General features: G+C 49.5%; 9 protein-coding genes across 12 annotated transcripts; 6 read left to right on the top strand and 3 right to left on the bottom strand.

The window, feature by feature from the left end:
• Window positions 1-2,131: 2,131 nt before the first annotated feature.
• ZNF576 (zinc finger protein 576) lies at window positions 2,132-5,577 on the bottom strand. Of its 2 annotated transcripts, XM_082862257.1 has the most exons (3): window positions 5,198-5,577; window positions 4,936-5,036; window positions 2,132-3,285 (listed from the first exon to the last, which is right to left on the bottom strand). In XM_082862257.1, the coding sequence occupies exons 2-3, from the start codon at window positions 5,018-5,020 to the stop codon at window positions 2,858-2,860; spliced, it is 513 nt and encodes a 170-aa protein (XP_082718383.1). In that variant the 5' UTR covers window positions 5,021-5,036; window positions 5,198-5,577; the 3' UTR covers window positions 2,132-2,857. The 2 variants fall into 2 exon arrangements, with proteins under 2 accessions (XP_082718383.1, XP_082718382.1); XM_082862256.1 differs by lacking the exon at window positions 5,198-5,577 and having other exon boundaries at window positions 4,936-5,154.
• A 924-nt stretch (window positions 5,578-6,501) lies between these two features.
• Window positions 6,502-9,598, top strand: IRGQ (immunity related GTPase Q; the record flags this gene model as incomplete). The annotated part of the gene is made up of 2 exons (XM_082862128.1): window positions 6,502-7,031; window positions 8,278-9,598. The coding sequence occupies 2 exons, from the start codon at window positions 6,502-6,504 to the stop codon at window positions 9,596-9,598; spliced, it is 1,851 nt and encodes a 616-aa protein (XP_082718254.1).
• Window positions 9,599-16,247: 6,649 nt separating this feature from the next.
• On the bottom strand, window positions 16,248-19,804 carry PINLYP (phospholipase A2 inhibitor and LY6/PLAUR domain containing; the record flags this gene model as incomplete). Its single annotated transcript, XM_082861906.1, has 4 exons — window positions 16,248-16,393; window positions 16,482-16,727; window positions 16,964-17,116; window positions 19,735-19,804. The coding sequence occupies 4 exons, from the start codon at window positions 19,802-19,804 to the stop codon at window positions 16,248-16,250; spliced, it is 615 nt and encodes a 204-aa protein (XP_082718032.1).
• Window positions 19,805-21,021: 1,217 nt separating this feature from the next.
• XRCC1 (X-ray repair cross complementing 1) lies at window positions 21,022-44,296 on the top strand. 2 transcript variants are annotated; one of them, XM_082862704.1, is made up of 17 exons: window positions 21,022-21,134; window positions 21,943-22,035; window positions 30,868-30,978; window positions 37,361-37,519; window positions 38,434-38,508; window positions 38,605-38,710; window positions 38,872-38,981; window positions 39,061-39,166; window positions 39,678-39,936; window positions 40,233-40,349; window positions 41,233-41,326; window positions 41,485-41,617; window positions 41,946-42,000; window positions 42,095-42,231; window positions 43,466-43,556; window positions 43,958-44,033; window positions 44,137-44,296. In XM_082862704.1, exons 1-17 carry the CDS (start codon window positions 21,084-21,086, stop codon window positions 44,248-44,250), a joined length of 1,887 nt encoding a protein of 628 aa, XP_082718830.1. In that variant the 5' UTR covers window positions 21,022-21,083; the 3' UTR covers window positions 44,251-44,296. The 2 variants fall into 2 exon arrangements, with proteins under 2 accessions (XP_082718830.1, XP_082718831.1); XM_082862705.1 differs by lacking the exon at window positions 30,868-30,978.
• A 5,463-nt stretch (window positions 44,297-49,759) lies between these two features.
• On the bottom strand, window positions 49,760-51,495 carry ZNF575 (zinc finger protein 575; the record flags this gene model as incomplete). Its single annotated transcript, XM_082862706.1, has 3 exons — window positions 51,444-51,495; window positions 50,891-51,002; window positions 49,760-50,418 (listed from the first exon to the last, which is right to left on the bottom strand). The coding sequence occupies exons 2-3, from the start codon at window positions 50,970-50,972 to the stop codon at window positions 49,760-49,762; spliced, it is 741 nt and encodes a 246-aa protein (XP_082718832.1). The 5' UTR covers window positions 50,973-51,002; window positions 51,444-51,495.
• Window positions 51,496-57,059: 5,564 nt separating this feature from the next.
• ETHE1 (ETHE1 persulfide dioxygenase) lies at window positions 57,060-72,321 on the top strand. 2 transcript variants are annotated; one of them, XM_082862080.1, is made up of 7 exons: window positions 57,060-57,189; window positions 58,740-58,884; window positions 59,047-59,195; window positions 69,585-69,714; window positions 71,330-71,419; window positions 71,791-71,907; window positions 72,136-72,321. In XM_082862080.1, the coding sequence occupies exons 1-7, from the start codon at window positions 57,109-57,111 to the stop codon at window positions 72,186-72,188; spliced, it is 765 nt and encodes a 254-aa protein (XP_082718206.1). In that variant the 5' UTR covers window positions 57,060-57,108; the 3' UTR covers window positions 72,189-72,321. The 2 variants fall into 2 exon arrangements, with proteins under 2 accessions (XP_082718206.1, XP_082718207.1); XM_082862081.1 differs by lacking the exon at window positions 71,791-71,907.
• Window positions 57,666-57,833, top strand: LOC309976559 (small integral membrane protein 30-like; the record flags this gene model as incomplete). Its single annotated transcript, XM_082862212.1, has 1 exon — window positions 57,666-57,833. One exon carries the CDS (start codon window positions 57,666-57,668, stop codon window positions 57,831-57,833), a length of 168 nt encoding a protein of 55 aa, XP_082718338.1.
• A 1,163-nt stretch (window positions 72,322-73,484) lies between the features above and the next one.
• PHLDB3 (pleckstrin homology like domain family B member 3) lies at window positions 73,485-93,396 on the top strand. The gene is made up of 16 exons (XM_082862078.1): window positions 73,485-73,582; window positions 74,050-74,414; window positions 75,073-75,255; window positions 75,479-75,616; window positions 78,558-78,686; window positions 78,935-79,093; window positions 80,095-80,205; window positions 80,367-80,450; window positions 80,764-80,874; window positions 86,675-86,774; window positions 86,911-87,016; window positions 87,100-87,187; window positions 87,442-87,498; window positions 90,801-91,020; window positions 91,629-91,714; window positions 93,003-93,396. The coding sequence occupies exons 2-16, from the start codon at window positions 74,181-74,183 to the stop codon at window positions 93,135-93,137; spliced, it is 1,941 nt and encodes a 646-aa protein (XP_082718204.1). The 5' UTR covers window positions 73,485-73,582; window positions 74,050-74,180; the 3' UTR covers window positions 93,138-93,396.
• Window positions 93,397-98,476: 5,080 nt separating this feature from the next.
• On the top strand, window positions 98,477-101,982 carry LYPD3 (LY6/PLAUR domain containing 3; the record flags this gene model as incomplete). The annotated part of the gene is made up of 5 exons (XM_082862079.1): window positions 98,477-98,564; window positions 99,122-99,253; window positions 100,022-100,192; window positions 100,438-100,599; window positions 101,462-101,982. 5 exons carry the CDS (start codon window positions 98,477-98,479, stop codon window positions 101,980-101,982), a joined length of 1,074 nt encoding a protein of 357 aa, XP_082718205.1.
• Window positions 101,983-138,858: the final 36,876 nt, after the last annotated feature.

Genomic DNA, 138,858 nt, shown 5'->3' with positions numbered 1-138,858 from the left:
CCCACTGCCTGGCATCTGGGCCCCTTACACCCTGCTTGCCTCACTGATTTATGGTACCTGCTTGGCCCCAAAGAGCATTTACATTCTGATGCCTGTTACAGGACCTTGACCAAAGCATCTTTCAAAACCCATACTTTTCATCCTAGAAGCTCAGAATCTTATACTTATGCACTCTTTGAGACTTTCATAACCACTATAGCTTAGCATCATTGAATCTCAGAATCATCACAGCAGAAATCCACAGCTCCTTAAAACCACATGGATGCATCTTATTTCCTGGAGCAGCATGCCTAAGCCCTCTTCTGCCCTCAGACAGGGCTTTCTAAGCACAGAAGTAGCAGATTATCCATTCATCATCAGAAGTTCCTAAGGGTCACGAGAGACTGGGAATCAAGAGACCTGGTCTCCTGCCAGTGGGGTCATTCAGTTCTTCAGGGCCCAGGCAGGGTATGGAGACCAAGCTGGGAATTCCAGAGGATTCAGTACCGGGAATTGGTTCCCCAGGTACTAAAACACTGGGAGCACAAACATGGAAAAGTGAGGTAGCTGAGAAATGAGTGTCTGCAAGAAGCTCCCACCTCTAGGACTGGGATGCAGGAGGAGCGCAATGACCAGAGCCCAGTGGGAGCTTGGTGGGCAGGCCACGCCACGCGCATGGCTGGCGCAGGGACTGGCTGCCACACGGCTGCTGCTTAAGCCCCAAGAGGGGCACGGTGCCTTGTGCTGAGAGTGTAGAAGGGTATTGGAGCCCGAACTGCTGCTGGAGGGGTTCCAGCAGGAGCCTAAGGCAAGGTGAGTCCCTTCTCCCCTCTTCCGACCTTCCTTCTTCCCATACCTCTTGTGGGATGAACTTAAGGAAGCCAGCTTTCCAGGGAGTCTGGGAAGCATAGCTGCAGAAAGCCCAGCCTCATGGAGCAGCGTGGAAGGGTGGGCTGAGGCTGAGAAACAGGTAAACGACTGGGTGCTGTCAAGTTCTTCCTTGAGCCTCCACGGTAAGCGCTGTCCTAGGTGCTGGGGACGAAGCAATGAGGGAGACAACCCACTTGCCCTCAGAAGCTTGGCTTCTAGAGGAAGGACACAGATGACGACAGAAACACAGGTGTGATAATTCCAAGTGTTGAAGAGTGCTGGGAATAAACTAAATCAGGCTAAGGGTTGGAGGTGCTGTCCTCTGAAGTGGCAGGTATCGAGACCTGAATCATGAGGAGGAAGCCTTGCAAAGTTCTGGGTAAGAGGGAGCAGCAAGTGCAAAGGCTCTGAGGCAGATGCCAGCCTGGCAGGTGTGGCTAGAGTGTAGTGAAAAAGACAGAACCGGGAGGGAGTTGAGATTGCTTAGTGGGCTGGGACCTAGTCATTGTTGGGTTTTGTGGGCCTGGGTAAGGCCTTTGGATGTTACTTGTGGGATGCTGTTGGAGGGTTTTGAATGAGGAGTGATGTAAGCTGACTTACATATACACAGGGGGTGGTCTGTCGTAGAGAGACTGGAAGGGTGGGGGGAGCAGTCGTGCTAGCAGACCCAGCCCCCTGCTGTCTCCTTGCTCTGTCATCCTGTTGTCGCTCTCGTGGTCCAAGATGGCTGGATACCATGTCCACGTTCCAGGCGGGAAGGTCGAGGAAAGGCAGGTTCCTTTCTGAAGCTGGAGGACTCTACCCAGGAATTTAGTCAGAGCTCAGTCACATGGCCACATCTAGCTGCAAGGAAATCTGGGAAAGGCTGTCTTTGTAGCCACCGTGTGCCTAGCTAATGAGTGGGAGATAGCTCACTCTCTACCATATCCATCTCACCTGTGGGCTTTCAAAATATCCCTCAATTCAGACAGAGTCTGTGATTATTGTATGCAGGGCTGTGATTATTGTATGCAGGGCATCGACCATCGTCTCTAGGGGCAGGGCAGGTAATGCAAGGGAGTAAAACTGGTCCAGTGGAACTCAGCCCAGGGTTGGGTCTTTCAAGAGCTGAAAATAGGATCTTAATGGAATATCTCCCTGTGTTGGCCAAATACAACAGGAAACAGAAGGTATCTCTGTTTGACTCCAAACCAGTTTCCCCATAGGGCCAGGCCAGGTCTGCCCTGAGCTCCCCACTCCCCATGCCCTTATGTTCTCTGGGAATTCCTGCTCAAAAGCCAGAGTTCCTTGTTTAGACATTTTATTATGGACCTTTTGTTTTCAGATACTACTTCTGTTAGTTTATTCATGCTATCTCACCTACACATACAAAAAATATTCCGTGACCAGAATGGTACATAAAATTATTTCAATGAACAATAAATTATCTGGGGAGGAGGAAGGCAGAGCCATCCAATGCCACGGCCCCACCTTGAGTGGGAAAGGCTGGCAGGGGGTGGGAAGAGACAAGGGCCCAGATTGCAACCCTCACGTGACTCAGTGCAGCCTCCGACTTTGCTGTCCCATCCCCAAAGGCTCAAGTTGCTCCACGTGTGGGACCCATTCGGTGGCATTACAGGCAGGCAACACCTCACTTTCCCTCCCCGATTCAGGCCCAGATCCAGGCACTTGGCTCTTGCAGCCCCATTGCCTCCATCTGGGAAGAATTAATGGTGATAACACAATCTGCAGCTAGCTATGATTTCAAACTATTTCATTGGGAACGAGGAAGATACAAATAACAAATTTCCCTCTTTCTTTCTTTCTCACTATTGTTTGATTTTACTGTTTCCCTGAAGGCTTTTGTGTCCTCCAAAGACGGAAGCTCTAAATGAGCATCTTCTGGGTCCTATTGATCAGGAGTCCTTTGCCTTTCCAGGGAGGAAAGTAAATCCCTCCCATCCCATATCAGATGGGTGTCCCACCAGCCACAGAGCTTCCATTGCCCTAGGGAGGGCTGGAGCCACACTCAGAGCTCCCCCCGGGCATGCCGGATGTAGTGCTGATGCAGCCCTGCTTCCTGGGCAAAGTCCTGCCCGCACTCAGTGCAGGCGAAGGGGCCAGGACGGGGGTGGGCCTCGTGCGCCTGGCGATGCCGCCTCAGAGAAGCGGCCTGCCCAAAGGTCTTGCCACAGTCGGGACAGGGGAAGGTGGGTGGCGTGGTGGTGGGTACAGCCGGCTGGGAGGGCCTGGCCGCTGGACCGTGGCTGCGCTGGTGGGTGATCAGGGCCTTGGAGGAGGGGAAGGAGCGGGCGCACGTGAAGCAGATGAAGAGGACCCCCTGCAGCTTCTGGGCCACGAAGTCCGCTGGGTGCTCCCGCTTCATGTGACGCTCCTGGAACTTGGAGTCTGCGAAGGTGATGAGGCAGCGGGTGCACTGCAGGGCCCCCAAGTGGCCTGAGGGACATGAGGAGAGGTTGGGGGAGGCCAGCAGGAGTCTCTGAGGGCCTCTCCCAGCCTCAGAATCGCACCAACAGTGAGCATGCAGGGCTTACTATGTGCCAGGTGCTATGCCGGGCCTGGACAGCAGACTTACTGGACCTGTTTTACGGATGAGCAGACTGAGGCTCAAAAAGGTTAGGTAACTTGCCGACAGTCATGAAGCTAGGAAATGAAATGGCGGAGTCGGGACTGGAACCCGGGGAGTCCGCCCTTCCTACAGAGCCATGTGATTAGAGCACAGCCTCTGGAGCCAGACCGCCTGGAACTGACTCCCGGTTCTACCACTTCCGAGGCAAGTAGAAACGGCGTTTTCATCTGGAAAATGGGGTAACGACCATATCAGTATCTACTTTACAGGGCTGTTGTAAGGAATAAACGAATTAACGTATAAAACGTGCTTAGAACAGTGCTACACGATGGTTTGCAATAATTATTGTTGAGACAGAAAAGAAGCCCCACAGCTAGGAGCTGGCCTGGCACTCACAGCTAGGCCTTGGTGTTCCGTTCAGCATAAACAATTTCACAGAACATCGTCAGACAAGGCCATGCTGTGACTGAGACGAATCAAGACAAGACCATGCCATGGTGCCTTCTAAACACAGACAAAACGTGAACACTGTCCAAGCCACGAAAATGGCCACACACCCTCCCCCGGCCCGTCATGGCTAAGATGAGTGCCTGCTGCTGCTTTGCCAATTACACCTGGAGCCTTGCTTTGTTCCTCCCTCCTTCTAGGTATTGAGATAGCCAGCCATGTAACTGCCCCTGCTTCCTGGCACCATCCATCCACAGCAAAACCCTTTCTTGAACCCTTCCCCAAATCACCTACCACAGCCTAAATCCTGTAATAAGTCCTTTCTTATTACTGAGATGCCCCACGGTGTGTGTGCTTCCTCAGCGCAGTGAGCAGTAAGCCCAACTTGGCCAACTCCAGCTGTGTTCCTGGCGGTCTCTGGCTGGAGAGCACTGACACTGTGGCTTTCATCGTTACAAATACTTAACCTCTCTTTGCCTCGGTTCCCTCACGTGAAAGTGATAATTACCAATTTCACAGAGTCTGTTAGGAGGACGGAATGAGATAACAAACGTTAAACTCTTCGAATGCACCTAGCACATAATAAGCATTCAGTAGAAGCTGTTGCTATTATCCTAGGTCAAGTTGGCTACCTTCATTAACATTAAGCTTTCCCCTTTTCTGCCGCTAAACCCCATACCAGCCAGCCCCATGGGGTGAATAGTGGCAAGCCCTTTTGACAGATAGGGAAACGGAGGCCCAAGTCACACTGAAAGTCTGGGGCAGAGTTGGGACTGGGGCTCTCTGCCCTTTCCCAGCCACCTCTCCCACCCCAAGCCTCTCTGGATGCCACTCTGTGCCTCTGAACTGCATCCCATTCATGCTTATGTGGATAGAGCAGGATGGGTACGTCTGAGGGTAATAAGGGTAGGGGTGGGGAGTAGCAGGTCCTGGGAGAGCAGCTCAGGGACCATTAACAGCTCCTTCCCAACAGGCAAATCCCCGCAACGCCCTGGACACTGAAATGCTATAGAAATCCTTTTAGCATCACAGCTCCTGCACCCCACCCATCTCTGGTCAGCAGTACTCACAGATGTCACCTCCTGGACTTTGGGGACTTCTCTCCTTGGACGAATCCTGCTGCTCCATGGTCTCTTTGGGGTGCCGGTCCTCCATGGTGACTGAGACCCCTCTGGTCAAGAGAGGAGCACGCATGACAGAACAGTAAATCAAGTGAAGTCGCTTATCTACAGCGAGTCTTAGAGGGCCCGCCAATCCTATGACCTTTGACAGGCTTGGCTTTGCCAGCCTTTGGCCGACCCCCCACGAGATAACATCTCCTTGAATTCTAACCTGATAGAGCAGCTCGCTAGAGAAGATTCAGTCCTCCCAGAAGATTCAACTTCCCCGGTTTGTGACTCCCCTTAGAGCCTTCTCACTTGCGTGAGACCTCTGACCTATGCCTCCTACATCAAACGAACTCCCTGAACTCAGAGCGCGGGACCCTTGATCTTTGACACCAGCCTCATCCCCTTCTCTCCCACCTGTCTTGAGGCAGGTAGTGGTACCCACGCTTTAGCCTGCCTCCTTCCGGGAGACATCTTTCTCTGACATCCCGAAACTCTTATTGCACCTAGAACCCCCGCTTCCCACGCGCGCTTTCAGCCGCTGTGACCCGCTGCCCCAAACACTGCCCTCGGCTCCCTCCCGAGGCCGGTAGCCCAGGCCTCTGCTTTTCTCCAGACAGCAGAGGGCTGCCTTTCGTTGCGCCTGTCAGTTGCTCGTCACAGCGCCGTCACCCGAAGTGAAGCGGGGTAGGGCCCACCGAGTCTCAAAGTCCCGGTGGTTTCCACGGCCTTTCGCCTGATGAGCCTTTCGAAGCCCAGATCTCGGGTTGCCATCCGACTGCAGTGATTCAGTCGCGCCAACCCGGTCCTCAAAATAATGGGAGGGGTCCTTCTCTGCACTGGGGTGCGTAATGATGACGTTGCAAGCCTCCTTTGCAGTGCAGACCTAAGCTTATTGCGCAAGTGTGTTAGGCGCTCCTGACGCGCACGCGCTTTGGCTCCCTCATTGTTCAAGGTTCGGCGACCGCCGAGGAGAGTGCCCTTCGGCCGTTCTGCGCAGGCGCTGCAAAGGGCCCTGTCCCCGAGGTTAAGCTTTCGAGACACACCCCCTCCTAAAAGGAATGACGTCAGGTTAGAGCCCCCGGAAAGGGTCTGGACATCCCCAAATCCCGGCGCTTTAGCCTCATGGGCCTCCGTCCTCGGACCCCAGAGGCAGAGCTTCTCAGCGGTTGACCGACTGCTACCGACTGCGCAGTCCCGTGTGCCGGCTGTTTGCTCGGTCGGTGATTTGGAAGGGAGGAGTGAGGGGTAAAAACATCTGTGTCCCTGAGGGAGGAGGGGGCTAGAGGGCGATTTCTGAGTTTCTGAAGCGTAAAGGGAAAGGCATCGAGAAAGAGGGCGGACAGGACTCCCAGGTCCCTGGGGAATAGGGCCTGGGCGCCAGATTTCTAGGTGCCTGTCAGTGATACCCGAGAAGGAAAGAAGTGGTCAGGGTAAAAGGCTGAAGTCTGAGACCAGAGTGGGGAAGCTACGAAAGAAAAAGGTTGGGTGCTCCGTGACCCGGGTCTTCCTCTCTCCCCACTTCCAGCCATGCCTCCGCCGCGGGGTGACGTGACCGTCTTATTCCTGGGGCCTCCGGGCTCGGGAAAGTCTGCTGTGATCGCAGCGCTGTGCGACAAGGATGTGGAGACGGTAGAGATCCCCGACGGACGGCCGGATTCCGGGCTCCCCAGCCTGAGAGCTGCAGGCCCAGGCCTCTTCCTGGGCGAGCTGAGCTGCCCACCCGCAGCGCCGGGGCCCTGGGCGGCGGAAGCCAACGTGCTGGTATTGGTGCTGCCCGGCCCCGAGGGGAATGAGGAACCCTTGGCCCCAGCGCTGGGGGAGGCAGCGCGGGCCGCCCTGGCCCGAGGAACACCCCTGCTGGCTGTGCGGAACCTTCGTCCCGAGGAGTCACAGAATGTAGCCCAGGCTCGGGATCAGACCGCAGCCCGGCTGGACAGCGCCGGGTTGGGCGCCGCGACTCTCTTTGTGCTACAGACCGACTGTCGCAGCAGCGACGGCTGCGAGGAGCTGGAGCGCCTGCGGGCGGCGCTGCGGAGCCAGGCGGAGGCGCTGCAGAGGTGAGCGCGGCGTTTCAGGGTGGGTTGAAGAGGACTGGTGCTTTATTTAGTCTGTACCTCCCACCCCTAAGGTGCTCTTTGAGGTCTGCGAGACCCCGCCCTCAGCGAGTTTGGGGCCAACCTGACGGGATATCTGCTGAAAGCCCTGCTCCCTCGTCCAAATCCCGACCCTCAGCGCAGGTTTTGAGGTCCACGAGGTTCCACCTCAAACTAGCGCTCTGTGCTTGACCCTTTTCCATCATCTAGGCCAAGGGTCAGCTAGAAGTCTGGACCTGTCATTCCAGGTTCCGCCTCCTGCGAGCGCTCTGAGGTCCTGAGCCCCCGCTCCCTCGCGAGAATTCTAGGAGGGACCGGGACCTAGCGCCCAAACACTGCCCCCAGGCCAACGTGTGAACGAGGGCTCACTCTCTCCGGGCAAGCTGGTGATCCCCGCGAAGCTTTTACCCGAAGACTCCACTCTCCAGTCTGAACCCTCTTGCTCACCATCTGCTTGGTTCTCAAGCGACCCCAGTCTCCGGAGAGCCACACCCTAAGCGAGCTTTGTCGTTTCGGGGGCCCTCCCCCACTTCCTTTTTCTAGTCCCCTTTCGCTTCTGTGTCCACTTGCTGGCTACTTCGTGAATTTTCTCCCCCAACCCCAAGCGGCCTCCTTTTATAGACGTCAAAACGAGGCTCAGGGAGGGGCAGCCTCTTCCCCAGGCCCACCACTCGTCTTTCTTCCTTAGCCACACACCCTTGGTAAGAACTAGTAGATGAGGGTTCTCCCCTCACCTGTCTTTACAGCCCTCCTAACTCCTAGTCTCAGGAAAGAGCGCCCTTGGTGACTTTGCCCTAGTCGAATAGGGCTCGGTTTTCGTTTAGTCCTCAATACAGTCGCCATTCTTTCTTTGCTCTAAACTCCACTCTCTATGAGTTTTGCCCCGCCCAGCAGGGCTTTTGCTTAATCCTCGGAAAGACCCGCTCCCGCAGAGTGTAACCCCGGGGAAGGCTTAGCCGGGTCCCCATTTTCGACCGTGTTGGCAACCTGATTTCTGATTTCAATCCAGCCGTCCCACCCCTTCTTTAAGCCCCTCCCTTTTCTTCATAGCCTCAGATTCTGTTTCTGTGCCATTAGTCTGGCCCCTCCCTTTCCTGATTATTCAGAAAGCTCCGCCTTGTCACCATAGCCCAGTCCTGTCCCCGTAGCCCAGCTCGCCAGCATTTAGCCCCTCTTCTGCCCTTGACCCCATCCCTCCCTTTCCCCGCAGGCTCCTGCCACCGGCTCAGGATGGCTTCGAGGTGCTGGGCGCTGCAGAGTTGGAGGCTGTGCGCGAGGCCTTCGAGACGGGCGGCCTGGAGGCGGCGCTGTCATGGGTTCGGGCCGGCCTGGAGCGACTGGGCAGCGCGCGCCTGGACCTGGCCGTGGCCGGTAGGGCTGACGTGAGCCTTGTGCTGAACATGCTACTCGGGTTAGATCCTGACGACCCAGGTGCGGTGCCTGCTTCGGCGCCCGCGGAGCCCATGCCCTACCCGGCCCCAGAGCGCCCCAATGTGGTGCTCTGGACCGTGCCTCTGGGCTCCGCGGGCACTGCTGCCGCCCCCCACCCAACCCACTACGACGCTCTCATCCTCGTCACCCCTGGGGCCCCCACTGAGAAGGACTGGGCCCAAGTCCGGCCCTTGGTACTACCAGATACGCCGCTGGTCTGCGTGCGAACAGACGGCGAGGGCGAGGATCCGGAGTCCCTGGACGAAGAGGAAAAGAGCGGCGAGAGCTTAGAGAACGCAGGCGGAGGGAGGTTTGAGAATGCACGCAGTGAGGGGAGGGAGAAACGTGGCCCTGGATCGCAGAAAGCAGGCAGTGGGGAAGGTTCAGAGGACGCAGGCAGCGAGAGTTTGCAGCCGGTTGGCGTCGGCGTGAAGAAACCGGGCAGCGGGGACTCAGAGCGCGCGGCCGCACTGAGCCCAGAAGATGAGACGTGGGAGGTGCTGGAGGAGGCGCCGCCGCCGGTGTTCCCGCTGCGGCCGGGCGGCCTCCCGGGGCTGTGCGAGTGGCTGCGGCGTGCGCTACCCCCGGCCCAGGCCGGGGCGCTGCTTCTGGCTCTGCCACCCGCGTCTCCCCGCGCGGCCCGGACCAAGGCTGCGGCGCTGCGGGCCGGGGCGTGGCGGCCGGCCCTGTTGGCTAGCCTGGCGGCGGCGGCGGCCCCGGTACCGGGGCTGGGCTGGGCCTGTGACGTGGCGCTCCTGCGAGGTCAGCTGGCCGAGTGGCGGCGGGCGCTGGGGCTCGAACCCGCGGCGCTGGCACGACGCGAGCGCGCGCTGGGCCTGACGCCGGGGGAGCTGGCCGAGCGGACACGCTTCCCGGGTCCGGTGACGCGCGCCGAAGTGGAGGCGAGGCTGGGCTCGTGGGCGGGCGAGGGCACCGCCGGGGGCGCGGCGCTGGGCGCGCTCTCCTTCCTGTGGCCTGCGGGCGGCGCGGCGGCCACCGGGGGCCTGGGCTACCGCGCGGCGCACGGCGTCCTGCTGCAGGCGCTCGATGAGATGCGGGCCGACGCTGAAGCAGTGCTGGCACCGCAGGTGCCCGCGTAGTGAGGGGTGGGTTGAGGGCCGGGTCTTCCGGGGTGCCCCGTGTCCCGGCTGCTCGGCTTGGTCAGGGGTTGAGGACTGCAAGTTGCCGTAAGAGGGAGAGGGCGTGGTGATCCAGACTCTGGCATGCTAGTATGGGATGTCTGGGCTTGTGAGGTCACAGAGCGGGGGGCGGGGGACGGGGGGCCGCCACTCAGAATCCTGGGTGCTTGAAGGCGATGAGGGTCTGACTACAGGTTGGAATGTGTGACTTCTCGTCACCAGGATTCCTGGGTCCTGAAGGGGAATAGAGTTCGGGGGACATGACTCCTGATTTCTCTGGGGGACCAGAGGGTGTGACCCTCAGACTCCTAGACTCCTGAACTCCTGAAGGGAGTTGAGGGTTTGGGACTCCTCCAAGGGGATATATCTTGGTCTCCAAAGAGTAGAAACTGGATCTATTAGGTGTCTAGTCCTCCAGGGGGAGAGGAGGTGGAAGCCCTGATTCCTGATGAAGGGGGCCTCCATCACACCGGGGACTCTAGCATGGAGGAGGAGGAGGGGGTCTGGGTTCCCCAGGGAGCTGGAATCCTTGGGCTTCTGAGCCACAAAGGGGTATAAGGTCTGGGTTTCTGCGGGGTGGGGGGATAGGCCTGCATATAAAGGGGGCTTTGAATTTTCATTGGGGGGAGGAAGGATCTCTGGAGTCTCAGAACTCCTGTCTCCCAAGAGGGCTGTGGACCTTGGTTCCTAATTCATGGGTGGTGGAAGGTCTCCATCTAGAGGGGGGAATAGGGGGCTGTGTAAGAGAGCTGGAGACCTTTGGTTCCTCTTGGGGAATAGAGGGGTCTCTAAACGTTGCTCCACCAGGGGCCTGGTGACCCAGATTTCTTTCTCAGTTGTTGTGGGGAGAATGGTACCACAAAAATGAGAGGAAATAAGCGTTCTGGGCATGGTGGGCTCTGGGGGGTAGCCAGGGACCGGGAATGAGGCCTTCTGGGTGTGGAAGGACAGAAACGCCTCCCTCAGAGGTATCTCCCCAAAGTCCCTAATGGGTTTCGATCCTGGTAACTAGCTGCCTTTCTCTGAGTTGGACTGGAAAGGGATATGACAGCCCCCATTTTATAGGTGCTGAGCGACTATGGGGCTCTCTGGGGACTCTGTTCGTCTGTCCCTCTCTCCTTTAGGGGTTTCTATCTTTTTTTGGTCTTGGCTTTGATCTTGGTCATTAAACCTTAACCCTTTCTGACCTTGGTATTATATACACCTGCCTTTTGGGAAAAGCAACCGTACTGCTGCACTGATCCCAACGCTTCTGTGTTGGCTACCTCAGGTATCCCCGAGAGAGACACAGAGAATGCCACAGTGAGCAAGGGACCCACGGAGCAGCTGGGCAGGTGTTCCAGACCGTGGGAGTGTGCCACAGTGGGGCAAAGGCAGAAACCACAGTGCCTGGAATGTTCTAAGCTGCCAGCTACAAGTAGAGGAGAAGCCACAGGTCACAGAACTCTTCAATGCCGAAAACAGAAAGGGAGGACCTGAGAGGCCATCCGGCAGAATCTCTGTTATGTTAGATGGGGAGAGCAAAGCCCAGAGAGGGCAGGCTCTAGGCCCAACAGCACGCAGCAAGGCCCCTGCCTGTTCTTATTTCCTGCCCCCTCCCGTCCCCCCAATCAACCTGATCTTCCTTCTGATGCTTGAGTGGGCCACCTGGGATCCTGCCTCAGGACCTTTGCACTTTCTGTTATTTCTGCCTAGAATGCTCTGCTCCCAGATCTTCCCACGACTGGCTCCTTCTTGTCAGTCAAGTCTCAGCTCAAGTGTCCCCTCAGAGAAGCCTTCCCTGACCTCTGTAACTGAAGTAGCTCACACCCCCACCCCTATTATTTGTCTTGGCCGGTTATTTTTCCTTGTAGCAATTATTACTGTAGAAAATTACCTTATTTATTTATTTACCTATTTATTGGCTATTATCCCCATACCTGTCCTGTTCTCTGCTGTACCCCCAGCACGTAGAATAGTGCTTGACATACAGAAGGTGCTCAGTAAATATTTAATTCATTAATCAGTGGCAGAATTAGGGCTGGAATTTAGGTCATCAGCCTCTTGCCACAAGACAGGGAAGAGGTGTGAGATGGGGGAGAAACAAGTATCTCATGGGAGAGGGAGCTCCTGTCTGAGGTCGGGGGACCTGGGAAGCAAACACAGCTTTGCCACTGTCACTCCAGGTGACTTGGGGCAGTGCCTTTTTTTGCCTTTTCCCACCTGTGAAATGAAAGGGCTGGACAAGAACAATAAACACTTCCGAGATCCTGTTTCCTTGGACAGCTGAAGGCAAGGGTGACCAATCCGAGGGGGCGGTTCCACCATGTCTACCTTGAACTCCTACCACCGGCACCATCTGTCCCATCAAAGTTGAGATGGCCAAGATGGGGAAAAGCATTTGGCTCTATACTGAATGGCTCCAAGCATCATCCTCAAAGCTCTTCTGGCCTTAGGAGAATGTCCCTCATCCACATCTGTAATACCCAGTACAACACTGTCCCTTCCTCAAGTCCAGCGTTCAAGCATCTGCATTAAGCCTGCCTGCCGCGTGCAGAAGCAGGAGACGCGCAGAGCAGCGCTGTCCAATAGAAACAGGATGTGAGCCACACGGGTAGTTTCACATTTTCTAGTAGCCACGTTAAAAAAGGAAAAGGAAACAGGTGAAACTAATTCTAGTATGTTGTACCTCAGTATATCCAAAATATTATCATTTCAGCATGTAATCAGTACAGGAAACTACTAATGAGATAGTTCACATTCTTTTGATGCTAAGTCTTTGAAATCTGCTGTGTATTTCTCACAGCACATCTCAATTCAGATGATAGATTTTCATCAGAAATATCTGACCTCAATTTAGATTTCAGAAAAGTCATATTTGGAGAAGTCGATTCATATACCCAAGTTGTCCTAATTATATTGGATAGTTTTCCAATAACTGAGATGAGTAGCAATTTTTTAATTAATCAGAAGTAACTAAAATGTAAACTGCAGTTTCCCCGTTGCACCAGGCACACGTGGTGAGTAGCCACTGTATTAGACAGCACTGCCCTAGAACACTTCCCATTATCAAAGAGAACTCTGTGCACACTGCTCTAGGGTCAGACAGCCCTTTGACTGACCATGGGGGTGACCTCGGGCAAGTCACTCAGCAAATGGCATCTACCTCACAGGGTTATGGTGAGAATTCAGTGCACGCACGTATGTGCATGCATTCTCTCTCGTGCACAGCAACGAACTTGCAGCGCCTCCTGGAAGCCGGCACACTGGGAGCCAGAACGTTAGCCTCACCCCCATGCCTTTGCTCGGAGTGCCCTCCTCTCTTCGTGCTGCTTTGCCACCATCTCTAACTTGGTCCCATCTGACATCTCTGCTCTCTACGTGCCTCTGTTCCAAATTCCCTCTTCCCTCATGCCAATGGGAACCATGCCTGAGATCAAATCTGAGAAAACAAGACCCAGTTTTGTTTTCGCGTGTCGCTGTCCGTTGTGGAGTGTGTGCTGATTGTGTTTATGTAGTTGTATATTGGCACTCTTGGGTGTCACGACTATCTTTTAGAGTGGTTGCCTTTTAAATCATGACTTTTAAAGGGATTGAATTTTAGGCTCTGTAGAGGCAGCAAGTTGCTAGTGAGGCATCTGTCTCTGGGAGCATCCAAGCAGAAAAGACTAAGGCTCCCTTTTGGATGGATTGCTGACTGCCATCAGGGTGTGTCTACAAGGCACCTGCAGGCTGGAAGGCCCTTGAAGGCAGAAATTCAAGGAAAAGTATGGTGAATCTTGGCGTTGCCATCGCCAGAAGCAGAAGAGGCACAAAAGCCTCATTACCTTAGCTGAGTTTCACACTTGTCTGCATAATGATGGAGAGACGTGTATCCACTGAGGTAGGAAACCATGAAGGCGGGTGAATCAAGGGTGGGTTGGCCTGTGGTGCTTTTTGGAGGAGTGAATAAAAAAGTAGAAATTCCATTGTGTGTCTGTTCTTTCGGGGTTTAAAGGGAAAAAAAGATGCTTGGGATTTTGAGTGGAGCTGGAAGCCTAGACCCCTGGGTCCCCGGCGAGGAGGGACAGTGGGAGTCTGTGCAGCGTAGAATCCATTGGGCTGGAATTGAGAGACTTTGAGTTTTGCCACCCTGGAGGGGCTGGAGCGGACTATTAATTGTTTACACCTTGGGGGCTGTGATGGTAAACGTCTTAGCTCCGGAACCAGCTTGGCCCATGAATGCCCCCAGTCTGTTCAGCTTCTCTGCAGCCCTGCCCTTGGTTTGTCCCTTCTCATCCTGACTCTAGACCTGGTCATGGGATCTGCTCGGCTACTGAGACAACAGCAAAGATGATGGGCAGAGGCTTGAAAAGTGCTCATGCATTGGGACTTCCTCTCTTGCTACCCGGGGGACCCCTGCCACTGCCACCACATCAAGAAGTCCAGGCTAGGGAATTCCCTGGTTGTGCAGTGGTCAGGACTCGGCGCTTTCATTTCCGGGGCACGGGTCCCATTCCCGGCTGGGGAACTAAGATCACGCAAACCCCACAGTGTGGCCAAAAAAAAAAAAAAAAAAAAAAGAAGTCCAGGCTAACCTGCTGGTGATAAGAGACATGTGGCCCAGTCAGCCCTGACACCCCAATCAGTGTCAACCCTCTGGAAGAGAGCTGCCTAGCTGACCAGCAGCTGAACCCAGCAGACACCAGAAGAACCATCACCCAGCTGACCCCAGACCACATTGCCAACCAATTATTCTAAGCATCTGAGCTTTGGAGGGGCTTGTTACGTAGCAAAGGATAACTGATACAGGCTTGTCCGCTCTCTCTGTGATGTGGTCTCTTTCTCCCCTCAATGTGACCCAATGACTAAAATCTTAAGCTCTGCCACTTTTTAGCTGCTACGACCACCAATGTGACATTCCTTCTCTGAGCCTCAGATTCTTCTGAAAACAGGGATGAGAATACTAGCGCCTATCACGTGGAGTAGTTGTGAAGACAAAATGAGAACCTGCCCCAAAGGTCATGGTGGCCGTTCGTGCTGGTTATGAAATGTGTCTGGCCAGGCGGGGGCTCAGGTGGGGCATTTGGGGCCCGGACTGTGCTTCCTCCTCCTCTCCCGGTGGGGTTTGGTAGGGTCCTGTGACCAGCTCCACCCAGTGAATTGTGTCAGGTCACTTCTGGGTGGGCAGCATTTAATCATCCACGTGCAACCTTCCTGGGCTCTCTCCTGTGCACAGAAATCGGCATTAAGTTGGTGACTACTCCACGATTATGAGGAGCAGAACGCCCTGTGGACGGTGCTAGACACGGAAGGTCAAGGATAAATCAACCTTTTTTTTTTTTTAAAGATTTTTGGGATGTGGACCATTTTTAAGGTCTTCATTGAATTTGTTACAATATTGCTTCTGTTTTATGTTTTGGTTTTTCGGCTGCGAGGCGTGTGGGATCTTAGTTCCCCGACCAGGGATCGAACCTGCACCCCCTGCACTGGAAGGCAAAGTCTTAACCACTGGACCACCAGGGAAGTCCCTTAAATCAACCTTTTGTGAATGGGTACCTCTTCAGCAAATACCACTCCTCTCCCTCCCACTGGAGAGGGAGTATACGTCCCTGCTCCACTGCTGTGGGCTTTGACCATATGATTTACTTTACTCCATGGAACGTTAGCACCCCCGACCTCAGCCGAGGACCCCGTGATCTGCCATGAGAAAGACATCAGCCAGGGAGCCGCTGATCCCAGAAGACTGTGAAGCGTCATGGAGGAGAACTTGAATCCCCTCCCAAACGGGACCCAAACCCCTCAAAGCACAGCCAGAAGGAGAACTGCTCCAGCCACCTACAAACCCTTAGAAGGATGATAGTTGTTACAATCTCGGCTTGGGGACGGTTTGTTACACAAGCATTACTACAGCATGAATCGACTGATATAACTTTGTTGCTTTAAACCACGGAGATTAGGGACTTGTTTGTTACTGTAGCATAATCGATTCTGTCCTGACAGATGCCAGGGTCCAGCACCTGCCAACGAATGGCCACTCAGTAAGTGGCAGCTATTAGGATGATAACTATTTGGCCAGACACATTGTCTCCAGAACCAACGTTGTCTTAAAGGTGCTGGGCACTGCACTAAGTGCTTTTTCAGTTTTCTTTCATTTGACTCTTAAGACAGCCCTTTGAGGTTATGGCTATTAATAGCCACAGTTTATAAACGTGAAAACTGAGGCAAAAGAGGGAGAGGTTAACCAGGAGAGGTGATCACAGACTCTGGAGTCTGATCTCCCCTAGCTGTTTGACCCAAGCCAAGTGACACCGCAACCTGTGCCTCAGTTTGTTCCTCTGTAAAATGGGGACAATACTTTCAACTTCACAGAGTTGTTGTGACTATGCACTGAGGTACCGCAGGAAAACACTTAGCATGGGGACCCAGCAGGGAGTAATCCCTTAACAAAAGGTAGGGTCTTCCCTCTCTTCCTTCCAAAGAGGGGGTTCCCAAAGGTTGAGACCCCTGCTTTTTGCATCCCACCTCCCTGAAATGCATCACGTCACAAGGACTCAGGCCTGTTCTGTTAAGTTGTTTAATAATGTATTGGCACATGGGAAGCTGTAGCTGGGAACAAGTCAAGACCAAACGTGGCATACGCCTCGGTTCTTCACTTAGCCTTGCCAGAAGGCTGGGGGCCTGGAAGACAGTTGGCCTGGGTGATGGTGTATATACGAGAGGCCGCGGGCACCAGGGTCCCAGGCTTGGTGTGGCAGGCATTCTCCGTAGCGCAGCCCCGAGTAGCAAATATGACACCTGTTGGGGGAGGGATTTCAGCCTGGAGTCAGGACTTCCAACCCCTCCCTCCTCATGACCCGGGGTCATGCCCCTGCCACCTCCTCACCCGGTTCTCTGGACCCACTCTCTCCCCTAGAATCTGGAAGTATGAGCCTCCAGTTCTGGGAGCCTCCCTGTCCCCTCCCCCAGAAATCTAGGTGCCCCTCACCAGTCTGCACTTTGCCAGCGCAGGTGATACAGTGGCTTTCCTGGCCAACACAGAGTACTTTCTTAGTTGAAGAGCATGTTTCCTTGAAGTGGGTGATGCAGGTAGGGCACTGGAGGCCATTCTCCGTACGATTGTTCTCAGGAGCTGGGGAGGAGGGTGGAGTGTAAGGTGTAAGGGACGTTAAACCCTTTCCCAACCTCACAGCAACCCTGGGGACGCCGGTTGCTAATGGACACTGCATTTTACAGGCGAGGACCTGAGGCTCAGAGCAAGGAGGATGCTTGCCAAAGGTTACAGCACGGGTCAGTGGCGGGTGCTCACAGCGGGCTCTCAGGCGGGGCAGGAAGGGACTCCAGTTGTGGGGCTGAGCTGGTCCTTACCGGGCAGGGGATCGTGGTTGCAGACGTCGCTCTGGCAGCAGCGTGTGTTGGACACCATGTAGTTCTCAGGGTCCATGGTGATGGAGACGAATCCTGAGCTGCAGGCGCTGGATTTCATGCACCCCTTATAGGTGTTCAGCGACTGGTGGCCCTCTGCAGGATGGCGAGGGAGGGGAGGGCTCAGGGGCCCTGGCCTGGACCCTGGCTTCCAGGTCTCTCCCAACCTTACAGGTGCCCCAGCCCGCTGCTGTCTAGGGAGTTCTCTTCCAGCCCCCCAGAGTCATACCCCCTTATCTGCCTGGGGCATGGTCTGGACTGTTTATTAGGTCCGCTCCACCCCACCCCCTCCAGGCTTTGGTGGTCTCTTGCAGTTCCCATCGGCAAGCCCTGCTGCCTGCCTGAGTGGTCCCTTCCGCCCCACGCCACCCCACTGCCATCCTCTAAGGGTCACACCTGTAGTGGTCTTTTTCAGGCCGCCTATGGCTATCTCCATGGCGGTGTGAAATGGTCTCTTCCAGCCTTTCGCCCTCCCCTGACCCTTGGAATCCCTTCCACCAAATACTGGAATGCCACCCTCGCCCCCCCCCCCCGCCCCGCACCCTGTAACACCCATATCCTTCTCTGTCTAACGTGGTCTCTTCCAGATTTCCCCAGGGTCACTCCCCAGAAGTCCCACCGATGGTCTCTTGCTGCCCTCCTTGGGTACTCTCAGGTCTTGCCTGAAGTGGTCTCGTCCAGCCTCCACAGCCTTCCCCCTCCCCCTCCCCACAGTACGGTGGTCTCTTCCAACCCTAGGGTTTCCCCTCTTTACCCCGCAGAAAGGTGGTTTTTTTCCCCAACTTCCTCCTGCGGTCCCAGGGTCCCATCTCCCTCCCATATACTCCTGGGTGGCCTCTGCAAGACTTTCAGGTCCTTCCCCCACCTGCCCACTCTTGCTAGGTGAGTAGGGCAGCGTGCAATCTTCTATCCCACTTACCTTACACACCCCCTCCGGTCGGAATGGTTCCTTCCTACACTCAACGTTGGCCTTACCTCCCATCACATCCTTCCTTCTCCAGTCTCACGCCGTGCCCCTCCATGTTCCTTTAACTAAGGGTTTCTGGGTCTCTTTCAGCTTTGAATGAACACCCCACCCCCCGTGGTTTCTTCCTTTGCTCCCCTTCTCCCCCATCCTCCCTCAGGCCTGGGAGAGTCCCTTCCATTTAAGTCTTGCCTCTCCTCTCCCATTTTACTCATATGTCTCCCCATTGCCGCAGCTCCACTTCTTTGTGATAATTTGCTCCATGCTTCAGGAATATCTTCCCTCTCCTGTCTGTTCTTTTATATCTCTCCCTCTACCCCAATATCATCTCTCCTCTTCTTGTCAGGAATGGTCTCTTCCAACCCGCATCCCTAGGGGATCCCTCCCACCCCAAATGGTCAACCTGGTCACATTCCTTCCAACCCACCCCAGCCCCTTCCTTCTCCTCTACACGCCCCCCTCCACCTCTTGCGTATTAGATTTTCCCCCTCTCCCGATTTCTCTCTTCCCCCTTGTCCTTTCCTTCCCTAATCCCCTCCTGCCTAAGAAAGTCTCTATATCTGCCCCCCCCCACCCCATCAACTCTTTGGAGTCTAATTTTCAGAAATCCCTGACAACAGTGGTTTCTGTCGTTCCATCGGATTCTCTTCCCTCCATCCACCTCGAGATTGCCTTTCCCTCTTCCTGCCTGCTCACCACTGGAAGGTTCCTCCCCGCGCGTGCTGGTATCCGCTACCCCGAAAGCACAGCCCCCTCCCCAGGATCTGACGCCACGCCCTGAGCTCTTACTCCTGTTGGTGTGAGCCACGATGACCACGCAGGAGTCCTGGTCGGGGTCACAAGTTTGCACATTTCCACTGCACGTGGGTCCAAATTACAAGGCTGGGGACTTTGGATGCTAGGGTCCTCTGAGAAAGTCTGGGGACAGGGAGGGGTCCTGGTGAAGGTTTCCATGGACTTTTGTGGAGCTTCAGGTCGAGCTGGTTCTCGGAAGTGAGATCCTCTTCCTTGTAGGTACCACGCGTAGGTCTTGTAGACAGTAGGAGCCCAGGCAGGGGTACCTGAGGCTGGGATCTGCATCCCAGGTCAAGAAGGGAGAGCACGGACCAGGGGGGCAAGCGCATGGACCCCTTGGTACTGAGAGAGGAGGCAACTGGGGGCCCAGACACTGGGCAACTGCATCCTGGGGAAGGTGGGGCTTGCCTGAATTTCTGCATCTAGGGGAGGACACCAGGGGTCTGAACTCCCTAGAGTTCTGGGAGAAAGAAAATCTCTCCCCCACCCCATCATTTTTTTTAAAAACATTTCCCTTTCTAATCATACTCTGATTTTCTAGAATTCAGACGTCTTTTTTTTTTTTTTTTTTTTTGGCCGAGCTGCATGGCATGCGGAATCTTAGTTCCCCAACCAGGAGTCGAACCCCCGCCCCCTGCAGTGGAAGCGCAGAGTATTCACAACTGGACCGCCAGGGAAGTCCCCAGATGGCTTATTTTGAGACCTTGCCTGGGGGACAGGGGATTCAAAGCCCATCAAATCCCCTTCTTTCTCAGGGATTCACACACACAAGTTTCTGAGCTATTCTTCCCTTGGGGCCCCAGTCTTTCTGTCCTTTACCCTCTGCCTTTGCCATGAATCTGAATTCCCAGGACACCTCCTCTTTCCCCCTCCCCGCTGAAGGACCTTGCTGAATGCCCCTCTCATACAGTCCTCTTTCCGAAGGTCCCAGGATTCCAGGCCCCTAGTCACTTACCCAGACCCAGGAGGGTGCAGAGGAGCACGGAAGCCAGCAGGAAGGTCTGGGGTTTCGTGGAAAGCCTCATGATGGATGAGTGAGTGAACCTGCAGTCCCAGGTCCCCAGCTCTTCTTATAGGAAGCTGAGGAGGGGTGGGTCTGGACCCACCCTACCCCTAGGGTGAGAAAGAAGTGACGTAAGATCTGGGGGCAGGTCTCTGTAGCTCTGGGGTGGGGAGGCAGAACCAGAATCCGAATGCGACATGGGCATCTTGTGCCCAGCCCCCTCCTCCACGGGGGCCCCAGGAGTCTGGACTTCCAGCCTTCTCTTCCGTCAGGACCCAGAAGATCACTTCCCTATTTTCTCACATTCCCAACACCCCCCGACCCCCCCGCTTTTCTTTTTTTTCTGACCTGAGGCCCAAGATCAGAATCTCAGAATCGGGTCATTTGATTCCCTGCAGGGTAGGGCGGCTGCTAGGACTGAGATACCCTTCTTTCTCTTCCCAAGGAGGTGCCCAGCGTGGGTGGGGCCCTACCTGGGAGTGTCCAGCATGTTCTGTAGGGGCACGCTTGGTTCATACTCACTTTTCCGTGTTTGGGTTGTCTCTAGCTCCGACCCCACCCCAAGATGCCCTTCTGGGTCTCTCGGGGACGGAACAGGGTGCTTGTCACCGGGCAGGGGTGGGCGTGGTACGAGACAGATGCCCATAGGTCACATTGGAAAACTGAGGCATGGTTGGAAGCACTCAAGGCTGGATGTGTGTTTGGGCACATGCATTGTGTTTTATTTAGGTTCTTTACCCACTCTCTCTGCCGCAGGCATAAGCTTGAGAGATCAGAGATTGTGTGTGCGTGTGTGTGTGTGTGTGTGTGTGTGTGTGTGTGTGTGTGTTGGTGGCGGGCATGGGGAGGGTAGCCAGCAACCGCTGGAGGAGATCCTGTTGCGGTAGGCTCCAGGCTCTCTGCAAAAATCCACTCAGATTTGCTGGCCTCTTGCTTTCCAACTGAAGTTGGGGTGGTGAGGATGGCGAATTTCTTCTGGGGACCAGTCCTGGAGGCCACGCTGGTTGCTAGGCGCCCGGAAGACCTAGTGTGAAAGTCACCGGAAGGGGGAGCTAGAGAGCGGTTTGGCCAGAGGGAGGCGGGAGAAGCTCGTTACTAGGCAACTCAGCCCCTCTCGCCTCTCTCGGGAGAGACGCACTGGGCTTGCGCAGTGTTGACGCGACCTCCGGCGCGCCGCTGTTTGAAAGGCCCGAGCCTCGTGCGCTTGCGCAGTTAAGCCCGCGCAGGGCGCCCCAGCTGTCTGCACCCAAAACTCAGACCCTCCAGCATCTTCTTGGTCAGGCGAAGCCCACGACGTTGACATGCCGGAGATCCGCCTCCGCCATGTGGTATCCTGCAGTAGCCAGGACTCGGTGAGGGACTGGCGTGGAGGAGGTTGGAAGAAGTAAAGGAATTCTTGAGGGGGCTCTAGGAGAACTTTTGGAGCCCAAAAGGGGTTGAACAATAATCAGTTTCCGGGCTGCGAAGAAAAAAGAACTTTATTTGGGGTTTTAGGAACTGATATTAGAGAGACACAGATTTCCGTAAAACCGAAAGTGTGTTGGGAGAGAGAGTCAGGGGCTTATGAGGACAAAGGTCACCAGGTGGTTAAAGTTGTCTAGAGAGAATTGTAATTGCCTCTGATACAAGAAATATTTGGCTTTAAAGAATAGGGTGTCATGGGTTACTTTACGGTAAGTGTCCGATAAGTATCGAGTTTCTGGTAGATGCCTTGGATGCCTGTGTTGAATGCAATAAGTGGTCAGAAGGTCACATTCCATCCAGGCTGAGACCTGCGTGGTCCCAATTCCTCGGTGGCCACCAGCTCCATTTTAGAGAGCCCTTTTAGCAGTACCGACTTCATTTTGATTTTCCTTTCACAAAAGGGACTTTGTGGAATTCTAAGGAGGGCCCTGGGAGAATTTCTCAGAGGCCATAAGGGAATTCTAGAGAGATGTGGACTAGAGGAACTTTCAGAGAGAAAAGGAGGGATAGGGGAGCTTCCTTGGAAGGCCCAGGGGTGAATTTCCAGGGGAAAATGCTGTAGGGGACTCAAGGCAGAGTGTGTGGGGATTAATAGGGAAACTTAAATCTGGGGGATCTCGATGGAATAATCTGAGAGCTGGGGACCTAGCTGTCATCTCTGTACCCTAACTTGCCCTTTCCCACTCTTCTCTCCAGACCTACTGTGCAGAAAACCTTCTCAAGGCAGACACGTACCGAAAGTGGCGCGCGGCCAAGGCGGGCGAGAAGACCATCTCTGTGGTGCTCCAGGTGATTCTGCCCTCCCCCCATCTCCTTAATAGGAGTCTGGAGTTAACTGGCAGTGAGTTGAGGCACTTTCCCTATGGGCCTCAGCTTCCTCACCTGGAAAATGAGCAGTGTGATCTCTGTGCCCCCTAGCAGGGGAGAAAGGTGATCCAGGCACTATGCCAGGGGTGAATCAGTGTGTGGCCCAGTTAGGTTGCTGCTACTGTCGGGGCCTCAGTTTTCTCAGCTGGAACAGAGTGAATCATTGCCATGTATCCTGCCTTCTAAAGTCTCTGGGCTCAGGGCTGGAAGTTGTCTCATATCATCTAAGCCAATCAACCTCATTTTATTTTTTTTATTTTAAAAAATATTTATGTATTTGGCTGCGCTGGTCTTAGCTGTGGCATGCGGGATCTAGTTCCCTGACCGGGGATCCAACCCGGGCTCTCTGCGTTGGGAGTGTGGAGTCTTAACCGCTGGACCACCAGGGAAGTCCACAGTCAACCTCATCTTAAAGATGAGGAAACTGGGGCATAGGGCAGGGCGAAGTGAAGTGGCCAGTCTAAGCTACCATGTCTGGAATGCTGAGCGCATTGGTACATTCTCTGTGAAGTTGGAGGGAGGCAAAGACGAAAGGGTAGTTTGACCCAAGGTGGTTACAGAATTCCAAACAGGCTGTTCCTCTCCGGCATAAGAAGCTGGCGGGAGAAGCGAGCTAGGTGTGTTGCCAAGCATCTGCTCTTTGCCTGGTGCCGCCGGCCTGGGTGTTTTGCCTGTGTGACCCGACTCTTCATGGAGTTGGATAATGTAGGGGCTGTTATCACCACTAATAAATGGCGGTGCTAAGACCTGAGCCTCCTGTGGGTGTTCTTAGCCACTTTGTCCTGCTGCTCTGTATTCATACCTTGGCTTTCTTGATTTTGGCCACATTCCTCCCTTCTGAATGTAGGGGGTGTTTGGGGAGGGATGTTGGGGGCAAGGCTTATACCTGATTGTGTTAAAACGTATTCTTGTCTCTGTCTTGCCCAGTGGTTCTGAAAAAGTTTTGGTTCACAGAACCTTTTGAGAATTAGGGAGAATCTGAGAATTCTCTTCCCAGGAAAAATACACAGACCCACGAGATTTTCTGAATGATTTTAGGAATTTAAATATCTCCTAGGTCCCTAACATAGTAAGAAGAATGAGAGCTAGCATTTATTCAACATTATAGCTGCCTGGGAATTCCCTGGTGGTCCAGTGGTTAGGACTCCATGCTCCGAGGGCCCGGGTTCCATCCCTGGTCAGGGAACTAAAAGGAAAAAAAATTACAACTTCTGGTCACCATTCTAAACACCTCACATGGGTTAATTCATTGACTCCTCATAAAAACCCCATGACCTCGAGTCCTTTATTATCCCCTTTTACAAGGAAGAAACTAGGCCCAGAGAGGTTATACAACTTGCCTAGAGCCAATGTTTTTTTTAGTTAGTCTTGGGACATGGATTTAAGACCCCACATGTCCCTCTTACTCACCCTGTGACCTCAGGCAAATGGTTTCTTTTCTCTGAACCTGTTTTCTCATCTGCCCATTGGGAATAATGTGATCTGAGCCCAGGGTTGCTGTGAAAATCCGGTGATGTAATGTTTGCAAAAGTGCCCTGTCAGCAGGCAGGTGTTTGTGTAAAGGGAGGGATTCATGTGTTAATTACTGGGCGCTGAGTCTGCTGGGCTCTCTGGTCAGGAGGTGATCAGGACCATCCCATTTGGGTCTGCACCCCGGTTGCACTGGGAACAAGAAGAGACTGGTTATGGGGAGCGAGGGAGCCAGACAAGCCACAGGATTCTCCGCCCTGGGAGACCAAAGGGGATATTGCACCTGTCACCAAAGTGGGAAACCTCGACAAGGGGCAGCTTGAGAAGGTGACACATTGGTTGGGATGTCCGGGTTTGCTACGACTTTGGGACATCCAGGGGACAGCTAGCGATTGGACATGGAGCTGGAGATAGGGCTGTAGGAGTTGTCAGCACAGGGACAGGCCCTGGAGACTTGGGAGTGGATGCATTCATTTGTTCATTCATTCATAGAAGTGCCTTGTGTAGGCCCAGCACTGTTGTAGGTACTGGGGCGTAGTGCAGTGGACAGCACAAGACAAACGTACGTCAGTCCTGTGGAGATTTTACGTTGGCAAGGAAGGACTGACCGATTAATAAGTAAAACGTACGTATGTCAGGTGATGAGTGCTAGGGAGGAAAGTACATGGTTAAGAGAAGTGAGGAGGGACTTCCCTGGTGGCACAGTGGTTAAGGCTCTGCGCTCCCAATGCAGGGGGCTGGGGTTCGATCCCTGGTCAGGGAACTAGATCTCACATGCGTGCCGTGACTAAGAGTTCGCATGCCACAGCTAAGGAGCCCACGGGCCACAACTAAGGAGCTGGCGAGCCGCAAGTAAGGAGCCCGCCTACCGCAACTAAGACCGAGTGCAACCAAATAAATAAATAAATGTTAAAAAAAGAAAAAAAGAGGAATGAGAAATGCCTCCAGTGGAAGATGAGGCAGTGGCAAGAGGTTTTTTTCTAAATAGGGGGTTAGGGAAGGCCTTCCTGAGTTATGCAGGTACCTGGGAAAGAAACAGAGTCCAAGGCAGGCTGGCGTCTGGTAGGCCGGTGCCTGGTAGGCCGGTGCCTGGCTGGTGTCTGGCGGGCTGGAGGGACAGCAGCAAGCCCTGTGTGTGGGTGGAGCAGAGTTGACAGGGGAGAGGGGTAGGTGCTGATAGGGTGGGGGTAGAGGACCCCTAACCTACGTAAGGCCTAAAAGCCATTGTAAGGATTTAAGCATTTACTCTGCATGAGATGGGAGCCGTGGAAGGCCTCTGAGCAGAGGAGGAGCAGAATGTGACTTAGGTTCTCACAGAATCTTTGATTGATTGATTGATTGGCTGTGTTGGGTCTTCGTTGCTGCGTGCGGGCTTTCTCTAGTTGCGGGGAGCGGGGGCTACTCTTCGTTGCAGCGCGAGGGCTTCTTATTGCGGTGGCTTCTCTTGTTGCAGAGCACGGGCTCTAGGCGCACGGGCTTCAGTAGTCGTGGCTTGCGGGCTCAGTAGTTGTGGCTCGCGGGCTTAGTTGCTCCGCGGCATGTGGGATCTTCCCGGCCCAGGGCTCGAACCCGTGTCCCCTGCATTGGCAGGTGGATTCTTAACCACTGAGCCACCAGGGAAGCCCCCTTTCCCAGAATCTTCTGTGAGGTTTCCAGGTTGAGAATAAACTGCAGGGGAAAAGTGCTGGAGCAGGCAGCACTGTCACAGCGGTTGTCGATTTATTTCGCGTTGGAGACCCTTCGGAAAATCTGATGGCGTTTGCCAGTTGCCAGCGTGCAGGGTGACTCCAGGCTCACCGAGTGCTAATTTCGGTTCTTTTCAAGCAAGTGATGAGAGGAAACTTCAGGACACCCAGACACGTAGATTGATCTGTGGATTTTCCTACTACTGTGTATTTTTTTCCCCTCAAATAGCACCTCACAATATCTCTGTATTACCATCTGGGGTTCAGCCCTCTGCTTGTGGTGACAGCCCCACACGCCTTTTTCGTTTGCGGTGGCCGAAAGAGGCTCTATCGCCAACCCATCACCTGCTCCCAGGAGGGCAGTTCCAGCCTCTTTGCTAACCACTCCTGGGCCGGTGGGAGTGGCTGAGACGCAGCCCAGGTGTAACTCCTCCCGTTCCCCCCGGATGCTGATGTGTGTTCTTTAGAAAAAATGTTCAGTAGCAAGGTGGACACGTTCTGTTTCTGTTTTTCAGTGGTTTTCTCATCACCCAGTTTGCCATTGTGATGTTTTAAAAGTTTTTACCTTCTTTTGACATGACACGTGCGTACAGCAAAGCATACAGTCCAGTGAATCATCACCAACTGCAGCCCGTGTACTGCCAACCAGATCAAGGAACAGAACACACCCCCTCCCACGCCCCCTTGTGCTCCTTCCTGTCACTGCTCCCCCGCAAGGGTAACCATGGCGTAGATTTTTAACAGCATTGATTAGCTTTGGCTGGCTTTGAATTGTTCATAAATGGAATCACAGGGTATATAGTACTTACACCTCTGGCTGCTCTTTTCTTTCCCAGCATTGTCTGTTAGTTTCATTTTGTTAGTTTCATCCTCCTTGCTGGGTGCGGCGGCTGCGTAGTATACCATTGTTGGAGATAACCACTGAGATTTTATTAACTTTACTTATCAAATGGGTGTTATATGCGTATGGTGGTTAACTCAAAAGGCACAAAAGGGAGGGTATACAGTGAAAAGGAAAACTCCTCCCCACCACCTGCTTCCATTCCCTACCCCCACCCTCCTGATTTCTGCTGCCCAGGTCTTCCCTCCTGTGGCAGCCAGTGAGCCGTTTCTCATGTTACCCCCTGGTCACTCTGTCCATGTACAAGCGTATATATCCACCCCTCCCAGCCTTTTAAAAAGTACACTGTATGTAAACAGTCCTCTCCCTTGTTTTCTTCCAAGAAACTGTATCTTGGAGATCCATTGTCATGGCATCAAGTCCTACCTTATTCTCTTTAATGGTGCATCAAGTTCTATCTTATTCTTGTTAATGGTGCATCAAGTTCTACCTTATTCTTTCATGGATGTGGAACAGTTTTTTTGTTGTTGTTATATTGGAGTAGAGTTTATTAACAATGTTGTGTTCGTTTCAAGTGTACAGCAAAGTGATTCAGTTATACAAATACATGTATCTATTGTGTTTTTTTTGTTTTTTTGGTTTTATTTTTGTATCTATTGTTTTTCAAATTCTTTTCCCGTTCAGGTTATTACAGAATATTGAGCAGCGTTTCCTGTGCTGTACAGTAGGTCCTTGTTGGTTATCTATTTTATATATAGTAGCGTGTACATGTCAATCCCAAACTCCCAGTCTGTGCCTCCTCCCAACCCTTCCCCCTGGTAACCATAAGTTCGTTCTCTAAGTCTGTGAGTCTCTTTCTGTTTTGTAGGTAAGTTCGTGTGTATCTTTTTTTTTCTTTTTTTCTTTTTTTTATAGACTCGGCATATAAGCAATAAAATATGATGTTTGTCTTGGAACAGTTTTTTTCATAAGATGTCTCTGGGACTTTGCAAACCTTCCATGTCTCATTTCTCCCACTGTCGTGAATTCTGTCTTCCTGGGAAAGGCGCACACAAACCCGGGCCACAGATGACTCATCCTGTGCTTAAGCCTTTCTCCTCACAGCTGATACTTACTGAACACTCACGTCTTTTTTCTTGAGGTAAAATTCACGTAATGTAAAGGTCTTAACCATTTAAAGTGTACAATTCAGGGTTTTTTGGAATATTGACAATGTTCCGCATTCATTACTGCTGTCTAATCCAGAACATTTTCATCACCTCAAAAAGAAACCGAAAACCATTAAGCGATCACTCCCTATTCCCCTTTCCCCAGGTTGCTGCTGGCAACCACCGATGTACTTTTGTTAAAATAGGGAATTCAGTTGTTTATTTTATTTTATTTTTTTTCACTCAAGTGAATTTACTGAATTAATCTGCATTTAACACTGCTGGTGTACATTTAAATCAACACTTGATATTAACCTTCTTTTTAATTTTTAAATCTTCAAGAAAAAATATATTACTATTTTAGTTTAAACTTAAAAAAAAATTCATTTATTTATTTTTATTTGGTTGTGGCAGGCGGGCTCCTCAGTTGCAGCTCGCCGGCTCCCCATTTGCAGCACGTGGACTCCTTAGTTGAGGCCAGTGAGCTCCTTAGTTGTGGCTCGAGGGCTCCTTAGTTGCGGAGGCGGGCTCCTTAGTTGTGGCATGTGAACTCTTAGTTGTGGCATGCACACGTGATCTAGTTCCCTGACCAGGGATCAAACCCGGGCCCCCCCGCATTGGGATCATGGAGTATGAACCCCTGCGCCACCAGGAAAGTCCCTCCAATTTTTTTAAATTGAAGTAGAGTTGATTTATAATGTTGTGTTAGTTTTAGATTTTTTTTCAGATTCTCTTCCATTATAGGTTATTACAAAATATGAAGTATAGTTCCCTGTGCAATACAGTAGGTCCTTGTTGGTTCCGTACTTTATATATACTAGTGTGTACCTGTATCGCTGATATGCCTTTTGTCTCTATGGATTTGTCTGTACTGGACATTCATATAAATAAGACCATCCAACATGTGGCCTTTTGTCTGGCTCCTTTCACTTAGCATTAGGTTTTCGGGGTTCCTACATGTTGTAGCTTAGATCAGTGCTTCACTCCTTTTTACAGCTGAATACTGTTCCATTGTAGGGAATGTCATACAGTGTGTATCCATTCATAAACTGATGGGCATTTAGGTTGTTTCCATGTTTTTATAAGAGATTTTTTATTTATCAAAAGAAAGACAGGGGAGTATATGTGTGTGTTTAAAGTAGAAGTAGTTGTATATGAAATAAGAACCATTCATTAAAGAAATATATATATACATCCTACTAGATGGAGGGCCCCATACTTTAAATGTGGGAGAGGCAGAGTTTTTTTTTTTTTTTTTTTTTTCAGCCACGCCCCACGGCATGCAGGATCTTAGTTCCCCGACCAGGGATCGAACCTTTGCTCGCTGCAGTGGAAGCTCAGAGTCTGAACCACTGGGCCACCAGGGAATTCCCAAGCTGTTGAGTTTTTATGTCAAGGATTGAAACTGGGGAATTGGGAAGCAGTGTTGGCTTGTCGTCAGGCAGTTGGGTCTGAATTTCTCTTCCAGTCACTAGCTATGTGTGACATGTGAGCCATTTATTTACCTGTCTGAGCCTCAGTTTCCCCATCTGTGAAGCTGGGAGAGTTACAGACCCTTCCTTCCAAAGGTGGTTGTGAGGATTCAGTGATGCCTGGCCCAGGAAGAGCTTAGCTAAGTGTGGTAGACAGAATAATGCCCCCAGTAGATATCCACATCCTAATCCCAGAACCTGTGAATATGTCCTTTACGTGGCAAAAGGGACTTTGTGGATGTGATGAACTGAGTATCTTGAGATGGTGAGATTGGCCTGGATGATTGGGGTGGGGGTGTGTGTGTGCAGCGTAATCACAAGGGTCCTTATAAGGGAAGGAGGGAGGCAGGAGAACCAGAGTCAGAGGAGATGTGAAGACGGAAGCAGAGGTTGGAGCAATGCCATTGATGGCTCCAAAGATGGAGGAAGGGGCCACAGCCGAGGAGTGCAGGGGCCTCTGGAAGCTGGAAACAAGACAAGGAAACGGGCTTCCCTGGTGGCGCAGTGGTTAAGAATCCCCCTGCCAATGCAGGGGACACGCGTTCAAGCCCTGGTCCTGGAAGATCCCACATGCCACGGAGCAACTAAGCCTGTGTGCCACAACTACTGAGTCCGCGAGCTTAGAGCCCGTGCTCCGCAGCAAGAGAAGCCACCGCAGTGAGAAGCCCGCGCACCACAATGAAGACCCAGCGCAGCCAAAAATAAATAAAATAAAATAATTTTTTAAAAAAGCTTTAATAATAATAAAAAAAAAAGACAAGGAAACGATTCTCCCCCAGAACTTCTAGAAGGAATGCAGCCCTGCTGACACCTTTATTTTAGCCCAGCCAGGCTGCCTGGGCGCCAGCTGTGTGACCTCAGGGAAGTGACACAACCGCTTCCTGCCTCCATTTGCTTACGTGTGAAATAGAGATAATGACATCTCCTGTCTCTCGAAGAGCTGTGGGGCGGAGAGAAGATACAGCTATTATGGGTCTGCCACGTCTGAGCACTTAGATGTCCGCTGCAGTGGCTGTGGGTTGCAGTGGTTAGTATGTGTCATCTAGACTCCCCTCGGAAGGAGGACTGTTATGATGACCCTCCCCTTTCACTTGTGAGGAAACTGCAGCTCAGAGAGGTTATACGCCCCCCAGGGCTGCACCGCTTGGCAGTGGCAGGGCTGGATTTGAAGTCAGGCTGACCTCCCCACAAGCCCAGGCTCCTTCCTTCCCCGGAGGGATGTTCCTTCCTGCCGCAGGGTGCAGGCAGTGTCCGGGCCACCTCCCGACAGGGAGGTGGCAGGGCAGATCGGACCGTCGGATGATCCTGGTGTAGGGTGGCAGACTAGGTACCTTTGGGGGTCGTAGTAACGTGTCATTCTAGGAGCCAAATAAAAGATCCCCAGAGTGGAAAGCAGGAGACTTGCTTCAGCCATTCTTAACTGCCTTCCACCCCCACGTGGCCTTTACTGTCAGACAGGAATGGCAGAAACTTTGGGGGCAAAAGCCATCCTACAGTCAGCTCTTTCCTTCTTTTGACAAACGGTTATCAAGCAGTGACTAATACTGCCTCCTGACTGGCAGTGGCAGGTTGCCTGCTACATGCCAGGCCCTGAGGCCGTAGTATTTACGTGCTTAATCCTAGATAGGGTGACCATCCCCACTTTACAGATGAGGAAACTGAGGCTCCAAGAGGTGAGCTGACAAGGCCACATAGCTAGCGTGTGGCAGAGCCGGGACTCAGACCCAGGAATCAGTGGTGAGCCAAACCAGACTAGGCCCCTCCCCTCAGGGAGCTTCCCCGGAGCCCTGTGTGATTGGGGTCGGGGGTGACAGGTGTGCCGTTTGTCTGCATAGCGCCACCAAGGAGAGCTCCGTGGTGGCGGGTTAGCGGCCCGTCCGGCAGAGTGGCAGAGTCAGGGAAGTGGGTGTGGGAGCTTATGCAGTCGGTCAGTGAATATTTTCAAGCTCTGACTCTACACCCTGTGCTGCGTGCAGGGGACGCAGTGGCCCCACTCAGCCCTGTCTTCACTGTCACCGAGTTGACTTTGCAAGGAGACGAGGGGGCCCGGATGGGGGTCATCCCTCTTCCGAGGTCCCACAGAGAGCTGGGGGAGGGGGGCAGAGCGGCACTGACAGTGCGCTTTCCCTCCCCTGCAGTTAGAGAAGGAAGAGCAGATACACAGCGTGGACATCGGGAACGACGGCTCGGCCTTCGTGGAGGTGCTGGTGGGCAGCTCAGCCGGAGGGGCCGGAGAGCAGGACTACGAGGTAAGCCCCCTGCTGATCTCTGCCCCAGGTGCCCCCATTGAGGCCTCAGGCCTCCCAGGTGCCAGGCCAGGGTGGAGGCGAGTCACACTGACGGTGGCCCTCCAGAGGAGCCCAGGGTTCCCGGAGACAAAGAGCAGACCCAGGTGATAAGCTGTGTGCAGCAGGGATTTGGCTGAAATTACAACATGGTTGCAGGAACAACCAGAGGCACCTGTCTGTTCTACGATTCAGTCGCTGCTTGAGAGCAAAACTCCTTTGCTTCCGGTCCCAGAACTTCTCAGAGATGTCGCAGCCAGTTGAGATTCCGAATTGCTTGGGGTGCCTCTCTTAGTTACTTTATTTGTGACAAATGTTTACAAGCCTTTTGCTCTATTACAAATACAGTAAGTCCCTTACATATGAATGAGTTCCGTTCCGAGAGCCTGTTCGTAAGTCCAGTTTGTTCATAAGTCCAACAAAGTTAGCCTAGGTACCCAACTAACGCAGTAGTATAGTACTGTACTGTAATAGGTTTGTAATACTTTTCACACAAATAATACATAAAAAACAAACAGAAAATAAAGAAAACATTTTTAATCTTCCAGTAGAGTACCTTGAAAAGTACAGTAGTACAGTACAACAGCTGGCATACAGGGGCACATTCGCATCTTTGAACGTTCGCAACTTGAAAGTTTGTATGTAGGGGACTTATTGAATTTTAAAAATTGGCCCAATCCTTTTTTTAACCAGTTGAATGAATTCAAGCCAGAGTGGTGAGATCATAACGAGCCAGCTGGTCAATCAGCAAAATGATTTGGGGTAAAAATAAACCTACTGTGAAAAAGAGAGGTTACAATTTTAAGTGAACAAATCAGTTTTCTACAAATCAGTTTTCTTGCAGTGAAAAATTTTTTTCAGTTGAGGTATATTTCGCATATAGTAAAATGCACAGGTCAACGTTTCGACAGATGTACACACCTGCGTAACTGTCCCCCAAATCAAGACGTAGAGCATCGCTGGCCTTCCTGAAAGTTCCCTCGTGTCCCTTTGCAGTCACTCCTCCCACCCTCATCTCAGGCCACCACTGATCTCTTTTCTTGCCTGTCCTAGAATTTCACATAAGTGGAATTTTATAGCCTGTGTTCTTTTTTTGTGGCTGGCTTTACTCAACGTACTGGTTTTTTTGGTGTTCTAACGTATCATATATACGTCAGCGGTCTGTTCCACCTTATTGTTGAGCCGAATCACTGTAAGCGCAGATCCCAATTTGTTCATCCATTCTCTTGTTGACGGGCATCTGGGCTGTTGCCACTTTTTTTTTTGGCCATGCTGTGCAGCCTACAGGATCTTAGTTCCCCAACCAGGGATTGAACCCAGGCCCCAGCAGTGAAAGTGCTGAGTCCTAACCACTGGACCGCCAGGGAACTCCCCACCACTTTTTTTTTTTTTAAATAAATTTATGTATTTTATTTATTTATTTTTGGCTGCATTGGGTCTTTGTTGCTGTGCGCGGGCTTTCTCTAGTTGCAGCGAGTGGGGCTACTCTTCGTTGCGGTGTGTGGGCTTCTCACTGCGGTGGCTTCTCTTGTTGCGGATCACGGGCTCTAGGCGCGTGGGCTTTAGTAGTTGTGGCACGTGGGCTCCGTAGTTGTGGCTCGTGGGCTCTAGAGCGCAGGCTCAGTAGTTGTGGCGCACGGGCTTAGTTGCTCCACGGCATGTGGGATCTTCCCAGACCAGGGCTCGAACTCGTGTCCCCTGCATTGGCAGGCGGATTCTTAACCACTGCACCACCAGGGAAGTCCACCACTTTTTGACTATTATGAAAAAAGCTGCTGTGAACATTCTTGTACAAGCCTCTGTATAGAGATCTCTTTTAGGTAAATACGTAAGAGTCGAATTGCAGGGTCTTCAGGTAGATATAGGTTTTAACCTTATTAGAAATGGACAGTTTTCCAAAATGGTTGTACCAGTTTATATTCCCTTCAGCAGTATATGAGTTCTTTTTGCTTCCCATCCTTACTTATTCTTGATATTGCCAGTCTTTTAAATGCATATGTGTTGAATTTTATCAAGTGCTTTTTCCACCTTACAAGGTACATTTTAACCAGTGAGGTTTTCCTTGAACACACATTCTTATTCTAAAGGTTCTAGGGAATTCCCTGGAGATCCAGTGGTTAGGATGCCACACTCTCATTGCCGAGGGTCCAGATTCCATCCCTGGTCGGGGAACTAAAATCTCACAAGCCATGTGTTGTGGCCAAAAAACTAATAATAATAAAATAAAAGTTCTATAAGTTGTAAAAAGGCAAACTAAGGCACATTATGTTTTGAAGAGTTTATTTGAGCAAACAATTCAAATCAGGCAGCCCAAACTGAAAAATTATTAGGGGTGCTGTGTCAATGGGCTAGGACAGAGATTTTTAGAGAGAAGACAGGGAAGCAAAGCAAAGCAATTATTTAATTGGCTAGAGCTTAAATGGTTCCCTTACTTGGGAAAATCTAGTGACTTGGCTATTGACGATTAGTTGATTTCATTTTCTTAGATCCGAGTACACCAACTCTGGCTTAGGTTTTGGTTGGTTTACTTAGGCTACCTAAGGCACCAGAGTCACTGAGTCTAATGGCCTCCTTGTTTAAAATTTTAAATAAAATCAACCATCTTTGGGACTATAAAAAAAAAAGTTTTCTGTTCTTCTTGGCAAACAGATTTAGATCAAAATTCTACTTTATAATTATGGAAACAGGGTAAGTGCATTGTTAGCTAAAACTTTATCTAATCGGGCATGTGAAGCTTTATTATTCTTATCTTATCTACCTAGAAAGGTGGAATGGTTAGCTTAGGGCTTGATCTTTTCAGAGTCTGAAAACCCCTCTGTCAATAGTCTCCCATTCTCTCAAGGTTTTTTTTTTTTTTTTTTTTTGCGGTAAGCGGGCCTCTCACTGTTGTGGCCTCTCCCGTTGCGGAGCACAGGCTCCAGATGCGCAGGCTCAGCGGCCATGGCTCACGGGCCCAGCGGCTCCACGGCATGTGGGATCTTCCCGGGCCGGGGCACGAACCCGTGTCCCCCGCACTGGCAGGCGGACTCTCAACCACTGCGCCACCAGGGAAGCCCCTGTCAAGGTTTTTAATTAAACTTCTGCTGGAAGTTTTGTTATAACTCCTAGCCAAGACTGAATTAAAGACTCTGGGACTTATAAGGTCTGGCTTCTGCCCAGAGACTAGATACAGTTGGAAGAGTCAAGAAAGAAAAGGAAAAAGGGCCGAGCAGGGCTGGTCCGTGTTGATGTCACCCATACAAACGAAGCCAAAGGCACGTATTTTAATAACTAGTGACATTTTCTACAAAATCATCAACATTAAAAATATATATTTGTTTATTTATTTGTTTGTTTATTTGGCTGTGCTGGGTCTTGGTTACGGCATGCGGACTTCTCAGTTGCGACATGTGGGATCTAGTTCCCTGACCAGGGATCAAACCTGGGCCCCCTGCCTTGGGAGCATGGAGTCTTAACCACTGGATCACCAGGGGAGTCCCAACATTTTTTTTTTTAACCCCTCCAAGTTCTGCAAAGGGGATATCTAAGCTTGCAAGGTTAACGCAGTCTAGAGAATAAAGGTTTAATCCTAGAACCGTAAAGACAGTATTGGATAATAAAACAACTGGAGTTGTTTTCTCTTCACAATGAGTGGGAGGAGAGTATATTCAGAGGGAGGCTCCCCCTTAGTGTGGGTGGCAGCTGCCAACCACAGCTTGTGTCGCCCCTTCATTTAGTCACTAGATGGTAATTCAGCTCTCCCATCGGCTCAGAATCAGCCCTTTTATAAACAAGTGTAGTCAAGGCCAGGGAGCTGGCTTCCCTTCTGTATAATTTTTGTCATCTTTGCTGTTTCCTTTTCATAATCAAGAGCTGAGCACAAAGAGATATCTGTTTTTCTCAGCAAAAAGCTTTCGTTTTCTAATCTCACAGCATGTCAGTTAGAAAAGAGACTGAGTAACAGATTACACCCAACTAAAGGTGGCTTACTGCCTAAGAGTATATATTGTTTCCTTAGGAGGGAAGTCCAGCATTAGGCAGACCCAGAGTTGATTGGGCAACCGAACAAAGTCAGGGTGCTTGGTTGGGCACCTCTTGATTCTTTTGGACTTTGCCCACATGGTCACAAGGTGGTTGCTGTGGCTCCATCCATCACCTAGTAGCATCCAAAGCAGAAAGCGGAGGAGTGGAATGGCAGAAAAGCAGTGGTTTTCTTCCATCCTCTGTTTCTCTTTAATGAAGAAGGAAAATCTTTCCCAAAAGCTTCCAGCAGCCTTCCTCTTAACATCGAATTGCCCATCCTTGGACCAGCCACTGGCAGAGGAAATCGGACCACTTGGACCAATCATGGTTCATCCCTTAGTGTTGGGCACGCAGCTCTTCCACTGCTTTTCAAAACTGCCTGGTCAGTTTTTGTTCCTTCGTCATACTGTTAATAGCTCCATTTATTTCTTTAGACTGTTAAACACAATTACTTTTATATTGTGTGTTTGATAATGTCAATATGTGCAGTCTTTGTGGGTCTGAGTCTGCAGTTTATAGTTTCTGCTGACCCTAAATCATGGCAGCCTGTTTCCTTATGCCTCATGGGGTGTGTGTGTGTGTGTGATTGTTGATTCTGCTTTTGGGGAATGTATCTGTGAGAATTCTTTGAGGGCCTGGTTTGAAGTACGTTCCTCCGAAGAGGATTTGCCCTGGCACCAGGTGATACTACATACATGGGACCACTTAAAATTTTCACCTTGGGTTTTTCCATGCAGATAGCTAGTGTGGATTTTTACTGCAAATCCTTGAGAGTACAGACCTGCGGTTAGGAGTCTCCAGAGAGAATTTTTCAGCTTTTCTCTGCTGTCCCCCCAGAGCTAAAGCCTCCCACTGACTCTTCCCACGAGGCACATTCCTCCCTAATTTACCCACGGAGGGTGTTGCCCTTTGGAGAGGCCCAGCTCTCTGCTCTGTGGCACGGTCCCTAAGATGCCTTTCTTCCTGACTTGGAGCACAGGCTTTCTCTCTTGGTCTCTCCTGCTACCACCACCTAGAGCCCTTTAAAATCAAGCTCTGTGCCACAGGGAATCACCAACATCAGTGCCACCCACTGTATCAGTCAGGGTCCCACCAGGAGACTGAAACCACACCAGTTAGTTTAACAGAGAGAATTAACGTAAAGAATTAGTAACAAGGTATTGAATTGAAGAGGCCAGAAGACTAAGGCAGGACGCGGAAGCAACTGCAGGGGGCAGTCACCGCCCTTAGGGTTGGAGGAACAAAAGGAAGAGGTTGGCATGACTGAAGGGTAGACGTTTCCAAGCTTGGAGGTGGGGCCCTTGGAGCTGAAACTCAGACCCTGAGGAAGGGGAGCTCCCTGTCTGGTTCTGGTATGTCCCTGAGAGGGTGCAGTGAGGCCAGTTCTGCAGGTGTTGGGAAGCTGCAAACTGGATTCATCTGCCGCCCCGGGGGAAGAACAACAGCTGCAGACGCAGGAGCGAAGCACACCTGGGTGCTGCTCGGGGGATCTGCAAGGCGGCTCAGGTCCCGCCTCCCTCCTCCAGCCTGTCTCTCTAGCTCCCCCTGCTGGCAGAGCCTGACAAGGAGCAGCTGGAGATTAGAAACGTCCCCAGCATCCCAGAGCTGAGCTACCAAGGGTGGGGTGTTTTCTTTTCTTTTTAAAATATTTTTTGTTTTTTCTTCTTTTGTATTTTTTCTATTTTATTTTATTATTTATTTATTTATTTTGTTTGTTTTTTGAGGGCGGGTTTGAACTGAGAGACAGCCACTTAGTAATGGGTGCAGCTCCCCTACCTCTTTGGATTCTGCACTGTAATTTCTGGCCTCGAATAATTCCCTTCTGCTGACTCAGCTGTGCATTTCAAAAAGGTGTTTGAGGGAATTCCCTGGAGGTCCAGTGGTTAGGACTCCACGCTTTCACTGCCAAGGGCACAGGTTCAGTCCCCGGTCAAGAAACTAAGATCCCACAAGCTGTGTGGTACGGCCGAAAAAAAAAAAAATAAATACAATAAGGTGTATGAATATTGTGCCAGTCATTGTGAATATCCTCTGCTGGTGAGGGTTCCTGAAGCTCCCTGTCCTGAGGGTTCCGGCCATGTGGCCAGATATGGAAGACTCTGGAAGAATTTAGAGAAGGGTGGTTCAGATCTGGCACTAGAAGGACCCCTCTGGGGCCTGTGTCAGGGAAGGACTGACTGGAGGCCCAGAAGTGAGAAGGGTCTAGAGGCCCTGAGGCAGATTGAGGTACAGCTAGATCTGGCGACTCCCTGGTCCCTGCTCAGGCCCCTGCCCTCTTCCAGCCCCCAGGAGGTGTCACTGAAACCAGCCAGGCCTGGTTCTCATCCTCTGTGCCTTTCCCCAGGTCCTTCTGGTCACTTCGTCTTTCATGTCCCCTTCCGAGAGTCGCAGTGGCTCAAATTCCAACCGCGTTCGCATCTTTGGGCCCGACAAGTTGGTCCGGGCAGCAGCAGAGAAGCGCTGGGACCGTGTCAAAATTGTCTGCAGCCAGCCCTACAGCAAGGTACCCAGGGTGGCAGTGGGGTCCTTGGTCCCGAGCCACGAGAGAGACGAGAGGCCGATGTTGAGTCCCAGAGGGCTGGGAGGACCGGACAGTTGGTCTCCCCGTGGGATTACAAGGAGGCTGGGTCCCTGCGTTCTCTGAAATTGGTTTGAGGTCCTCCCCATATAGGAATCTTTGCTTCCTGGAGGGAGATGAGGAAGGATGACCTGCAAGACCTCAGGGGAATTGGGAGGGGGAGCTGCTGACTTGTTGGAGATGGGGCCTCGTAGAATTGGGCCTCAGAGTTAATATCACAAGATCTGGAGTCAGAACGCTGGTTTAAAACCTGGCTTCTCCACTCCTTAGCTGTGTGACCTCTGGCTTCAGTTTGCTGATCCTTATGGGGTTGCTGTAAGTTAGGGATGCTAAGCTGTGGTGACGACACCCGAGTATGTAATGACAGCACACAGTAAAGGTATACTTCTTATACCTCTGGATCTGTCCCGGGAGGTGTTTGGCCAGTCATCCCGGACCCAGTCTCCTTCCATCTCATGGCTCTGCATCCACCCAGCAGAAGGGGAAAGAGTCTGGAGCATTTCTGAGCTCCAGAAGTGATACCCAGCCCTCCCTCCCATTCCACAGGCAGGAGTTTGGTACGCAGAGTGGATTTGCTTAGACACCCAGCAGCCTTTGCCAGTTGGTCTGAGGCTTAAGGAGCTGGTGCATGTAAAGGGCTTTGCACCGAGCCTGACCCCAAGTTAGGGCTCAATGACAGCTTGCTGTTATCATCCTTGTCATTATCATGCGGTCACTTCCCCGCATGTGTGTGTCCATAGGAGGGAAAGAGCCAGAAAGGGGTTTCTGTAAATAAAAGAGATTGGGGTCAAGCCTTAGTCCTTGGCCACACTCCCTGATTCCCACCCCTCCTCTCCCAGGATGCCCCCTATGGCCTGAGTTTTGTAAGGTTTCACAGCCCCCCAGACAAAGAGGAGGCCGAGGCCTCATCCCAGGTAAGCTCTACCTGCCACCGCCCAGAGCCTTCTCCCCACCTCTTCACCCCACCCTGCTGACAGCCCTCCCACTGCGCTGACCTTGTGGGACCTTAGAAAGTGACCAAGCTCGGCCAGTTCCGCGTGAAGGAGGAGGATGAGAGCGCCAGCTCCCTGAGACCCGGGGCTCTCTTCTTCAGCCGGATCAACAAGACCCCTCCAGGTGAGTGCGGGAAACCTGGGTCCTGAATGAGTAAAGGCCGGGGGCCTGGACTCCTGGGTCACTCTCAGGTCTTGGGAACAACACTCTGTGTCCCATGGATAGGAGCCGAAGGATCTGAGGGTCCTGCCCTCTCAACCTGGCTCCACTTTCTCCCTCTGCAGTCGCAGCCAGTGACCCAGCAGGACCCAGCTACGCAGCTGCTACACTGCAGGCCTCCAGTGCCGCCTCCTCTGCCTCTCCGGCCTCCAAGACAGTAGGCAGCACCTCCAAGGTGAGATCATCGGACCTGGTGGGGTGAAAGGGAGGAGGTGAGCTGGAGGCCTCGGCCCATCCTACCCCCTCATCCTCAGGAGTCCCCCAGAGGCAAGAGGAAGCTGGATTTGAGCCACGAAGAAAAGAAGACCCCCAGCAAACCGTCCGCCCAGCCCTCACCACCCGCCCTCAAGAGAACCAAATGTGAGCAAACTGGGTTCCTTGTTCCCACAGGGGCCTGGATCCTGGGTCTGAGGGGGGAGGGGCCGGGGGCCTGGATCCTGGGTCTGAGCGGGGAGGGGCCGGGGGCCTGGATACTGGGTCTGAGGGGAGAGGGACCGGGGGCCTGGATCCTGGGTCTGAGGGAGGAGGGGCGGGGTGTCTGGATCCTGGGTCTGAGGGGGGAGGGGCCGGGGGCCTGGATCCTGGGTCTGAGGGAGGAGTGGCCGGGGGTCTGGATCCTGGGTCTGAGGGGGGAGGGGCCGGGGGCCTGGATCCTGGGTCTGAGGGAGGAGGGGCTGGGGGCCTGGATCCTGGGTCTGAGGGGAGAGGGAACGGGGGTCTGGATCCTGGGTCTGAGCGGGGAGGGGCCGGGGGCCTGGATCCTGGATCTGAGCGGGGAGGGCCCGGGGGCCTGGATCCTGGGTCTGGGTAGGGAAGGGCTGGGGGTGTAGCCCTACAGCTACTGACTGAATCCACTCCTTGGCCTCCCCAGTGTCAGCTCCCACCCCTACCCCAGCCACTGCCCCAGTCCCTGCCACAGCACGGGGGGCGGCGCCAGGGAAGCCCCGAGGAGAAGGTGCTGAGCCCAGGGCCCCCCGCGCCGGCCCGCAGGAGCTGGGGAAGATCCTCCAGGGTGTGGTGGTGGTGCTGAGCGGCTTCCAGAACCCCTTCCGCTCGGAGCTCCGGGACAAGGCCCTGGAGCTGGGGGCCAAGTATCGGCCAGACTGGACTCCAGACAGCACCCACCTCATGTAGGCCTGCGACCCCTCCCCACGCTCCCCGCTGCCTCTCCTCTGCCTCCCTTCGTCTCCTCTGTGTTGCCTTCTCTCTGTTACTTCGCCTCTCTGTATCCTCTGCCTCTTGTTCTCTTTCTCTTCTTCCCTCTGATTCTTAAAGTCTTCCCCTCGGCCTCCCTGTGTCTTTTCTGCTTCTCCCACATCTGCCCCGTGTCTCTCCCTGTCTCTCTCTTTCTGTGCGCCTTGTCCCTCTTTGCCCTTCACCTCTCAGATCACACCAGGCTGACACCCTCCATTCCTCTCTCTGCCAGCTGCGCCTTTGCCAACACCCCCAAGTACAGCCAGGTCCTAGGCCTCGGAGGCCGAATCGTGCGGAAAGAGTGGGTGCTGGACTGTCACCGCATGCGGCGGCGGCTGCCCTCTCGGAGGTGAGGCCTCACTGCGCGCATGTGGTTTACACACGCACACCCTGACCCTGCTGGGCAGTGTCAGGGATCTGGAGAGAAATCAGGCCAGGCCCTTCTGGCCCAGAGTCAGCAGACTTCCCAGAGGAGGAGGGGCAGGGTAGGGAGACACAGTGGGGGGCAGGGGGGGCGGTCCGTGCGGGGCTCTGGGAAGTCTGCTTAGCGAAGGAAAAGGACACTGCAGGCTGGAGACACAGCATTCCCAAAGCCTCAGGGCAGAGAGCGCCCGCCCGTTCACATTCCTTCACCCGAAGCCCCTGCTTGGCGCCAGGCTGGGCTGTGCAATGCTGGCCCCCGACGTCGGGTCCTGCCCTTGAAGGCCTCTGACTTTGATGAGGGGCCGGACTTAGCTCTAAAACAGTTTGGAGGCAGGCCCAAGGGGAGGACCGCAGTGAGCTAGGGGTCTTCAAGGAAGAGAACAGGTTTGCCAGGCTGAACAGAGGCGGAGAGCATGCCTGGGCGGAGGAGCCGGGGTTGGAGTCAGCCTGGTGTCTGCCCAGAGGAGCTGCAGGGCTACTCAGCGCCTAATGAGAAACTGACTTTGATTCTCAATGGGGAGAATTATTTCTGATTTTTTTTGTTGTTCCTTTTCTGAAATGAGTCATTTCTTCCCAAAGAGGGAAGGGAAGCCAGGAAGTGCTCTGGTCTCCGGTGTGGGTGGCTGGGGGTCTCTGGGGCCCTTCCGGAGCTGGGAGGAGGGTGGGCTAGGAGAGGAGCCATGATTGCCACCCTGAGTATTTAGTAAATACTGAATAAACAGGCCAGTGCCTGTTGCTTCCTAAGCCCCCTCCCCACCTCCCCCGGAGGACACATCTGCTGTTTGTCTGAGGCCTGATTCCTCCCCCAGGTACCTCATGGCTGGGCCAGACTCGAGCAGCGAGGACGAGGGGGGCTCTCATGGCGGCAGCAGTGGGGATGAAGCCCCCAAGCCTCCCCGAAAGGTCTGATGCCCCCGGCCCGGGCGGGGGAGGGTGGAGTGGGGGGGGGACATGGGTGTGTCATGGTACCCAAACTCTCCACTCCTGCCTCCTGCAGGCGCCCCCCACGCTCACACCCGCGCTGCCCCTTCCGTCCTTGCTGACCCACCCTCCCTCCTCAGCGCCTCCAGACCAAAGCCAAGCCCTCTCAGGCAGCAGGACCTAGCTCACCGCAGAGACCCCCAACCCCAGAAGAGACCAAACCACCCTCACCAGGGCCCCAGGAAGATACTGACACCAAGGGGGAGCAGTCAGGTCAGAGCCTGAGGGAGGAGGGGCCGGGGGCCTGGATCCTGGGTCTGAGGGGGGAGGGGCCGGGGGTCTGGATCCTGGGTCTGAGGCGGGAGGGGCTGGGGGCCTGGACTCTGGGTCTGAGGGAGGAGGGGCTGGATTCCAGGCAATGGATCTGGGGTAGAGGGTGGCTGTCCCACCCCCCACAACCCCTAACTGGATTTGGAGGGCCACTGAGCCTGCGGGTTGGAATGCCTGCATCTGTGCTCAGGCATGAGACTGGGAGGGAAGGTTACCAGTCTTCCCAGAGGAGAAGGCATGGGCCTTGCATTGACTAAGCTTCCATTCGCAGAAGGACAGGACAGTGGGGCAGAAGATTCTGGGGACACCGAGGATGAGCTGAGAAGGTAGGATTTGGGCTGGGGGTCAGGGTGGCCCTGGCCTTGCGGGGAGGGGCATCTGGTCTGCATGCTCCTACCCCACCCCTCTTGGCCTCTCCAGGGTGGCTGAGCAGAAGGAACAAAGGCCGCCCTCTGGCGAGGAGAACGGCAAGGACCCGTACGCAGGATCCACGGATGAGAACACGGACAACGAAGGTCCCCCGGAGTCTCCCAATCTGCCGATTCCCGAGCTCCCAGGTGGGAAATCCTCCCTCCTGATGTGGGATTTGGCCCTGTTACTTCTCTGCCGTGACTTGCCCCAGCCGGTCCTGGGCTGGCTGCTGCCCCCTGTGACTTGTCTTTCAGGCTCCTCACCCCCAGTCCCTGGCCTTTGCCACCTCCTTGTCCTCTTAGGCCTGTTCCCTTCCTTTCAGCATCCTCTCCTGACTTCCCTCTCTGTCCCTGTCCTGACTTCTGCTGTGACCGCTTCCATCACAGCCCAGCCCCAGGCGAGACCCCCTTTGGCTTTCCGCTCCCTCACGCCGGGGGCCTCCCACTCCCTAGGCTTCAGGATCACCTAGGGGCTTTTAAAATCTGCAGGTGCCAGGCTCCACCCCCCAGGTTCAGCTTTGTCACTGTGTGGTGGGGCCTGGGGAACACAGGTGCTGTGGGCGTGGGCGCTGATCTCTGTTGGGACCTACATGATGCCAGCATTGTTATTCGTCACCCCAGACATGATTGCGGGGGGCGTGGGTCAGGGCCAGGTCAAGAATGAAAGGAGAGGGGAACTGCCCTGGCGGCCCAGTGGTTAAGACTCTGGAGTCTGTGCTTCCATTGCAGGAGGCGCAGGTTCGATCCCTGATGAGGGAACTAAGATCCCACATGCTGCGCGGTGAGGCCAAAAAAAACAGAGAGAGAGAATGAAGGGAGAGCCGGGCAGTCAGAGGGTCTGAGCAGAGGTGAGGGTCAGTGGCCACTGGAAGAAGCCGTTTCTGCTCGGTTCCTCATGGGTGATGGGCAGGAAAGTACTCTGATCCTCCAAAGCCCCAAACACGGCATTGGCAACTTGATGGCAAATCATGTCAAACTGGAACGAAGAACCACCCTGAAGGTCAGAGCCAGAGAAGGCGCTGATTAAAAAGGAGTGGGACGGCCATGGCGAGGAAGTGGCAGGATGTGAAATTTCCAAGCCAGGCCAAGCTAATGAAGTGATTGACCTGGTGTAAGAAACATGTTTCAATAATAATAATTGCGTCTTTTATCATTCTTGCAACAAAACAAAGCAAAACTCCCCAGAGGCTCAGATGGGCCTGGCCGGGAACCACTGCTTGTCATGGATTATTCCCGTGCCAGGCTGTACACGGACACCCCTTTCCCCCTCCGGTGGCTGCGCCGGCCTTGCTGTCCTGCCTCTGCGTGTTCTGTGGCTCCTGGCTGGTGCCCTGGGACTCCAGGGGCCTCACTCTCGGCTCTCCCGCCATCTCCCCTGCAGACTTTTTCCAGGGCAAACACTTCTTCCTGTACGGGGAGTTCCCGGGGGATGAGCGGCGGACGCTCAGCCGTTACGTCACAGCCTTCAACGGGTCAGTCTCCGGGGACAGGGGAGGTAGGGGAGGAGGTGTGGTAGGTCGTGGGGAGAAAGGCCTTCGGGAGGATGGAGACGGTCGTACCCCCAGGCTGGGCACAGGCTGTGGAGTTCCGTGCCAGACCTGCTCACGCTGCTGGGCAGCCCCGGATGCATAGCTTCCCCTCGAGTTCCTCTTCTCTAAAGCGAGGCCGCACAGTGCCCTTCTGAAAGGATTGGCGCCTGCGGGAGCTGTTGGCTTCGGGGCTGTGGCGAGCCTGGCACGTGGGAGAGTGGGGGACCCAAAGGCAGCCTATAGGGGACATAGGTGGGGATGGAGAACGGCCTCTGAGGATGGTTGGGGAGTAGGGTGTCAAGAGAGGGGACACCAGTTCTCTGCCCCTTTTCTTCTCCTGCCAGGGAGCTTGAGGACTATATGAGCGACCGGGTGCAGTTTGTGATCACGGCACAGGAGTGGGACCCCAGCTTTGAGGAGGTGAGTCCTGAAGGGGCAGGGAGAGGGAGACCAACCTGCCCTCGCATCCCCCCGACCCCTCCTGGCTCACATGTCCCTGCACGCACCCCACCCCACCCTGCAGGCCCTGATGGACAACCCCTCCCTGGTGTTCGTCCGGCCCCGGTGGATCTACAGTTGCAACGAGAAGCAGAAGTTGCTTCCCCACCAGCTCTACGGGGTGGTGCCCCAGGCATGAAGTACGTGCTCTCACACACACGAGTTTATTAATAAAGGCGACTTGGTCTGGAGCAGCTGCCCCTCTCACCCGTGTCTCGCAGAACCCACAGCAGGTTCCCAGCTTTCTGTCTTATGTTTGGTTTTGCTTCCCCTCTGAAGGCCGGGTCGTTGGGCTGCCTAATGACTCCTGTGCTGGGGTCCCGGAAAGAACGAAGGGCTCTCTATCTGGGGTCTGGTAGGGAAGGAGCTCTTTGTCACTTTTTCGGGGCCCCTCCCCCCTTTGGTGGCAGGTGGCAGGGAATTAGGAATCTGATAGCACCACCCTCAGCTGGTTCTGACCCCCCTGGAGCCCATTCCTGTGTCTCGGTTGTCCCTCTGGGGGTCCTGGACTGGGGGCTGGCATATTCATGGGATAGGCCTCTCTCTCTCTCTAAGTCTCAGCTCTCTGGGCCAGGGACATCTCCCTTTCTCCAGGGCTCTCAGAAGTAGCTGTGAAACTGTCACCAGCCTGGTTTGATATCACCTCATTTGGGAGGTAGAATTGGGGGAAGGGGCATTTTAATCACCCCCCCCCCAAATCCTGAACCCCCTTCAAGGATCCACCACATTTAAGGTGGGAACTGAACTGGGCGTTAGAGAATCAGGGTAGAAGGTGGGATGGGGCCATGGTGTAGGCGAAGGCCGGGAAGTGGGAGCCAGCCGGGTGCCCAGGGGGCAGTTGAAGGAGCACGGCCCCTCTGGTGACGAGGCTCTAGGGGCAGACCTAGCTGGAAAGGTGGGCACAGTCCTGGCAGCTGTGCCGTCCAGTGCAGTAGCCACTGGACACAGGTGGCTATTTAACCTTAACGACAGGGACTTCCCTGGTGGTCCAGTGGTCAGGACTCTGTGTTTCCACTGCAGGGGGCCCGGGTTTGATCCCTGGTTGTGGAACTAAGATCCCACGTGCCTCGCGGTGCGGCCATAAATAAATAAATAAATGAATGAATGAATAAACGAATAAAATAAACTTAAGGACAGTGAAACAAAAGGAAAAATTCACTTCCTCAGTTACACTGGCCACAGTTCAAGTGCTCACTGGCTCCTGGGCTGGACAGCACCAATGGAGAGCCTTTCCCTCGCTGTAGAAAGCAGGACAGGGCGGTCCAGAAGCACTGTGAACGGCAGGCTGAGAAGCTTGGACTTCATCCTGGGGAGGTCAGGAAGGGTTCGAAGGGCAAAGGGCAGGGTCAGAGCTGGGTAGCAAATGACCACAAACTTAGTGTCTTAAAACAAAAGAAAGGTGTAACCTTCTAGGTCTGGAGGTCTGAAGTCCAAAATGGGTCCCACTGGGCTAAACATAAAGGTGTAGGCAGGGGGACTTCCCTGGTGGCACAGTGGTTAAGAATCTGCCTGCCAGTGCAGGGGACACGGGTTCAATCCCTGGTCCAGGAAGATCCCACATGCCGCAGAGCAACTAAGCCCGTGCACCACAACTACTGAACCTGCGCTCTAGAGCCCGCGAGCCACAACTACTGAGCCTGCGAGTCACAACTGCTGAAGCCCATGTGCCTAGAGCCCGTGCTCCGCAACAAGAGAAGCCACTGCAGTGAGAAGCCCGCACACCACGACAAAGAGTAGCCTCCACTCTCCACAACTAGAGAAAGCCCGCACGCGGCAACGAAGACCCAACGCAGCTAAAAACAAATAAATAATTTAAAAAAAAAAAGGTGTAGGCAGGGATGCGCTCCTTTTGGAGGCTCCGGGAGAGAATCCACGTTCTTGTCTTTTCCAGCTTCTAGCAGCTGCCCACGACCCACGCCCCTTCCATCTTCAAAGACAGCAACGGCCAGTCGAGTCTTTCTCACGCTGTGTCACTCTGACACTGACTCTTCCTGTGATTACACTGAGCCCAGCCGGATAACCTGGGATAATCTTCCTGTTTTAAAGCCAGCCACTTAGCAACCTTCATTCCTTATGCTGCCTTAATTCAACCTTTGCCACATAACATATCTGTAGGTTCCAGGGATTAAGATGTGGGCATCTTTGGGAGGCCATTTTTCTGCCAACCACACCCACCATGTGTGAGACAGTGGGGCTACAGAGTGAAAAAACAGACACGAGTCCCCTGCTCTTACGGGGCTGACATTCTGCTGGGGGAGAGAGACAGCAAGTGTCCCGCAGTGTGGGGTGGCGACAAATGCTGTGTGAGCGGATAAAGCCAGGCAGTGTTGTGATGAGAGTGATCGGGTCATCAGGGAAGGTGTCTCAGAGGACTCACCTGTCTGCAGGGACTTGGGAGAAGTAAGGGAGGTTCAGGGGGAACCATTCCAGGCAGAGGAAAAGCAAGTGCAGAGGTCTTCAGGCAGGACAAGTGCAAGGAGTAGCAGGGTGTTGGGCGGGGTACCAGGAAAACCCAGGATCCACCCTGACTCAGCACTGTCCCTTGCTTGGTTGCGGGCAAATCCCATCCCTCCTGCACCCAGCTTTCCCATCTGGACAAAGTAAGGTTGGGCCGGATGGACACCCCCAAGAGGAGTTTGTGTCCTTGAAACGTTGATGGTGGTGGGGTCGCTTTGGAGGAAATCTTCCGGGGCAGCTCCACGGTAAATATGGACACAAGCCATACTGCTGGCTTTGGGGGAGGGAGCCTGCCCCTCCACTGCCTCTCCCCCTCCCCCGAGGGCCTTGCTGAGCAGCCTGCAGTCCTGAGGCCCCCTGATTTCCATTTGTCTGCTTGGTTCCAGCCTCATGCTGGAGATTCCACAAACCATCTCTCATTCCATCCTCCACAGCTTTCAGATCTGAGCTCTGAACAATAGCTCCTCAAGAAGGCCTTTCCTCACCCTCTATATCTAACCGTATTTGCCAGGTCTACCCTCATAATACTGTCTCTCTATCATCGTTGTATCTTGGTTTGCTTATGATCACATTTACCAGTCTTTTCCTCTACGATCTGTACTTTTTGTGTCTTAAAGATACTTTCTCTGCCTCTGAGGTTACTAAGGGATTCTCCTTTATTTCCATCTAAATGCTCTAGAGTTTTGTGTTTCAGACTTAGATCTTAAATCACTAGAAACTTCTGTGTATGCTGTGAGGTAGAGAGCCTCATTAGTTTCTATGTTGCTGTAACACATTACCAAAATCATAGGCTTTAAACAACACAAATTTATTTTATAGTCCTGGAGGTCGGTAGTCCAAAATCAGTCTGAGTGGGCTAAAATCATGGTGCTGGCCAGGCTGTGTTCCTTCTGTCTTTTAAAATTATTTGAATGTTATTTTTTATTTTATTTATTTATTTAAATTTTTATTTTGCTGTGTTCCTTCTGGAAGCGCTAGGGGAGAACCCATTTCCTTGCCTTTTTTAGCCTCTAGAAGCTGACTGCATTCCTTGACCCGTGGTCCCACATCACTCCAGTCTCTGCTTCCATTGGCACACCTCCTCTGACTCCTCTGCTTCCCTCTTTCCCATGTAAGGACCCTTGTGATTACACTGGGCCCACTGGAATAATCAGGATAATCTCCCATCTTAAGAGCTGATCCTTCATCACATAAGCAAAGTCCCTTCTGCTGTGTGGAAGCCAACACACTCACAGGTTCTGGGGATTAGGATGTGGACATCTTTGGGGGACCATTATTCTGCCTACCACAGGGTCTCATTTAATTTTCTTCCCCATCTCTCAGCTCATTCACAGATTAGCTATCCTTTCCCCACTTATCTATAGCTGGGGCTGGCGAACTACACTCCATAGGCAGAATCCAGCCCACCTACTGTTTGTTTGTTTGTTTGTTTTTGTGGTACGAGGGCTTCTCACTGTTGTGGCCTCTCCCGTTGCGGAGCACAGGCTCCGGACACGCAGGCTCAGTGGCCATGGCTCACGGGCCTAGCCACTCTGCAGCATGTGGTATCTTCCCGGACAGGGGCACGAACCCGTGCCCCCTGCATCGGCAGGCGGACTCTCAGCCACTGCGCCCACCAGGGAAGCCCTCACCTACTGTTTTTGTAAATAAAGTTTTATCGGAACACAGCCACGCTCGTCCACATATCACAATGCATGTGTCTGCCTTTGCGCTACAACAGCAGCGCCAGGTAGTTGTGGCAGACGCAGTATGGCCTGCAAAATCTAAACAGATCTACTGTCTGGCCCTTTATAGGAAAAGCTTGCCAACCTCTGATCTACAGGTGGGGACCACCTCCTATTAGCACCTCGTAAGCGTAGGTCTGTTCCTGAGCTCTCAGTGCCCTCCCACTAGCCTATTCCCAAGCCAGCACCACCGTCCTATTACTACAGCTTTGTAATAATTCTTGGTATGAAGGGAGGCAAGGCTCCCCTACTTGTTGTTCAAAGTGGACTTGGCTTCTTTACTTTGTGTTTGCCACTACTTGGTTGGTGTCCACCTCCCTCACTGGACCAGGTCTGTCTTGTTCACTGCTGTGTTCCTAACACCCTGTGCAGGGCCCGGCACACGGTACCTGCTTAATTCATATCTGTAGAACGAAGAGCAGTCCCATGTTCGCTCAGTCATCCTTGTTTTATAGCTGGAGAAACAGGCTCCAAGAGGGGAACCATCTTTGCCTGAGAAGTTGCTTGTAAAGGCCTTATAATACTCCCATTTGGGAATTCCCTGGCGATCCAGTGGTTAGGACTTGGTGCTTTCACTTCCGAGGCCCTGGTTCGATCCCTGGTCAGGGAACTAAGATGCCGCAAGCCACAGCCAAATTTAAAAACCCGCAGCATCAAACAAAAAACCCTCCCATTTTATAGATAAGGCATCTGAGTTCAGAGAAGTGACAAGCTCGTCCAAGGCCCTGCAGCTCTTCAGTGGGTCAGGGCTGGCTCCAAAGCTTGGCCTTCAAATTGTTTTTACTCTACTGGTATACACCCCTTGTTCTTGCCTTTATGATTTGGCTTATCTTGGGAATACTTCCATGTCAGTGCATGTAGAGCTGACTTTTTTCCCCTACAGCTACATCTTCCATTCTCTGGCTGTACTGTAAATTCGTTAGCTGGTCCCCTATTGATGGGCACTCGGGTTGTTTCCCATCTTTGGCCACTGCCATCGCACTGCAGTGAACATCCTTAATCTTATACCTTTCTTCACGTGCTTATCTCTAGGATAAATTCCTAGAAGTGGAATCGTTGACAGAGGATGCGTGCATTTAAAATTTTTTATACATACACTCAATGGCCAAAGTGGAGGCACTAGTTTAAACTCACAACATTGAGGAGAGCCTGTCTCGCCACACTCCTCAGCAGCACAGGATGCTAGCAGATGTTTAACCTTTGCCATATGAAGAGGTGTGAAAAACCAGAGCCAGGGCTTTCAAACCACACCTCCAGGTCCATGGTTTGGGGCCCCGTGCTAACTCTGTGGGTGATGTTTTCCCCTCCCAGAAACGAGTTCCTCCTGCTAAGTCTGAGTCCAGCGCGGGGGCCAACCTCCCTTCCGGCTACCTGGAAGAGGCAAGTCCATACAGCCTGGCTCAGAGATGCCACCTCTTTATTGACTGGGGCTGGCAGCACAGGGAGCCTGTGAGCCAAAGGGAGGGTTCACTCCCGCTCCCCTGGGCTCTCGGCCTGGTGGTGGCTGCGTTGGTGAAGGAGTAGGAGGCGTCTCTGACCAAACGCCTGGCCGCAGCTGGAGCAGCGATGCCGGGCGGTGACCTGGCTACCCGGCGCCGTCGGGGGGTCGTGACATAGGCGATGGGCGGCCAGTTTGGAGGGGAATGAAAAAGCCTTGGGGCAGTGCGGGCAAGGATAGGGACGGGCGTCGGTGGCATGGTGCGTATGGCGGTGGGCCGCCAGCTTGGAGGGGTAGCAGAAGGACTTGGGGCAGTCGGGGCACGGGTAGGGGCGGGTGGGCGCGTGGGTCCAGAGGTGGGCTGCCAGCTTGGAGCGGTGGCCGAAGGCCTTTGGGCAGTGCGGGCACGGGTGCGGACGGGCGCCGCTGTGCGTGAGGCGGTGGGCTGCCAGCTTGGAGGGGTAGGAGAAGGCCTTGGGGCAGTCGGGGCATGGGTGGGGGCGGGCGCCGCCGTGTGCCAACCGGTGCGTGGCCAGCTTGGACGGGTACGAGAAGGCCTTGTCACAGTCGGGGCAGCGGTGCGGGCGCTGGGGCGGGGGCCGCCGGCGGGGTTGGGAAGGCGCCCCCGCAGACGTGGCGGGCCCTGGAACCAACTGGCTGGGCTTCTGCGGCGAGCCCTGGTAGGGAGCTAGGGGACAGGAGGGTTGGTGGGCTCCAGGAAGCAGCCAACGCCCTGAGTCTACACCAGGCTCCCCCTCGACCTTGACATTCTAGTGTGTCTGGACACCTGAAGGGTCATACTGAGATTCCCCAAATGGCGTGTTCCTGCTTCTCACCCCCTGCCATGCATCATCCTAAGGGGCTCCAAAGGGTTACCTCGCTGGAACCCCAGAGCTAAGGCTTCCCCAAAGCTACTAAAGTGTCTGTTTCTAGTATCTTCCCAAGTGATCACCCTGAAATCCCGCATGTCATCTCCCCTAGAAATGAGGGGTCCCTCCAAGACAACCTGGAGGAGTCCCCAGAACTTGGCGTTCTTGGGGATCCGAAATGGTTATCACCCTGGACTTTCAAAACTTCACCCTGAGATTCCCTCAACATACGATTCTCTTGGCCCCAGTTCCTGGAGAATGCCCCCTACTCACAGGTGGAGCCGCCCTCACCTTCTCCTTTGGTCACAGGCTCCTTGCCAGTGGGACTAGGATCGGTGCCCCGGGCCACAGACTCAGCGTCCCGCTCCAGCATCTTGCTGGCCCAGAAACCTAGAGGGAGGGCCTAGGGTGGGAGAGGGGGCGACGCCGGTGTTTATCAGGCTGTTGGGGGAAGGGCTGAGAGCCTAACAATCAAGGGTCAGTATGTTTAGGAGCAGGGTCTATTTAAGTCTGGGGTCCTATAAGGCGAGGGTGGGCGGAGCCTAAGGGCACAATGGGCGGGGTTATGCAAACCCGACCCAGAAGCAGTCTATTTGGAACTTAGCCTCAGCGTTTGAGCCTTCGAGCGGAGTGGGCGGGGCCTCTATAACTAACTCCCAGCCGCCCCAGAGCGCGGAGCAGGCGGGGCCTATGTCCAGAGTGGGCGGAACCGGCCGAGGAACCTAAGACGGGGATGGGTGGAGCTATACTAATAAGACCCAAAGTCGGTTGCTCAGCAACTCTGTCCCAGGGGAGGGGCCTACGAGCTCAGTGGGCGGGATTCACATCGAAGAGGTAGCTTTACCCGGCTCTTGGCTTAGTCTCAGTCCATTGACGCCGCGTGAACTGCCTTCTTCTTGTCACTAAATTTAAACCCCTGCGTGGAGTTGGAACCGTGGAGGGTAGAGGGGAGACCTGGAGGAAGACACAGAAAGAGCGTGGCTCGTGTGTTGCGATTCTGAGACCCCCTAATGGACTTCTCCCTCGAGGTCCCAAGCGTCCGAGCCTCCAGGCACCCCTTGGGATCATGGCATTCGGGCACCAATGCACCCTCCCAAGGCTCAGGCGCCCATGCAGCCCCTCCAGAACCTATGCATCAGGACCCTCCCCCGTTCCGGGAGTTCTGGCGATCAGCACCCCCAGTCTACTTCCCGAAGACCCTGGCGTCTGTGCCCGGACCGCTGCCCCCTCACCTGCGGGCGGCTCCTCCCTGGGGGCGGGGCTCCGGGCCCCTCCCTCGGGGGCCGCGGCCACTGCGGCGCTGCCTTCGGACTCTGCACCGCCCGGCGCGCGCCCTGAGATGGGAGGGCAGGGGAGGGAGCGCGCGCTAGCTGCTGGGCCCAGCCTCATTTCCATTCCCTCCTCCTCCGCCGGGCCGGTGAGGGCGTTAGTTCGCATGCGCGGTCCGGCCCGCGGAGGCTGCAGCGGGGGAGACGGGATGGAAGGAGGGGGTGGGTGCGCAAGGCAAGCCAATTGGTGAGCAACACCGGCTGAGGGACCGGAGGAAAGTGTGCCGAGGCTTGCAGGGCCTACGGTGGCTGACTGGAGTCAAGCACGTGCAGGAGTTAACACGGGGAAACCTAACTCAAGAGATTTCTTGAGACAACTTCCCTTTTGTATGTCCCCATTCTTTTCGAGAATTCCGCTCGGAGCTTGAGTTCCGTCTCCCGAATCAGTTTCAAGAGCTCGCTGCCTATTCTACCCCTCAAGGCACTGGCAAGTAAAGGCTAGCTATTTCCTCGAGAGAGGGAGGGAGCGGGACGGGTTCAGAGCGAGCTCATGCTCAGTAAAAGTCACGTTATTTGCACAGCGCCCGGCACTCTTCGCTGCTGGGTGATTCTGGATTCTCCGCCCCTCCCACCCTAATACTACGACCCTGGGGCCGGGAGGGCGGCGGTCTCCAAGTGCCCGGGCCCCCTTGTTCCCGGCTGGAGCTCCTGGTGCCAGGCCCGGGGTGGCTTGCTTGACACCCTTCCCCCGGGAAGTGATGGTGCACCTTCCCGCCCCGTACAGGAATGACCGTGAAGTGCCCATAAACCACCCCCGCATGGGTGGGTCTTCAGTCTGATAATCCACAAGGTCTGGCGAACCCTGGGAGCCGTGGGAGTTATACGGAAGGATTATTTGGGCTCATTTCCCCACTCACTCCTCCCAGATGATTTTGAAGCTATATACCAGACCTCATATCCCATAAAAATCTTTTTATTACACTTGGTTTGTTTCAGTCAGTACTTAAACAAGACCCACAAGTTGAATTTGTTTGCTTTGACTTTTCAGTGTCTTCACTGACATTTTAAAAGGTTCACCGGTTGCTGCGTGGAAAATGGATTACAGGGAGGTAGAGTGGAAGACAGAAGCCAGTGAGGCGGCTGTTATATATTAATTATATTAGTAATTATTAAAAAGTACTATTATAATTATATGATAATTATATTATTATATGATATCGATAATTATATTATATGATAATTATGTTATTAATTACAGCATCTGATATATGTCAGAAGCTGTCTTGAGTGTTTTATATATGTTCATTCATTTAATGCTGACAGCAGTTTTTCAAGAGGAGGCGCTACTATCATCTCCATTGTACAGAGATAAAAATGAGGCACTAAAACTTATCCAAGGTCACTCAGCCAGGAAATAGCAGGGCCAGGATTTGAACACTTGCAGCCTGACCCTGGAATCCATGTAATTTGCATCTATGCTTTGCTGCCTCTTTGACTGGGGCAGAGGGCGTGATGAGGGAAAAGTGGTCTGGTTGGAGAGGTTAATTCATCAGGGCTTAGTAATGAATTGGGAGGAAGTAGCAAGAGGAGGAAGGAGTCACGGATGACGATGAAATAGTGATAGCCACCTCCCTGAGAGCACAACACCTGAGCAATTGTTCTGTGCCAGGTCCTCTCCCAAACTCTTTGTATGTGTGAACTCATTGGATCTTTTCTTTTTTAAATTGAAGTATAGTTGCTGACAATACTATATAAATCACACGTGTAAAATCTAGTGACTCAGAATTTATAGAGGTTATACTCCTTTATAGTTATTATAAAATGTTGGCTATGTTCCCCTGTTGTAAGATATATCCTTGTAGCTTATTTTATACCTAGTAGTTTGTACCTCTTAACCTCTTACCCCTATCTTGCCCTCCCTCCCCACACTGGACCCACTAGTTTGTTCTCTATATCTGTGAGTCTGCTTCTTTTTTTGTTATATTCACTCGTTTGTTGTATTTTTCAGATTCTATGTATAAGTGATATCATACAGTATTTGTCTTTCTTTGTCTGACTTATTTCACTTAGCATAATGCCCTCCAAGTCCATCCATGTTGCTGCAAATGGAAAAATTTCATTCTTTTTTTATGGCTGAGTAGTATTCCATTGTATATATATACCACCTCTTCTTTACCCATTCATGTGATGGACACTTAGGTTGCTTCCGTATTTTGGCAATTGTAAATAATGCTGCTATGAACATTGGGGTGTGTGTATCTTTTTTTTTTTTTTTCTTTTTTGGCTGTGCAGCATGTGGGATCTTAATTCCTCGACCAGGGATTGAACCCGTGTCCCCTTCAGTGGAAGCTCAGAGTCTTAAACACTGGACCGCCAGGGAAGTCCCCACATGTATCTTTTCTTAGATCTTCACAGTGAGGGAGGAACTATTTTCAACCACAATCTACAGATGAAAAAAGAGAAGCCCAGAAGAGTTTAGTTTTGAGCCTGAGGTCACACATTTGGGAAGGGTGATACCAGTTTCTAACTCTTAGGATAACTCGCAGCTGACTCTACAAAATCCCCAGAGAGTGTGCACGCCTTCAAGGGACAAGTAAGCGTCTACCAATCCTGCAGAAACAATTAGGAATGGGCCCCAGGGTGGAGAGGTCTTATCTGGGGGACCCTCAGAGTAAAGTGTGCCTCAGAGTCCCTGTTTTCCTGGCTTCTCTCTCCCCTGAGCTCCAGGCAATCCCTGTACCTCTCCTTGTTTTAGCCCTGATGGCTGCACCTCTTTCCCCCACCAACCAGACCAACCAGACTGAGGACTCACCTCTGAGTCTCCAGTTTCGCTCAGCTTGAGCCAGACGTTCAGGAGACCTCAATGAGAGGAATAACTGAACCAAGTTCTCTCCTTGAGTCTGAGCTTTTCTTTCTGCCTGTTTCTCCCCTCTCTTGGTGTTTCCCTGTTCTGAGAGATTCTGTCCTTCTCCCTGTACATTTCTCCCCTCTCTAATGCTCCCTGCTCCCCACATCTCTTCCCACCTCCACGATCTCCTAGAATCTTCGAGTGTATCTAAGTGACCATATTTCTTTGACAGACACCCCATTTCAATTCTGTATCTCCCAATGTATCTCTGAAAGTCTCTCCAGATCTCTCTCTCTCTCTCTTTGTTATCACTGAGTCTCAGCATCTTCCTTGTCTCTGAGTGGCTCCCTGAGTCTCTCCCCTGATAAAGCCCACCAGGAATATACTAGAAGTCTGGCAAAGTTGGGTTTTATTGATTTGCTGTAGCTAAGGGTAGAGGACTGCAGAGGGAGTACAGGCTGTCTCCCCAAACACAGGGAGAGTCACAGTCTTCCCTTGGTATCCACAGGGGGTTAGTTCCGGGACCCCCATGGATACCAAAATTGGCAAATGTGCAAGTCCCTTATATCGAATGGTGTGGTACAGTTGGCCTTCTGTATCTGTGACAAAGTGACTTAGATCCTCCAGACAAGAGTGGGATGCCCTATTCTCACTACTGATGTGATTCCAAAGAGCAAGCTTTCAGACAGCCCATGACTAGACATTGTCTCAACTCTAGGTCCTTGGTGTAAATGAACAAAAGCCATTTTTAGAGGTTCACATTCCAAGAGAAGCCAAATGATCCCCAACCTGATTTTACAAGACATCGTGGAAAATTTTTTTTTTTTAATGATTTCTTCCTGGGAAGACATAAACATTCCTGGTAAAATACTTAAGTGATTTTTAAATAAAGTTTAATGGGATAATCTCTTGTTCTGGGACCAGGCACTCAACCAACAGCCCCTCAAGACACTAATGACATTGAACCAAACGTTTTTTTCTTTGTAACAATGAAGGTCCAACCACCTGCTTTTCCTATAAAATGGCCCTGGGGCTATGAGTGTATTGGGGTCTCTTGTTGGGTTTCTCCTTCTCCAGGGAGAGAATTCTGTGCTTCTCCCAGTGTGTCTCCCTCGCCCTTTGAATGTCTCCCTGTTCTTTGTTTCTCTGGTTTTTTAAAAAAATAATTTTTATTTTATATTAGAGTATAGTTGATTTACAATGTGGTATTAGTTTCAGGTGCACAGCAAAGGGATTCAGTTATACATATGCACACATCCATTCTTTTTCAGATTCTTCTCCCATATAGGTTTTTACAAAATATTGAGTAGAGTTCCCTGTGCTATGTAGTAGGACCTTGTTGTTTATCTATTTGATATATAGTAGTGTGCGTATGTTAATCCCAAACTCCTAATTTATCCCACCCCACCCCCACCTTTCCCCTTTGGTAACCATGAATTTGTTTTTGAAGTCTGCTTCTGTTTTGTAAATAAGTTCATCTGTATCATTTTTTAAGAGTCCACATATAAGTGATGTCATATGATATTTGTCTTTCTCTGTCTGACTTCCTTCGCTTAGTATGATAATCTCTAGGTCCATCCATGTTGCTGCAAATGGCATTATTTCATTCTTTTTTATGGCTGAGTAATATTCCATTGTGTATATATATCACATCTTATTTATCCGTTCCTCCATCGATGAACATTTAGGTTGCTTCCATGTCCTGTCTACTGTAAATAGTGCTGCTATGAACATTGGGGTGCATGTATCTTTTCAAATTATAGTTTTGTCCAGATATATGCCCAGGAGTGGGATTGCTGGATCATATGGTAGCTCTACTTTTAGTTTTTTTTTTTTTCGGTACGCGGGCCTCTCACTGTTGTGGCCTCTCCCGTTGCGGAGCACAGGCTCCGGACGCGCAGGCTCTGCGGCCATGGCCCACGAGCGGCATGTGGGATCCTCCCAGACCAGGGCACGAACCCGTGTCCCCTGCATCGGCAGGCGGACTCTCAACCACTGCGCCACCAGGGAAGCCCTACTTTTAGTTTTTAAAGGAACCTCCCTGCTGTTCTCCATAGTGACTGTACCAGTTTACATTCCCACCAGCCTTTAGGAGGGTTCCCTTTTCTCCACACTCTCTCCAGCATTGTTTGTAGACCTCTGGATGATGACCATTCTGACTGGTGTGAGGTGATTGTTCTTTGTTCCTCTGGGTCTTCCTGTCTTCTCCGTCTCTAAAGTCTCCCCATCGGTCCTCAGCCTGGTTCCGCTCCGCTCCGCCCCTCCCTCGGCCCCAGGCACTTGTGGCCCCTTTAAGGCGGGCCCCGCCCATGCCCCCGCCCCGCCCCTCCGGGGTTCAGCTTTGGGTGCGCTCGGTTTCCGCTGGCACCGCTCCGTCTCCAGCCTCGGGCGCTATGGCGGGGTCTGCACTGAGGGTCGCTGGGCGGCAGCTCAGTCAATACAGCGAGTCTGGAGCCCCCATCCTCCTACGTCAGGTTCGCAGTGGCTGGACCGGGGAGCGAGATTACTGGATCCTGGGTGGCGGTAGGGGTGGAACTCCTGGGTCCTTTAAATCCGGAGAGATACCCGGGCCCTGACGCCTGGATCTTTGCGGAAAGGGGTGTAGGGCTAGACTCTTGCGTCCTTTAAAGGGGAGTGATCTGGGTCCCAGATCTGGGACCCCGATCTGGGCTTCGGTCTGAACTCTTGCTTCCATTACAGAAGAGGATGACGGGGACCCAGGTTTGGGGATGGATGAAAGTTGGGACTCATTGGTTCCGACGGAGTAAGGTGCTGGGGTCCCAGACTCCTGACTCCGGGCAGGGGGATTCCTGTAATGGCTGCTAATTTGAAGGCGCTGTCACGTGGAACCTCTTAAGCCTCAGCATCCTGAACTGATAGAATTAAACAAATACCGCTTTCTTTGAAACCTTCAGCCTTTAAGAACCAGTCACCTCAAGATCTCAACATCATGATCTTAGTTTCAACACAACTGTTCCCAGTCCTCTTTTCATTGCTTTTGGTGCTGCCTGTTGTTGAAGCAGTAGAAGCCAGAGATGCAATCGCTCTCGTTCTCAGTATTACAGGCATTTATGCTTGTTTGGGGGTATATGCACGAAGGAGAAATGGACAGATGTGACTTTGAAGGACCTCCTGAATCAAACCTTGTCCTGAAAACCTTTGTGCTGTTGAGGTTCAGAACTGAGTTTTGGTGTCTGAAAGTTCCCAAGAAACAGTAAATAGGGTAGTTTCATAGTCTTGGTTTCCCTATAAATAGGAACAAATTGGTATACTATATTAAATGGAAAACAAAACGTTTTCTTCACAACAAATAATGCACTGAAAAATGCCATCTGTAATTTGCATTTGCTAGTTAGAAAGAAGGTCAAAGAAGTGAGAAGGCTGAACTTTGCAAAAGTAATATTTCATAGTTTAAGAATTCTCAATAGGAAGAAGAAAACTCTTGCCCAGAATCCTAGGAAACTGCCACTGTTTAGTTATAATCACTGCCTTCTGCAACACTGAGGAGTCTTTTCTCCATATTTTTTTTTTCCATTTGATTTTCACGACAGTTTATTATTATTTTATTTATTTATTTATTTATTTTAACTCTCCATATTTTTAATGGATTTTTGTTTCGTTATCTCCCAAGTTAATATTGTACGTAGATATTAAATACAGTTGGTCAAAAATTAAAACTTATCTCTTGGTGGGGGAAAAAGTTTAGAAAATGTATTCGTTGTACCTAACGTTGAAATGGAGAAAAGATTTAATGTAAAAAAATACTTTATATTGACATTGAAATGGAGAAGAGATTTAATGTTTAACAAAAACAAAAAAAATTTTATATTAACGGGTAACATCTCCATGGTGAGAAGTACTATATTAAATATAAACCCATGAAGTAAAAAACAAAAAAAGGGGGGGGACAGGGGCTTCTGCTTCTGGATCTTAGGAAGAGAATGGAGTTGAGGCCTGGACTCCTGGGTCCACAGTAAGGGGGGTTCTGAATCTGTGCTCTCACTTGTCCCCACCCCCTTTCCAGATGTTTGAGCCCAAGAGCTGCACCTACACTTACCTCCTGGGTGACAGAGAGTCCAGAGAGGCCATTCTGATCGACCCGGTTCTGGAGACAGCGCATCGGGATGCCCAGTTGGTCAAGGAACTGGGGCTACAGCTGCTGTATGCTGGTCCGTTTGGGGGCCGGGCTCCTGGCCTGAGGGCGCGGGACTGTAGCGTGGAGTGGGAAGCTAGGACTGGGACTCCTGGGTCTGAGGGAGGAGGGGGCTGGGGGCTGGGAATCCTGCGTCCTCTCTGTGCCCTCCTGAACCTGGCTCTCCTCTCTCTCCCAGTGAATACCCACTGCCATGCGGACCACATTACCGGCTCCGGGCTGCTCCGGTCCCTACTCCCCGGCTGCCAGTCTGTCATCTCCCGCCTTAGTGGGGCCCAGGCTGACATGCACATTGAAGATGGAGACCCCATCCGCTTCGGGCGCTTCGTGAGTTGGATGCTGGGTCCCCGAGAGGGTGGTGGCCTGGAGTTTTTGGACTAAAGGGAAGAGGGGCTTGGGGGCCTGGACTCCTGACTCCTGAGTTTCTGTCTCAGGGAGAAGGGCTCCATAAACCCAGGTGAAAAACTGAGCCAAGAGGCTCTGGGCAGGTGTGTCTCTGGCCCATCCCCTTAAGTCAACAACATCTATGGCGTTTCCTATAACCTTGGGGCAACTCCTTTGGCCTGGAGTCTCATAAAATTTGACTGGGAGCTGGAATTACAAGGTCATGGCTGAGGGAGAGACCCAGCTCTATCTTCCCAGAGCCACTGTTGGAGGAAGGCGCATGCAGTTGCCCAGAGCCCAGAGCCGGGACTAGGGTGAGGCAAGAGAGGAATCCAGGGTGCAACATTTAAGGGGGCGCTCATTCTCAGGGTGGTGCAAAGGCAGGGCTGGCACCTTCTAGTGGGCGCCTCCTTAAATGTTGCTCCCTATAGGAGCCTGCTTGCCTCACCCTAACCCCAGCCCTGCTATTGCCTCACACAGGAAAGGTCTGAAGGTTCCTACCTCCTCTCCTTTCTTTGTGCCAAGCAGAATCAGCAGGTTTCTGGCCAGAAGTTCAACCCAGAGCAATACGATGGGTGAGGAGGTGCTAGGGTTGCCCTCAGAGGGAGGGGAAACAGCTGGCAGGACTTTTTCCTGATCAAAGTTGCTAAAGACTTAGAGAGTTTGGCTGGCTTTGGGGACAGAATGTCACTTGGACTTGACCTCCAAGTTAGAGGGTTTTACTAAACGAGGCCAGTTAAACTGAGTCAGATGGTTTGGGGAAATAAAGGCTGTGGGTGGGATCAGAGGGTTTAGCTCCACTAGTTACAGCCTCTTTATTTCAATCCTTTTTCTGGAAGCAGGTAAAAAAGAAAATGCATTGTACATTTAGGTACACTGTACATAATAAGCAGGTGCTAACAAGCATTTCTTGGGTCGAGAAGCCTTAGAGGTGTTAGAAATGGTTGGAGTTTTGTGTCAAGAAGAGCCCTTTGTTAAACTGGATGAGTGATGTTTTCAATGAATCAACATGGAAGGGCTTAGCTGTGGAAGATTTAGCTTTAGTGCTTGGGTTATTTATTTATTTATTTTAAAATTTATTTATTTTTGGCTGCATTGGGTCGTTGGGTCTTCGTTGCTGTGCGTGGGCTTTCCCTTGTGGCGTCGAGCGGGGGCTTCTCTTGTCGCGGAGCACAGGCTCTAGGTGCGTGGGCTTCAGTAGTTGCAGCACGTGGGCACGTGGGCTACTAACCACTAAACTACTTTCTGTCTCTATAGATTTGTCTATTCTGTACATTGCATAGAAATATGGTATCATATGTGGTCTTTGTGCCTGGCTTTTTTTTTTTTTTTTTTTTTTTTTTGCGGTACGCGGGCCTCTCACTGTTGCGGCCTCTCCCGTTGCGGAGCACAGGCTCCGGATGCACAGGCTCAGCGACCGTGGCTCCCGGGCCCAGCCGCTCCGCAGCACGTGGGATCCTCCCGGACCGGGGCACGAACACATGTCCCCTGCATCGGTAGGCGGACTCCCAACCGCTGCGCCACCAGGGAAGCCCTTTGTGACTGGCTTTTGCCGCTGACCATAATGTTTTCAAAGTTCATCCATGTTGTAACATGTATCAGTGTTTCATTTCTTTTTATTGCTGAATAATATTCCGTTGTATGGATATATCACATTTTATTTATTCATTCATCGGTGGATGGACATTTGAATTGCTTCCACTTTTGGCTCTTATGAATTATGCCACTATGAATATTCATGTGCAAGTTTTTGTGTGGATGTATGTTTTCATCTCTCTTGGGTATATACTTAGGATGGAATTACTGGATCATATGAACTCTGTTTAACAATTTGAGGAACTGCCAAACTGCTATCAAAAACTGTTATCCGGGGGCTTCCCTGGTGGCGCAGTTGTTGAGAGTCCTCCTGCCGATGCAGGGGACGCGGGTTCGTGCCCCGGTCCGGGAAGATCCCACATGCCGCGGAGCAGCCGGGCCCGTGAGCCATGGCCGCTGAGCCTGCGCGTCCGGAGCCTGTGCTCCGCAACGGGAGAGGCCACAACAGTGAGAGGCCCGCGTACCGCAAAACAAAAACAAAAACAAAAACAAAAAAAACCCTGTTATCCAAAGTGGCTATACTATTTTATGTTCCCATAACCAGTTGTGTGAGGGTTCCAGTCCCTCTACATCCTTGTTACCACTTGTATTATCTGTCTTTATGATTGTTCAGCATTTTGTTTGGTTTTCCTCCGAGTTCTTTATAAACCTTTGGAGATGGGCACTTTTTTTCCTTCTCATTTTCCTCCTCCCACTTAAAAAATTTGAATTGTAACATGCATATTATACAGTAAAAGGGGCACATATTACACATGTACAGCTTTGTAAATTTTAACATATGTCTATACTTGAGTATCCACTGCCCAGATCGAGATCCAGAACATGCCCATCGCCCCAGAAGTCTTCCTTGTCCCTCTTCCTGGCCATTGACAGCCCTACCAAGGGACCATTCTTCTGACTTACTTAATCATAGATTAGTTCTGCCTGTTCTGGACCTTATAAACAGAAACCAGTGTGTACTCTTATGTCCGCTTCTTTCACTCTACCTACTATTGTATATAATTGTAGTTCTTTCCTTTTTTGCTGTATAGCAGTGGTTGGCCAACTTTTTCTGTAAAGGACCAGATGGTAAATATTTTCAGTTTTGCAGGCCATATGGTCCCTGTTGTAACTACTTAATTTTCCTATTGGTGTGAAATCATCTACAGACAATGAATGCATGAATAAGCATGGCTGGGCTCCAGTAAAACTTTATTTATGGCCACTGAAAATTGAATTTTAATAATTTTCATGTGGCATGAAATGTCATTCTTATAAAAGCAGATGGCAGGCCAAATTTGGTGCACCGACCATAGTTTGCCAACCCCTGACGTAGAGCATTTCACTGTGTGAATTGATGACAATTTATATCCATTCTCCTTTTGATGGTTGATTCTAGTTTGGGGCTATTGTGAATAATGCTACTCTGAAGATTCTTGTACAAATCTCTTGGTGGACATTACCCTCAATTCCAGGGAGTGGGCTTGCTGAGTCTTAGAACTGACACATATTTAACTTTAGCAGAAACTGCCACACAGCTTTTTTTTTTTTTAATATACAAATTTATTTATTTTATTTATTTATTTTTGGCTGTGTTGGGTCTTCGTTGCTGGGCGCGGGCTTTCTCTAGTTGCGGCGAGCGAGGGCTACTCTGCATTGCGGTGCACGGGCTTCTCATTGCAGTGGCTTCTCTTGTTGCGGAGCACAGGCTCTAGGCACGTGGGCTTCAGTAGTTGTGGCGTGTGGGCTCAGTAGTTGTGGCTCGCGGGCTCTAGAGCACAGGCTCAGTAGTTGCGGCGCACGGGCTTAGTTGCTCCGCGGCATGTGGATCTTCCCGGACCAGGGCTCAAACCCGTGTCCCCTGCATTGGCAGGCGGATGCTTAACCACTGTACCACCAAGGAAGCCCCAAACATCTTTTTGAACTGGTTTTACATTTTATATTCACAGTGAGCCAAATTTGTACGGTTTCACTGTAGAATAGATTTACTGTTTTAATAAGCAATGATTGAGATTCGAACATTCTAACTCCCAAGAGGGTTGGCGGATTCCAAAAGTTAGTGTTGCCTGTTAAATACAGCGATATAGAGGGGGTGCTGCTCAAGATACTAATCCCAGGTCCCCAGGATTCCTTAACCCTCTTAAACATTATGGAGGGCCCTAAAAAGCTTTTGTTTACCTGGGTTCTATCAAGGAATATTTACTGTATTAGTTACATGTCAATTATATCTCAATTTTAAAAAGAAATGGGAAATTCCCTGGTGATCCAGTGGTTAGGACTCTGTGCTTTCACTGTGGAGGGCCTGGGTTCAATCCCTGGTCAGGGAACTAAGATCCCACAAGCTGCGCGGTGAGGCTAAAAAAAAAAGAAATAAAAAATAAGTATTTAGATATGCAAAACATATTTACTGTATCAGAAGTTGAAACTGAGACTTTTTTTATTTTTTATTAATTTATTTTTTTACATCTTTATTGGAGTATAATTGCTTTACAATGGTGTGTTAGTTTTTGCTTTATAACAAAGTGAATCAGTTATACATACACATATGTTCCCATATCTCTTCCCTCTTGCGTCTCCCTCCCTCTCCCCCTCCCTATCCCACCCCTCCAGTCAGTCACAAAGCACCGAGCTGATCTCCCTGTGCTATGCGGCTGCTTCCCACTAGCTATCTACCTTACGTTTGGTAGTGTATATATGTCCATGCCTCTCTCTAGCTTTGTCACAGCTTACCCTTCCCCCTCCCCATATCCCCAAGTCCATTCTCTAGTAGGTCTGTGTCTTTATTCCTGTGAGACTTGTTTTAAAACACAAGAATGCACAAGCACACATTCCATCAGCTGTCAGAGTGATGACATCATCACAAGTCATGGAGCTTCTGGGAAAACTGCACTGAACTCTCAGGGGAGAATGAGAGTGAGAAAGGGCAAAAGACCTCTTCACACTATTATGAAAATAGTTCTGATCTTGCAGACCCTCAGGGTTCCCTCGACTACACCACTTGGAGAACCATTCTTTTTACAAAATCTTTGTCACATCTAACGACATAGACAATAATTCTTAAATTGTTCTGAAATCCAGCCCATGTTCAAATTTCTCCAGGTGCTTAGGAATCATTTTTACAGCTGCTTATATGAGCCAGGACCCGATGGAGGTTCACACATGGCATTTGGCTGTTAGGTCTATTTAGTCTCTTTTAATCTAGAACAGTTTCAGACCCTTTCTGCCCCATGACATTGACTTTTGAAGCTCCCAGCCTGTTGTCTTGCAGAATATCCCACTTTCTGGATGTGTCTGGTTGTTTCCTCCTGGTGTTACTTAACTTGTTCTTTGAAAACTTCTCTTTGCTGTTAGCTGAAGTAGATTGCAGATATTTCTGTATTGGATGATAATAATAATAAATAACTTAATAATAGTTAAGAAATACTGAGTGTTTTGTTTCTCACTTAGCATTGTGAGAAAGTGCATTTTCTCAGCATGTATCTCACACAATTTTCAGAATCAAATATCACTTCCTGGGAGCAGGGAGAGGTGGGACCCGTGGCTAGTGTTGGGGTGTGTGCCCCATTTATGGAGGACACTCACTACATAATTCAAGTTGATTATTCATGCTTGGGAATGTAGTCTGTCTACTTTAAAGCCTTTTTTTTTTTTTTTTTAATTAGAAGCTGCAAATAGACATTTTTTAAAAATCTTCCAAATGTTAAGGGTAAAGAACAAATTCAGACTTTTAATAACTACCGAGCAGTCCAGACAAAACATTGCTATGGGGCTTCCCTGGTGGCGCAGTGGTTGAGAGTCCGCCTGCCGATGCAGGGGACACAGGTTCGTGCCCCGGTCCGGGAAGATCCCACATGCTGCGGAGCGGCTGGGCCCGTGAGCCATGGCCGCTGAGCCTGCGCGTCCGGAGCCTGTGCTGCACAACGGGAGAGGCCACAACAGTGAGAGGCCCACTTCAAAAAAAACAAAAAAAAAACAAAAAAAAAACATTGCTATGGCTGAACCTGGTTCTTGAGCCTCCACTGTGTCTTTTCTGACAGATAGATCTCATTAAACCTTCCTAACCACGTAGTGAGATCAGAAACATTTTCCCCATTTTACAGAGAAGGGGGTGCAGAGAGGGAAAGTGACTTGCCCAAAAGTTATACTGAGAAAGTGGCTGAGCGAGGAATTGAACCCAGGAGACCTGGTGGTTCCACGAGATCAGTGTTTTTAGAATTTTAAAACATTATTATTTTTATAATATAGGAATTATTGTGTTGGGCTTTTTTTTTTTTTTTTTTTTGGCCGCATCACGCAGCTCATGGGATCTTAGTTCCCTGACCACGGATCGAACCTGGGCCTACGGCAGTGAGAGCTTGGAGTCCTAACCACTGGACCTCCAGGGAATTCCCTGGGCATTTTTAAAATGCTTTACATACATGAAATAATTTAATCTTTATAATAGCCCTATGAAGTGGGGACAATTATTATGCCCATTTTACAAATGAGCAGAGAAGCCCAGAGAGGTGAAGTAACTTGCCCAAGGTCACACAGCTAGCAATAGCAGAGCCAAAATTAGAACCCATGTCACCCGGCTCCAGAGACTGCTCCTAACCACTAATCCATGTGCCCTCACCAAGAGAGAAATATTTTACATCTGGATTCAGCACTGAAACCTCAGCTGCATGAAATACCACTTACCCTTCCTGTGTACCAGGCACACTGGGATTTCCCACTTTATCTCACTCCTCCCCACTCCACTCTTTATGTCTAGCCCACTTTTTTCTTTTTGCTCATGGTTACGTCTGTGAGAGTCATCCATATTGTCGCATATAGTTATAGTTTGTTCATTCTCATCCTGTGCCTCAGTTTCCTCATCTGTAGAATGGGGACAGGAGTGGTACTTACCTCATAAGGATGTGTGTGGCCTGAATGAGTTCAGTCATGTAAAGTGCTTAGAAGGGAGCCTGGTACAGGAAAAAGGGTAATCAATGCCAGGCTTCTAAAGAGTAGGTAGATCGGACTGATGGGAGAAGAGGAAATTGCTGGGGCAAAGAGGTGTGGAGAAGTGTGCTATTTTCTGGAAATGACTCTGGGGTTCAGAGTAGCTGGGGAAAGGAGGATGTTATAGGACATGGGGCTAGAAAAGTGAGCAGGCGCCAGAGCAGGGGCTGAGGAGCTGGAACTCTGCCCCGGGGGCAGTGGAAGCTGGGGAAGGGTTTTGAGCAGAGAGGGACAAAATTGGATCTGGGTGATAGAAAACCCCCCCTCAGGGTCATGTAGGAGGTGGATTAGAGGCTGGTAGGCCAGGGAGGAGGCTGTCAGTTGGCCCAAGCAGGAGAGGCCTGAGATGGGCAGGATTATGGGGGTTGAAAGAGGGTAAATTCTAGATATTCTAGAGAAGGGAAAGATAAACAGGGAAGCTGATATCAGCAAAGCCACTTGAGACACAGACTCAGTCACTAAGGGCCTAGGGGATCTTGATCTATGTGGCAAGCTGGATTGTGTTCAATTGATATTAAAATTTTGTTCAATTTATACACATAAGACAATTATATATACCATATACCATTGACCCTTGAACAACCTAGGAAGTTAGGGGCACTGACCCTCCCCACATTCAAAAATTGGGGTATATTGGGCTTCCCTGGTGGCACAGTGGTTGAGAGTCCGCCTGCCGCTGCAGGGGACGGGGGTTCGTGCCCCAGTCCGGGAAGATCCCATATGCCGCAGAGCGGCTGGGCCTGTGAGCCATGGCTGCTGAGCCTGCGTGTCCGGAGCCTGTGCTCCGCAATGGGAGAGGCCACAACAGTGAGAGGCCCACATACTACCAAAAAATAAATAAAAATTGCGGTATATCTTCCAGTTGGTCCTTCTGTCTGTGGTTCCTCTGCATCCACAGATTCACCAAACCAGATCGTGTAGTACAGTAGTATTTACTACTGAAAAAAATCTGTCTATATGTCGACTTGCACAGTTCAAACCTGTGTTACTCAAAGGTCAACTGTATATACTCTAACTACTGGTTGTTTACAACTGACGTCCTTCTGATTGGCCAATACCCATGCCATAACTATGGTTAAATATTTTGAACATTACTCCTGAATATCCATCCCCCTTTTTAGTTCAAAAGACTCCCATGCTTTTTGTTTAAAAAAAAAAAAAATTCAGAGAGTATGGAAACATACAAAATAAAAAGTGAAAGATCATCCCTCTACTACAAAAAGGTAATGTTAATTTTGGGGGCCAGGGGATGTGATTTTTCCCACAAGATTTTGCAAGATTTGTGATTTTGCTTTGCACTTGTTTTGCATTGCCCATATATTTCTATTGTAGATGAGCTAGGAAGGTGTTTGGCAGAAAGTAACGGAAAAACCCATACAGTGGCTTAAATAAATAGTTTATTTTTCTCCTATAACAGGAAATTTGGAAGAATGTAGCTATTCTCTTCGATTTGGCAGCACCATCATTTGTGGGATTCTCTTGGCTTTTTTTTTCTTCATGGTTGCAAGATGGCTGCTGCAGCTCCAGCCATCACACCTTGTGTTCAGAGCCAGATGAAGTGGAAAGGGCAGGTGCCAGTCCCTTTTATCAGGAAGGGAAAAGCTTTCCCAGAAATCCTCAGGAGACTTATCGAGATCTCATTGGCCAGAGGACTGTGCCAGAGGCCACCCAAGCTGTCAGGGAGGCTGGGAAAGTGCTCGGCGGGGCACACTGATGCCCCAGACCAAATTGGAGATCTGTGAGTGGGGAAGGTTAGAATGGATACTGGGTGTCGAAACAGAGTCTGCACATGGTGTCCTTCAACAATTAGCAGATGACTGACCTGGATGAGGATGCTAATTGGTGGGAGAGGCCTCTATTAAGAGAGGAGGAGTGATATGTGAGTGGGAACTAATCTTTTAAGTGATTGTTAGATTTTTCTGACAGTTGCTTCCCTGAACTGAGCATGGGAATTTAGATAATCGGGATTCCCTGGATGGTGTTTTTGTGTTCATGTGTCAGGGGTTCTTAACCGCAGAGTCTTTTTTTATATATATATAAATTTATTTATTATTTATTTATTTATGGCTGCATTGGGTCTTTGTTGCTGCTGCACGGGGCTTTCTCTAGTTGCGGCCAGCGGGGGCTGCTCTTCGTTGTGGAGCGCGGGCTTCTCACTGCGGTGGCTTCTCTTATTGTGGAGCACAGGCTCTAGACGTGGGCTTCAGTAGTTGTGGCACGCGGGCTCAGTAGTTGTGGCTCGCGGCCTCCAGAGCACAGGCTCAGTAGTTATGGCACACAGGCTTAGTTGCTCCATGGCATGTGGGAATTTTTCCAGACCAGGGCTCGAACCCGTGTCCCCCAGAGTCTTAGAAGTGACTTTGAGGGGTCAGGAAGTATGTGCATTTACGATGTTGCTAGACGCTGCTAAGCTGTCCTCTAAAATGGCTATACTGAGTTGTACTCACATCCCAGGGGATGAAAGGGTTTGCCTCAAGCACCCTAAGCAACTCTGACAACTGCCAATCTGTTAGGTGAAAAATAGGGCTTTTAGATATCTCCTTCCCTTCCTTTCTTTTAAGGAAGATCAAACATCTTATCAGATGTTTTTTGACTATTTGTTCCCTCTACCATGAATTGCCTGGTTTTTTCTTTTGCCCATTTTTCTTTGGGGGTTCTTATTGATACTTAGGGGCTGTTTATATATTATGACTATTCACACTTTTTAATACTCTCTTATACATGTGCTAATGTTGTCTCTTGAGTTTTTTCGTCTTGTCACTCTGATTTTTGTCTTTTTCTGTAATGAAGTTAAACTATGTGGTCACATCTGTTCCTGTTTTTCCTTGTGGCCTCTGAATTTCCTATCATGCTTAGAAAAACCATTTCTACCTCAAGATTTTATATATATAAATATATATGTATTTATAAATATATATATTCTTCTATATTTCCTTCTAGAATTTTTTGGGTTTTCTATGTTTAGATCTTTCATTTATCGTGAATTTTGTGTTTTATTTTTTATTATAAAATGACGTGTTTTAAAAATACATAAATAAATAAAATGACATGTTTACTGTAAAAAATAAGATGATACAGGAAAAGCCTAAAGAAAAAAAATATTTTGAGTTAATGAGTAAAATTTTTTTTAAGAGATGACATTGTATAAGTTGCTTTGTAACCTGTTTTTTGCACTTACGGGATAGTAAATATCTTTTCCTGCCATTAAATGTTTGTGTATAGCATCATCGAATTTTATTTCATTGACAATTTGAAATGACTGTTTAGTATTCCATATTTATATTAGTGTGCTCATCTTTTTCTTACTGATTTATAAGATCTGTTTGTACATAAAGTGCACTGACTACTATGTGGTGTGTTTGTGTTACAAATATATTTGGCCACCATGTTGATTCCCTTTAAATTTTGTTTATGATGTTGCCATTCAGAAACATCAAATGTATTTAAATTCAAACCATTGATCTTTCCCTTAATGATTTATGACTTTTGGGATGGATGTTCTTCTCTAACCAGAGATCATATATTTATTTGTATTTTTGTTGTTGTCACTGTTTTATGATTTTATTTTCTTGCTTTAAGTTTTTAATTTTGGGGGAGTTTACTCTGGAGTGAGGTTTAAGTCCGGGATCTAACTTCAGTATTTTTTTAATCAAAAAGAGGTTATTAGATGTGACCCTGGGATGGGATGGGGTGGGGGGCTTCTGAGGCCAGTTTCACCATGAGAGTAAAGCCACAGCCTTATTAGTGACTCTTTGTACTCTCCTTCTCTTCCAGGCCTTGGAGACCCGGGCCAGCCCGGGCCACACCCCAGGCTGTGTCACCTTCGTCTTGGATGACCACAGCATGGCCTTCACTGGAGACACCCTGCTTATCCGAGGGTGTGGGCGGACAGACTTCCAGCAAGGTCACAGGCCCCTTTCCCCAGCCCGAGATCTTAGTATGGTTATGTGGGTGCCAGGGTTTTATGTGTCAGTTGCAAGAATGAATGGATGAATGTTAGACTTTTAGGGGGTCAGGATTAGATTCAAGGAGTTTACTGCCGGAGTGGAGGAGAGTTGGGTTCAGAGGTTAGTGGTTGGGGGACAGTTAGAGTCAAGAGTGTGTGTTAGTTATCTATTGCTGTAAAGCAAATCACCCCAGAACTTAGTGGCTTAAAACAATGATTAACATCCTCTCACACAGGTTTTGAGAGTTAGGACTCTGGGAGAAGCTTAACTGGATGGTTCTTGCTCAGGGTCTCGTGTGAGGTTGCAACCAAGCTGCTGGCCAGGGCTGACTGAAGGCTCGACTGGGGCTGGAGGATCCACTTCCAAGGTGGCTCACTGACGCTGGTTGTTGGCAGGAGGCCTCAGTTCCTCACAATGCAGGGCTGCTTGAGTGTCTTCATGACATGGCAGCTGGATTGTCCCAGAGGGAACCTTCAGAGAGACAGGCAGACAGAAGACCTAATTTTTTTTTTTTTAATGAGCTTATCTCAGAAGTTAAACTCTGTTAGTTCTGCCATATCCTATTTATTAGATGCAAGTCACTTAGTCCAGACCACTAAGTCAAGGCAAGGGGAATTATGTGTCACATTTTCAAGAGAAGAGTTTCAAAGTGTTCATGGGCATATTTTTAACCCCCCATAAGGGGTTTAGCTGGTGCAGGGAGGGGTGTGGAGTTTGATTCAGGGGTTTAGCTGCTGGGGGAAGTTAGATTTGGCAATTTAGCTGCTAGAAGGTTGCTAGATTCAGTGGTTTAATTGCTAGGAGGTGGTGTTACATTTGGGGTTTAGCTGCTGGGGGCAATTAGATTAAGGGGTTTCGCTGCGGGAAGGGTGTTTACTTTCACAATATCAGCGTATGAGATTTGAGTATGTGTGTGAATGTGAGGTGGACACTAGATTGGGAGGATTTAGCTGCCTTGCAGGAGGCCAGCAAGGCTGGACGAGAGAGAAGAGACAGAGCCACAGATCCCCAGGCTGCCTCTTTCTTCCTCTTTCCTTATCTCTCCATCTTGGTCTCTATCTTTTTCTCTCTGAGGCTCCTAATCTTCCATTTATCCATCCCCAACACAGTCATGAGATCGAAAGATTTAGGCTGAAAGGAAAGGTGGCAGAACGTTCCAGAGAGGTTTGTCCCTGTCCCAACTTAGGACTCAGCGCTTCTTGTCAGAACCATGGCTCTGTCCTCCGCTTTGGCCTAATGTCTTCAGTTTCTTATCTTCCCATCCACTTTCCCTGCCCAGAATCCTTTCTTGGCATCCCCAGAGTGAGGGAATTCGGTGCTTCAGGGTCATATCCTAACCTTGTTTACAGTCATGCTGGATTCTCACCATTTCCCAATTCTTTGCATATGCTGTTCCACCTGCCTAGAATGCCCTTCCCTCTCCTTCTCTACCCAGTCAAAGGACTACTGGCAGAAAATGAGGGAGACGGTTTAGCTACAGTGATTTTTATCCTCTCCTTTTCCTGAAGGGAAGGGATTTGGGAGTTCCTCTCATCCTGTTGCTCCACTGACCTCTGAGTTTTCCCTCCCCAGGCTGTGCTAAGACCTTGTACCACTCAGTTCATGAAAAGATCTTCACACTTCCAGGAGACTGTCTGATCTACCCTGCTCATGATTACCATGGTGAGGGCTTCCTGGAGGAGGTGTGGGATTTACATAACTTACTATTTGAGAGGGAGCACCAAACTGCTGTGGCTTGCAGACTACAATTCCCAGGAACTCCTCTGGCCAAAAAGATCAAGTGCTTAGGTGTACTGAGTGTGGATGTAGAAACTATGATGTCTAGAATCTAGAAGGCATAGGCTTTCCTGGGACTTCCTTATAGAACTTAGGGAACTGTGGGAAACTACATTTCCCATAGTGCCCGTTGAGGAGGGAAAGCAATCTGTTAGTCCTGAGCCAGAAAGGCACCCTGAGGCCTCCTGGGAAATGTAGTTCTGGGAGGCCCAAGGCACTGGACGGCTCAACATTCCTCCCCCTCTCTTGGCCACTAGGACTCACAGTATCCACTGTGGAGGAGGAGCGGACTCTAAACCCTCGGCTCACCCTCAGCTGTGAGGAGTTTGTCAAGGTCATGAGCAAACTGAACTTGCCCAAACCTCAGCAGATAGGTGAGCAGTTGAGGGGGAGGAGGGTGCTGAGGTCTGGATTCCTGGGTCTGAGGGAGAAGGTGCTGGGGATCTGGACTCCTGGGTGTGAGGGATGGAGGGGCCTCAGGGCCAGAACTCTAGTTTCCCAAAGAAGGACTATGAGGATTTCTGGGTCCCCAGTGGGGGCATAGAGAGAGCGGGAGGGTCTGCCTGGGCCCCTTGGTTTCACCCTTAGCTTCTTCCTTTCAGACTTTGCGGTTCCAGCTAACATGCGCTGTGGGATCCAGACACCCGCTTCCTGACTCTCAGGTGCTCATATCCAGTTAATAATGCACTAGGTGGGGTGAGGGGCACAGTACCATCACCAGAGCCTCTCTTATCTTCCCCTCCCTTACCAGACTCTCAAGCTTCTTAAATAAAAAATATATATATATTTTTTCCCTCTGAATCTGACTTCTGTTTTCTGGGGGACCCAATGGGTTTCTGGGCTGAGATGCCTGTGGTTAGTTGTGGTCCCTGGATAGGCCAGGGAGCAAGGCCGTGTAAAGGTCCTGGGAGCCTGGAAGGAGATTTGGTAACTCATAAGATAGAAGCAAAGAGATATCTGGGGCAGGGTTCCTCAGCTCCTTGGATTAGAACAGTCTTAAGTTAAACTACTTGCCCCATGAGACCCAGAATAAGGTACTTCACTGCTCCAAGCCTCAGTTTCCTCATTTGTAAAATGGGAATAATAGTAATAATGATAGGGTGTTGTGATGATCCAATGAGTCCATATGTATGAAGTACTTGGTACACTGCCTGCACAGCAGACTTCCTATCAATGTTCACTATTACTGTTACTATCATTTGAAATGAGCTCTGAGGCACCTCCTGGCTTGAGTGACAGGATGCCTAATGGTAAAGACCATGGACTTTCGAGAGAACAAATATGGTGTTAACATTAACATGTGTAGACTTTGCGGACACTTGTCCCCCTCAGCCTCAGTTTCCTAACTATAAAATGGAGATAGTAATCCCTTTCTCTACTGTAGGCCGCTGTAAGGATGAAATAAATTAATGCGTGTAAAATGTTTATACTTTATACACATAGCTCCTGATATCTAGTGATCCTTTCTCACATACCAGTTATTTTCCTGTTTTTGCCCAGAGAGGAAAGGGTCTGGCTGAGACCTTTAACCTCTGCCCTCCACCCATAGCAAAGTGGTGGTGGGGGGAACATCCTTCCCGCTGTCTCTGGGCGGGTCTCTGACTCAGCTCAGGGCACCCCTCTCCCCTTGCCCAGCTCCCCAAACCGGTCGGGGCCCTTCTAAAGGGCTCATTAGAGGGGAGAGGCCCCTATCTCCATTCCTCTCTTCCTTTCAGGATTCCCAGGGTCTGGACATTATACATAGGTGACCAAGGCGCCTGGCCCTCCAGGGGGGAGGAATGGGGGTGCTGGAGGCAGAGTTGGGGGGTCGTCATGCTGGGCTTTCCGAGGGTGGGGCCGGGATGGCCGGATGCCGCGGCTGCGGGCGGGGCAAGCTGGTCGCTCCCTCCTCCCTCGAGAGCTGTTGGACCTGTTGTCCCCATCCACTTCCGGGCTGCTGGGAAGGGGGACAGAGCAGCCTCTCTCTCCTCCCTCTTCTCCAGCCACCTGTCTAGTGGGCAGAAACTGCAGCGCCGGAGCGCAGAAGGGAGCGCGCCGAAGCCTGAGCCGGTGAGGGGGCCAGGGCTTGGGTGGTGGAGGGGGCTGGAGTTCTGGAATCTAGCTCCAGGAGGAGCCGAGGATTCAAGGCCCCTGGTTCGTCCAGAGGGAGACCAGGAGCCCCGACTCCTGGATCCCTCGGTGAGGCGGCAGGGGGCCCGCTCCCTTGCACAGTGGGGTCGGAGCTGAGATTACTGGGCTCCAGAGAGGACGCGGCGGAACCCGACTCCTGAGTCCGCGAAGGAGAAGGTGTTGGGGTCCCTCTAAAGTGGTCCAAGGGATTGTGCGGGGCTGCTGGGAGAGTACAAGGCTCGACACCTGGATAGCAGGGAGAGGCCGGTAGGGGGCGGACTAGGACCCCGGACTCAAATTCTGGTCAAGCCTCCGAGGGAGTGACGCCCTAGGAGCCATCAAACCCCGCCGGTAGAAACTCCAGGCCGAGCCTCAGGAATGCTCAGTCGCCTCCTTTGAACTCTTAGGCCCCGCCTCTGGAGCGCTCTCCAGAGCTTTCGGGCGGGGCCTTGAGCCCTCCTGGGCCCCGCCCCCACGCTACCGGACCACGCCTCCCGAACTCCAGGCTCCGCCCACCCGACAGGAGTCCGCAGAGGCCATGGAGACACGGAGCAGCCCGGACGAGGGGACCCCGCCGCCCGCGGTCCCCGAGTGCGACGCGGAGGTCCGGTCTCAAGGGGCCGCCCAGCCCCGGGAGCTCCCCGAGGACTCCCGCGAGCAGGAGGTGCCCGAGGCCCCAGCAGAGCTTCCGAGCGGCCAAGGGGCTGAGCAGCAGACGGAGGAAGAGGAAGAAGCGGGAGAAGGCAGCAGCACGGAGAGCAGCCGCGATGCGGTGAGGGACCCGGAGGGCGAGAGCCACGGGGGGACCCAGAGAGACAGACCCAAACGGGTGACAGAGAGACAGGTATAGAAAGACCAGATAGACAGAGACAGGGAGACTGAGAGACAGACCCAAAAGAGTTAGAGACACTGAAAGACCAGAGACAGAGACTCAGAGAGATGGGGATAGAGACACAGACTCAGAAACAAAGATGCTCAGAGAAACAGAAAGAGAGACAGAGAAACCTTGAGAGACGGAGATACTCCAAGGGAGAAAGAGAAATAGCGATTCAGAGACGGAAGACAGATACTGGGTCAGGAAGATGAAGCCCAGATAAAAGGGGGAAAGACTCAAGGAGACCCGGGGGGAGAGAAAGAGATGCAGGACCTTCGAAGACGTGACGCCAAGAGTATGGGAACTGGATAAAGAAAAAGAAACACCATCCTTGTGTCGGCTCTGTGCCCCTGGGCACTGCGAGCCCCTGGGCCACCTCCCGGGGCCGAGCGATCCCTGGACCTGCACCTTCCCCTCCTTGAATTAAAAGAACTTGGTGGTAGAGTTAAACGCCGACTCAGACCGCCTGAGGGGATGTTTGGGATGGAGAACAGACCTATTTAGTGACTGCAGGGGGCGAGTCCTCCCCAACTGACCACGCCCTCTTCAACCGCAGGTGGAGGCTTCGCCTTCCGTTCAGATCCCGGCCACGCCACCCGCAGCCTCTCAGGCTGGGGAAGGGGTGCGAGGGGCGGCGCGGCGGCTTAGAGCCCAGCAGTTGGAGGCACTGACTCGCGTGGCTTTGTTGGAGCAGCGAGTGAGGGAGCTACAGCGTCAGAGGAAGGAACTGAGGATCCAGGTGAGGCTGCAGACCTCTTGGGAATTCTGCCCCCAACTATTGGGGAACCCCGCAGGGCCAGACTCCCGGTCCTTTCCAACTGCGGGAGCCCAGCTCCATCCTCTCTCCGAATCCAGGAGTTCAGATTCACAGGTCCCTCGTTCAGACCCAGGTGTCCGAGCCCCCAGCCCCCTCCTACTCAGACCCAGGCCTCTGGGTCCCAGGCCTTATATTCTCTCCGCAGATGGAGGTGGAGGTGACCCTGCTTCGGGGTGAACTGGCTGGGGAGCGAGTGGCCGTCTGGCGCAAGGAGGAGCAGCTCTGGGAACTGCTGGGGCAGCAGGTGGACTCAGAAAAGGGCGTCCAAGAGCAGCGGGAACAGGTCTGTTTGCCCTGCTGGGTCTTCCTCCTCAGTTTCCTTCCTTGTTGGATAGACATTCCTTGTGGTGCTTCTGGGCGCTGGGCCCTGAGGTTATCCCCATTCCCCAAACGGGGATCCTTGGGCTAGGGGCAGGGCGCGGGGAGTGGGCCTATGCCTCTTCCTGTTTCCCTCCTCCCTCCTTGTCCATGACTTTAGGGCCTGACTCACTGCTTCATCTTCCTTTGCCCCATCTCTCTCTGCTCTTTAAATGTCATATTGTGAAAAACATCAAACTAACAAAGATAGAGGAGTCAGACGGGCTGCCAGGTGGCGTGCTCCCCAGCTTCAGCAGGGATTAATCCTCCATTCCTGTTTCCTATCCCCCAATTGGCTTCCCTGTCCCTAGTTTTGAAAGCCAATCCCAGACATCATATTGCCTGTAAATGCTTTAGTTCTTATCTTATAGATAAGAACTCCTTTTAAAAAACATTATCCCCATATAATTGTCACACCTGAAGAATTAATAAGTTCTTAACACCGTCTCATTTCCAGTCAGTTTTCATGGGTCCGAGGTTGTCTCAAAAACAGCTAACAGTTGGCTGTTTGAATCTGGTCCCCCAAAGGCCAGTATATTGTAGTTGGTGAAATGCCTTGTGTGTATTGTTTCACGTCTAATGGTCCCTGCTTACTGTACTATTTGTTGGAGAAACCAAGTCTTCTGTTCCATGGTCAGTGTGTGACCGGTTGCATGCCTGGGGTGTCCTTTATCTCATTTCTCTTCCTGGAAGCGGGTGGTTGGTTAGATGTAGAGGCTGGGTCAAATTCAGATGTGCTGTAGTGCTTCCTGTGTGCTGGGTCAGGGGGACATTGTCTCTGGTCCTCCAGACCTCAGTGAGGTCAGTCTGATCCCTTTGTAATAGTTATTTACCTAAAGGCTTTAACATCCATTGGTGGTCATTGCTTGGACCAGCTGGCACTATAGGTTGGAAAATGGTAACTTTGTAATTCTATCAAACTCTCTCTTTGCCCTTATATATTGGAATTTCCTGGGGCTGGGTCCTGAGTCTTCGTTTACTTCAAAGAGCCTATATTTCTCCCAGCCCTGATTTCCCTCTCAAAATGTAGACCTACGTGTCCCACTTCCTAGGATACTGGTTCCTAGATGCCCCTTCCTCCCGCAGGACCTGGGATTCCAGACCCCAGCCCCTCCTCCCTCTAACCCAGGAGTCCAGGGCCCCAGCCCCTCCTCCCTCAGACTCAGGAGTCTGGCCCCTTCTCATTCACCTTATCCAAAGCTGACCTCAGCAACTCCCTTTTCCACACTGTCCCTGTCTCACTGTCCCTTTGGCCACCAGGTCAGAGTCCTGAGCCTCGCTCTGCGTGCCTCCTTATCTCTCACCCCAAGCCTGTCAGTCACCATGTCCTGTTCTTTGTGCTCCCTGAACCTCTCTTTCTAATCTGTTTCCTTTACATCTGCACTGCTCAGACCTCACCTCACCTCACTCATTGCTTGGAGGACTCATGAAGGAGCTGGTCTCAACCCCTCAAGCCTATCTCCCAGAGGGATGATTCCACACCTAGATCCTTTCAATCCTTCTATGACTCCCCATTGCCCCAGGATAAGGGCTCTTCAGCCTGGTGGGCCAAACCGAATGTGAGCTGCACCTTGCCTGCCTTTCCACTGTCATGTCCCACCTGTGCTCCCCATCTCTTCCCTCTACCCCACCTTCTCCCTTCTTGACCAGAGTTTGTCCCTACACTTCCTGTACTTTTCAACTTCCATTCATTTGCTCCATGCTGTTCCCCTCTATCCAGAATGCCCTTCCAGCCCCCTCTGTCTCCACTAGTCTAAATACTCCCTGTTTTTTTGGGGTTTTTTTTTCCGGCCACACCACACAGCATGTGGGATTTTAGTTCCCTGACCGGGGGTCGAACCCATGCCCCCTGCAATGAAGCATGGGGCCCTAACCACTGAACCACCAGGGAATTCCCAGATACTCCCTGTTTTTTTGAGACTCACCTGAAAATCCTCACATCCAGGAAGCCTAGGATTACCCCAGTAGAAATTGCTCCCCGTGTTCTGGGTTCCCACAGTCTCTGTGTTTCACTGCCCTGATTGTCCCAGACTGTAACTGGCTGTGTCCCCTGCTGGAGCACAGGGCCCAGGTCAGACCCCCTTCTGGGTCCCCAGTATCAATCACCCAGCCTGGATACATTTTGCACTCATTCCCTCATTCATTTTTTTTAACTTATTTAATTGAAATATAGTTGATTTACAATGTTGTGTTAATTTCTGCTGTACAGCAAAGTGATTCAGTTATATGTACATATATATACATTCTTCATCATATTCTTTTCCATTATGGTTTATCACAGTATATTGAATATAGTTCTTTGTGCTATATAGTAGGACCTTGTTGTTTATCGATTCTGTATATAATAGTTTGCATCTGCTAACTCCAACTCCCAATCTATCCCTCCCCCATCTCCAGCCCTGGCAACCACAAGTCTGTTCTCTATGTCTGTGAGTCTGTTTCTGTTTCGTAGATTAGTTCATTTGTGTCATATTTTAGATTCCACATATAAGTGATATCATATGGTATTTGTCTTTCTCTTTCTGACTTACTTCACTTAGTATGATGATCTCTAGTTCCATTTGTGTTGCTGCAAATGGTGTTATTTCATTTTTTTAATGGCTGAGTAATATTCCATTGTGTATATATACACCACATCTTCTTTATCCATTCATCTGTCCCCTCATTCATTTCTTAAACAGCTGTTTACTTGACACCTGCCCTGGGTGGGCCTGTGTAAGTGTGAACCAGTCAGACAGGGTCCCTGCCCTCATAGAGCCAACACCCCAGACAGGGAGGGATTTGAGATCTGGCTGGCCTGGCCCCCGCTGGCCTCTGTTTCCCTCCCTGGGCTCAGGCGGAGGCTAAGAGCCTGATTGTTCATTCAGGAACAGAGGCACCTGAGCCAGGAGCGGGATCGTGTGGAGGGTCTTCGCCAGAGACTCCGGGAGGCCCAGGGGCAGCTCGACTTGCAGCCGGAAGACCAGCGTGAGCGGCTTCTGCAGGGAGTGCAGGAGGTGAGGGTCCACAGGACCCACTCAGGGACCCGGTGTCCAGGCCACTCAGGACCCAGACATCCAGGCCCTCAGTCCTCTGCTTCCCCACCCACCTAGTAGCTCGGGCTCCAGCTCCCTAACCCCCAGGACTCTGGAATCTTGATCCTCAGCCCCATCCTCCCTCATTGCCCAGGATTCCCGGCCCCAGCCCACTACCCTCCTGGTTCCTAGGGGTCCAGGCCTCCAGCCTTTTTGTGTTTCCCCCACAGATGAAGGAACAGCTGGATGTGGCCCAGCGTGCCTATGAGGACCTGGAATTCCAGCAGCTGGAGCGGGAGAGCCAGTGGGAGGAGGATTGGGACAGTCCCAGGGCCCGGGCACTAGACCCCAAGGTCCAGGAACTCCAGGCCAGCGTAGTGCAGCACAGGGTGAGTCGGGCTGGGCTAGCCCTGCCTCCCTCGCCGTTGCCCTCTGTCTCCTCTGCTCCCTTCTTTGTCCTCGTGTCTTCCCTGTGTCACGTACTTCAAAATAGTAATGACAGTTGCTGACATTTATTGAGCATCTACCATGTGCTGGTCCTAAACGTTTGACGAATATTGAGTCATTGAATCCTTACAACAATCCTGGGAGACACGTCTTAATATTTTTTCCCATTTTATAAGTGAAGAAACTCAAGGTCGAGGTGCTCAAGTAATCTTTTCCAAGGTCACTTAGTTCATAAAGGACAGAGCTGGGATCTGAACCCACTAGATCTTCGCCACTAGGCTCCCTGCCTCTCAAGCCCTCATCCCAAATGACGCTCTCACTAGTCCTTTCTGGGGGCTTCACATTCAAGGGTCTGACAAGTCCCAATGGAAAAAGCAACATTTTGACTGTATTTAATACAAAGGTTAAAAAAAAAAAATACAAAGGTTCCCAGGGTTTTGGCTTAGAAAGTTCTGATGTGGGTCTCCTTTCCCACCTCTATTTCTGGGCCTTCTTCCTGTCACTGTCTCTTTTCCCATTTCTGTCTCACGGCTTCTGTCTGTTTCTGTGCTGTTTCTGTCTTGTCTCTGCATCTCTGTCTTTTGGGGTCTGTCTTGGTTCTTTTCTGTATCTCTTCTGGTTTGTCTCTGTCTTTCCCTTTCTTTCTCTCTCTGTTCTTGGCAACGGTGACTTTCTCTGTGTCTCCGTCTCCCTCGGTCTCTGGATTTTGGATCCTCCATCCCTCCAACTCAACTTCAAGTCTCTCTGGACCCCCCCCAAAGGGGAGGAGGACACCACGGAGGTTAAGTCTAAGTCCCCCACCCCCTCCCAGGCACCCAAATGCCAGGGTCTCTGTTACGGGGTGGAACAAGCCCCAAGCTCTCAAGGAGGACCTGATTCTGGGGGAACCAGCCTGGGGACCCTGGGGCAGCTGAGTAACCAGGGCTCTGGGGGTGCCCTGCAGCGCCGGATCCAGGTCTTGGAGGAGCAGCTTAAGTCACTGGGGGAGCAGATGGCAGCTGAGAGCCGGGGGCTGAGCCAGAAGAAGGAGGAGGCCCTTCAGGCCCTGACCCAGGTGAGTTCACCCCAGGCACCTGTCCCACTTGCCTCACTTCCCCCTAGGGCATCCCATTGCCTCCCTGCACCCCAGGTGTCTCCTGGCATCAGGGAGAGCTGCTGGGATGGCCCTTTCCGACCCTGAGGCGTGGCAGCCCTTGATGTCTTGCTGTCCCCTAGGAACGGAGCAGACTTCTCAAGCTTAACTGCCTTCAGGGAACCGCTGGCGAGGACTTCTCTGAGCCCAGCCAGGCCCTCACCAAGGTATGGGGATTTCATGCGACTGTCAGCCCCTTCCTCCCTCAGACCTAGGAGTCCAGGCCCCCTGCCCCCTTCTCCCTTGGGATCCACGATTCTCAACCCCTAATCCCTTTTCCCCCTGGGACGCAGGAGGTCCAGCCTCCAGGTTCCTCAGGGAACCAGACATCTCTGCCCATAGTCCTCCCTCACCAAGACCACATTTCAGCTCTCTTGGGACCTTGAGCCTTTGTTTTTCCATCCAAGAAATGGGCTGGCTCTGGAGGCTTGGGCCAGAGCATCCTTCCAGTGGCCAGCCACCCCACCTGTTCTCCTGCAGCTCCTGTTCACCCAGAAGACAAATCGCCAGTTGCTGGTTCTCCAGGACCCCACTGCTCACGCTGCCGCCGCCACCTCTTCCTGCCTCTTCTCCGTTCACAGCTCTCTCCAGGTGCCCCCCCAATGCCTCGTCACCCCGGGTCTCACTGGTAACTGTGGCTTTCTCTGCAGTGGGCCTGGGGGAGAGGGAAGGCCGATCAAGTGGTGTTAATGTTTATCGGCCTCCAGCTTTATTATTCATTTTCTTTCTTCTGCCTAACACCCCACCCCTCCCCTGGAGAAATGGGACTGTGCCTACCCAGGTGTAAATTTTAAAAGCCACCCAACAGGGCATATTGATAAGAAGGCCTCCTCCCCCCACCCCACTGGCCCCTGGCTCCCTCCCCAAAAGCAGGGCAGCTACTTGTTTCTTGAATATCCTTTCCTCCAGATCTTCTTAAAGCCGGGGATCCCAGCTTATTAGTGGGTTAAAACATTTATTGAGTATGTTGCTACCAACTTTTTTTTTAATATTTATTTATCTATCTATCTATTTATTTATTTATTTTGGCTGCGCTGGGTCTTAGTTGTGGCCCGCGGGATCTTTGTTGCAGAATGTGGGATCTTTTTTAGTTGTGGCATGAGGACTGTTAGTTGCGGCATGCGTGATCTAGTTCCCCGACCAGGGATGAAACCCAGGGATGGAACCTGGGCCTCCAGCATTGGGAGTGTGGAGTATCACCCACTGGACCACCAAGGAAGTCCGGCTACCAACTTTTAAAGTGAAATAGAGTAGACAGTGGCAGAGTGCTATGTGTGAGGTAGGGGTGAATAGTCAATGAAAAGAGTTTTGTTTCAGTCATGTGGATAGGGGGCCAGCGCTTAGAAATTGGGAGCTCTTTTGCTATCATGTAAATGTTTTTTTCAGAAACATGTCTATTAGCTACTAGTTGGCTTTTATTTTCTAGCTTAAGACTCTGTCGTGGAGATTGTTTTCCACTGATACATTTAGAGCTGCCGCTTCCTTTTCAATGGCTCTGTAATAATGATATAAACAATAACAACCATAATGACAGTTAACATTTGTGGAGTCTTCATAGCATGCCAGGCACTGTTTTAAATGCCTCACGTGGATTCACTCATTGAGTCTTTGCAACAACCCTACAAGTTGGGTTCTTCTTTCCATTTTATAGATGAAGAAACTGAGGCAGAAAGGGGAAGTTTCTTAACCAGCTAGTATGCGGCAGAGCTGGGATTTGAACCCAGGCACTCTGTTTTCAGAGCCTATGCTCTGAACCACTCTGAGCTTCTGTGTGGCACACACTTCTACGTGGAGGCACTGAGCCAGCCCTCCCTCTGAGGACAGTGATTGGAGTTTTTTTGCAGTTTAAGCAATGCTGTTATGAAGATCCATGTATGTGTGTCTTTGTACCCACAATAATAATAACAAATTAATATCAATTATTATCTAATTAATGTTGTCTGTTATAATATTTAATTGTTTCTATTGTCTAATATAATATGCAACATTATCTTATTAATTAATATTAACAATATTCATATTAATATTAATTTTAAGAGCTTAACGTAGGCCAGGATCTGCTCAAAGCCATCTTATGCCTTCGAGCCACATGAAGTTGCTATTATTTGGAGGTGAGAAACAGTCAGATACTGACCGTTTGAAGTGCTTCAACCTAATATATGTTATATTATTATATACTAATATTATATTATATAATTATTGTTTCATGGATATACAATTCAATAATATACGTTACATATTCATGAAATTTTATGTATGCATAATTTTATTTTTTGCTCAGAAGAACCTGCAGAAGTAGGTCTTGTTATTTTCTGGGTAAAGGGTTAGCAGAGTTTTTGTAACTTTCTAGCTGGAAGCTTGATAAAGGTGGACGGTCAGCTGTGTTGCCAGGCAACGTGACTTAGGGTAAATATGACCCTTATAAGTAAATTGCATATCTATAAATACTTGGTGGGAAGCTGGGTCCATTCCTATAGAGGTGTTACCTGAGTCATTGGCTCCTGTGTACATGGAACTCCTAAGGCCAGGTGGACCCTATACCCACCGGCGTGGCTCCCATACCCACCTTGCACCTGGGTGTCACCTGGGGGCCAGACACTGACCCCTGGACGCTGGTGGCCGTGCTGGGCACTCTTTTGTGTGTTTTGCATGAGGTCACTTGTTGAATCCTTGCATCAGCCATGGCAGGGCAGCGGGGGAATTTTTACAGAGGGGGAATCTTTACAGAGGGGGAATCTCCCTGAGAAGAGCCGTGACTTACCAAAGTCACACACCCAGCTAAGCAGCAGAGCTTAGGTTTGAAGCCAGGCTGCCTGTTTCCACAGCCTGTGCCTTTCGGGAGATGAGGATTTCTCAGGGATCCTTCAGAACCTAAGTGGGTGACTGGTTAGCACCAGCTCAGAGGGAGCGACCGGGGACCTCGGGATACATGAGGAGCCCAGGGAGTGTTTATTTACTCAGCCAGATAAACCGTAAACAAGTGGATAAATGAATGCAGGGATTAACAAATGACTCCTCCTTGCCCCTTCCTCTCTCTCCCTCCAAGTCCTATTAAATCCTTCTCAAATTCTATACCTTCTTGCCAGGATCATGTGATGACTAAGAGTACCTTGGGTTCCAGTACCTGTTCTGCCACTTCCTAGCTGGCTGACCTTAGAGACAGCTCTGTGCCTCAATTTACTTAGCTGCAAAATGGGAATACTAACAGCATTCATTGGTTAATGCATTAAAACTCTTAGTGTGAGTGATGCCTGGCACATAACAGGTGCTCAGTAATGTGGGTACCTGTTACTGTGATTAGAGTTATATTGATTGGTATTATTGTAATTTTATCATTCTTATTCCACCCACTCCCACCCTCATCTCTGGTTTTAGTGACCCTATACCAGCCTCCTCACCGGTTTTCTCTATTTTAGTTTTTGTCTCCCAATAATTTATTCCCCAAACAACGGCCAGAGTGATCTTCATCCCTCCTACTTCAGCTCTTCCCACCAAAAGCCTTCCATGATTCCCCCAGTCTCCTCACCATGGCCCACAAGTCCCTGTGTGGTCTGACCCCTGCCCACCTCTCACCGTCCCCCTCCCTGTACTGACTGCTCAGCTGTAGGAGCACTGACCCACCAGCACTCCATACTTGTTCCTGCCTCAGGGCCTTTGCACTTGCTGATCCTGCCACCTGGAACACCCTTCCCCTCAGTCTCCCCTGGCCAACTTTTTTTTTTTTGGCCCCACCACAGGGCTTGTGAGATCTTAGTTCCCTGACTAGGGATCGAACCCAAGCCCTTGCCAATGAAAGCCCAGAGTCCTAACCGCTGGACTCTCAGGGAGTTTCCCCTGGCCAGCTCTTATCTTTTGGGCCTTAGGTCCAGCGTTCAGAAGGCTGTTCCTGGTCTTCCAGTTGGAAGGTGATCCTTTTTTATATCACCGTTTTATAACACACTCTTCACTCACAGCAATTTCTGATGATACACTTATTTCTACGATGGCTCATTCAGTTCCTACAATGTGAGCGCCATGGAGACAAGGCTTGGGTCTCTCTTACCCACCTTTTCCCTCAGTGCCAACAATCTAAGGTCTCTCAGCTGGGGAGTGCTGGGAATATCAGTTGAAGGCAGGAAAGAGTGAAGAACCACAGGAACTTGGGACTCGGTTTCCTCTTTGTGAAGCAGAGCGAAACTTTCCCGACTCCCAGGGCTTTTATAAGCTTAAATGGTCTTCCGAGGGCCAAGTACACTGTTAGGCACTTGATAAATGTTAGTCACTATTCTAAAAAACGTTTTAAAATAATACGAATCTAGAAAATCACATCCAGGGGGTCCCTGGCGGTCCAGTGGTTAGGACTCTGAGCTTCTACTGGAGGGGAACTGAGATCCCACATGCCGGGTGGTGCAGCCAGAAAAAAAAAAGAGGGACTTGCCTTCATTAATTATTTGGTTACCCAGGGATATGGTTTTTGTAAGACATGCAGGGAAAATGCTTAATGGTTTCACTTCATTCTCCTGTCTTCAGAATAGAGTTGGTTCTCCTGCATCCTCCAAGGTGACCAATGCAATTTTTATTTTAGTATTATTATTAACTTGTGGATTACATATATTTGAGCAGTGAGTATCCCTACTGGTGTTCAAATTATGCCACTTATTTATTTTTATTATCCACACAGAGTTTTTGCTCTTTTTTTCTTTAAGAAATTATTTCAGTTTTCTGTCTTGATTACTCTCAAATAATTTTGTTTTCATTTTTTGGTAGTTTTTTTTTATTTTGAAATGATTTAAGACTTACAGAAATTGCAGGAATAGTAGAAAGAATTCCTGCATACCTGTCACCCAGATTCTGTGATTAACATTTTACCACATTGGACATTTGCTTTCTTATTCTCTCTCTGTACACACCCACCCACATACACACACACAGTTTATTTTTCTTTTCTGAAGCATGATTCCTCTTTACCCCTAAATACTTCTACTTTTATTACCTAAGGTCAAGGCCATTCTCGTACATAACAACAGTACAGCGATCACATTCAGAAGCTACCCTTGAGACAATATTATTCAAGTCCACAGATGTGATTCATATTTTTGCCAATTGTCCCACAAATTTTTTTTTAAGCAAAAAACAAAAAAAGAAAAAAAAATTTTCTGATCTAGGAACACAGGTTGCATTTGGTTATCATGTTTATTATTATTTTTTGAACTAATATTCCTTTTGTTCCAAGTTCAAAGGTCATGGGAGGAGAGTCAGAGAAAAGACCTTTCCCACCATTGTTTTCATCCACACAGTTCACCTCCCAGGGGTGGCCAGGGTTACTAGTGTCTCCCGTCTTCCCAGAGATCCTCTGTATTTAAACAGTCATGTATATACTTTCCCCCTCTTTTTGTTTTTGCGGTACGCGGGCCTCTCACTGTTGTGGCCTCTCCCGTTGCGGAGCACAGGCTCCGGACGCGCAGGCTCAGCGGCCATGGCTCACGGGCGCAGCCGCTCCGAGGCTTGTGGGATCTTCCCGGACCGGGGCACGAACCCGCGTCCCCTGCATCAGCAGGCGGACTCTCAACCACTGTGCCACCAGGGAAGCCCTGTTATTCTGTCTGATATAAACAGCATCCTCCTCCTTTTTATATGCTTTGGAGTTTTCCTCCATGCAGATGATCCCTAGTTTATCCCTGCCTTCTTTTGACGGGCACTTAGGTGGTCTCCGGGCATCTTTGGGGATTAACCTTGAAATCAGGTCATTTTGCACATGTCTGAGTGTCTCCACATAGTCCTGGAAGTGGAATTGGGGCTCAAAGTTACCTATGCATTTGTCATTTTGATTTTCTTTTCTGTTTTTGTTTGTTTTTCTTTTCCTTTTCTTTTTTTTTTCATTGACTTTAAAAAGGAGCCAAACTGGCCTCCATAACGGTTGTTGCAATAAAACGGCCCCCAGCATTGTGGGAGCACACCTGGGTTTCGCACACTCCCATCAACACTGCGGGCTTTTAGGGTTTTCTTTAACAGTTTTATCGAGGTATATAGTTCACCCATGCTACAATTCACCCGTTTAAAGCGTACAACTCAGGGGTTTTTAGTCACCGAGTTGTGCAGCCATCACCACAATCAATTTGAGAACATAGTCATTATCCCTAAAGAAACCTCATACCCTTTAGCCATCACCCCTCAGTTCCCCTCTCCTCCCAGGCCCTGGAAACCGCTAACCCGCTTCCTGTCTCCCTGGATCTGCCCGTTCTGGACGTTACATTGTGTGGTCCTTTGTAACTGGCTGCTTTCACTCAGCATCACGTTTGCAGTGGCTTTTTGATCTGTGCCCGTGAGACGGTGGTTTTACTTGGCAGTTCTCCAGCTTCATGGTGGAGCCTGAGCATCTTTTCTTGTGTGCGTGGGCGTTGTGTGTTTTCAGGGCTCCATTGGCCTCCAGGGGACTGGAAGCCTGCCCCGGAAGAGGGGAGAGAGAGTGAGCCAGAGGGGATCCCCCCGGCCCCTGTCCTTCTATTGTACTGGTGAGTACGTACCCCTCCCCTGCGTAGGCTCTTCCCCCGTTAACCACCCTCCTGCAGCACAGGATGGAGGAACCTGGTTGCCTCTGTTGGGGTAGAGGTGGGGGGGCTTAGACACGGGAGCATCCCAGCCCCCTAGCCCTTCTCCCCGCAGGAGCCCTGGAGGCCTCGGCCCTCCCGTCCTCAGCCAGAGACTCCGGGAGACACCCCCTCTATCAGCTGCTGAACTGTGGCCCCAGAAATAGGTGAGACATCAGGGAGAAGGTGGGGAGATGGGGGGAAGAAGTCGGGCTGCTGTAACCTGCGTGTCTCTGTTCTCTGCTCCCAGTTGTGGGGCCCTCCACCCAGACATTGCCCGTATGGAACACCTCCTGCAGCAGGCTGTGGCAGAGAGGGAGCGGCTGCTTCAGGCCAGGGTGAGACGGCAGCCCCTCCCTCCTCCCTCAGCCCCAGGATCCAGACCCCCGACCCCTCCCCTCTCAGACCCAGGAGTCCAGGCCCCTGAGCCCTCCTCCCTCAGACCCAGGATCCAGACCCCTGTCCCCTCCTCCCTCAGACCCAGGAGTCCAGGCCCCTGACCCCTCCTCCCTCAGGACCCAGGAACCCAGTACGTTTTTCCCACTTATTACTGGTTAGCATTCTCGTTGATGTTTTCTTTCTGCACTCACAGGAAGGGACAAGAAGGAGCACGGAAGGTGCCTCAGACCCCCCTGTACCTGCTATCATGGTCAGTCCCGTCCCTAACCCTCCCCAACCACTACTCCCCTGGTCTGTCTTGCCACCCTGGCCTCTGCCCTGTCTTATCTCACCCTGTCAGTCTCCTCCAACGGCACAGGAAAGTATCCTGGGCTTGGCAAGTGGAAGGGGAACTCAAAAGGCCTAGTTCCTGTTCCCATCAGGGTCATCTGTATTCGTGGCGTGTCCTCGGGTGACATGCTCCATTCTCTGTGCCTGGGTTCCCTCTTCTGTAAGTGGGTGCCGGTGTCAGAGAGTCAGCAGTTGCTGCAGAATGAGGGTAACCACGTGCTGGGGCTTTCAAATATTATTTGAATTTTTGTTTTTTTTATTTGATTCTTTTAAAAGACTTCTGATTATAGAAATATTCAAGCATATTCAAAGGTAATAAACCTCCATGTACCCCCCCACCATGCAGCTCTAGTGATCATCAATGTTGAATCTTGTTTTACTTACCAACTTTGTTGTACTGAATCCTCACCTAATTCCCACTCTGCAGTGGAATATTTTAAAGCAAATTCCAGACATTTCATTCATATCTCACTATGTATCTCCAATAGATAAGGTTTTTTTTAACATAACAAAAATTCCACTGTCATAGTTTATGAGATTTATTCTGCAACTTTCTGAGACATGATCCGTATTCACATTTCCCTAATTGTCTCCAAAATGTCTTTTTATAGTTGGTTATTTGAATCTGGACCCAAACAAAGTATGCACGCTGCATTTAGTTAAAATGTCTTTTAAAACCCTGAGATAGAGTCCTCCCTCCCTGCTTTAAAAAATGCCATTAATTTGTGGGAAAAGTCACTTATCCTGTAGAATTTCTCACACTCTGGATTTAGCTGACAGCTCCTTATTAAAATTGTATTTCTACCTACACTAAGAACATGAATACTTTTTGTTATAACAGACACTTCAGAATTGGGGAAAGTGAAGTTCCCCTCATCTTACCTCCGGAAGTGCAGGTGTTTTCTATCGCGGAGAAGCATTCAAATCTTTTTTTTTAATACTTTGCTACATACACCGATCAAACCATATTTGGTGAATTTATTTTCCTTGTAACCGAGCACATCATTCCCAACCTGCTTTTGGTTCTCTCAACCATGTGGCATATCCTTATTCATTTCAACCCAGTATTTACAGAGGGCCTACTGCGTGGTAGGCCCTGGGTTATATAGCAGTGGCCAGAGTGAAGCTGGAGAAGCTGGCGTTTAGCAGGGGAGAGAGACAAAAAGCAGCATCAGTAAGTAAAATAAGTAGCACGTCAGGTGCTGATAAGAGTTCAGGAATAAAATAAATTGGGAAGGGCAGTGGGGCCTTCCGGTTTCAGGCATAAGCTCTACCTCATTAAAAATGAAGCACTCCTGCTGTGTAGCATCATCATTTATTAAACGGTTCCCTGTTGACTGCACTGTCCCCCCTACCCCCCCCCTTACGGCTCAAGCTGCCTTCTCGTGCCCGTGAGCAAGTGAGTCTCCGGGATTCGCACCTGGAAGTGGAGTCACCAGGTCAGGGAGCCTGACAGCAGCGAGCTCATCCGTGAAACAGCCCCATGTGGAGGGTGCTGTGATCACCGCCGAGTTTCAGTGTAGTTTCAGTGTAGGGAAACCGAGGCTCCGAGAGGGGCAGGCGTTCCATGGAGGTGACACGCGTGGGCAGCGGGGGAGCTGACAGTCCCAAGCCCATCCCTGCTGTCCCGGATTGGGGCCCGGCTCCCCCACATCCTACCTGGGTGACCTTGATGAGTCAGTTCCTCTCTAGAAGCCTCAGTTTCCTCGTCTGTCAAATGGGGGCAATAATGGGTTGTTTTGGAGAGGCAACAAGGTGATCACTTGGCATAGTGCCAGCCACAGCGTGGGACCTTCCATACGTGGTGATCAGGAGTGTTACCGTGTGGATTTGGTGAGATGACCCAGTGGGTGCCTCACTGCTGTGGCCTCTCCCGTTGCGGAGCACAGGCTCCGGACGCGCAGGCTCAGCGGCCACGGCTCACGGGCCCAGCCGCTCCGCGGCACGTGGGATCCTCCTGGACCGGGGCACAAACCCGCGTCCCCCGCATCGGCAGGCGGACTCTCAACCACTGCGCCACCAGGGTAGCCCTGGTGGGTTCCCCTTTAACCACCCCTTCCCCTCCTGTGCATTCCCCGGCTCCTCCCCATTTCCCCTCCTCCTCATTCTCCCCTGTCTCCATCCAATGAGTCTCACCTCTGTTTCTCATCCATTCTTGCTTTGGCCTTGCTTCAGTGTTTTCAGCCCTTGATACTCAGAATGTGGTCCACGGACCAGCAGCATCGGCGTCCCTGTTCCCTGGGAGCTTGTTAGACGTGCAGAACCTCACCCTCACCCCAGACCCCCACCCCGGAATGAATCCCAGGCTGAATCCCAGGCTGCATTTTAACAAAATCCCTAGGGGGTCCCCTTGCATGCTGAAGTCTGAGGCCTCAGTTTGACCACGGAGATCATACCATTCTTTGCAGGGATCATTTGGGAAGAATAGGTATGATCAGGCTGGGCCTTGTAACAGTAGACACTTTGATCACCTTCATTCTTCTCCCCTTTATGGCCTCCTGAGATGACAGTCTGCCTGGGGAGTCCTGGCTCGTCAGCTCTGGCTGTGTGACTTGGGCCTAGTGACTTAACCTCTCGGAGTCTTGGTTTCCACATCTGTAAAATGGGGACAATGATGTACTTACCCCTTGAAGAGAGTTTGAGGGGACACAGATTATACCTATAAAGTGTTTTGTTAGCACAGGTAATAATCAGCAATTTCATCACAACAAGAATAATAACAATAGTAATAATAATGGAAACAGTGCTCTCATTTATTGATCACTCACTGTCTGGTCCCTGTTTTACAGAGACAGTAGATGAGGGTCCCACCAGGGTCCATCACTTCTCTAACACATCTCCGGTGTTTCAGGGTAAGCGCTAGGGTCAGGAAGACCTGAGTTTGCCACCCAGCTCTGCCACTTAGAAGCTCTGTGTGCCCTCGGGTGGATTATTTTCTCTCTCTGTACTTCAGTGTGCTCATCTGAAAAATGGGGCTCATAGTAGCCCTGACCCGAGGGTGGCCGTGGGGAGTCAGGGAATGGATGCTGGTGAAGCCCTGGGCAGAGTGTCAGTTCATCGCTTTAGCTGTTGGAAATATCATCTTGATCGTCATTGTTAATGAAAGGCTGTGCCGGGCCTTATACTCGAGCTACTCTGACCAGCACCCCTCGGGGGCGTCCAGGCTGCAGGACCTGCCCCCCCACCCCATGAAGTGACTGCCCCCTTCTCTTGCTTTCCCAGGCCCCGTCCACAGCCCCATCCCGCCCTCCTGGCCCTCGGGTCTTGGATCTCCGGCAACACCTGGAACGCTGGGGCCACAACCCGGAAAGCTGCCCGCACATACGGGTGTCTGGGGGCTACTGCCGCGGACCCCTGGTGAAGATGGGAGGTCGTATCAAGACCTGGAGGAAGCGGTGGTTCTGCTTTGACCGCCAGGCCCGCCGCCTGGCCTACTACACGGGTAAGCCCACCCCGGCTGCCTTGGGACCCGGGCCCCCAGGACCCTGGAAGAAACCACAACAGACTTTCACCCCAGAAACCTAGGCATCCCACCCTCAGCCCCCTTCTCTCTCAGGCCCACGAGTCTGGATCCCCAGCCCCTTTCCCCTTTAGTGATCCAGCCCTCCTCAGTAATGTGGGTAACAGTTTTGTACCACTCTGGCTCCCCAGACCCCATTTTCCTAAGGTACCCTAGAGGAGCATTGCCAGTGCCCAGCCCACAAATCTAGGGTTCCAGGCCCCTCCTCCTTCCTCTCTAGGAAAATCAATGCTGCTGAATCCCTCCTTGAGTCCCTGCCCTTCTCAGGGGCCAAGGCACTAGGGGACCTAGGATTCCAACTCCCCAGACCTCATTCTCCGGTCTTGTCCAGTCACCACACCAGTCTCCTTCCTAGTCTCCCGTCAACATGCACTCACCTCCCAACCACAGTACTTTAGGGACCTACAGACTCTGCCACCATGTTCCGCACCCCCACCCCAGTCTCGGGACTTGGGCCCAGTGACTCCCCTGCTCCCCCCACCATACACACCTCTCACTGGCTCTGTTTCTCCCTCACCTCCCACCATCAGACAAAGAACAGACCAAGCTCAAAGGCGTCATCTACTTCCAGGCCATCGAGGAAGTCTACTACGACCACTTACGCTGCGCCTTCAAGGTGAAGCCCCTGCTTGGTGCTGCTCTGCCCTCCTGGTTGGAGCCCCGGCTGTCAAGCCTGATCTTATCCCTGGGAAAGGCCACCCACAGCCCCTACTCCATCCAGTGGTACTCCATCCAGCACAGGAAACCAACAGATCATTTCACTGCAGGGACCAAAAATCAAGAGCTTAGTCTTTGGCTCTCAGCCCACTGATATTTTTCTTGGAGCAAAAGTTTTAGAGCAGAAATTTGGCAAACGCAGATGCCAAGTTGAGAATAAATGTCTGAATTGGGCAGGGTGAGGACTGAGGCAGCCTGGGAGCATCTAAAGGAGACGATCATTCGTTAGCATCTGCCCATCATTGCCAAATGGTGATGGGCCCCATGGTGTCATATCATATTTATTTTTCCCCGGAGGACGCAGGAATTGGAACTTTTATAAAAATAAAAGTGCATAAAAATAAGTAAAAAATAAAAGTGCAGTGCCAGAAACTGATACAATGTTTAGAAAGCTCTGGAGAGCAACTGTGGCTTTTTAGAGCTTAGTCTGGAATCCGAGCTGTGGGACATCAGGAAAGTGACTTCCATTCTCCAGCCTTAGTTTTCTCACCTGCAGAATCGGCACTCTTCAGCCCATTTCTTCAGAGTTGAGAAGGTTAGAAACAGATAATGGATGTAAAGGATTTACCTAATTCAGGGTTGGCAACTAGGTACTCAATAAATAGGTTGTAGACACTAGGTTTTTCCCAGTTACAAACCAGGGGGACCTAGATTTTGTGGGGAGGGGAAATTTGAATGTCTGTATTTATTTCTAATATAGGAGAAGGTAGGCTGGGGGATTGGGACATGGGTCCGTACTCTTTTTTTTTCTTTTCTTTTCTTTTTTCGGTACGCGGGCCTCTCACTGTTGTGGCCTCTCCCATTGCGGAGCACAGGCTCCGGACGCGCAGGCTCAGCGGCCATGGCTCATGGGCGCAGCCGCTCCGCGGCATGTGGGATCTTCCCGGACCGGGGCACGAACTCGTGTGCCCTGCATCGGCAGGCGGACTCTCAACCACTGCGCCACCAGGGAAGCCCCCATCCTCTTTTTGAATTCCTCTTGCTCCCATAATTCTAAGCGCCTTCCTGTGTTAATTCATTTAATCCTCATAACCCAACGAAGTAGGTAGCATCATTTAGGAAGACAGATGGGGAAACGTTCAGGGAGTGTAAATAACGTGCCCAACCCCACAAAGCCTACAAATATTAAGGCTGGGATTCCAACTAGGGTGGACTCATAACCATCTCCACTCCGCTTCTTATTCCAGAGCCCGAACCCTCGCCTAACGTTCTGTGTCAAAACCTACGAACGCCTTTTCTACATGGCGGCGCCAAGCCCAGAAGCCATGCGCATCTGGATGGACGTCATCGTGACAGCGGCTGACGAGAACCACGACCCCTGAGTGAACATACCCTCTCAGGGGGACATCCCAGCGAGGCTCTGCCCCGCACGCGCTGCCTCGAAGCCACGCCCACTGCTGGAAATCCTGGGCCAGCCCCTTTGGAACTCTCCCGGGAATTTTGTGGGCTCGGCGGTTCGGCAGGTCTGAGCTGCGCAGTTCTGGGCTGCAGGTGTCTTCCCGGACCGGAAGCCAGCCGCTGAGGCTCTGCCTTGGGTGGGAGGAAGATTGCGGGGGCGGGAAGGAACTATTTATTGGTGCTCCTGTGATACTGAATTAAACTTGGAGGAAAAACAGTGGTTACTGCTGAGGTTCCCAGCACAGGCGTACGGGACCCCTCGACCCCTAGGCAGGACATCTGAATTACGGGTACCTCGGAGACCATGCATCCTTTAGCTGTTCTACCCTTTAGGAATGGAGACCTTCAACCCCAAGGTCATGGCTGGGAGGGGCGGGGGTGTGGGGAGGCATGCGTCCTTAGTCTTGTGGCAATTTTGTTTTTTTAGTTTGTGGGCCCGCCTGCTTTCACCCTTTTGGACGTGACTGGGCTATTGGCAATTTCTAGGAACTCCTAGGCTCCTGCCCTCCAGGCCGTGACATATGTTATTCCCTCTGCCCTTCCCTTAACCACCTAGCTCCTTATTCTTCGCGTCTTAATTGGGATGTCCCCTCCTTCAGGAAGCCCTTCCTGACTCCCTCAGCTGGATCAGGTACCCCCCTTTGAGCCCTCCTGTCCCATTCCTGAACATCGCGGGTCATCACTGGTGATGGATCTATGTCCTGACGGACTGGGAGCTCCCTGAGGGCAGAGCCAGGGCTGTCCTGGTCATGGCTGTGTCCCCAGCACCAGAGGGCACATTTCATCCCATGAAAGTGGGGAAAAAAAAAAAAAAAGCTATCCTTTCACCTGTGGGTCTTTATGTAATGTTCCCTTTGCTAAGTCACCTTTCCCCACTCCACCCTACTCATCATTTAGGTCATAGCTCAGATGTTTCCTTCTCCAGGAAGCCTTCCCTGATTCTCCTGGCTGAGTCAGATGCTCCCTCTGGGCTTCCCATCCCAGCCTTGATTACTCTGCCTGCCCCTTCCCCATCACAGCTTTGACTACTCTGGGTCATCCGTGTGTTTGATGGGTGTGTTTCCCGTGCTGGGCGGGAGCCCCAGGAGGCAGGGGTTGGGCTATTTCCATCACTACTGAGTGCTTGGCACACAGCAAATGGCCTGTAGGCAAACTAGGTGTTGAGGGAATAAATTGATAAGAAAGACGCTGAGGATGGGGCGATGGTGAACGACAGGCATAGAACTTTTCATCATTTACATCTCACCTAAGGTGTCTCCTCCTTCAGGAAGCTCTCCCTGATCCCTGGTGGGCTTCCGCAGTCCCCTGAGCTCCCCGACTACAGGACCACTCCCTGACCACTCTAGGCTGTCACTGTGTGGTACAGGTCATTTCCTCCCTTAAACCTCTCTGGAACTAGGCATCCAGTCCCTCTGGTTCCCATCTCTTCAGGACCTGGGTGTCCCATCCCAGGATTCCTTAAGGATCCAGATGTGCTCCTGAAACCCCGGAATGCAAACACTCCAACCCCCAGGCCCTTGGGGACCCGAGGTGTTCCTTGGCCTCTACCTCCAGGTGTGAGGCATCTAGATTCTTGGATCATTTCATCCCTTAGCCCCTCTGCAAACTGTCCCCTTACTGGGGTCAGCTTCACGGGCATGTGACTAGTGCAGTTGACAGGTCCCATGTTCAGAAGAGCCCTCTCGGCTTTAATCATCTGTGATTGCCATCCGGAAATTCTTAATTTTGTATTTGAATTTGTGTTTTGTAAGTGAAGTCTGAAGGGTGTGGAGCTTGAGCTGGGGGGACTGGAGCCTCAGCTCAAATGAGGTCCCACACCTGCCATCTCCCACCTCCCCGGAATAGGTTCTGTCTGCCTTCCCTTCCCTGCCTCTGCCCTGTGACTTCCGCCATCCTCCAGCCCCGACAAGGGCCTGAGTGCTCACGGGAAATCCAGGCACTTGTGCCTCTTGGCATCTCAGGTGGGGCAAGGTGGCGGGCGGCTGGTGGAAGGGGAACCCAGCAACCAGTTTGCTTTAGTTGTGGGGCAGGGTCTCTAGACACCTGTAAGAGTCTGTGCTCGCCCCACCAGTATCCCTGTGCCTGAGGGAACATGACATTAGACACCGTATGGGGTCAAGAGAGATGCAGGAAGAAAGGAAAAGAGCATTTCTCCTTTAGTACATTTCATGACACTCCTTCCTGCCTTTTGAACCAGGTCTCCATATTTTCATTTTGCACTGAGCCCCGCAAATTATGTAGCCAGCCCGGGCCCTGACCCCATCCCTTCTCTGACGCATCCCAGACATCACATCCCAGAAGGAGTGGGTCTGAGGCAGGCTGGAAACATCACTGGGCTCAGAGCCTGCCCTTCCCCAGGGGACACAAAACCCATAGTGGAAATGGCCCCAGGCTTGTCTGAGGCCCTGGCATGAACTCCAGGGCTGGGGACCAGGTGCCTCCACACTGACTCCTCTGTTCATCTCTCTGGGGAACCAATTCTAAACCTCTTTGCAGTGACCCCTGTGGAGGGGAGCTGGGGAGAGTCACAGAGTAGGTTTAAGTAGAGGTCCGGTATTTAAACCTCCCTCTGCTCTTTGGTCCTGGGCCAGGTTTGGGGTGGGGGGGCGGCGGTTGGTGTCCGCACCCGGGATTCGGCAGGCCTGAGCAAGAGGAGACTCTCCACCCTGGGTCCCACTCCCTCCCAAGACACCAGATCTTCTGGTCTGGCCAGTTGGGGTTCCTCCCTGAAACTCTCCCACACGGCTGGGACCTGAAGGGCCTCCTGAGTGCACAATAATAATAGAATTGTAGCCCTGCCTCACTCCATCCCTCTGGAGACAGGGGGTTTCAGACCTGTTTGGCAAAGGAGGCAGCTGAAGTTCAGAGAGGGAGATGGAGTTGCTTGAGGTCACACAGCAAGAGGATGGCAGAGGCAGGAGTAAAATTTCAGTCTGTCTGACTCCAGACTTAATACTTTGTCCACTGCCTCACTCCACCATGAAAGACTCTCCTCCCTTTATTATAAAACAGACACCTCAGAGGCTCAGAGAGGTGAAGACACTTAGTGGGTCACACAGCAAACCATAAGTGAGGCTGGGATTCCAAGGCTGGGAGGCAGGGAGGTAGGGGGAAGTATTGAATGACTTCACAGCCACTCACTTTCTCTCTCTGAGCTTCGGCATGATGACAAGCAACCCAACCTAGGTGACTGAGGTGCTAGTCATTATTGGCGATGGGGGTGCCCCATGGGGTCCGGAGAACAGATAAAACCTTTATGAACACAGCCGCTATTTTTCCTGCCATAGGTAAACTTACCTGTGAGTCAGGAGAAACAAAGCAAGGCTAAAACTGTAGTTTAAATAATAATATAATATAAATAATACATAACATTGGGTTGGCCAAAAAGTTCATTCGGATTTTTGTAACCTCTTACAGAGAACCCAGACGGACTTTTTGGCCAACCCAATACAAGCAATCACTTCTATTAGCTTATATATGTGGCTGCTTAGTCATTCTGTGGTTTGCACAGTGTTCTTGTTTTTTCCTGTGTTCAGACACAGAAGGCAGTGGTCCTGATTGTGTCTCACTCCATCGTGGTCACAGTGTGGCCGCATATGTGTTGGTGCAGGGGTGTAACAGAGCACCCAGACATCGCTGTGAGCCGCCAGCCAACTCCCAGCCATCAGAGGCTCTTGTTCCCTTACCTGGGAGACTGCCCTGCTCCCTCCCCGGTCTCCTGGCCTTCTCTTGCCCCTTCTACTCTTTTCCTTTTTTACTGAGGCCACAATGGCACTCCTCCCCCACCCTTTTCTTTTGGTAAGAATAGTGTACCTTCAGTGAAGTGCATAAATGTAAAATGTACAGCGTACAGCTCGTCGATTCTTAACATGTTTGCAGTTACATGTGTAACTACCACCCAGATGAAGATAGTAGGGGTTCCTTACTATTACTCCTTTGGGGCAATGCCCTCCCCAAAGTAACCCCTATTTTGATTTCTATCACCACTGATTAGCTTTGCCTGTTCTAGAACTTCATAGAAATGGAGTCACATGGTATCTTCTACTTGTTTAAGGCTTTTTGAGCTCAACATAAAGTTGGGGTTTTTTTTAAGATTTTTCTTTGATGTGGACCATTTTTAGTCTTTATTGAATTTGTTACAGTATTGCTTCTGTTTTTTGTTTGTTTGTTTGTTTTTTAGCCGTGAGGCATGTGGGATCTTAGCTCCCCAACCAGGGATTGAACCTGAACCCCCTGCATTGGAAGGCAAAGGCCTAACCACTGGACTGTCAGGGAACTCCCAACATAAAGTTTTTGAGACTCACGTTGGCACCCAGGCCAGTAGTTGGCCCGTTTTCATTGCTGCATAATTCCCTGGGATTAGTGAATTCATTTCTTGATAAGTTTTTGCATCGTTTGCCAGATTGATAGTTTAAAAAGCAAATCTGATTGTGTCTCGGAGCTGATTTAGACCCCGTGAAACATTCTCCATCTTTCTCAGAATTAATTCAAACCTCTCCTCAGGGCCTGGAATGGCCTCTTTTGCCTCAGTTTCCCCCTCACTCCTGAGCTCCAGGTACAGGAGCTCCAGGTACACTGCTCTCCTCTCTGTGTTCGAAGGGTCCATGCTGCTTCCAGCCGAGGTCTTTGCACGTGCTGACCCCTCTGCTTTGCAATGTGCTCTGCCCCCATCCCGACCTGCTTCACTGGCTAAACCTCCAAGTCTTTAAGATCGTAAGGCACCTGGATGATTTACATCCTCAGGGACGCTTCATTGACCAGTCCCCACTTTTAGACGCCACACCTCCTTGTAGCTCCCTACACTTCTTCCTTCGTTGTCCTCGCTGTAAATAACAATTTGTATGATTATTGGATTAATATCTGTCTCCCCCGTCAGACTGTGAGCTCTGTGAAGACCAGCACTGGTTCTGTTTAGTTTCCAGCATCACCCGGCCCAAAGCCTGCACTCACTCAGCATTTACTGAGTGTTGAATGTTGAGTAGACCCTCTGTGTGAGCCTTATATCCTCTCCCCACCGCCACAAACACACAGACTTTCTCCTGGGAACTGCCAGGGAACCTTGACTCCCGCCCTTTCACTCCTTGGCAGTGGTGGGTGACGCATCCAGGGGCGGGTGTCGCGCCCCACAGCTGAGGCTGATTTGGCCTGGTTGGGCAAGGCCAGGGTTGCCTGGGGCGAGGTTACTCATCCTGGGCTCACGTAAGAGGACCCGGGTTGGGAGGCGGCACAGCTAGAGTGGAAGCCGAGAGAGCAGGACGGAACCATGGACCCCGCCAGGAAAGCAGGCTCCCGGGTAGCGATCTGGACAACGGGCTGGCTGCTGCTGCTGCCTCCGCTGCTGCTTCTAGAAGGTGAGTCTGCTGCCGGAAGGGGGCGGAGGGGATAGAGTGGGAGCTCTAGGGAGGGTTCCCCCACCCCATACAGAGCGGGCTTGTGGGAAGGATCTCCCATCCTGGGCAGAGGGGTCGGGGGAGGGGGTGGGCTGCGGGAAGGTTCCCTACCCTGGGCAGAGGGGACTGTGGGAAAATTTCTTCCATCCTAAGCAGACGGGGGGCTGTGGGAAGGGATCCCTCACCGAGCTGACTTGACTGTGGGTAAAATTCTCCCATCCTGAGTGGAGAACTGTAGGAAGAAGTCCCCCCACCCCCGTCTATGGCAGGGATCCCCCACCTTGGGCATAAAGGGCTGTGGGAAAGATGCTCCCACTGCAGGCATAGGACGTTTGACGGAAAGTGTCACAATGTACCTCCTGGCCTCAGACTTGCGGCTAGGTTTTCCTTACGCCGCCCTGGAAAAGGGTGTGCAATAGGATTGCACGGGGACAGAGGGAGTGGGAACGACTATTTCTCCTTTGGGGGAGGAGGCTTCAGTAGGGATAGCTCAGTTCTACCTGCCTCTGTACCCCCAGGAGCGCAGGCCCTGGAGTGTTACAGCTGCGTGCAGAAAGCCGATGACGGATGCTCTCCGCAGAAGACTAAGACGGTGAAGTGCGCGCCAGGCATGGACGTCTGCACAGAGGCCGTAGGGGCGGTGGAGTCTAGTGAGTGGGGCCTCCGGGTCCTTGCGTACTCCTTTACGCTCCTCCGTCTGGGCCCCTCCTCCTTATGGTCCCGCCCCTCCCTCTGAATTTGGCCACACCCCCTTGAACGCAGCCCCATCCTTCCCTTTCAGCCTGGCGTGGGCCCTTCAACACAACCACGCCATTAGGGCTTAGAGGGATGAGGACGGAGAGTTGCGCATGGGTGGCGTGAACTGGGAGAACCCTGATCTGGGACCTTGTCTCCTTCAAGGGCACACCCTATCCATTTGACCTGGACCACTGAGATCTCCCTACCCACTTCTGTCCCTGCCAGAATCCTCTCCACGCCAGCCTCCCCCATCCAATGGAGCCCTTGGAGATGGAGATCCCTCTAGAGGTCTTCTCCTAAAATCCCTAGGCTGAGGCTCCGCCCCTCTGACCCGCCCCTGTCTGCGGCCACGGCTCCTAGGAGGCCCCATCCGTCTCTGATCCTGTGCCTTTTTTGTCGGTCTCAGCTCCTTCTGATGCTGCTTCCTGAGGTTCCGACTCCCTATGGTCGTGCTCCGTCTTAGCTCCACTCTTGGCCCTCCCGCGTCGATTGTGTCCAGTGTCTATCAGCCTGTCTGTCCCCTCAGACTCCTCTCTTTCAGGTTCCGCCCCTCGGTCTGTTGTTCTTTCCCCTCGGATCGGCTCTTTCTGAGGCCCTCGCCCTCCCACCCTGGCCTATTCTCTGGTGCCGGTCTATTCCAGGCCCTGCCCCTCTGACCCCTCCCCCTCCCCTCTCCGCAGTCCACGGGCAATTCTCGGTGGCAGTGCGGGGCTGCGGTTCGGGACTCCCGGGCAAGAATGATCGCGGACTGGACCTTTACGGGATTCTGGCTTTCGTCCAGCTGCATCAGTGCTCCCAGGACCGCTGCAACGCGAAGCTCAACCTCACCTCGCGAGCACTCATCCCCGCAGGTCGGTGGGGGCAGGGCCGCAAGCTCCGGGACGGAGCCATGTCTGGGCTGAGCGGCTAGGGGCGGTCGCAAGGGGAAGGCGGGAGAACTCCGTAGGGGCTGGGGGCGGGGCCACGCCCTGGGGCGGGATTATAGGCTGAGCTGAGTGTCCGTCGAGGGGCGGAGACGTGGTCTGGAGGGACGCGGAGCAGGGCTGTGCTTCCTGAATCCTCTGGACCCCTTCCTTCCTCCCCGCCCCTCTCGCAGGCAATGAGAGTGACTACGAGCCTAATGGGGTCGAGTGCTACAGCTGCGTGGGGCTGAGCCGCAAGGAGTGCCAGGGTACGGCGCCGCCCGTCGTGAGGTGCTACAACGCCAGCGACCACTTGTACAAGGGCTGTTTCGACGGCAACGTCACCTTGACGGCAGGTGAGTGAGCTCGAAGCACCGGGCCTTCACAGGTTGTGGTAGCCTTTCTGAGGCCTCATGGGTGGTAGGTAGACCTTTACCCAAAGGGTTCCCCCACCTCAGCGCATTCTGGGAACTGAAGGCCTAAGTTCGTGGCTTGTCCTAGAGCATCTTGAGAAATGCAGTCCTATTCCCAGTATAGCACGGGAATAGGAATGCTTTTGTCCTAGAGTTTTTGGGGAAATACAATTTTCATAGAGGCCTGCCAGGTGCAGAATGGGAGGATGTACAATGGGAAATGTATTTAAACCTCCAAGCTTCTGCCCAGGCATCGTGGGTAGTGTAGTTCTGACTCCTTAAAACTGAAGGGTTAGTGTCCCCACTTGTCCCAAAGTATTAGGAGAGATGTAGTTCAGCCTCCTGGCCTCTGCTTCAGGGAACCATGGGAGATGTTCTTCAAATTCCATCCTCTGCCAGGTGTATTATGGCAAATGTAATTCTGACTCTAAGACTGAATTTTGGTGGGGGTGGTGTGAGGGGTGGGGGGAGAGAGAGGGAGGCAATGGTCTTCTGCTCTTTCCTCGTGTGAGAGGTGTTGTATCCCAGTTCAAACCTTTCTTCCAAGGCATTGTGGGACTTGTAGTTCATTCTACACATTTTTCCTCTCAAAGTACTATGGGAAATGTGGTCCACCGTGTGCCAAAGACAGTGGGACCGTGTTTCTCAAAGTGGGGCCCTAATTGAGACTTTGGGTTTAATGGATGCAGAGTCCTTCTGTCCCCTGTTTTGGGTCTTCTTGCTCTTGTCTTGCCCCTAAGTTTCATTCTGGCTGTGCCTACCCCCTCCCTCCAACCACGGACCTACCTGTGTCTCCCTCCTGCAGCTAATGTGACTGTATCCTTGCCTGTCCGGGGCTGCGTCCAGGATGAATCCTGCACCCGGGATTCAGCGACAGGCCCAGGGTTCACGCTCAGCGGCTCCTGCTGCCAGGGGTCCCGCTGTAACTCGGACCTCCGCAACAAGACCTATTTCTCCTCTCAATTCCCGCCCCTTGTCCTGCTGCCCCCTCCTCCGTCCACCACTCTGGCTGCAAACAACTCTGTCAGTACTTCTGCCCCAACCCTGGCCTCCACTTCCACCACCAAACCCACCCCAGCCCCGTCCTCCACTTCCACCACCAAACCCACCCCAGCCCCAGCCAGCCAGACTTCTCCAAAAGAGGTCGAACCTGAGACCTCCCAGGTGGAGGAATCTACCTCGGCTGGAGGTACTAGTGGCCACCAAGACCGTAGAAATATTGGGCAGTACCCCATAAAAGATGGGCCCCCTAATAAAGGCTCTGCAGCTCCTTCAGTGGGGTGGGTGGCTCTTCTGTTGGCTGTGGCTACTGTCACCTTACTATGAACTTCTCTACCTCTTGCCCTACTTCCTTGGCCATGGGTACCCTCCCTTCCCATTACTCCCTCTTCCACCACTGGACTGGGCTGGCCCAGCCCCTGTTCTCCCTAGCTTTTGCTGCACTGGTTTGCGGCTTTGGGACAGAAAGTTACCATTGTATATATCCTGCCAGGGTGTTCCAGCTTTTTGAGGGCAGCAGCTGTATCCCCCTCATCTTTGTCTCTCCCTGGTCTTCTCCTGGTGCCTAGGTCAGAGGGAAGTCAGAGCTGTCCCAGGGAAGGTGGGAGAGACAGTGATAAGCTTCGTATTCGCTTTCTCACAGTCAACCTGGAATAGGAGAGATGGGGTCTGAGGGCTCTGCCTCCTGCCCCTGAATCTTTGTGGGAATCATTTTTTGGCATCTTCTTTGTCTTCTTTTATAGACTGTGAGCTCCTCAAGGGCAGGGACCGTGCCTTACGCCTCAGTGTGGTCAATGTCTGGCACATAAGGCTTCAATAAAAGTTTAATTACTTTGTATAGTGTTTTAAAGGAGTTATTTCTACCTCATTGCTGACCTACCTCAGTATAACCTACCTGAGATATTTCTACCTCCTGAAGCTGAGCTAGGGTGGGAATGCCAAGACTGAAATGGAGAAACTGAGATCCGGAGTCGCAGCCCCGGGGGACGTTGGTTTTGAACACTTTTCACCTCCTGAGGTTTAGCCGTGCTTATGGGTGATCCCACTGGTGAGGGGGAGACCGGGTGAGACCATTGAGCAGTATGAAGGGGTGAATGGTACTCTTAGCAATGTTTGGGAGCAGAGGGGAGCTTTGTTTCACAGGTTTGTATACGGTCCTCAGGCCCCACCAACTTTCCCGTCGGTTTTTTTTTCTTTTAAATAAATGTATTTATTTATTTTTATTTATTTTTGGCTGTGTTGGATCTTCGTTGCTGCGCGCGGGCTTTCTCTTGTGGCGAACGGGGGCTACTCTTCGCTGCGGTGCACGGGCTTCTTACTGCGGTGGCTTCTCTTGTTGCGGAGCACGGGCTCTAGGCGCGCGGGCTTGAGTAGTCGTGGCACGTGGGCTCAGTAGTTGTGGCTCACAGGCTCTAGAGCGCAGGCTCAGTCGTTGTGGCACACGGGCTTAGTTGCTCTGCGGCATGTGGCATCTTCCCAGACCAGGGCTGGAACCCATGTCCCCTGCATTGGCAGGCGGATTCTTAACCACTGAGCCACAAGGGAAGCCCCTCATCAATCTGGTTTCTTAAGAATCATTGTACAACACGGAGAATATAGCCAATATTTTTTTAGTAACTGTAAATGGAAAGTAACCTTTAAAAATTGTATATAAAAAATAGCCTAGCTTAATGATTAAAAAAAAAAAAGAATCATTCAGTGGCTTGGCCCCGGCATCCCACCTGTCCAGAGGGCTTGTGGGTGCCACTGTCCACTTTTGCTTCCTCTTGGGGACTTCGGGCCTGAGTCCCACCACCATCTCCTCCAATCAGATGAAAACTTGGGCGCCCAGGGAGGAAAAGCCTGGCTTAGGAAGACCCTGGCAGGCTTCGGGACTGCTTGATGGAGGGGAACCAGGTGTGCAGAATGGTGAGATAATAGTAATACTGGGAATTCGCTGGTGGTCCAGTGGTTAGGACTCCCCGCTTTCACTGCTGTGGCCTGGGTTGAATCCCTGGTCCAGAAAATACAATCCTGGAAGCCACGTGGCACGGCCAAAAAAAAAAAAAAAAAAAAGTAATACTGCTGATATTACCATTCATAGTAGGGAGTAGTGTGAGTTAATAATAAAATAACAGTAAATAGTGATTATAGTAACAAAATAGGGAATAAGAGCCTGAGCAACAAACAATATCAGTATCAGTAATAGTAACTATAGTTATGGGAATGTTAATCATTTAAAAGAGTCTTACCAGATGACCGGCTTGGGCTAAGGTTGTTTGCACCCATCATTTCACTTAATTTTCCATTTAAATTCTCAGATGGGATGATTGGGAAAACGCAGGCTCAGAATGGTAAAGTAATTTAACCCACAGCAAGTATAAATTTATTATGTGCCAGATACTGGTTTAAATGCTGTACTTGGATTAACATATTTAATCTACACAACCGTCCTATGAGTTAAGTATTAATCATCCGCTTTTTATAAAGATGACAAAACCAGGCCCAGAGAGGTTGAGTAACTTGCCTCGGGTCACCCAGCTAATAAGCAACGGAGTCCAAATTGGAACCCAGGCAGACCGGCCTTATAGAGCATGAACAAGAGGGCTGTAACTTTCCCCTCAGCTTAACTAAACTTTAGATAGACTTGTTCCTGCCTCTAAAGCACTGTCCTCCCTCTCACCCTGGTCCCTGACAGAATCCAGATGACCTAACCACAGATGCCCCGGACCTCCTGTTTCTTAGAGCATTTACTTTAGAAAACTTGTCCTTGTAAATTCTTTCTCTGCTCTTTTGAGATGTATATAAATCTGTTTAAAAGCCTCTTGCCAGTTTTACAAGCCAGGAAATGTGTTTCACAAGGACCTGGGAGCTATCTCTTTGAAATATAAACATCAAAGGAGATAGCACCTCTATCTCCCGGTTTCCCTAGAAGCCTGACTTCAATGGGGACCTTTCTCCAAGTTGTGAAACTACCCCTTGTCCAGAAGATGCAGGAAAGTTTCCTTTTCCTTCAGGTGAAGCCAATTCGCAAACATGACCTACTACCCCCTCAACCCCCACCCCAGTTCTTTTTTTAAAAAAATTTATTTATTTTATTTATTTATTTTGGCTGCGTTGGGTCTTCGTTGCTGTGCATGGGCTTTCTCGTTGTTGTGAGCGGGGGCTACTCTTCATTGCGGTGTGCGGGCTTCTCATTATGGTGGCTTCTCTTGCTGCGGAGCACGGGCTCTAGGTGCACGGGTGTCAGTAGCTGTGGCACGCAGGCTCAGCAGCTGTGGCTCACAGGCTCCAGAGCGCAGGCTCAGCAGCCGTGGCGCATGGGCTTAGCTGCTCCGCGTTATATGGGATCCTCCCAGACCAGGGCTCAAACCCGTGTCCCCTGTATTGGCAGGCGAACTCTTAACCATTGCGCCACCAGGGAAGCCCCCCACCCCAGTTCTTAAAAACCCAACTGCCTTGTGTTTCAGCTGCATTGAGTTCAGACTGAGTTCTGGCCTCTGTCCCTTTTTGGAATACTTTGAATGAAGACTTCTTGCCTGTCCAACTTGTCCCGTGCAGTTTTTGCTTTGACAAGCAGGACCTGCTAACCAGCGTGTTAACACTCTTTAGAGGTAACTCCGAGTCTGTTTTTTGCCATCTTGGTGGCGTAAGTCAGAGGACTCCGGGGTTTCTGAGGGTGTTGAGGCTGGAAATCCTCCTTTTATCACCTGTCACTCCGTGCGGGTGTTTTCTCATCTTTGGAGGAGGTGCCAAAGTGGGGAAGCAGGTGAGGAAGGATGATATTTTTTTGGAAAGGAAAATCAGCTCTTATACAGATACAAGATGAACACGTGTCAAAGATTTCATTTCACTCATTTATGAATGAGGGGACCCATACAGTGTTACAGCCAGTTCAAAGGAGAATTCCAAGAACACACACAGGTAGGAGCTCGGGAATGCTGAAATAAATTTATGAGTGGATGTTGAACTGGTCAATAACCACAGGGAAATAATCAACTGTATTCCGCCAGGCAGGAATCTTTTGCATTGCTCTCAGTTTACCATCGGTTTAGTATTACTATCATAGTTTAAGACAGTGAAAGGTGGAGCTAACCCAGAAGGGTGTGCGAGACAGGACACCCAGTAATCCCTTCTGCCCATTAGAAAGCCTTTTACCTCTGAAAGCCCCCGGTGTGTTGTGAAGGCCCGGACACAGTCTGTCCTGACACGGCGCCCTGTGAGTTGGGGTAGGGCATTTTGCGAGCACAGATGAGGGACAGAGGAAAGATGCCTTCCAGGTGTGGGTCCCATATTGCTGGTGGTACCCCTCTCACCTCCACATCCATGTACCCGCCTAATGTTGTCCATTTCAGAGACTAGGTTAGTTTCCTCGGGCTGCGGTAGCAAAGTATCACAAACTGGGTGGCTTAAGAACGTCAGAAATTTATTGACTCATCGTTTGGGAGGCCGGAAGTCCGAAATCAAGGTGTTGGTAGGGCCATACTCCCTTCAAAGCCTCTAGGGGAGAACCCTGTCTTGCCGCTTCCAGCTTCTGGTAGCCCCGGGCGTTCCTTGGCTGCTTCTTCAATCTCCAGTCTCTGCCTTCTTCTTCACATGGGAGCTCTCCCTGTCTGTGTCCAAATTTCCCTCTTTTTCTGAGGTCATATTAGATATTAGTCATCTTAACTGGATAAAATATGCAAAGACCTTATTGCCAAATAAGGTCACATTCATAGGTCCTGGGGGGTTGGGACTTCAACATACCTCTTTTGAGGGGGGCACAGTTTCCCTCATAACAAAGACACAGTGTAGAATAGAGACTGAGAGGCCAGACTTGTGTCAGACATGTTTAAATCTCAGCTGTGTAACTACTCTATACCTTGTTTTATTCTGAGTGAAACTGAGCTGGGAAATTCTCTCGAAGTCCCAGTTTCCTTATCTCTTAAATGGGGATAATAGTTCCTGCCTTTAGGACTCTTCTGAGACTTGAACTTGTTCATGTAAGTCAAGTACAGTGCCTGGCATATAGTAAGTGCTCAGAATATAGGGAACCAGCAAGATAGTACAGTTAATTCAAAAGCTTGTAGATGAGATGAAGTATATTTAGTCATCGAAAGCAAGAATGCTGAAATAAGATTGAAAACTGAGATTCAAACTGAATTCTGGTCTTACAGGGTGATAAAACCTTAATTTCTGGGGCATTACTGTTTACTGGGCAGAAATCATTCCATCAGAAAGCATTTGCCTCTTTACCAGACAAAAACCATTTGCAACTTACCAATCTTCTTATCATTTGCAAAGTTAATATCTAAACTTTATAGAGTTTGGGCCCTAATCAATAATAAATAGTAAGACATATTCCTGTTACCCCCAGAGAATCAGATAATCCCTGAGTGGGTCTGTTATATGTGGTTCCCCTTTTATTTTATTTCTAAGTTTTAGATCATCATGGCCTAACAGAAGTATATTGCAAAACATTCAAATTACATATGTAATTAAAATTTTTTTAGTGTTCACATCAAACAGCTAAAAAGAGAAGAAGCAATGAATTTTAATAATATATTTTAATGCAAGTATTATTTAAATTTATAGTCAGTATGAAAGCATTATTCGTGAGATATTTTGGGGGGAGTTGTACTAAGTCTTTGGAGTCCCATGTGTATTTTATGCTTATATTACATTTCAATTCACACTAGTCACGTCTCAAGTGCTCAATATCTAAAGCTTTAGAACTTTGTATAAATGGAAATATACTGTATACTGTACTCTTTTGTGTAAGGGTTCTTTCACTCAACAGAATGCGGTGGGTTTTTTTGATAAACTTATTTATGTATGTATTATTTAATTTTGGCTGCGTTGGGTCTTTGTTGGTGCGCGCGGGCTTTCTCTGGTTGTTGTGTGCAGGGGCTACTCTTTGTTGTGGTGCTCGGGGTTCTCATTGCGGTGGCTTCTCTTGTTGTGGAGCACGGACTCTAGGCGCGGGCTTCAGTAGTTGTGGCTCGTGGGCTTCAGTAGTTGTGGCTCGCGGGCTCTAGAGCGCAGGCTCAGTAGTTGTGGCGCACAAGCTTAGTTGCTCCGTGGCATGTGGGATCTTCCTGGACCAGGGCTCAAACCTGTGTCCCCTGCATTGGCAGGTGGGTTCTTTACCACTGCACCACCAGGGAGGTCCTGGAATGTGGTATTATCCCAGTTTGTTCATTCATTCTTCTATTGATGGACACCTGTTTCCATTTTGGGGCTATCATGAATAAAGCTGGTATGACTATTCTTGTATACTTGTTTTTATGAACATAGGCTTTCATTGCATAAACACTAGGAGTGGAATTACTGTGTCAAAGAATGGGGGAATATTTAGTTTAATAAGAAACTAGCAGACCCTTTTCAAAATTGGTTATCCTATTTCACTGTCCTACACTATTTTACTAAAATTAGAATTCCTGTTACTCTGTGTTGTCATCAACATATTGTGTTGTCAGTAGGTCTTTTTTTTTTAAAGTTGTACTTATTTATTAGAATTTTTTAAATTAATTTATTTATTTTTGGCTGCATTGGGTCTTCGTTGCTGCGCGCGCGAGCTTTCTCTAGTTGTGGCGAGTGGGGGCTACTCTTCCTTGTGATGCACGGGCTTCTCATTGCAGTGGCTTCTCTTGTTGTGGAGCACGGGCTCTAGGCATGTGGGCTTCAGTAGTTGTGGCACGTGGTCTCAGTAGTTGTGGCTCGCGGGCTCTAGAGCGCAGGCTCAGCAGTTGTGGCGCACGGGCTTAGTTGCTCCTCGGCATGTGGCATCTTCCCGGACCAGGGCTCAAACCCGTGTCCCCTGCATTGGCAGGCAAATTCTTAACCACTGTGCCAGCAGGGAAGTCCCAATAGGTCTTTTAAATTTTATCCATTCTGGTAGGTGTGTTGTGGTACCTAATTGTGGTTTTAATATGCATTTCCCTGAAGTCTAATCTTTTTTGTTTTGTCTTTTTTTTATTTTGGCCGTGCTCCATGGCCTGCGAGACCTTAGTTCCCTGACCAGGGATGGAACTCACACCCCCTGCAGTGGAAGCACGGAGTCTTAACCACTGGACCACCAGGGAAGTCCCTAATCATTCAGAGTAATTTTTCACTAGTGTGGTATCCAGTGGGATAATGGGAGGAGCTTTGTGGAGCATTGAGAAGGGATGAAATAGGAAAGCAGGCAAGTATATGGACCCAAAAAGTCTAGGCTGATTTCTAGGCAGAATTAAGGGCTCACTGGAGGTCATATACCACAGATTTAAAGTCAGACTTTTCATCAGGGTGGTGTGATTTTCCTCCAGTGTCAGAGGAAAATCAAAATGGAGTTGGTATTGCTAAGAGAGCTCTCTGGAGCCAGGAGGACGTTAAGGAAGTGTGACTTGTGCACATCTCAGCCTGGGTGAAATCTGATCTTTTGATCAGATCACCTGCCAGAAAGTCAAGATACTTATCAGACCCTACCCTAAAATGACTCGTGGCCGTCTATCTACTTATTGGACTCCTGCCCTAAAACACCTTGTGATTCCTTAAGGACAAATATTTTCTGACTCTCATTAGAGTCCATCACAATTCTCACCAGGCAACTTATTTTTTTTAATTAATTAATTAATTAATTTCCTTTTGGCTGCTCACGGGCTTTCTCTAGTTGTGGCGAGCGGGGGCTGCTCTTCTTGCGGTGCGTGGGCTTCTACTTGTGGTGGCTTCTCTTGTTGCGGAACAGGGGCTCTAGGTGTGCGGGCTCAGTAGTTGTGGCTAACGGGCTCCAGAGCTCAGTCTCAGTAGTGGCGCAGGGGCTTAGTTGCTCCGCAGCATGTGGGATCGTCCCGGACCAGGGCTCGAACCCGTGTCCCTTGCATTGGCAGGTGGATTCTTAACCACTGCGCCACCAGGGAAGTCCCTCACCAGGCAACTTTCAACAGCCTCGTGGCTTTTTATCTTTATGAGGCCCTGACTTTTTCTCTTCCTTGGAACACTCTTTTGGGGTTACCTGAACCTGCGTCTCCCAAATCGCCATTCTTAAGACCCCCAATAAACTCTTTTCTTATTTGCAGCCTCCTGCATTCTTTTTTTTTGGTTGACACCAGCTCTGGTCACTTACATCACTCTGGTACAAGCATTGAGTGGGTAGAAAGTTGGATACTGGCAGATTGCCTTTCTAATAGGACAAAGCCAGGGACTTGAGAGTATATGGCAAAAAGTGTGATTACAATGATGAAGAGTGGAATTTAAGGTTGGAAGTTGGAAGGACCTGAGTGATATGACAGAAAATTCATTCATTTGTTCAACACATTTTCATTTAATACTTAACTATGGGTCAGGCATCATGCTGAGTGATGGGGATATGGCTTTGAACAAGAAGTCATGGTTTATCTGAAAAAGAATTGCATCCTAGCCAAAAACACTGTGTGTATCTGAATCACTTTGCTGCACACCTGAAACTATCACAACACTGTAAATCAACTATGCTTCAATTTAAGAAAAAGAATGCCAGAATAAATCCAAACGTGTGTGTATATATATTATATATATATAAATAAATAAAAAATATATTATACATAAAAGATATATATATATATAAGGGTATTCCCTGGTGGTCCAGTGGTTAGGGCTCTGTGCTCTCACTGCCAAGTGCCCAGGTTCGATTACTGATCGGGGAACTAGGATCTCACAAGCCACACGGCACAGCCAAAAAAAAAAAAAAGTCATGGAGGCAATATGGTTGAGTGGTTAAGAGCTTGGATTCTGGAACACACTGCTTGCATTCAAATCTTGGTCCTGCCAGCTATCATCAGGATAACTTGGGCAAGTTATTCAGCTTCTCTGTGCCTCAGTTTCCCCATCTTTAAAACAGAAGTGAGTTAGAAATAAGGACATACTCAAAGAATGATGCGGGTGTGTCAGAGAGACACAGGAAGACATCTTAAAGAGGCTTCCTATGACCAAATCTGGAACAAGTTGAAGCTCAGATTAAATAATAATAGTAAAGGATTATAACCCATTGAATAAAACAAGAATCCGTGACTACAAACTGATAGAAAATCAATGAAAATAAATAAAAAGGAGAGAGCGCATTCTTAGAGTAAAAACTTAATGAATGATGTGGAAGGAATGATGGAATCAAAACATCACCATTTGGCAACCTTTATGATGGTAATTAATTAAGGCAAGATTCAGTCATAGATGCTGTGATATTGTGATTTATAATAAGAAACATATTTGGTCTTCATCCTGGTTTCTGGCACAGAGCTCCTAAAGCCCTTGGAAATTTCCTAAGTGATGAGAGTGATAAAGGTGTCTTGATACTCATAACAAACCCCTTTCAACCACACCTGAGTTTATGCTTATGAGGTGACTTTTGGAAAACACCTAAGGATGGGGGATGGTTGCCTGGGGGATCAACCATGTAATTAGAGGGTTGGAATTTTCAGCCACTCCCCAAGCCCCACCTCCCAGGAGGGGAGAGGGGCTGGAGGTTGAAATCAATCACCAGCGGCCAGTGATTTAATCAATGGTGTCTATGTAATGAAGCCTCCACCAAAATCCCCAAAAAGATGGGGTTCAGAGAGCTTCCGGGTTGGTGAACACATGGAGGTATTGGGAGGGTGGCACATCTGGAAGCTCCCCACCCCCTCCCGGTACCTTGCCCTGTGCATCTCCTCCATCTAACTGTTTCTGAGTTACGTCTTTTTGTAATAAACCAGTAATCCATTAAGTAAAATGTCTCTCTGAGTTCTTTGAATTGCTCAAGCAAATTAATCAACAGAGCGGGTTGTGGGAACCTCTGAGCTATAGCCGGTCAGTCAGAAGCACAGGTGACAAACTGGACTTGTGATTGGCATCTGCAGGTGGGGGCAGGGGTAGGACTGAGTCTATAACCTGTGGAATCTGATGCTATCTCCCAGTAGATAGTGTCAGAATTAAGTTAATTGCTTGGTGGTGTTGGAGGGAACATACATCCATACACGTTAAAACTAGTGGGTTCAAGTTTGAGGAGTAATAGGATATTTCCCTGGTCACAAATTATCTCTCCACAAGATACTTATTAATTACACAGGGGGAAATAGTGACAAAAATAGGAAAAACCTGGCAGCCACCACTTTCACTAAGTGATCAAAGTTAACATCAGTAGTAAGGGAGCAAACAGACATCACGGGCCTCTTGATATGATGCACTGAGAAAGGACACAGCATCGCTTCCGTGGTCTTGGGCAAAATGTGCACAATCTGAATCTAATCACGTGGAAACATCAGCTAAGCCCAAACGGAGGGACATTCTACAAAGTAACCGGCCTCTGCTCTGCAGAAATACCGCTGTCATGGGACACAAAGAATGATGGAGGCTCTGTTACAGAAGAAAGATTTAAAGAGACTTGGAAGCCGAATGCACCGCATGAACAAGGAGTTTCTTTTGCTACAAGAGACATTACTTAAGCAGTTGACAAAAATCTCAAGAAGGTCCAGAAACTAGACACTTTATGTTTGATGTTAATTTCCTGATTTACATAAATGTACAGTGATTATGGAAGGGAATGTCTTTGTTTTTAGGAAATACACACTGATGTATAATTTAGAGGGAGAGTGGTCACCTGCCAGCCTCTTACTCTCAAACTGTTCAGGAGAGAAAAAAATATTTCTATAGAGACAGAAAGAAATGTGGTAAAATGTTAACTTTGGGGAACCTGGTTGAAGGGTATATAGGAATTCTTTGTGTCATTTCTGCAGCTTCTCGATAAGCCTGAAATTATGTCAAACACTTCAAAAAGAAAAATAACAGACACTAGTAATATTATACTAGGCTAAAAGTAAATGAATAATAACATACCTGCCTCAGAGTAGTTGTGAAGATTAAAAGGAGCATCTATATCTATATCTATATCTCTCTCAGGATAGTACCTAATTTTTTATTTTTAATTTTGTGCTTTTGCGGTGTTTATAATCTCAAAACAAAACTAGACAAGAATGGGGGGAGAATTGCACCATCAGACAACACATGTCGGTCTGGGAATGTCAAGTGCAACAGAGCACTGACCTTGGCCATTGGTCTTGTGCTCATCTTTCCGGTAACTATTGCATCCTAGCCAAAAACATTCTTTATTATATTAAGATAATGCCACTTTGGAGAGTCTCAAAGATGATATACTAAGGGAAAGACGACAAAAGAGTGCACTCTGTATGATTCCATTTATATGAATTTCAGGAAGAAGCAAAACCAGCCTCAAAGTAGTGCTTACATCTGTGGCATGGGTGTGGGTGGTGCACAGTCTTGACCGTGAAAAGATATGCGGGAGTCGTCTGGGGTGTAATAAATACTTTATATCTTGATTCATGAAGTCATTACTCAGGTGAATAGAAATATAAATAATGTGTAGGAAATTTATATAACTTTACACTTGATTCATGTACTTTGTTGTATGTCTGTTGCTCTTCAGTAAACATTTTTTAAAATAAAAAAAAATGAGCTAGGGCTTCCCTGGTGGCGCAGTGGTTGAGAGTCCGCCTACCGATGCAGGGGACACGGATTCGTGCCCCAGTCCAGGAAGATCCCACGTGCCGCGGAGCAGCTGGGCCCGTGAGCCATGGCCGCTGAGCCTGCGTGTCCGGAGCCTGTGCTCCGCAACGGGAGAGGCCACAACAGTGAGAGGCCCGCGTACCGCAAAAAAAAAAAAAGAGCTAATATCTATAAAACAGGTAAGACAGTACCTGGCATCTAGGAAGTACTCACTGAACGTTATTATTTCTTGTATGATTATGTCTCTGATACCTTACAAAGAGTAGATATTTGCCAGATAAATGCTTGCTTAGTTTTCAAAAGCAACCGTTGTTTCTATGTGCCAAGCACCATGGGAAGCACTTTCCAGGCACAGCTGAGTATTCAGAGCACTTTTTCTTGTAAAATAGTATTAGCATTTTGCTTTCCAACATTTATTATGCAAAATTTCACACCTACAGACAGGTTGGAAAGATCATGCAAAGCACATCCATTTGCCCACCACTTATTTTTTATTTTATTTTATATTTTTATTGAAGAATAGTTGATTTACAATGTCGTGTTAGTTTCAGGTATACAGCAGAGTGATTCAGTTTTTTTTAAATATATATATATATTTATTTTTTCAGATCCTCTTACCTTATAGATTATTACAAAATATTGAGTATAGTTCCCTGTGCTATACACGGGGTCCTTGTTGGTTATCTCTTTTATATATAGTATTGTGTATATGTATATGTTAATCCCAAACTCCTAAGTTATCCCTCTTTCCCCCCACTTTCCCGCCTTTGGTAACCATAAGTTTGTTGTCTATGTCTGTGAGTCTATTTCTGTTTAGTAAATAAGTTTATTTGTATCATTTTTTCAGATTCCACATATAAGCCATATATATCATATGACATTTGTTTTTCTCTGTCTGACTTGCTTCACTCGGTATGATAATCTCTAGGTCCATCCACGTTGCTGCAAATGGCATTATTTCATTCTTTTTTATGACTGAGTAATATTCCTGTGTGTGTGTGTGTGTGTGTGTGTGTGTGTGTGTGTGTGTGTGTGTATCACATCTTTTTTTAAAATTGTTCACTTTATTTATTTATTTATTTATTTATTTTGCGGTACACGGGCCTCGCACTGTTGTAGCCTCTCCCGTTGCGGAGCACAGGCTCCGGACGCACAGGCTCAGTGGCCATGGCGCACGGGCCCAGCCGCTCCACGGCATGTGGGGTCTTCCCGGACCGGGGCACGAACCCGTGCCCCTTGCATCGGCAGGCGGACTCTCAACCACTGCGCCACCAGGGAAGCCCTATTTATTTTTTAAATTTAATTTTGTGTATTTATTTTTGGCTGTGTTGGGTCTTTGTTGCTGCACGCAGGCTTTCTCTAGTTGCGGTGAGCGGGGGCTACTCTTCGTTGCAGTGCGTGGACTTCTCACTGTAGTGGCTTCTCTTGTTGCGGAGCACAGGCTCAAGGCGTGTGGGCTTCAGTAGTTGTGGCACGTGGGCTCAGTAGTTGTGGCTCACGGGCTCTAGAGGGCAGGCTCAGTAGTTGTGGCGCATGGGCTTAGTTGCTCCGCGGCATGTGGGATCTTCCTGGACCAGGGCTCAAACCCATGTCCCCTGCATTGGCAGGCGGATTCTTAACCACTGCGCCACCAGGGAAGTCCCTATCATATCTTCTTTATCCCAGGGCTTCTTTATAAGCCCTGGGCTATTTTGCTGGAGAATTTGTCTGTCAATGGACATTCTTCCCTCCACTTAGATTCAAAAAGTTTTAACTTTTATTTATTTATTTATTTTTAACATCTTTATTAGAGTATAATTGCTTTACAATGGTGTGTCAGTTTCTGCTTTATAACAAAATGAATCGCTTATACATATACATATTAGTTTTAACTTTTTGTGAGGCCCACTTATGGTACTCCATTTAACAGATGCAAACACTGAGGCACAAACAAGATTAAGTTGCTTCCTCAGGGTTTCCCAGAATTAGGATTTGGACCCAGGGAGTCTGACCCTAGAGGGTGCCCCCCAAAACAACTAGTTCTCATGTTAGGTTTTGGAGGACACAGATGGGAAAGCCATGCCCTAACGTCTACATTTCACCATTTAGTGCTGTGCTGTTCAGTAGGTGGCCGCCAGCCACATGTGGCTGCATACATTTAAATTTAAATCATTAAAATTAAGTAAAATTTAAAATTCAATTCCTCAGTGCTCCTCGAGTGCTCAAATAACCACATGTGGCCATTGTATGAACAGTTTCAGACATAAAGTTTTCCACTATTACAGCTGTCCATGGAAATAATCAATAAACAATCTATAATAGGAATAGAAAATAGTTTTTATTTCAGCCAAACTGAGGACTATAGCCCAGGAGACAAAGATTCAAGAAGCACTTGAAAAAAAAAGAAGCACTTGAATTCTGTTTCGCTGACTGCAAAATGCAGGAGGCTCATAAAAGCAAAAACCACAAAATTACGTAAATTGTTTGTCAAGAGTCAAGACTGGAGCTGGCAAGAAGTAACGGTGCTTGTTAAGCAAGGATTGGTTGGGGTCAAAAATGGTTGCTTAGTTACAAGGGGACATCTTGAGACCATAAAGGTACAGCTGGCAGCTAGCAGACACTGTTTTGAGAACGGCTGGTGGTGTCCTTGGGTCTGATACAGTTCAGAAAATTCAAGTTCTGTGATGCAGGAACATGTCTGAAATCACATCCACGACGGCCAACTGGCTCCATTTTGAATGCCTGAACCACAGTTACTCCATTTTGATTTTTAAATGCATTCTTTTCTTTCATGGTCAAAGCAGATGTACAATGGATCTTTGATAGGCCACAAAACAGGCTGTTCCAATTAGCATAATTTAAGTTAGGTTAGAAATTCCCTGGTAGTCCAGTGGTTAGGACTCTGTGCTTTCAGTCTTGAGGGTCCCAGGTTTGATCCCTGGTAGGGGGACTAAGATCCCACAAGCCACACAGTGTGGCCAAAAAAAAAAAAAAAAAAGTTTAAGTTAGGTCATGTATAAGCCAGAATGACTTCCCCATACTTCAATATGTGAAAATTTCTCCCATCACAGCGCTGGACTCTAGTGGGTAATATGGAAAAGACCTATAATTTCAATCCACATGGCGGTGGTGATGTTGGTGAGCATTGGGGTCAGGTTAGAGGGTGTGTCAGCAACAGATTGGGAAAAAATATAACCAGCTGGGTGTTTCCTCCCCTCACTTTTATCTTTAATCTTTTTTTAAAGGCGTTTCATCTGCCCCCATATGCCTGTTATTCTTTCCTACTCTCCACCCTCCCTCTGACCTACCATCAGCATAAATTCAATTGTTAGTCTACTGTAACCCTAATTGCTTTGATCCATATCATGATGAACTTTCCAGTGGGCTGAGTCAGAATTCTTTTTTTTTTTTTTTTTTTTTTTTTTTTGCGGTTCGCGGGCCTCTCACTGCCGTGGCCTCTCCCGTTGCGGAGTGCAGGCTCGGGACGCGCAGGCTCAGCGGCCATGGCTCACGGGCCTAGCCGCTCCGCGGCATGTGGGATCCTCCCGGATCGGGGCACGAACCCATGTCCCCTGCATCGGCAGGAGGACTCTCAACCACTGCGCCACCAGGGAAGCCCCAGAATTCTTTTTATGCTGGAATCAGTGTCTCTCCTCGTCTTGCTTTAGATTAGGTAAATCCACTCACAGGAAAAAGCTGAATGTGGAGTTCGGGGTGGAAAGATCTAAGTTCATAGTCTATATTTATTACCTGTGTGGATTTGGGCAGGTGAGTTCACCTCCTTAAGCCACCGTGTCTCATTTGTAAAATGAGCATCATCGCATGTGCTTCCTAGCGGTAGCGTGAGAATGATGACGATTAGGTCTGTAAGAGCCCTATAGCCAGGCAGAGCGTTTAGTAATTGGTAGCTGCTGTTGTTTGCAGACACTTTGTTTTCTGCTTTCTCCACCCGTAATTCTTCAGGGAAATGCATACCTTGTGTGGCACAGAATGCCCCATACAGAAGCAGTATCTGGGGTTTCAAGCCGATGGATTAGAAATCTACAAGGTAGGAGTTCACAAGCACTGTCAGGTATCACGGCCATGGATTGAAAGACAAATTGGGACTGGTGGGCTTTCTTTTCTGCCTTGTTTATTTGAAAAATCTGACAATGCCACTTCAATGAAAACACAGTTAAATGTGTTTAAGAAAAAATCTGATAGAATGTGCTCTTGCATATAATTAAAGAATACCTAGAATATCGCAGTCCCCCCTTTTGAAACAATTAATTGTTGAGCCCTTGCAAAGCAATCTCAAGATTCTGCCCTGTCCAATAGAACCTCCTGTGACCATGGAAATGGCCTGTAGTCTATGCTGTGCAGTGTGGTCACCGAGCTCATGAGTGCATGTTTAAAGGTGGTTAGTTGTGAGAAACTGAAGTTTCAATTTTGTTTAATTTGAATTAAATTTAACCAGCCATGTGTGGCTTGTGGCATCCATGTTGGACAGCAAAGCTCTTGATCCACAGACTGAGTGTTGGTGCAAGTGGAATGCTGCTTCTTATAATTGAGTTTGATGAACAAACAGTGGTTCCTGGTTTGGGATCTAAGCATTGACATCATTTCTCCAAGTCTGTTCTTGGGGACTAGTCTCTGCTTTTCAGAATCAGCCCGGCCATGGACTGGCCATTTAGTTTCTCTGAGCCTTGGTTACCCAATGTGTCACATGAGGGATAATCATATTCCTTTTGCAAGGTGTTGTGAAGTCAGGCTGCAATTCTAAACCAGCTCCACCTTTTCCTGGCTATGTGACCTTGGGCAAATTACTTAACCTTTCTCGGCTTCAGTTTCATTAACTTTAAGATGGGAATGAAAGTTACCTTCCTCATAAGATAGTTGTGAGGATTAAGCAGTATCTATAAAATACTTAGAACGGTGCCTGGGGCATGATACAACCTATATATGTGTTTGCTCTTGTACTATGCTTGTGAAAAGACTGGACAAAAACTGTAGGTCAGGAAATCAATTTAGTAAGTCTCCACCAGTGCTTTTGAGGTCTGTTTCTGTACTGTGTCTCTTGGAATATATTTTCCTGTGTTATGTGAACAATTTATAAAACCATATTTGATATTACCTTTTTAAAAAATTGAAGTTGATTTACAAAACGTTTCAGGTATACATTCTTTTTTAAAAAACTTTTTATTGACGTATACTTGATTTACAATGTGCCAGTCTCTACTGTACAGCAAAGTGACTCAATTATACACATACATACATTCTTTTTTTAAAAAATGTGTTTATTTTATTTATTTTTGGCTGCGTTGGGTCTTCGTTGTTGCGTGCAGGCTTTCTCTAGTTGCGGCGAGCGGGGGCTACTCTTCGTTGCAGTGAGCGGACTTCTCGTTGTCGTGGCCTCTCCTGTTGCGGAACACGGGCTCTAGGTGCGCGGGCTTCAGTAGTTGTGGCACGCGGGTTCAGTGGTTGTGGCTCACGGGCTCTAGAGCGCAGGCTCAGTAGTTGTGGCGGACGCGCTTAGTTACTACACGGCATGTAGGATCTTCCCGGACCAGGACTCGAACCCGTGTCCCCTGCATTGGCAGGCGGATTCTTAACCACTGCGCCACCAGGGAAGTCCATGTGAGTGTATTTCTGTTTTGTAAAGAAGTTCATTTGTATTATTTTTTAGGTAACACATATAAGTGATATCATGTATTTGTCTTTCTCTGTCTGACTTACTTAGTATGATAATCTCTAGGTCCATCCGCTATTATCTTTTAAAAAAATTTATTTTATTGAAGTATAGCAGATTTACCTGATTTTATCTTTTTAAGCAAGGATATATTTTGTTTCATGATACTTCTTTCTCTGGAAAGATCTCAGAGTTACAGAAAAGTTGCAAGTACTGTACAAAGAAATTATTTTTCCTAAGCCATGTAATAATGAGTTGCCAATATTATGCCCCGTCACCTATGGGTGTTTAGTGTGTTTCCTACAAACAGGACTGTCTCCTACATAACCAAAGTACAACCTCAAAAATAAAAAGTATTAGCATTAAAAAATTACTACCATCTAATCCTCACGCTCCATTCAAGTGTCACCAGTTGTTCCAATAACGGCTTTCACAACAAAGGTTCCAATCTAGACTCTCGCATTCCATTTTGTTGTCATGTCTCTTTTGCTTCCTTTAGTCTGGAAAAATTCTTCATTCTTTCCTTGACCTTCGTGACTCTTGTGAACATTACAGCCCAGTCCTGGGGTAGGATGTCCATGGATTTGATATCTTCTCACGAGCAGATTCTGGTCGTGCATCTTTGGCAGGAGCGTCACAAAAGTGGTGTTAGGATCTTACATCCCATCAGGATATTCTCATTAACGGTGGTGTCTCTCAGGCTCCTCCGCTGTAAAGTTCCCCTTTTCCCCTTTGTGATTAATGTGTTTTCTGGGGAGGTCTTTTGGGGTCATGTAAATACCCTGTTCCTTGTCAGACTTTTGATTTATTCATTTATTTAGTCATGTCAGGATAGACTCATAGCGTCAAGGGATTGTAATCTATTACAGTCATTGTTAATTTTGATGTTCCAGTTGTTTCCAGTTTGACCTGTGGGAGCTCTTTCCAGCTGGCTCCTGTGTCATTTTCGCCTGTCCCCATCATTCTTTTTTTGTTTGTTTGTTTTAGGAGAAGTTAACTGATGTTTTAAAAAAAAAATTTATTGGAGTATAGTTGATTTACAACGTTGTGTTAGTTTCAGGTGTGCAGCAAAGTGAATCAGTTATACCTATACATATATCCACTCTTTTTTAGATTCTTTTCCCATATAGGCAATTATAGAGTATTGTGTAGAGTTCCCTGTGCTGTACAGTAGGTCCTTATTAGTTATGTTTTTTTATATATCCCATCATTCTTTAAACTTTTTTTCTGCTTCCTGGCACAATAAGATGTTCCAGGCTCGCCTAGTACTTTCCCGGTCCCAGTCCTGGAATTAGTCTTTACTCTGGGAAGCCCTGGGCTATTTTGCTGGAGAATGACGTTTAGAAACCAAGAGTTGGGAGTTACATGTGGCCACTGCTATTGGCTCTTACTGTACCCAGGCTCTCTCAGAGTGGGCAGAGGTAGGGAATGTATGTGTGTATATGTGTAGATATAGATTTACATCTATATTCCTTTTATAAAATTTTAACTTAAAACATACAGATGTGGGTTTATTTGCCAGTCTTTTGATGAGAAGCCTAGGCTTTTCTTTTCTTTTCTTTTTTGAAAAAATCTTTTGGCCATGCTGTGCGGCATGTGGGATCTTAGTTCCCCCACCAGGGATCGAACCTGTGGCCCCTGCATTGGAAGCGCAGAGTCTTAACCACTGGACCACCAGGGAAGTCCCCTAGGCTCTCTTTTTTTTTTTTAAATTTTTATTGAAACACAGTTGATACAATGTTGTATTAGTTTAATGTGTACAGCAAAGTGATTCATGTACATATATATACATTCTTTTATAAATTCTTTTCCATTATAGGTTATTACAAGATATTGACTATAGTTCCCTGTGCTATACAGTAGGTCGTTATTGGTTATCTACTCCATATATAGTAGTGTGTATATTTTAATCCCAAACTTCTAATTTATCCCTCTTCCCCCCCACCACTTCCCCTTTGGTAACCACAGGTGTGTTGTCTCTGTGAGTCTCTCTCTGTTTGGTAAATAACTTCATTTGCATCATTTTTTTACATTCCACATGTAAGTGATATCATATGACATTTGTTTTTCTCTGTCTGACTTGCTTCACTCGGTACGACGATCTCCAGGTCCATCCATGTTGCTGCCAATGGCATTATTTCATTCTTTTTTACGGCTGAGTAATATTCCATCTGTGTTTTTTTCTACTTCTGTCTCTCTATAGTGAAAGTCATGAGTTTACACTGATAACTCCAGTTCCAACCCAGCACTACAGGGCTTATTCTTGTTTTCTCCCTTCACATAATTGTAGCTCATTTCTCCAGCAGTGAGAAATCTGGCTCCCAGGGCCCTTAATGTATTTACTTATTTATTCGATCCCCCTGAAAGTAACCAATCTCTTATGGCTGCCACTGCCTGCACCCCTGGCCCCTGAGGTGGAGGCCCTGCTCACCACATTTGGGTCCTGACACCCTATTCTGGGTCCTGTGTGGCCCCTGCTCCAACCCCTCTTCCAGACACCTACTTGCTTGTGCTCAGGAAGGGAAAGGAGAGGAAGAGATTGATGTGTTTAAAATAGAATAGATTACTGTTTTGCTCTTCCAATTTCTACTTTGAAGCTCCTAGCTATTCTTTCCTCTTCTTTCCTGTTCCTTGTTAGAAATGCCAGATTCTGCATAAGTTAAGTGTTCTTTTATTGAACTGGACGTAGCTTAAAAATGTTTTCAGTGTAATGCTCACCATAACAGAGGTCACAATGAAGGAAAAGGAGGAGAAAGACGATGAAGAGCAGGAGAATATAGTTGCATAAAAAGCGACAGAGAGGGAAATGACGTAATCGCATTCCTGTATTTTTTCCAAGGTTTGATCTTTGAGGTCCCTGGTTTGTGCTTGAGAAACGGATTTCAACATGAGGCAGGGCTCGTTGGGGACAAGGAAGGTGTGACAGGGGACCTGTCACAGGGGAGGCTCTGCCCGAACTGGCCTTGCTGGTTTCTCTTCTTCCCAGGTTTGTGTTTTAAATGAAGGGCTTATTTAATTTTAATTACATACGTAATACACGAATACCTCCCCGCTGTAAAACATTCGAACAATATAGAGAGAGAGCTAAAAGCCCTTTTGAGAAACGGGAAGTCAGCCAGTGACAAAGGGAGGAGTTTGGAGGGCAGCGTGGAAATATTTTTCAAAATGACAAATGCACATCACTTTTGACTTGGCAGTTTTCCTCTTCGGAATTTATCTTACAGGCATGGATCGTATGGCCAGCATGAGGTGTGCCCAAGTGATATTAATTACAGTAGTGTTTGTAATGGCAATAAAACTAGGAATCACCTAAGTGTTTATTAAAAGGGGTCTGGTTAAGTTAATGATAGTACATTCAGACAGTGTGATGCTCTAAGGGCATTAAAAAAAAACGAGGTACAGCTCTATGTATTAATCTGGAGAGAGCCTGAAGAGAATCTTAAGTGAAAAATTAAAGTAAGATGCAGAATTGTGTGCCACCATGTTGTAAAATACATGACCCATGTGTGAATGCTTGCCTATGCCTAAAATATCTCAGGAAATCACTACATTCTTGCTTCTGGAAAGGGAATCGGGTGGCCACGGCATGGGGGTGGGAGGAGACTTTCCCATCCCTCCTGATGCATCCTTTATATCCTTCCTGTGTGATCTTGGCCAAGCCATGTGTCTTCTCTGAGCCTCAGTTTCCCCGTTTGTAAAGGGAGGGTCATGACAAGGGAGACTGGAGTTCTTATTCTGGAGCTGACACAGCAGATGGGCCGTTAATGAGAGGCCCTACCTCCCCCCAGTCTGGGTCTTCACAGAGAACTCACTCCAACTTTCTGCTTTATCTGACGATATAGAGACACATGCACCCCAATGTTCACAGCATCATTATTTCCAGTAGTGCCAAGACATGGAAGCAACTTAAGTGCCCATTAGCAGATGAATGGATAAAGAAGATGTGGTAAAAATATACAGTGAACTATTACTCAGCCATAAAAAGGACTGAAATATGCCATTTTCAGGAACATGAATGGACCTAGAAATTATTATACGAAGTGAAGTAAGTCAGACAGAGAGAGACAAATAGTATATGATTTCACTTATATGTGGAATCTTAACTATGACACAAATGAACTGATTTATGAGACAGAAACAGACTCACAGACATGGAAAACAAACTTATGGTTACCAAAGGGGAAGCGGGGGGAAGGGATAAATTGGGAGTATGGGATTAACAGATGCACACTACTATACATAAAATAGATAAACAACAAGGATTTACTGTATAGCACAGGGAACTATATTCAATATCTTGTAATAAACCATGATGGAAAAGAATTGAAAAAATATAGATATATACATATATATATGTATAACTGAATCACTTTGCTGTACACCTGAAACTAACACAATATTGTAAATCAATTACACTTAAAAAAAAAAAAAGAGTCAGTAGCATTTGCAGCCACCAGTCTGCAGTGAGATGCACAAGGGGATTTTCCTAACTCCTTGGCAATCACTGGCGGGTAAGAGGCAAGATAACCCAGTCCTTTCCCAGGCCTCTGCATTCCCAGCCACACCCCCGTGCTTGGGTCCCCCTGTGGGTCTCCCCTTCAGGAGTCTCAAGAACCATGATCGTTCTCTCCCTACGGAGACCTCTGGTGAGTGGGGAGTGGGCTCCTGTGGGCTGTCACTCAGCCAGCCTAATAAGTGACCTGTGTAGGAGCCCATCTAGGTTCTACATGGCAGGAGCTCCATCGCCTGGTCCCAAATCCTGCTCCTCTGCCAGTCTGTGACTTTGGGCAAGTCCCTTCATCTCTCTGTGCCTCAGTTTCCTCATCCATAAAATGGAAACAGTTCCTACTTCATAGGGCTGTTGTGAAGACATCCTAATTAGCTAATGTGACTAGATCTGCTCTGTCCACTAGGGTAGCCACTAGCCCCCCACGTGGCAGTTGAGCCCTTGAAATGTGGCTGGTCTCAACAGAAGCGTGCTAGCAATGTAAAATACACACTGCATTTTGAAGACTTAGTATGAAAAATAAAAGAATGTAAACTAAATCATTCCTAATTTTTATGTTGATCACATTCTAAAATGATAATATTTTGGATGTGTTGGATTAAAGCATGATTAATCTCCCCCGTTTCTTTTTCCTTTTTTTTAATGTGGTTACTAGAAAATGTAGAATTACACGTGAGGCTCGCATTGTATTTCTGTTGGATGGCACTGGTTTAGAAAAACTTCGGGCAGCCTCACATTAGCTGCTACTCCAAGCAACCCTCAGAGCCCATGTTTTGTCCCCACAGCTACTGATCGCTTTTCTCCACAGCTTTATCGAGGTATAATTGACAAATAAAGTTGTATACACTTAAGGTGCACAAAATGATGATTTGACTTACATATACATTGTGAAATGATTGCCACGATCAAGCTAATTAACACATCCATCACCTCCTGTAGTTACCGTGTGGGTGTGTGGGTGGTGAGAACATTTAAGATCTACTCTCTTAGCGATTTTCAAGTAAACAATATTAACTATAGTCACCATACCATATGTTGTTAAATCCCCAGAACTTGTTCATCTTATAACTAGAAGTTTGTCCCCTTTCACCAACATCTCCTCATTTTGCTTGATTGTTATTTTGATTGTGTTTTGTTGGTTGGTGGTTGTTTTTGTTTCGTTTTGTTTTTGTTTGTTTGTTTCGGCCGCACAGCATGTGGGATCCTAGTTCCCTGACCAGGGATTGAACCCGCAACCCCTGCATTGGAAGCGTGGCCTCTTAACCACTGGACCGCCGGGGAAGTCCTGGTTGGTTGGTTTTTCTTATTTTTTACTTTTATGTTTCTTTAAACTTTTTAGTTTATATTGGAGTACAGTTGATCAACAGTGTTGTGTTAGTTTCAGGAGTACAACAAAGTGATTCATTTATACATATACATACATCTATTTTTTTAATTAATTAATTAATTTATTTACGGCTGTGTTGAGTCTTCGTTGCTGCGCGCGGGCTTTCTCTAGTGGCAGTGAGCGGGGGGTGCGCAGGCTTCTCATTGCAGTGGCTTCTTTTGTTGCGGAGCACGGGCTCTAGGCACGCAGGCTTCAGTAGTTGTGGCTCGCGGGCTCTAGAGCGCAGGCTCAGTAGTTGTGGCGCAGGGGCTTAGTTGCTCCACGGCATGTGGGATCTCCCCGGACCAGGGCTCAAACCCGTGTCCTCTGCGTTGGCAGGCGGATTCTTAACCACTGCGCCACCAGGGAAGCCCCATCTATTCTTTTTCGAAGTCTATTCCCAATTAGATTATTACAGAATACTGAGCAGAGTTCCCTGTGCTAGGTTGATTGGTTTTTTAGAATAAGAAATTTGGAGAGATCGCCAGCAGATACAGAATTCTGTATGACTCTTGAATATCTCTCAAATCTGTTCATGTCTTCTGTTTCTACTGCTTGAGTCCAGGCTTCCTCTTCTCTTGCCTGCTCCCTGCTGTTCTTTTTTTTTTTTTTAATTTAATTAATTTATTTCATTTTTGGCTGCGTTGGGTCTTTGTTGCTTCACGCGGGCTTTCTCTAGTTGCGGCGAGCAGGGGCTACTCTTCATTGTGGTACACGGGCTTCTCACTGCAGTGGCTTCTCTTGTTGCAGAGCACGGGCTCTGGGTGCACAGGCTTCAGTAGTTGTGGGTCGCGGGCTCTAGAGCGCAGGCTCAGTAGTTGTGGTGCACGGGCTTAGTTGCTCTGCGGCATGTGGGATCTTCCCGGACCAGGGTTCGAACCCGTGTCCCCTACATTGGCAGACGGATCCTTAACGCTGCGCCACCAGGGAAGTCCCCATCAGAGGACTTCTGAGAAGTGGGAAGCTGTCTCTTCCACTCTCTTCCCTTCATTTTTCTATGGGGGAGGGGGGGAACTTCCTTCAGATCCAAGACTTGACAGTTGTCATAATAATTCGTTCCTGAATGCTGCAGGGAAGTGGCTGTGGTTTCTGTGGAAAGTCCCAGAGAAATTCTTATTTTCTTGGCTCCTGTAACCAATTCAACCCAGATTTCTTTGCTGAGGCCACCGTCATCAACTTTTATTTTTACACTTTCCCAAACCTTTTTAATGAAAATTTTCAAACAGAGAGAAAAGCTAAACTAATTTCACAGTGAACACTCGTGTACCCATCACCTAGATTTGACCATTCCCATTTTACTCTGCTGTTTGCTTTATCACACGTCCACCCGTCTTTCCATCTCTCTATCCATCACTCCCTCTGATTTTTCTGATGCATTTCAAAGTCGATGTCACCACTTCCCTCTCAACGCTATCGCAGGTGTAGCTCTGTGCCAGCCAGATTCCTATCGTGAATCAGAAACTTACCATCATTTAGAGGGTTTCCTTGCACCCCTTCTGGGTCCATTTCTGGGTTTCAGAAAGGAGTAGGGGAGATAGGAGTAATGCAGTGGAAAGATGGGGGCTAGACCTTGAAGGCCCTCGTAGACCATGATGAGGAGTTTAATAGTAAGATCACTACTATTGATGATGATGATGATGATGATATACTGGATATTTTTTTGTTTGCTCTTTCAGGTCCGCTCTCCACCTTTCCCTGTCATATTCTTGGGAATAGGATCCAACCTTGGGAGGCTGATCACTGTGGACTACCATGGGCTTTCTTGACCTCTAGTTTCCTGTGGGTTGGCCAGTGGGGACACTGACAAGAGATTGGAAGGAGGGGTGTTTATTTCCCCACCTCCCTCCCTGATAGGGCGGTTGCCTCCAGCTGACTGTGTCTTTCCACCCAAGGCCACAGCTCCTGTCTGGAGGTCCACTCCACACACATCTGGGTTCTTTCAGGCCTGGGGGTAATCAAAGCTCCCATCTTTCTAGACCTGAAGTGCTACATCACCCTTGTGGTTTCCCTGCTCACTGCTCCATCTTTGGAAATAGTCTTTTATTTTTTTTAATTGAAGTATAGTTGATTCAGAATATTGTGTAGTTTCAGGTATACAGCAGAGTGATTCAGTTTTGTGTGTGTGTGTGTTTGTGTGTGTATGTGTATTTTAGATTCTTTTCCATTATAGGTTATTACAGTATATTGAATATAGTTCCCTGTGCTATACCCTAAATCCCTATTGCTTATCTGCTTTATACATAGTAGTCTGTCTCTGTTAATCCCATATTCCTAATTTATCCCTCTTCCCCCTCCCTTTCCCCTTTGGTAACCATAAGTTTGTTTTCTATGTCTGTGACTGTGTTTGTTTTGTAGATAGATTCATTTGTATTATTTTTTTAGATTCCACATATAAGTGATATCATGTAATATTTTCTTTCTCTGTCTTCACTTAGTATGATATTCTCTAGGCCCATTCATTTTGCTGCAAATGGCAATATTTCATTTTTTTGTGGCTAATAGTAAATAATCATTTTATTAAACTCTCCCCAGTCGATCAGTTTGGATTTGCTGTTTCCTGCTTAGACTCTGAGTGAGGCAGCAGCTAACTGTACCGAGAACATCCTAAGAGACATTCTTCCAAGAGCTTTATAGGAAACAATGTATTTTTTTTAACATCTTTATTGGGGTATAATTGCTTTACAATGGTGTGTTAGTTTCTGCTTTATAACAAAGTGAATCAGTTATACATATACATATGTTCCCATATCTCTTCCCTCTTGCGTCTCCCTCCCTCCCACCCTCCCTATCCCACCCCTCCAGGCGATCACAAAGCACCGAGCTGATATCCCTGTGCTATGCGGCTGCTTCCCACTAGCTCTCTGCCTTACGGGAAACAATGTATTTAATCCACCTGATGACCCTATGGAGAAACAGAGGTCTGGAGAGGTGGTCTCTAGCTCAGCGTTTCAGAACGAGGAAGTGGCTGAGCCAGGATTTGAACCAGCAGGAATCTGAACTGCTAAGAGTAACTAACTGGGAGCCACTGTGGGAGTTTTAAGCCAAGAAGTCAGGTTGGTGTTTCGAAAGCGCCCTCTGGTGGCTGGGAGGAGCACTGTCAGCTGAGTTAGCGTCTACCCCGTCTCTGCAGAGAACTTCTATTTGGCTAATGTGTCGACAACATTCAACTAAATCCTGCACCGGAGACCCAGACAAATGGACTCTGCCTGGGTTCCAGGATGTCTTCTTGGAGGAGGTGACGTTGGAGCAGGGCTTTAAAGGACAAGTAGCAAAGGCCTGAGAGAATCCGCCTTGTTCTGGGAAGAGGGTGCAGCATTGTGTCCGGGAAAGCCCAGCGATGAGGCTGGGGAAATAGGTCAGGACTCATTTGGGAAAGTACCTTGGCTTTGGGACTTTGTCCTATAACTCACTTTGGAGCTTGGGAACCAGCAAATTTCAAAGACAAAATTAGAGGTCAGACATAGGGTGGTCAACTTTTTATTCTGCCAGTTTGGACTTAAAGAAAAAAGACAGGGAGGGAGAGAGAGAGAGAGACCATTTTGTTAATTCTAAAAGCATTTATTGAGTACCTACTGTGTATTAAGGAATGTTCTGGGGCAGGGTCTGAGTTTGTTTTTCCCACTCTTGTACCCTCAGAGTCCAGAGTCACGGAAAGCCCCTAATAGAAGGAATGAGTAAAGTTAAAGGCATTTGCTAGGGTAAGGTCAGTGTGGGAATAAGCTTCTGGGAATGAGGTCAAGGCGTGCGAGGCTGTAGATGAGGTTGGAGATAGAAGGGAATAAATTTGGAAGTCTTCGGTCTTTAGGTTATTATCAGTTTTAAAACTAATTCATTTTATTTTTATGGTTATTTCCTGTATTCTGGGGATTTCATAAATAAAGATGAAAAAGATTTCCCTGGTGAGTCTCTTTCTTCTTAGTTGCAGCAGGGGCAACCATGCCATGGGGATTTTCCTCTTAGGGACTCCGGAACCGGGAGACACTGCATTTTGTGGGTGAAAACGCCAGCGGTAGAGTGAAAGCTGTCACTTGCTGAACACTCATCATGACCCAGGCGCTGTCCAGAGCTCTGTCCACATATTAACTCATTTAATTGTCATGACAGTAAAATGCAAAGTCCTTACTCTCATGATCCCGTCCCTGCCCCGCTCTCACACATTACCTCCTGCCACTCATATAACCTCCTGCCTCCTGCCTCCTGCTTCCTGCCTTTTTCACTGCAGGCTGCTTCCCATTCTTCCTACACACCAAGCTCATGTCCACCCCCAGCCCTTTGCACCGGCCATCCCCTCTGCTGGGAAAGCGCTCTCTCCATCTTTGGACGGCTTCTTCTTGTGGGACTCGAGGGACATTGTTCCAGCTAATGATTAAGAACTCTCCAGACAATAGGGGCTTCTTAGACAATGGGTGAATTTCCAGGATGTCCGGCCCCCTTCCGAGAAGGAGGGAGATAAACAAAATGTAAAAAAAGGTGTCTGTCAAAGACCAATCAGGCAGCTGGGGACAAGTTCCCTCTCTGGTCCGAGCCTAAGCCGGGACCAATCAGGAAAACACAACCAAATCTATAATTTACATACGGGGAAGTGGGAACCTATAAAACTGACATATTCGCGCCCAAAAGGGGTTCCTTCTTCGATCTCCTACGTGAGGACCAAGGAACCCCGGTGCACCGGCCTTCAATAAACCTCTTGCGTTTTGCATCGGCTTCCGACTCTTGTTGTTTCCTGGGCGAGTCGAAACTCCTAGGAGACCGCGCGGGTCTAACATTTGGGGGCTCGTCCGGGATTCCACTCGCCCCGGACCACAAGAACATCGGGAGTTGGAGGTACCAGGTAAGCTCGAGCTTGATTGTCTGTTTGTCCCCTGTTCTTTGTGGGCCATTATCGGAGGAAAGCCGTAAGAATCGGCTTATTATGGAATCTGTATCGGACCTCTGGCTAGGCAGACGTGCTAATAGCCGGCGTCCATGAGCCCTAGGGGACGCCCTGGTGGCTCATCTGGAAGGAGAGGCAAACTCTGTCTCCCCTTCACTCGGTTTCGGCAGTTCCCTTGGTGATAACTGCCATCTGAAGAGGTTTCGGTTTTGAAGCGAGCTCGCGGTGGCCCATGCGTATATGTGCTTCGTGGAGTTTTAACTGTTTCCGTATTGTGGTCTATTCTTCTTCTCTGACGGACGACAATGGGACAAACTATGACGACTCTTCTTTCCCTTACCCTAAGCCATTGGACCGAAGTTCGGGCCAGAGCCCATAATTTTTCGGTAGAGGTAAAGAAAGGAAAGTGGCAGACTTTGTGTGCCTCTGAATGGCCAACATTTCAGATAGGATGGCCCCCCGAAGGATCCTTTTTATTAGACAAGATTAAGCTGCTGAAGTCTAAGATATTTAATATAGATCCCCACGGACATCCAGACCAAGTACCATATGTCTTGGTCTGGGAAGATTTAATTCTCTCCCCACCTCCGTGGGTCCTGCCCTTTGTTTCCTCAACAGGTATGTCCGCGCACACATCAGCAGCGTCGGAGATATTAGCCTTAAAGAAAAACCCCAACACGGAGAAGCTACCCGACGCCCCGGATCCACCGAAGGCGATTTATCCTGACCCGCAGTCAGATTTGCTTCTTTTGGATTCCCCACCCCCTTATCCTCCGGCCCCAAATCCCCTACCACCTAGAGGACCCCCAGCTCCACTGCCCTCGGCACCAAGGGAACCATCCATGATGGAAGAAGAAAGGGGTCCCTCAGCGGGCACTAGGAGCCGGAGGGCTATCTCCCCGGACTCCACTGCCCTACCTCTTAGAGAATATGGCCCCCCCGACGGCCAAGGGAATAGACCTCTCCAATATTGGCCCTTTTCCTCTGCAGATCTTTATAATTGGAAAATGCATAACCCAACTTTTTCCGAAAATCCACAGGCCCTTAACCGCTTTAATAGAATCTTGTTTTCTCCCACCAGCCCACATGGGATGATTGTCAGCAGCTGCTTCAGACTCTCCTAACGACTGAGGAGAGGCAACGGGTTCTTTTAGAAGCCAGAAAAAAAATGTATTAGGCGCCAATGGGCAACCTACCCAGCTGCCTAACGAGATTGATGCTGGTTTCCCACTCGTCAGGCCAAACTGGGATTTCAATGCCCCGGAAGGTAGGGAGTGCCTGAAAATGTATCGCCAGGCTCTGGTGGCGGGTCTCCATGGAGCGGCCAGACGGCCCACTAATTTGGCTAAGGTAAGGGAAGTCACTCAGGGGCCCCAGGAATCTCCAACTGTGTTCCTGGAACGTTGAATGGAAGCCTTTAGACGCTTTACCCCTTATGATCCAACTTCGGAGGAACATAGGGCTACTATAGCAATGGCTTTCATAGATCAAGCGGCCCCTGATATTAAGAAGAAATTACAGAGGCTAGATGGCTTGCAGGGATTTTCGCTTCAGGAGTTAGTAAAAGAGGCAGATAAAGTATATAACAAAAGAGAAACAGAGGAAGAGAAGGAAGAAAGAAAGCAGAAAGAGCAGGCAGCCCGTGAAATAAGACGGGATAAGAGACAGGAGAGGAATTTAAGTAAGATACTGGCCACTGTGGTTGGAGGAAGAAATATAGGGGATAGGAATAGGCAGAAAGGGCGAACGGCAGACAGAAGGCGGCCATTAGACAAGGACCAATGTGCCTACTGTAAAGAAAAAGGACATTGGGCGAGAGAATGCCCTAAGAAAAAGAGTGGAGGAAGGCCAACCAGAAACAAGATCTTAACATTGGAAGAAGAAGACTAGGAAAGTCAGGGCTCGAATCCTCTCCCCGAGCCCCGGGTAACTCTTAAAGTGGAGGGGGAACCTGTTCAATTTTTGGTGGATACCGGAGCCCAGCACTCCGTCCTTCTCCACTCAGAAGGTCCTATCTCAGCTAAAAGGTCATGGGTACAAGGAGCCACTGGGAATAAACAATATTCATGGACCACACGAAGGACAGTAGATCTTGGGATTGGACGAGTAACCCATTCATTTTTGATTATTCCGGAATGCCCCTATCCTTTGCTGGGAAGAGATTTACTCTCCAAAGTAGGGGCTCAAATCCACTTTCAGCCAGAAGGTCCCACCATAACTGATAATAAAGGAAGGTTACTTCAAATATTGACTATGAAATTAGAAGATGAATATAAATTATACGAGCAGCCTTCATCCTCACGAGTTAATGTTACAGATTGGGTAACTCGGTTCCCTCCAGCCTGGGCAGAAACTGCCGGTATGGGGATGGCCAAAAATCGGCCCCCGGTGCTAGTGGAACTCAAGGCAACTGCCACCCCAATAACGGTCCGTCAATACCCCATGAGTAGAGAAGCCAAAGACGGTATCCGTCCCCATATACAGAGGCTACTAGACTTGGGCATCTTAATAAGATGTCAATCAGCATGGAACACTCCTCTCCTGCCGGTAAAGAAACCAGGAACAAATGATTATCGGCCGGTGCAGGATCTACGAGAGGTAAACAAACGGGTGGCAGACCTCCACCCCACAGTTCCAAACCCTTACAACCTCCTGAGCACTCTTCCACCTCAATATACGTGGTATACTGTTTTGGACCTTAAAGATGCTTTTTTCTGTTTAAGACTCTCTCCCCTGAGCCAACCCTACTTTGCCTTCGAATGGAAAGATCCAACATCGGGAATGTCTGGTCAGCTGACATGGACACGGCTACCTCAGGGATTTAAGAACTCCCCGACCATCTTTGATGAAGCCCTCCATCAGGATTTGGCATTATATAGAGAATCAAATCCCCAGGTAACATTACTCCAATACGTTGATGATATTTTATTAGCTGCTGAGACCCAAGAAGATTGTATCAAGGGTACTGAAAAACTGTTAACGGAACTTGGAACCCTGGGATATAGAGCCTCAGCCAAGAAAGCACAAATATGCCAACAACAGGTCAGTTACCTGGGGTATCTATTAAAAGGGGGACAAAGATGGCTCACGGAGAGCAGAAAGGATACGGTGGCCCAAATTCCGGCTCCCAAAAGCGCCAGGCAGGTTAGAGAATTTTTGGGGACGGCCAGATTCTGTAGACTATGGATTCCAGGGTTTGCTGAGCTGGCGGCCCCATTGTACCCCCTAACCAAAAACAGCACTCCTTTCGTTTGGGGCGATAAGGAACAACGGGCTTTTGACCAAATCAAACGAGCTTTACTTTCAGCTCCAGCCCTAGGACTGCCAGATGTAACCAAACCTTTTCATTTATATGTGGCCGAAAATAAGGGCATTGCAAAAGGAGTATTGACTCAGAAATTGGGTCCCTGGAATCGCCCAGTTGCTTATTTGTCAAAAAAATTGGACCCTGTGGCATCAGGATGGCCCACCTGTTTAAAGATAATCGCTGCAGGACAAAATCTAACGATAACAGCTCCTCATGCCCTGGAAAATGTAGTCCGTCAACCACCGGATAGGTGGCTAACTAATGCCAGGATGACCCATTACCAAACCCTGTTGCTAAACTCAGATCGCATCAAGTTTGCTCCAGCCACAGGACTCAATCCAGCCACCTTGCTACCTGATCCTGACTTGGAAGGCTCCACCATCATACATGATTGTCAGGAAGTACTGGCTGCAGCACACGGCAGTAGGCCAGATCTGATGGACCTGCCCCTCCCTGATGCTGATTTCACCTGGTTCACGGATGGGAGCAGTTTCCTGGAGGAAGGTAAGCGTCGAACTGGGGCAGCCGTGGTAGACGGAAAACAAGTCATATGGGCAGCGGCGCTACCACAAGGGACCTCAGCCCAACGAGCTGAATTAATTGCCCTGACGAGGGCATTAGAGATGGCAGAGAATAAAAAAGTAAACATCTACACAGACAGTAGATATGCGTTTGCTACCGCTCATATCCACGGTGCCGTTTACCAACAGAGAGGGCTACTAACTTCAGGTGGCAAAGAAATTAAAAACAAAGACGAAATCGTGGCTTTGTTGACTGCACTCATGCTTCCTACTAAAGTCAGTATCATCCACTGCCCTGGACATCAAAAAGGAAATAACCCAATAATTAGGGGAAATAATATGGCTGACCAAGTGGCCCGAGAAATAGCATCGGGAGAAGTCATTCTAGGACTGTCAGATAAAGTTCCTGAAAAACCAGGCCGCGATGAAGAAATCATCCCAGCCACAACAAAAGGAACTTTGTCCCCTCAGCAAGCAGAATCCATGTTACAACAGATGCACAGATGGACACATTTGGGGACTAAAAAGATGGTAGCCTTGTTACAAAAACCGAGTACGAAACCCCTGGAATGACAAAATTAGCTGGACAAATTGTGCAGGAATGCGTCCCATGTCAACAGGTAAATACTCACAAAGGGAAACTTGAAACTGGAAAGAGACTCGGGGGGACCGCCCAGGAACTTACTGGAAGGTGGACTTTACCGAAGTGCGTCCTGGAAGGTACGGTAATAAATACCTTTTAGTTTTTGTAGACACTTTTTCAGGATGGATAGAGGCTTTCCCAACAAAGAAAGAAACAGCTGCTGTAGTAGCCAAGAAGATTTTAGAAGAAATTTTTCCTCGATTTGGAGCACCAAAGGTAATAGGGTCTGATAATGGTCCAGCCTTCGTCGCCCAGGTAAGTCAGGATGTGGCCAGATATTTGGGGACTGATTGGAAATTACATTGTGCCTATAGACCCCAAAGTTCAGGTCAGGTAGAAAGAATGAATAGGACTCTAAAAGAGACCCTAACTAAATTGTCCTTGGAGACTGGCGGTACCGATTGGACGGTGCTCCTTCCTTTGGCCCTATTCCGGGTTAGAAATACACCTTCCCGATACCATCTTACTCCTTTTGAAATATTATATGGTGCCCCGCCTCCCCTCCTCACTTTAGGAAAAGAAATAAAACCTGATTGTCAAAATAACACTGACTTATATGCTAGGCTACTGGGACTCCAATTGGTCCAGAAAGAAATATGGTCCCAACTCGCCGAGGCCTACCAACCGGGAACTCCGGGAGAAACTCATCCTTTCCAAGTCGGAGACTCTGTATACGTCCGTCGGCATCGAACCCAGACGTTGGAACCTCGATGGAAAGGACCATACACCGTCCTCCTCACCACCCCAACGGCCATAAAAGTGGACGGCATCGCTGCCTGGATCCATGCTTCACATGTGAAGGCTGCACCAACGACGACATCATCAGGATGGCGGGCCCAAAGGACTGACAACCCGCTCAAACTCAAGCTTCTACGAACCTAAGACTTATAATTTTGGTTTTACTGCCTTTACTGACTGTAAGTGATTTTAGCCCTCACCTCCCCCAACGTTTAACTTGGCAGGTAATTTCTCAGACTGGAGATGTAACCTGGTCCATTAGTCATACTGCACCCCCCTGGACCTGGTGGCCAGATCTTTTTCCTGATGTTTGTAAATTGGCAATAGGAGCACCTTATTGGGATACAGAAGATTCTCATGATATGAACACTGCCCCTTCCAAAGTTTCGGAAACTGATTGGTTTGGGCCGGGTTGCAAAAATGCAGGCAAAAGAATGATGCTTGGTATCCTCACTTTCTACGTATGCCCCGGGTTCCACCGCCCTCGATCTCTGAATTATAAATGTGGTGGAACTGAAAACTTTTATTGCAAAAGCTGGGGATGTGAAACTACCGGGGATACTAATTGGAAACCCACCTCAACTTGGGATTTTATTACTGTAACGGCTAATTATTCTCATAATGAGGATACCGGACACCGGAGTAAATGTTCAGGATGGTGTCATCCCCTTAAAATTTCCTTTAGTAATCCCGGAAAAAGAGATAAAAAATGGATAAATGGTCATTCTTGGGGCGTTAGATTTTACATGAGGGGATATGATTTAGGAATATTAATGACCCTTAAGCTAAAGATTGAGACTCCTGCTCTTATATCAATAGGCCCAAATCCCGTACTTGGCCCCCCTTTGCTTCCCCCGGCCCCTTCAGCTACGTCAACAAAGAATGAGACTAATGAAACCTCTGGATCCAAAGAACCCACAGTTAAGCCTGGGACTCCTCAGGATAGGATGCTTTCTTTGGTGCAGGCAGCCTTTACGGTTCTCAATGCTACAAACCCAGAGGCTACAAAATCATGTTGGCTTTGCTATGCTGCCCCTCCCCCTTATTATGATGCTATAGGATATAGCTCCAACTATACTAATTCTACCTCCTCAGACCAATGTCGATGGAAGCAAGAAGGGAACAGTAAATTAACCCTGTCCTCAGTTTCTGGAAATGGTACTTGTACAGGAACACCTCCCCAGTCCCATCGACACCTTTGTCATGATTTCAGCCTCCCTTCAGGCTCGGGATATCTTGTACCTCCTCAAGATGGATGGTGGGCATGTAACACGGGGCTCACCCCTTGTGTCTCTTTAGAGGTTCTTAATACTTCAGCTGACTTTTGTGTGTTAGTGCAATTAGTCCCTAGACTTATCTACCATTCAGACTCATCCTTTTTAGATGAATATGTAGAAAAAAACAAAAGAGAACCTGTAACCCTCACATTGGCTGTCCTTCTAGGACTAGGAATATCTGCCGGGATAGGAACAGGAACCACAGCCCTCATACAACAACCCCAGTATTATGCAAGTTTAAGACAGGCTGTAGACATCGACCTTCGAGCATTAGAAAGTTCCATAACTCAACTAAAGGAATCACTCACCTCACTTTCAGAAATGGTGTTGCAGAATAGAAGAGGCCTAGATTTGCTGTTTCTTAAAGAAGGGGCATTATGCGCCGCTCTAAAAGAAGAATGTTGCTTTTATATTGATCATTCAGGAACCATTACCAAAACCATGGATAAACTAAGGGAACGCTTAGATAAAAGGCAAAGGGAGAGAGAAAACGAAAAAGGATGGTTTCAATCATGGTTTGATAAGTCCCCCTGGTTTACCACCTTAATCTCTACTCTGTTGGGACCTCTTATTGTTTTATTGTTGATTTTAACTTTTGGACCATGTGTTCTAAATCGCTTGATAGCATTTATTAGAGAACGTATCAGTACTGTACAAGTTCTAATGTTAAGACAACAGTACCAAAGTTTACGAACAGAAGGTTGAGATTCCATGATTGGAATCAATAGTCACAAGAAAAAGGGGGAAATGTGGGACTCGAGGGACATTGTTCCAGCTAATGATTAAGAACTCTCCAGACAATAGGGGCTTCTTAGACAATGGGTGAATTTCCAGGATGTCCGGCTGCCTTCCGAGAAGGAGGGAGATAACAAAATGTAAAAAAGGTGTCTGTCAAAGACCAATCAGGCAGCTGGGGAGAAGGAGGGAGATAACAAAATGTAAAAAAGGTGTCTGTCAAAGACCAATCAGGCAGCTGGGGACAAGTTCCCTCTCTGGTCCGAGCCTAAGCCGGGACCAATCAGCAGGAAAACACAACCAAATCTATAATTTACATACGGGGAAGTGGGAACCTATAAAACTGACATTCGCGCCCAAAAGGGGTTCCTTCTTCGATCTCCTACGTGAGGACCAAGGAACCCCGGTGCACCGGCCTTCAATAAACCTCTTGCGTTTTGCATCGGCTTCCGACTCTTGTTGTTTCCTGGGCGAGTCGAAACTCCTAGGAGACCGCGCAGGTCTAACATTCTCCTTCATTCTCATGTCGGCTGGAGCGTGACCACCTTATGAGAAACAGCATCTCTTCTTCCACACCCCCAGCCCTCCAGCCCTCTACTCTGCTTTACCCCTCTTCGTAGCAGTTCTCTCTTCTGACATTCTATTGTACATGTATCTGTTTTTTATGCAACTGCCCCACATGAATGTCAGCTCCATGAGGGCGGGAACTTTGTCTCACCGTCCTTTCCTCCTCACCCAGAGCAGTAGGAGCTCAATAAACATCAGGACCCTGAGTGATGGAAACAATCTGTCGAGGTAAAACATCCCATTTTACAGATGAGGAATCAAAGGCACAGGGAGGTTAAGTCACTCAGTTGACAAACGGCAGAGATGGGATTCAGATCCAAGCAGCCCAGCTTAAAGATTGGACCAGGGGCCTGCAGGTTTCCCATATCATTTAGCTTTTGCTATAATAATGCTGTGTAACAAACCACCCCGACTCTCAGTAGCATTTATTTAGCTCACGAAGTTTGTGGTGGGCAGTTTTAGGCTGGGCTTGGCTGCATGGTTTTCCTGGGCTCAGCTGTGCTTACCCACATGTCCGGGGATCTGGTGTTGGCTGATCTAGCCTGGTCTTGGCTGGGGTGGCTGGGAGACTTGGTTTTGCTCCACATGTCTGTCCTTTCCAAGAGGCTAGCCCAGGCTTGTTCTCATGGAAGCAAAAGTACAGGTAAAAACGTACCAGGCCCCTCCATTAAGACGTAGGCTGGAGATTGGCACTCTGTCATTTCCAACTCATTCTGCTGGTGAAAGCAAGTCACACAGCCAACCCAGAGTCATATAACTACAAAGTTACATGGTCAAGAGCATGGATACAGGAAGGGGTGAGGAACTGGGGCCAAAAGTACAATCTACCATAGTTCCCATCAGCTGAAAGATCTTGGGCTCTGCTCCCCAGCAGGAGAGGTCAGAGGCCATTTGACAGAGGGTCCGAGGGAGCTCCCGTTTCATGCTTCTTTGAAGGAGACACTCAGGGTCAGGGTGGACAGGGTTTGTGTGGGGGGAAGGGAACAAAGTAGTAGAGAGTGGATGGGGCAAGAAGCTATTGTGTCTGCATTTCTCGTTTGGGTGTGGCTGCCTAGAGGAAGCTGGCTGGAAGCTTGGAAGCCATCCACGTTATCTGGTTGAGGACTGAGTGCTTTAGTTGATCATAGTCATGGCATTATCTGATTTGAGGTTTTTCACCTAAATGGATTAATTTAGATCTATCTATTTATCTATCAATCAATTATACCTTGGCTATGTTTTTCTGAATTTTTGTCTTTGTCTCAGTGAAGCTTTGGTTTGTAAATAAAGGTGCAGATGGGGGTTTCATGCATCCTAAGATCTTTTGAGTCATTTCAAAACCTTTCCTCCTAGTTCTTGTGTAAGCTTTGGGCTTTGCAAACCCGCCTTCCATGCTGCATGCCCTGCAGAAGCCACTTAATCATCACAATAGCTCTATATCGCCAGACTACGATTATTTCCATTTGACAAGCCAGGAAGATTTAGTGGTTTCCACAAGCCAGTTTCCCAGAACTTTTGCTGCTTGTAAAAATGATTGGACCCAGATGGTTCTAGAACTTCCCTGGATACAA

This window comes from Leucopleurus acutus (assembly GCF_964270905.1).
Source record: "Leucopleurus acutus genome assembly, chromosome: 20".
Lineage (NCBI taxonomy): Eukaryota > Metazoa > Chordata > Mammalia > Artiodactyla > Delphinidae > Leucopleurus > Leucopleurus acutus.
This window is presented reverse-complemented; position numbering and strand designations above follow the sequence as displayed.

What these genes read in the sequence shown, in the direction of transcription:
- ZNF576 (XM_082862256.1), bottom strand. Translation starts at nt 5,059, where the DNA reads ATGCGTGCTCCTCTCTTGACCAGAGGGGTCTCAGTCACCATGGAGGAC. An exon ending in AAGTCCAGGAGGTGACATCT is followed by an intron (nt 3,286 to 4,935) that starts GTGAGTACTGCT and finishes CATGTCCCTCAG; the next exon opens with GCCACTTGGGGGCCCTGCAG.
- XRCC1 (XM_082862704.1), top strand. Translation starts at nt 21,084, where the DNA reads ATGCCGGAGATCCGCCTCCGCCATGTGGTATCCTGCAGTAGCCAGGAC. An exon ending in CCAGACAGCACCCACCTCAT is followed by an intron (nt 39,937 to 40,232) that starts GTAGGCCTGCGA and finishes TCTCTCTGCCAG; the next exon opens with CTGCGCCTTTGCCAACACCC. An exon ending in CACCAAGGGGGAGCAGTCAG is followed by an intron (nt 41,618 to 41,945) that starts GTCAGAGCCTGA and finishes TTCCATTCGCAG; the next exon opens with AAGGACAGGACAGTGGGGCA.
- ETHE1 (XM_082862080.1), top strand. Translation starts at nt 57,109, where the DNA reads ATGGCGGGGTCTGCACTGAGGGTCGCTGGGCGGCAGCTCAGTCAATAC. An exon ending in CCCCCATCCTCCTACGTCAG is followed by an intron (nt 57,190 to 58,739) that starts GTTCGCAGTGGC and finishes CCCCCTTTCCAG; the next exon opens with ATGTTTGAGCCCAAGAGCTG. An exon ending in GCGGACAGACTTCCAGCAAG is followed by an intron (nt 69,715 to 71,329) that starts GTCACAGGCCCC and finishes TTCCCTCCCCAG; the next exon opens with GCTGTGCTAAGACCTTGTAC.
- PHLDB3 (XM_082862078.1), top strand. Translation starts at nt 74,181, where the DNA reads ATGGAGACACGGAGCAGCCCGGACGAGGGGACCCCGCCGCCCGCGGTC. An exon ending in GGAAGGAACTGAGGATCCAG is followed by an intron (nt 75,256 to 75,478) that starts GTGAGGCTGCAG and finishes TTCTCTCCGCAG; the next exon opens with ATGGAGGTGGAGGTGACCCT. An exon ending in TCCAAGAGCAGCGGGAACAG is followed by an intron (nt 75,617 to 78,557) that starts GTCTGTTTGCCC and finishes TTGTTCATTCAG; the next exon opens with GAACAGAGGCACCTGAGCCA.